The 139,390-nt window shown below is 50.6% G+C and overlaps 5 protein-coding genes and 2 long non-coding RNA genes across 17 annotated transcripts; 2 read left to right on the forward strand and 5 right to left on the reverse strand.

Moving 5' to 3' along the window:
• The first annotated feature begins 270 nt into the window (after positions 1-270).
• On the forward strand, positions 271-6,356 carry LOC109494721. Of its 2 annotated transcripts, none has more exons than XR_002149741.3 (3): positions 271-583; positions 2,002-2,151; positions 4,741-6,356. It is a non-coding gene; the product is annotated as an uncharacterized LOC109494721 (long non-coding RNA). The 2 variants fall into 2 exon arrangements; XR_002149742.3 differs by having other exon boundaries at positions 4,783-6,356.
• A 4,235-nt stretch (positions 6,357-10,591) lies between these two features.
• Positions 10,592-30,360, reverse strand: CACNG7 (calcium voltage-gated channel auxiliary subunit gamma 7). Its single transcript, XM_003997446.6, has 6 exons — positions 30,245-30,360; positions 27,358-27,582; positions 26,952-27,038; positions 26,425-26,565; positions 12,179-12,324; positions 10,592-11,875 (listed from the first exon to the last, which is right to left on the reverse strand). Exons 2-6 carry the CDS (start codon positions 27,551-27,553, stop codon positions 11,618-11,620), a joined length of 828 nt encoding a protein of 275 aa, XP_003997495.1. The 5' UTR covers positions 27,554-27,582; positions 30,245-30,360; the 3' UTR covers positions 10,592-11,617.
• A 1,843-nt stretch (positions 30,361-32,203) lies between these two features.
• On the reverse strand, positions 32,204-50,829 carry PRKCG (protein kinase C gamma). Of its 2 annotated transcripts, XM_006940894.5 has the most exons (18): positions 50,592-50,829; positions 49,945-49,976; positions 48,900-48,982; positions 44,599-44,710; positions 44,300-44,431; positions 43,158-43,314; positions 42,344-42,478; positions 41,957-42,044; positions 41,627-41,656; positions 40,059-40,211; positions 39,552-39,740; positions 38,330-38,421; positions 38,187-38,249; positions 37,595-37,733; positions 36,268-36,348; positions 34,587-34,694; positions 33,426-33,566; positions 32,204-33,195 (listed from the first exon to the last, which is right to left on the reverse strand). In XM_006940894.5, exons 1-18 carry the CDS (start codon positions 50,759-50,761, stop codon positions 33,007-33,009), a joined length of 2,094 nt encoding a protein of 697 aa, XP_006940956.1. In that variant the 5' UTR covers positions 50,762-50,829; the 3' UTR covers positions 32,204-33,006. The 2 variants fall into 2 exon arrangements, with proteins under 2 accessions (XP_006940956.1, XP_044901888.1); XM_045045953.1 differs by lacking the exon at positions 40,059-40,211.
• On the reverse strand, positions 50,592-53,979 carry LOC123382246 (translation initiation factor IF-2-like). Its single transcript, XM_045045954.1, has 3 exons — positions 53,393-53,979; positions 51,455-53,238; positions 50,592-50,699 (listed from the first exon to the last, which is right to left on the reverse strand). Exon 2 carries the CDS (start codon positions 53,092-53,094, stop codon positions 52,006-52,008), a length of 1,089 nt encoding a protein of 362 aa, XP_044901889.1. The 5' UTR covers positions 53,095-53,238; positions 53,393-53,979; the 3' UTR covers positions 50,592-50,699; positions 51,455-52,005.
• A 143-nt stretch (positions 53,980-54,122) lies between these two features.
• Positions 54,123-62,151, reverse strand: MYADM (myeloid associated differentiation marker). 5 transcript variants are annotated; one of them, XM_006940895.5, is made up of 4 exons: positions 62,045-62,151; positions 61,423-61,541; positions 57,636-57,701; positions 54,123-56,290 (listed from the first exon to the last, which is right to left on the reverse strand). In XM_006940895.5, the coding sequence occupies exon 4, from the start codon at positions 56,286-56,288 to the stop codon at positions 55,320-55,322; it is 969 nt and encodes a 322-aa protein (XP_006940957.1). In that variant the 5' UTR covers positions 56,289-56,290; positions 57,636-57,701; positions 61,423-61,541; positions 62,045-62,151; the 3' UTR covers positions 54,123-55,319. The 5 variants fall into 5 exon arrangements, with proteins under 5 accessions (XP_006940957.1, XP_044901890.1, XP_003997497.1 ...); XM_045045955.1 differs by lacking the exon at positions 62,045-62,151 and having other exon boundaries at positions 61,423-61,606; XM_003997448.6 differs by lacking the exons at positions 61,423-61,541; positions 62,045-62,151 and adding an exon at positions 60,110-60,204.
• A 7,060-nt stretch (positions 62,152-69,211) lies between these two features.
• LOC109494722 lies at positions 69,212-93,097 on the reverse strand. 2 transcript variants are annotated; one of them, XR_006590618.1, is made up of 4 exons: positions 92,766-93,097; positions 84,333-84,455; positions 83,805-83,939; positions 69,212-69,630 (listed from the first exon to the last, which is right to left on the reverse strand). It is a non-coding gene; the product is annotated as an uncharacterized LOC109494722 (long non-coding RNA). The 2 variants fall into 2 exon arrangements; XR_002149743.3 differs by lacking the exons at positions 83,805-83,939; positions 84,333-84,455 and adding an exon at positions 77,235-77,362.
• Positions 93,098-103,385: 10,288 nt separating this feature from the next.
• NLRP12 (NLR family pyrin domain containing 12) lies at positions 103,386-135,908 on the forward strand. 4 transcript variants are annotated; one of them, XM_045046445.1, is made up of 10 exons: positions 103,386-103,973; positions 108,813-108,893; positions 112,588-114,289; positions 119,786-119,956; positions 121,443-121,613; positions 123,993-124,163; positions 126,825-126,995; positions 131,564-131,734; positions 133,420-133,590; positions 134,035-135,908. In XM_045046445.1, the coding sequence occupies exons 1-10, from the start codon at positions 103,685-103,687 to the stop codon at positions 134,120-134,122; spliced, it is 3,186 nt and encodes a 1,061-aa protein (XP_044902380.1). In that variant the 5' UTR covers positions 103,386-103,684; the 3' UTR covers positions 134,123-135,908. The 4 variants fall into 4 exon arrangements, with proteins under 4 accessions (XP_044902380.1, XP_044902377.1, XP_044902378.1 ...); XM_045046442.1 differs by having other exon boundaries at positions 103,563-103,973; positions 131,564-131,731; XM_045046443.1 differs by lacking the exon at positions 131,564-131,734 and having other exon boundaries at positions 103,563-103,973.
• Positions 135,909-139,390: the final 3,482 nt, after the last annotated feature.

The following is a 139,390-nucleotide window of genomic DNA, read 5'->3' on the forward strand; positions in this document are numbered from 1 at the left end:
ATTTGGGGGAGGCAGCGGCTGGTAGCAGAAGGAAGTTGGAGAGAGAGACACACACAGAGAAATATCCAGAGAGAGAAGGGGACAGAGACAGAGACACAAAGAGAGAAACCAAGAGACTGGGGGACAGATGGGGGATGGGGTAAGGGAGAGGATGGGGGGGGTCAGGATGGGATAACAGAAGGAAAGAAGAGACAGGGACAGAGTCATCCAGAGAGGGGGAGGAGAGACAGATGGGGAGAGACAGACAGAGACTGAGGATGGGGGAGAGAACGAAACAGAGAAAGGGAGAGAGAAATTGGGGGGTGGGGGCAAGGTCTTAATAGAGAGGATGATTTAGAGAGAGAAAAATGGAGAGAGAGCGCGGACAAGAGACTGAATAATAAAAGAAATTTAGGGGAGAAGGTTCTGAGTGGCAGAAGATGCCTGGACACAGAAAAGCCGGTGCAGAAGGAAAGAGAGAGATAGGTGGAGAGAGCCTGCCTGGGAGAGACCCCGGGAACGAGAGACAGAGAGAGACTGAGGAGGCATCAGAAGGAAGCTGGAGGAGAACAGGAGAGGGGCCAGGCTCCGATGGATGAAGGAGGTCAGAGATCGAGGCCACCCGCGCCCCCTCCCCCACCACATCCCCAGCCCCCATCCCTGCCCCCATCCCCATTCCAAAGCCACCACCCCACCCCCACTAGCCTCCTTCTCTCCACAGCATCGCTTTTCGCCGCCACCGCCTCTTCCTGTCGCCATAGCAACAGGATCCAGGCGCCCAGCCAAGGCTAGCAGCGGCGCCGGAAATGAGGGGAGGGCCTTTCCAAAAGGACCCCAGGAGCTGTCCCCTTTCCCCAAATCCAAGGGAAAGCTCAACTTCCCGGGCCTCCTCCCCCCCCCCCACAACTGCCAAGGGCAAAGAGCCCCTGAAAATAAAATTCTATTCGATTCAATTTACCAGGATAGCAAGCCCTTTGAGTTTCACCAATATATATATATATTTTTTTTAATTTTCATTTCACCCTCTACCTGCCCCTAGCTCAAAGAGTTAGATTCCCGCCCTCCCCCCCCAGATGGGGACTGGCATGAGGGGGGAAACAGAGTACGAGAAGCTCGGGTGGAAATATGCCTCAAAGAAATCTGCCTGGGGTTGGGTGGGACAGCTTTGCAAGTTTTAAGAATAATGATGGTTGGAGTTACAGAACTAGCCAGTAGCCAGGGGTTGGGAAAATCTGAGATGAGAGTCAGAAAGTTTGGTTTTGGGCTCAAATCTCATAGATGGCCGTAGCCACCCTGTGACCTTGGGCAAAACATTTCCTCCTTTCTAGACTCGGTGATTATGGGAACAAAACCCCCCTCCAATTAATCGAGAACGTCGGTGAGACAAGGTCTTGCGCACTGCTCTACACTAGCAGTTTGTTCCGGGCTGTGACCTCAGGCAAATGCTATCCAACACCAAAAGCTGGCCATGACCACAGACTTGGGCTAGGCAGTTTGCAAGCTTCCTTGTCTCCCGGAATTCTTACGGAATCCTTGCAACGTGGACGCTGACATTCCCATATTACAGATGAGCAAACTGAGGCTCGGAGATGTATCGTGATTTGCCCAAACCACTCAGGGAATAAAAGGCAGAGTTGGAGATGAAGCAGTTTCTTTGTGGGGGTTGACAGGGGTGGTCAGCAGTGGGTGAACTTCAGAGCCACTTAACATGCCGTTTTGGGGGAACAGGTCCTCCCTTTTGGGGACTGGTAGAGACAGAGAAAACCTGTGTTCCCCACTCATCCAATCCGCTCCCCCAGAGGAGCCAGAGCCTTCTGTACACAGCATCTCACATTTCCAATGGAGTTTCCAGAGGTCAGATTACTTAATTCTCACCATGCCCCCCCCCCAGGGGAGGGGGGGGAGTTTAGAGAGGCATTCTGACACCCCTGGTTTAGAAGCAAGGAAGCACCAGCCTCAAGGGAAGGGGCCTGGAATTCATTCGTTCGAGAATTATTTGTCCCTCTTCTGCTCTTTTGCCAGGGAGAGGGACGCAGCTGTGCACAATAACGGTAACCGACATAAATTGAACGCTAAATATTACGGACTCAAAGTCATTTGCAGGCATCGACTTGGTCCTCCAGCTTCTGCGGCTACCCCCCATTTTCAAGATGTATAAACTGAGACAGAGAGGTAAGCACATCAGGAAGGTAGGAAGTGCGGTGGCAATGAGAGCCAGGGCTTCAGATCCCGGAGCCTGCGCTGTTTTCTCTGCTAAAAATAAACAACAAAAACCAGAAACCTTCCAAGGGTGAACACAACGATGAGGGTAATAAAACAAGCCAGGATTTCTAAACCTAGAACCAGTGATGCTAGCTGGGTATTTCTCTTGGGGGGGGGGAGGGGTGGTGGCATCCCAGGCCACTTCAGAATGTCCACCAGCATCCATCCACAGACTCTACCCACCAGATGCCAGGAGCAAGGGGTATAATAAAAAGAACTCAGGGGTGCCCGGAGGGTGGCTCAGTCGGTCTTAATTTCAGCTCAGGTCATGAACTCAGAGTTCCTGAGCTCGAGCCCTGCATGGGGCTAGGTGCTGACAGTGAGGACCCAGCCTGGGTTTCTCCTTCTCTCCCTCCCTCTCTGCCCCTCCCCTACACGCCCCTCCTTCTCTGCCCCTCCCCTACACGCCCCTCCTTCTCTGCCCCTCCCCTACTCGCCCCTTCTCCCTCCCTCTCTCTCTCTCTCTCAAAATAAATAAATAAACTTTAAAAAAAAAAAAAAGAATTTAGTCTGTCCCACCTCAAATCTTGTTCCTTATTGGAAAAGCCTTTGCATGTTTTTAGCTGTTTCTTCTCTTACTTCCTAAATAAGGAAGTAAATAATAATTATCTTCTGAATGTGTCAGCATTATACATTCTAGATTCCTTTTCTCTGATAGATAAGGATTTAACTCATGTAGACCTCACTTTTCCCTTCCTTCCTCCCCATATAAATATTTTTAGTTCTTCTACTGGTTAATTTTGAGGCAGTAAGTGATAGACTTTATTTACATCATGATTTCTTGCCTCAGAGACCATATATCTGGTTTCTTGTCAGCAGCTTTATTGAGATAGAATCCACATACCATACAATTCACCCAAGAAAAGTGTATATAACTCAATGGCTTTTCGTGTAATCATAGAATAGGGCAACCATCAAGGTTAGATCCATTGCAGAGCATCCTTCTGAGCCCAAGGAGTAACCTTGACTTGGTCATCGTCCCCATCGCCCAGCCCCCCACACCCTATCCTAGCCCTAGGCAATCACTAAGCTACTTTCTGGCTGTATAGGTTGGCCTGGTCTGAACATTTCATATCAATGGAATCACACAATATTTGTTTATTTGTGTCTGACTTTTTACTTAGCACAATGTTTCCAAGGTTCACCCATGTTGTAACATATATCAGTGCTTCATTTCCTTTTCTTGATGAATATTATTCCATTGTATGGATACATTATGTTTTACTTATCCATCGGGCATTTGGGTCGTCTCCCATTTTGGCCGTTGTACACATACTGCCGTGAACATTTGTGTGTGAGTTTTTCCATGGACATATGTGTTCACATCTCTTGGGCATGTACCTCGGGGTGGAATTCTGCCTCCTCTGTTTACTTGTCCTCTGGAGAAATGAGATATCACCTCTGGACTTTGTGTTGTAAGATACAAATGTTAGACCCAGTGGTCAACCCTTCTGTCCGTGGAAGGACCCCTCAGAAGGAGTGTCACTGAAGGTGCAGGTTTTTTTTTTATTTGTTTGTTTTTTAATTTCTTTTTATTTTCTATTAATTAATTAGTTTGTTTGTTTATTTATTTATTTATTTTGATAGACCCAGTGACCAACTTTTCTGTTTATGGAAGGACCCCTCAGAAGGAGTGTCACAGAAGGTGCAGGGGTTTTTTTTTTGTTTGTTTTTAAATTTCTTTTTATTTTCTATTAATTAGTTTGTTTATTTTGATAGACCCAGTGACCAACCCTTCTGTTCATGGAAGGACCCCTCAGAAGGAGTGTCACAGAAAGTGCAGGTTTTTTTTGTTTTTTAATTTCTTATTTTATTTTTTTAATGTTTATTTATTTTTAAGAGAGAGAGAGGGAGCGTGAGCTGGGGAGGAACAGAGAGAAAGGAAGGTATAGAATCCAATCAGAAGCAGGCTCCAGGCTCTGAGCTGTCAGCACAGAGCCTGACAAGGGGCTCGAACTCACGAGCTGTGAGATCATGACCTGAGCTGAAGTCCGATGCTTAACCGACTGAGCCACCCAGGCGCCCCCGGAAGGTGCAGGTTATGGCCTCTTTCAGATCTCATTCCTAAATTTGCTCATAAAGTTGTGTCACATTATCCAAGGTTTCCCATAGGTTTACCCTAGAGACCTGTAGGCTGTCGACTCAGAGATAAGTCTGCTAAGCCCCTAGCTTGAGAAGGTCCTCCACCCTTACTTCCCTTGATCCCATGTGGTTGGTAGAACTCCAAAATGACCCCTAAGAAGATCCTAAGATTCCTGCCCACCCCTCCACCCCCCGCGGTATACACCCTGTAGGATCCCCTCCCTTTGAGTCTGGGCAAGACTTGTGAGTAAGGTGGGGTGTCATTCCTGTGATTGGGTAACATTATATGGCAAGGTGAAGGGATTTTGCACATGTAATTAAGGTCCGCAAATCAACTGACTTGTAGTTAATCAAAAGGGAGGTTATCCTGGGTGGGCCTAACCTAATCAGGCGATCTCTTTTCAAATGGTCGAGAAGTCAGAGAGATTCAGAGCAAGGGATTCTCCTGCTGTCCTGCAGGAGCAAACCCAAACCATCCTGCTCCAGAGAGGGCCATCCTGCTACCCAGAGCACAGAAACGTCAGTCGTATGACCACAAGGAAATGATTCCTATCTCCCGAGGGAGCTTGGGAGTGGCTCTGTCCCTAACTGAACTCCCAGATGAGGACACAGCCAGTTGGCATCCTGACTGCAGCCTTGGGAGACCCTGAGCAGAAGACCTCCCTGCACTGTGCCGGGTTCCTGAGCCGTGGAAAGTGTCAGATAGATAAGAAATAGATGCTGCTTTAAGCCACGGCATTTGTGTTTTTTGTTACGTGGCAATGGGTGACTGAAAGACTGTAAAGCAGGCTGCACTGTGAAGGTCGCTATGGATGCTCAGCCAGTGTTGTGTTAATGCCCCCTCTCCATAACTCCCTGGCCATCACTCCCAACAACCAGCCAGTCCCCGTGTGCAGGGCCCTCTCCTCCCTGGATTCCAGCCTTGTCTTATGCCATCCTCACAACTGCCTCCCACAAACAGAGTGGATTCCCCTACTCTGCCCAGCTCCTTAGCACTTTTGAGGTTCCTGAGCGTGGCTCCCCGGCCTGGAATCTCCTTCCATCTCCTTCCACCTACTGGAATCTTCTTCCATCTCCAACACGAAGGTTCAACTGAAATGCTTCTTCCTCCAGGAAGCCTTCCCTGACTTCCCAAGGCTGCATCAGAGGAGACAGCTGTACCTCGCCCTGGAGTGCCCCCCATTAAAGCACAGTCACTCTGCATTGTGATTGGCTTGTCAGTCTGTCCCCCACCCTCCAGTAGAGCCAGGGACTGTTCAAGACAGGCACGGGGGCTGGTTCACTTCCATATCCCCAGTGCCCAGTTTGGTTTTGGTAGACCGGAAGTCTCAGTCTGCAGGTGCTGAACGGATGGACAGACAGATGGATGGAGGAAGGAGCAAAAGACTCCGGGAACAAGTGGATACATATTCTAGAGTCCTCCGGCAGCCAATTACAACCTCCCATCCCTGTCCGACCCCTCTCCCTGCCTCATATCCTGAGTGAGCGTTCTCCCAGGTGCTTGAGCATATCTGGTCAACAACAGCTGGGGCCTTTGTGTTTTCTCAAGAGGAACAGAGTGGTGGTGGCATGTTTTCCCGCTGTACCAGGAAGAGAAGATCAGCGTTTCTCAAACGTCCTCATTCAGGGTGAAGTGGAAATATTCCAGTGCTGAGGAATCAGGTGGCCTGGGTTCCAATCCTTGCTTTTGCTTGCCTCCCTGAGGGACCCCGAATCAAATACTGTGCTCTGGGCACTTTATCTGCTTGTCTGTAAAGGTGGGGAGGGGGTGAGGGAAGTGATCTCACCGCAGATGGGAGGTCCTGGGACCGTGATTCAAAATCACACATCCTGGGAATTCTGGCAGGGTTTTTAGGGTGTCTGTGAAGCTCTGGAAATTGCTGATGAAATTGTGTGAATGTGGGTGCTCTTTTCTGGGGGTCCACAGCTTTTCTCCGGTTCCCAAAGGGACCTTGAGTCCCCTACAAGAGTCACTGCCTATTGACAGATTTAGCAAAATCTCACTTGTGTCAATAAAAATTGTGAAAAAGCAAGGCAGAGTATATGAATGCATGGATATTGTCTCAAGCCGGTTTCCTCGACCTGAGCACTAGTCCCATCTTGGACCAGGTCATTCTTTGTGCTGGCCGTCATTCTGTGCACTAGAGGGTGTCCAGCAACATCCCTGGCCTCCACCCACCCCGTGGGAGGCCAACAGCTCCCCCTCCCAAGGATGACATCCAAAAATGCCCTCAGACATGGCCTGATGTCCCCCCTCCCCCCCTGGGGGCATCATCACCCAGGTGGAAGACTGCCTACTGGACAAAAGGAAACTGATAACAATCACTCCCTCTGGGAAGTGAAGCTGGGGTTGAGATCAGTAAAAAGATGAAAGGTACTTTTTTTCTTCCTATCCTTCTCTGCTGCTTAAATTTGAAATTCATGACTAGGTATTACATTTATAATAAAAATGAGTTTATTGCTAAAATGAGTTATCTCCATTCAAGGGACACACACAGCCACTGAAAAAAATGACGTGAATCTCTACATCTGACAGGCTGTTTGCCTCCATGGCATACAGCCACAATGCTTAACGTGTTTGGTCTCAGGACCCCTCTATATGCTTAAAAATTGGGGGGGGGCTCAGTCAGTTAAGCGTCTGACTCTGGATTTTTGGATTTCTGGATTCAGGATTTCTGACTCATGATTTCAGGATTCGTGAGTTTGAACCCAGCATCAGGTTCCGTGCTGCAGCTCGGAGCCTGGAGCCTGCTTCGTATTCTATGTCTTCCTCTCTGTCTGCCCCTCTCCCACTCTCAATCTCTCTCTCTCTCTCTCTCTTTCTCTCTCTCTCTCTCTCAAAAATAAATACATATTTTTAAAAAACACTTTTTTTTTTTTAATTGCAGGGGGCCTGGGGCGCCTGGGTGGCTCAGTCGGTTAAGCATCTGACTCTGGACTTTTTGACTCAAGTCATGATCTCATGGTTCGTGAGTTTCACAGCACAGAGCCTGCTTGGGATTCTCTCTGTCTCCCTCTCTCTCTCTGCCCCTCCCCTGGTCTCTCTCTCTCAAAATAAATACATATACTTTTTTAAAAAATTGCAGGCACCCCAGAAGTGTTTGGTTATGTGTGTTATGTCTATCGATACATTACGTATTCAAAATCCAAACAGAGGAGATGTAAAAATCTGTATTGATTTCAGCAAAATAATAGTAAACTCATTGCACGCTTACATACACAACTTGTTTTAGTGAAAATAACTGTATTTTCCCAAGCAAAAAATATATAATGGTGTTGGCTTATATAAATACATATTTATAAATGTATATAAATGTTTTACTTTATTTTTGAGACAGTGAGAGAATGGGGGAGGGGCAGAAGAGAAGGGGACAGAGGATCTGAAGCAGAATCTGTGCTGACAGCAGAGAGCCTGATGCGACGCGGGGCTCCAGCTCACAGACCGAGAGATCATGAGCTCAGCCAAAGTTGGAGCCTTCGCTGACTGAACCTCCCGGGCACCCGGCTTACGTTTTTGAAAATCTGGTGCACCTGGGTGACCAGGAGAAGGTTAATCTATCTCTCGGTGCCTCCAGGATCTCATTTATAAAATGGGGATGAAAATAAAAGGCAGCAACTTCCTTGGGTTATTGAATGCAAAGTGGTTGGCATGTAGAAAACACTCAATAAATTATGCAATTAATTTATGCAAACTATCCTTATTAAGCATCCTTGAAAAACAATAAGGTAGAGTTACATAACTGATACTGATTCTCCACAATACTTTGCCATGTGCAATTGGAAGGTGCAGAACTATGTGTATAAAATGATAAATGCTGTGTCAAATAAATATATATGGGCTCCATACCTGGGCGGATTGAAACACATGTGTAAATACCTCCATATGCATATAGTAATGTTGAAATTATACATGGTAAGAAGATAATTCAGGGCAAGGGGGACTTCTGGAGTTCAAGAAGTCAGAAGTAGGACTGACTTTTCACAGCATGTATTTATTTATTTATTTATTTATAATGTTTAGCTATTTTTGAAAGAGAGAGAGAGAGCATGAGCAGGGGGCGGGCAGAGAGAGAGAGACACAGACTCTGAAGCAGGCTCCAGGCTCTGAGCTGTCAGCACAGAGCCTGACAAGGGGCTTGAACTCACAAACCGCGAGATCACGACCTGAATCCAAGTCAGACCCTCAGCTGACTGAGCCACCCAAGCGCCTCTCACAACGTCTTCTTTTTTTAAAAAGATAAGCAAATCTTTAATCTTTAAGGTCCCATTCCATTTTTTAAATGTAAAAAACACAAAACAAAAGAAAATGAAAAGCTAGCTTGGTTCTTTAAAAAAAAAAATAAAAAAAGGAAGGTATACATTTAGGAAGCTAGGTTGTCAAATTCTGGACAAAATTTGCAAATACCCAGCACTTGCGCTGAAGCTACCCTTCCTGTGGGCAAGACAGCACCAATCAATGGGAGATCCTTTCCCACTGAGCAGATACGCAGAATCTTTCTCAACACGGAGCTCCAGCCTGCCACTAGGAATCAATTCGTCTTGACAAAGAAGCTGAAACATCTTTCCACCCCAGCTCTCAAGCATGACCTCCAGAAATTCCTGAAATCATTGGAAATGACTCAGAGTATTTCCCTCAGGGAGTCTGATCCTGCTGAATCTTCCTTTCCTGCTAACCTGCCCCTGCCACTCTCCCTGTTCCAGAGGGAGTTGGAGTCCTTCTAGCCCATCCCCCTTCCTTTTTACAGAAAAAAGTAACGGAAGCCCCAGAGTTTAAAAGACTTCTCAAGGTCACAGAATGAGTTTGCATCAAAGTCGTGGTAGTGAAACATAGTGGCTGAGAGAGAGAGAGAGAGAGAGAGAGAGAGAGAGTAGGTTCTGGGATCGGACAGGCCTGGGTGGAAAGTCGTTGCTCCTTACCGGCTGGGTGATCTCAGTTCCCCGAGGGGAGTGCCCAGTGCCGGTTCATCTGCAAAGTGGGGTCGTCTGCAAAGCCTCGTTCCCAGGAGGTTTGGGAGAACCCATGGAAAGCGTGCAGCAGAGTCTGGCACCTAATGGTAGCTTGGTAAGTGTGGTGGTGACGGCCGGAGCTGTCCTGTTTGTACCCAAGAGGCTAAGCCCAGACAAGGCAAAGAGCCAAAGGGCTAGCACTGTGTCTCCTCTGGAAGACACTTCAAGAAGCAGCTCGTTAAGCATCCAGGCTGTTTTCAGTCCCTCAGTGGAGCAGGCGAGATCACAGATCTCAGGACTTGCTTTGCAGCCTCTGATACAGGGCTGTTGGGAGCATCTCGTGAGATCCAGTACAGGAGGGGAGTGTGCACCTCACAGTAGATGCGCCCTGCGTGGTGGCATTGATTTCTCAGCACAGTGACAGAATCAAGCCTTAAGAAGACCCACTGTTTCCCAGTGCAGGGGGAAGGAAGCTCAAGCTTTGGAACCAGATGAATCTCCCTTCCGCTTTGCCTCTGCCGGGCTTCCACCTGTGACCCTGGGTGAGTCATTTCACCTCCGTGGCCCTACCTGCAAGGTGACTTCAGCAAACTCAACGTGAAGGCTTGGGGAGAAAACTAAATGAAGCAGTGAATGTAGAAGGAAGGCAAGTAATAGTAACAGTACTCTAAGTGGTCACGGTTAACACCAAGAGTTAATTTTTATTGGTCCTGGTGGGTGTCATTTGCTGTCCTACATGCTTTACACGCACCGAATTATAAAGAGTTGCTGTTAATAATGATGATGAAGCAACTTAAACAGAAACCAATCTAACCTTATTCTGCAGGAGTCGAGGCCCCGACCCCTGGGGGTTATAGAGACCTGGACCCAGACCCTGTATCCAATGCCCTCCCCCTGGGCAGGCGGAGACGTGTTTGAAATAAAGTTTATTGAAGTTTCTGTTGGTATTTACATATGATACACGGCAAATAACAGAGCCAGGCCCCCCACCCACCCCTTCCCCCACCCCAAAGCCCCCCTCCCCCCAGCCTCGTTAAAAATCGCTGCGTAAAGACAGGTTAACTGCTGCAGTCCCCCCTCCCCCCTCCCACTTAAGATGCAAACTAAAAGCCCCCGTCCCTCCCCCTGCCCCCCTCCCCCCACCCCGGGGGCCTTTCTGGTTCGTTGTACAACACTGTGCTACCTCGCCCTCTCTCCCCCAATAAGGGTGGAGGACGAGTTTCTGGTGACCTTCCCCCCAAATCTGTCCAAGGGGGCGGACGGACCCTTGAAAGAGGCCAGAGTTGGGGGGGGGGGTCTGAGATGGGAAGGGGGACTTCAATGAGGGGGGAGTGCCAGAAAATGGAAGACTTCGAGGTTTGGGGGGTTTCGACCCCCGCTACTGCCTCTCCCTCCCCCGACGGGTCCTCGAGGGGGAAGAGGCGGGCACAGGTGTGGAAGTGGCACAGAGGAATTCCCTCGAACCCTAGGGTCTCCATCCCTGTCCTGTGGTGTGCGGGGCTAGATGCACCTAGGGGCTTTGGATGCGCGGGCAGAAAGGAGGGAGACAGAGTGGAGGAAGAGGAAGAAGAGCAGGAAGAAAAAGAAGCCAAGGGCAGCTGAGAAAGCAAGGAGATCCGTTAGACGGCGCCCCCTAAAAGGCAGGCGACCTTCAAGAGGTCAAGAAGAGCCCAGCCGGTGAGGAAGAACGGGGCCTCCTAGGGGAGCGGAGAACTGTGGGGGGGCGGGGTGGGAGGGAACGCCAGGTTAACCACGCCCCGGCGTCCAGCGCCCCGCTCCACCCCGCAGCCGCCGGCGCAGCAGGAAGGCCGCCCACCGCACCCAAGGACCGGGAAGGTCGGGAGATGAGAGTGGGCGGGCGAAGAGAGAAGTCGGGGGCCCAGGGGAGAAGAGAATGGTTGGCATTCCAGGCGGCTGCCGAACCTACTCTCCAGCCCAGCGCCCCTGCGGCGAGGCGGCGGCAGGTTGCGGGGCTCAGGGTGGGTGGGCGCTGGGCACCGCGGGCCCTGCGCGCTGGGTGCGCACGGGAGGGAAACCGGTGGGGAGGAGACTGGAGGGGCGGGGCGGGGCCCGAGGAAAGGGGCGGGCCCCAGGGAGAGGAGGCGGGGCCGTCTGCCAGTGGACGGGACCGACAGGGGGAGGAGCCCTTGGCAAGTGGGAGGGGCTAGGGCGGCGGGGCGGGGCCACCGGGAAGCGGACGCGGCTGTAGCGTGCACGCAGTCCTCCGGGACGCATCCCGAAGCCCGGAGGGAGGGTGCGGAGCTGTGGGGCTGGAGACCCCTGAGAAGGAGGAGGAGGAAGAGGAGGAGGAGGGAGAGGAGGAGAGGGGGGCTCCGAGGGGCAGGCCTCAGCACGGCGAGGTGGAGATGTGCAGGTGGTCCGGGTACTTGATGGCTGGAGGGTAGTTCTGAGTCATCTGGATGGAGACGTCGCTGGAGATGTCGGAGGGGCTGCGGCCGCGGCGCCACGCCTCGGGCTGCAGAAACTGGCCGGAGTAGTCCGAGCAGTCGCTGAGTCGCGGGCGGTAGAAGGCCGGGTGCGGACGGTACATCTCCTCCTCCGCGTAGCGCTTGGTGAACAAGTACACGGACATCACGCCAGCCCCCTGTGGCAACGCATGATCAGAGTCCCAGAGGCTGGCCCCCCACCCCGAGCTCCCGATGACCCCAAGACTCCAGACCCCCCACCCCCATCTCGCTCAGACCCAGAAGTCCAGCCTCCCAGCCCCTCCTCCCCCAGGACCCCAGAAGTTGGGAGCTCCCAGATCCCTCCTCCAGGACCCAGAGGTTAGGCCCTCAGCTGCCTCTTCAATCCAAAGTCTACACCCCCAGCTTCCTCTCCCTCCTGGACCCAGGAATGAGGGCCCCCAGAGCCCTCTCCATTCAAGTCTGGGGCCCGCAGACATCACCTCTTTCAGTAGGAAGGAGGAAGCGGCGAAGGCAAAAGACCACCCGTAGCGATAGTGGAAATACTGCTCAGAGCTGCTGGGCCGGTTCATGACCTCGTCATTGATGCTGGAAATGTAAAGAACCAAGCCCACCACCAAGGAGAGGCCTGGGGGAGCAGAGGGGGGCCTTGGGCCGTTAGCAGTGAATCCCTTGCTCCAGCCCCAGCCCCTCCCCCATATCACTGCCGCCCCTTCCTGCCCCCTCCCCTCTCTTCCCTGCTGGGTCCTGAACTAAATTCTTTTTTTTTTTTTTTTTTCTGAAGCCCCTTGTGCTGGGCCTTGGCTGGGTGCAGGGATCGCAGAGATGAATGAACTTCCTCTCCTCACTCCTCCCCTAATCTGCTGTCCAGGAGCTCACAGAGCAATTGGGGAAGTCAGATGTTGGCATTGCTCAGTCGTGGCACAGGCGGTGATATGCACAGTAAGGGAAGTAGTAACACAGAGTTCTCTAGGTCCAGAAGAGGCACCAGCCCACATAGGTGAGGGGCAGGGACAGAGGCAGGGGCAGGGGAAGCCAAGGAACGCTTCCTGGAAGAATGGTCTTTGTCTGAGTCCTAAAGGATGAGGCCTGGGTTGAGACTGTATGAATAATAATAACAACAACAAACAACTATGCGCCATGGGCTAAACCCCACCCACATCCCGTTTTTGTATGGCCCTTCTAGCTAAGCATGGCTTTCATAGAATTAAATTGTTGGGAAAAAAAAATCAAAAGAAGAATGATATTTTGTGGCATGTAAAAAGTATGCGAATTTCAGTTGGCAGTTCCTAAAAGTGTTAAAGATAGAATTACCACATGACCCAGCGATTCCTCCACTGGGGATCTCCACCCAAGAGAATAGGAAACATATGTTCACACAAAAACTTTGCATGAATGTTTGTAGCAGCATTCTTAATAGCCGAAAAGCGGAAACAACCCAAATGTCTATCAACTAAGTGGATAAACAAAATGTGGTATAGCCGTATAAAGGAATATTATTCAGCCAAAAAAAGGAACGGCATACTGATATATACGGCCACGTGGATGAACTTAGAAAATAAGCTCAAGAGAAGGAAGACAGATGCGTGCTGTAGGGTTCCATTTATATGTGATGTTGAAAATAGGCAAATCCGTAGACACAGAGAGTAGATTAGCGGCTGCCAAGGAATGGGGTGGAGGGGAGATTCCGACTGTTGTTAAAGGGTAAGAGGTTTCTTTCTGGAGTAATGAAGATGTTGTGAGATCGGGTGATAGGGATGGTTATACCACCTTGCAAATATACAAAAACCACTGAATCATACTAATTTTATGTTTTGTGAGTTAGAATACCTCAGTTCAAAAAGTATATGCATTTCAGGGGCGGCCTGGGGGGCTCAGCCGGTTAAGCTTCTGACTCTCGGTGTCAGTTCAGGTCATGATGTCGCGGTTCTTGAGTTTAAGCCCCGCGTTGGGCTCTGTGCTGACAGCGTGGAGGCCACTTGGGATTCTCTCTCTCTCTCTCTCTCTCTCTCTCTGCCCCTCCCCAGCTTGTGCTCTCTCTCTCAAAATAAATAAGTGAACTTAAGAAAAAAGTATATGAATTTCTAGGGGCGCCTGGGTGGCGCAGTCGGTTAAGCGTCCGACTTCAGCCAGGTCACGATCTCGCGGTCCGTGAGTTCGAGCCCCGCGTCAGGCTCTGGGCTGATGGCTCAGAGCCTGGAGCCTGTTTCCAATTCTGTGTCTCACTCTCTCTCTGCCCCTCCCCCGTTCATGCTCTGTCTCTCTCTATCCCAAAAATAAATAAACGTTAAAAAAAAATTAAAAAAAAAAAAGAAAAAGAAAAAAGTATATGAATTTCTAATGTCAGGGTCTGTAAATAAAATTTTATTGGTGCACATCCACGCCCCTTTGCTCCTGTGTGGCCGCACTCACAGTGGCAAATACAGCCTGTATCGCTGAGGATATTCGTATCTGGCCTCTTACAGGAAAACTTTCCTGACCCCTGAATTGCAACGCGTACACGATCTGAGTGTCACCAGCCTCATCCCTGGTCAGTTTCTCTGAGCTCCCTCTACTTAGATCGCATGACTGTCTCACCCTGCCTTGAACTTGTCCAGCTTTTTTCTGTCTCAGGGCCTTTGCTCTTGCTGTTCCCTCCAACTGCAAGACTCTTCCTCCAGGCTTCTCCAAGTCTCTCTTTCACTTCATTTACATGTCTCTTCCTTTGTCCCTTCTTTGAGCTCCTTGTTTAAAAAAAAATGCTCTTGGGGTGCCTGGGTGGCTCATTCGGTTAAGCATCCAACTCTTGGTTTTGGCTCAGGTCATGATCTCATGGGTTCATGAGATGGACCCCTGCACGGGCTCTGTGCTGACTGTGCAGAGCCTACCTGGGATTCTCTTTCTCCCTCTCTCTCTGCTCCTCCCCTGCTCTCTCTCTCTCTGTCTCTCTCTCTCAAAATAAATAAACATTTTTAAAAATGCTCCTTTAGGGGCGCCTGGGTGGCTCAGTCAGCTATGCGTCCGACTTCGGCTCAGGTCATGATCTCCCAGTTCGGGAGTTCGAGCCCCGCGTCGGGCTCTGGGCCGATGGCTCGGAGCCTGGAGCCTGCTTCAAATTCTATGTCTCCCTCTCTCTCTGCTCCTCCCCTGCTCACGCTCGGTCTCTCTCTCCTTCAAAAATAAATAAAAACATTTAAAAAAATGCTCCTTTACTCAGAATAGAAGAAACGGGAACTGTGAAGAGATACTGTTTCTCAACCATCAGGTCACCAAAAATTAATAACCTTCACAACATGTCCTTTTGGTGAAGCTGGGGAAACGGCAGCTCTTATGTGTTGCTAGTGGGAGTGTAAAATGGCCCAGGCCCTGTGGAGGGGAATCTGGCCAAATCTAACAAAACCACACATGTATCTGTCCTTTAACTCAGCCATCTCACGCATAAGAATTTACCCTGAAGCTATCTGTCCAACCATACGAAAGCACATATGCACATGTTAATTCACCACATGACTCATAACTGCAAAACAATGGAAATGACCTAGATGAACTTACAGAGAGGATGAGTGGGATACGTTGTAAAACATCCCAGAGCAGACGACTGTGCTGCTGTGAAATGAGAATGAGGATGGTCTCTATGAACTGGTGTGCCATTCAGTGAGAGTTCCAGACACTGTCACTCAGCTTAACAACAACAACAACAAGAAAGAGTAATGTGCAGAAGAATATACGAGTATACAGAATGCTAGCTTTTAAGGAAAAAAAAAGTACATAAAATGCATATGTGCATCTGTTTATTTTTGCAAAAAGAGACATGGTAAGGAAAACAAAAAACGAGGCTGATCACCTACAGGAGGTAAGTGAGAAGAGGAAGGAAGGAAGGGATGAGAGAAAAGTGGCGTTGCTGATTTTTGCATGATCGGGACCCTTGGAACAATGCTAATGTTTTATATGTTCAAAAGATAAAACCAACAAGGATTGAGAAAAACCTAAAATTGAATACAAACAAAAATAAATGAAGCTAAGTTTATATCAAACGAGTAGCACAACCACAGGAAGGAGTAAAAGTATTATTCCAAGTGACTTTTGAATACGGTACTTTGATTATATATTTCACTCTAAAGACAAAAGATCTGCAGAGAAATCTTGAACTGTAGTGGATTTGGGGGGCGGTGGTCTAGAGGTAGCAGTTCTTAAGCAGTGTAGGGTTGAGCAAATGTTCAAATATACTGATATTTAGGGAGCTGGAATTTTTCATTTGGAAGAAAGGAAGACACAGATAAGAATGGGGTGAGGTAAGGAAGAACCCTGGGGTGTCAGTATAAAACTCCTGTTTTACAAGCACATGATTCCCCACTTTGTGCCCTGAAGCATCCTAGCAGCAGTGACACCCCAGCAGCAATGAGCACAGCAAACGCCCAGAGTTTGGTCTCTAATATCATCCCTCACTAAATAAGAAGCTAGGGCTTCCAGAAGAAGTAGCTAATTTGAAGCCTGGGGGAGAGGCAATAAAAGTGTAATTGTGCCATAAAGGAAGGAAATATGAAAAAAAAAAAAAAAGATGGGGACATATCAGAAAAGAATGCAGGGACTAGTCTGAAGAGGGTTCCTGGGGCACCTGGGTGGTTACATGTCTGACTTTGGCTCAGGTCATGATCTCATGGTTTGTAAGTTTGAGCCCCACATTGGGCTCTTTGCTGTCAGTGCCAAGCTCACTTTGGATCCTCTGTCCCCCCTCTCTCTGCTTCTCTCCCATTAGTGCTCTCTCTCTCTCTCTCTCTAGAATAAATAAATATTTTTAAAAATGAAGAGGGTTCTTGGGGCATCTGGGTGGCTCAGTCAGTTGAGCATTTGACTTCAGCTCAGGTCATGATCTCACAGTTTATGGGTTTGAGCCCTGTGTCAGGCTCTGTGTTGACAGCTGCTTTGGATTCTGTGTCTCCCTCTCTCTCTCTGCCCCTCCCCTTCTAGCACTCTGTCTCTCTCTCAAAAATAAATTAACATTTAAAAAGTTAATATTATTTTTTTGGGGGGTGGGGGAGGGTCAGAGAGAGAGGGAGACACAGAATCCAAAGCAAGTTCAAGGCTCTGAGCTGTCAGCATGGAGCCCCACGCAGGGCTTGAACTCATGGACCATGATCTCATGACTGAGGGAATGTGAGATTGGCTCAGGTCATGATCTCGAGGTTCGTGGTTTCGTGTCCCGCATCGGACAGCTAAGAGCCTGGAGCCTGCTTTGGATTCTGTGTCTCCTTCTCTTTCTGCCCCTCTCCCACTCACTCATATCTCTCTCTCTCTCTCTCTCTCTCTCTCTCTCTCTCAAAAATAAATAAATAAATAAATAAATAAAAATAAAAGCTTCCTTTATCATAAAGGAACTCAACATACCATCTCAAGCAAGTCACCAAAATGAACATCACCAATAGTGGAGTCGACTGACACCATTACCTCCTGATGTGAGCGTGCCACAACTCCATTTACGTGGCCTTCCCGCTGGAAATGTGTAACCTGAATCCACTCCTAAGGAAACTGTGGCCATTCCACTAGACAACTGGCTGAGCTCTTCAAAAAAAGTCAACATGAAAGATATTTCTTCTTTAAAAAGGCACAGGAACTATATAAAAGATGAAAGGCAACGAAAGAGACAGGATGGGGATATACAACGTATGCTCCTAGATTGCAAACTGAATTGGGATGAGAAGGGGCAGAAATGACTACAAAAGACAGCATTGGGACTGTTGGTGAAATTTGAATGTGGATTGTGTTTTAGCTATAATATTGTATAAATGTTAAACTTCCTGAATTTGATTATTGTACTGTGGTTAGAAAAGGGAATGGAGGGGCGCCTGGGTGGCTCAGTTGGTTAAGCGTCCAATTCAGCTCAGGTCATGATCTCATGGTTCATGGGTTCGAGCCCCGCGTCAGGGTCTGAGCTGACAGCTCAGAGCCTAGAACCTACTTTGGATTCTGTGTCTCCCTCTCCCTCTGCCCCTCCCCTGCTCATGATCTGTCTCTCTCTCTCTCTCTTTCAAAAATAAATAAAAACATTAAAAAAGAAAGAAAAGGGAATGGATACACTTGTTTTTAGGAGATACTTGCTGAAGTATTTAGGGGTGAGGTGTTTGCTACTTATGTTCAAGTGTATACATATATTTAGGTTTATATATATAGCTCAGATACAATATGGATAGAAAGAGAGAGAGAACATGGCAAAACATTAAAATTTGGTCCACCGGACGGGTATATGTGAGTTCACTGCATTATTTTTGGCTAATTTTTCGGTAGGTTGAAAATTTTTTCCAGAACAACAAAAAGAAATTCAACAAACTAGGTATTCCAAAACAGGATTTTTTTTCTCCCCAAGGTACCAAAGTATCACCCTAGAAATCACTCATTCATTAGAAAGAGGAAACTCCCTTTTCAATGAACAGCCCTGATGACCATTACCTTTACCAAAGTTTCAAACTTTGTTCCCGTCATGGGGAACGACCTGACATTATTCACCACCCGAAGTGATGGGATATACGAATGCAGCACTCCTCTGTATCTGCTCGCCAAACATTTTTAACCTGGATCTAATAAAGCCTCTAGTGTAGACATGACTACCAGGTTACAGAGAAAGGAAGCAACAAGGAACAAATCAAACGACGCCATGGAAAAACAATCAAACAGATCTAAGATGGGGACCTGCTATATTGACACCTTGGTCAGCAGTCTTCCAAAGGCCAGTGATATGGGTCAAGCCAGTAACACTGCATCCAGTGATCATTCTTAACACCCCCCAAAGACAGACAACCAGGCATTGTGTCTCTGGATGCAATGCAGTAGGATATAAACAGCACCACCTATCTTTGAAGTATTTTTTTTTGCCAAACACACACACACACACACACACACACACACACACACCAGAAACCCATAAACCTGGATTGCATCAACAGTTTTATAGGTAAACACAGGGATGAATGAGCATATTACACAACATGAGAGGGCAACGGGAAAAATCCTGGAGGTGGGAATTCTACAAGACAAATGACCAGATTTCACCAACAAATAAGTGGCAAGGAAAAAATAGGAGAGAGACTATTATAGATTAAAAGATGCTTCAGAGATCTATCAGCTAAATGCACAGGTGGAATTTGAATCCTGATTTGCGACAAACTAACTGTAAAAAGGCACTTATTTATGAGACACGTGGGGAAGGAGAACCCTGACTAGATATTAAATGATATTAAGCAGCTATTCTTAATTGTTTGGGTATGATGGCTATGTTAAATAACAAAGTACTTATTTCTCAGAGATATACTGAAATATTTGTGGGTAAAAACGATTTAATGGCAGAGGCTGGCCTTAAAATAACGTAGCGAAGTGCAGAAGGGAGATACGGCCGTGGGACTAAAAAAAGATTCGCCATATGTTGGTAACTTTTTGAAGCTGAGGGAAGGATACACGGGATTTCACTTATTTATACTATTCTTTCTGTATTTTTATAATGAAGTACATTTTAGAAGTCAGTGTTGTAAAAAAAAATAGTGGGGGAACTAGTCTAGAGTAAAAGAGACGTGAACTAAATGCTGTGTGTGAACCAAGCTTGAATCCTGGTTTGGGGAGGGGAGCTATAAAAGGCATTCTTGAAACAATGGGACAGTCTGCGAATGGAATAAATTATATTATGGCATTACTGGAAGATTTCTTGGTATGATAATGGTGGTGTAGTAGAATGCCCTTCCTCTTAAGAGATGCATCCTACAGTGTTTAGAGATGAACTATTGTGATGTCCATAACTTAATTTTAAATGGTAACGTCCCAGAAAAGCATGGGGAGAGGGGAGAAAAAGAGGAGGGTGGAAAAAAAGAGAAAGAATATGGCAAAACATCAGAAAAGTGCAGGATTTGGGTGGAGGAAGGTATACAATGCTCATTGCACTCTTCTATTGATTTCAAAGTTTTCATTAAAAAATTGGACTGATTGGGGCAACTGGGTGGCTCAGTAAGTTAAGCATTGGACTCTTAATTTTGGCTTAGGTCATGATCTGATGGTTGTGGGATTGAGCCCCACATCAGGCTCTGGGCTGACAGTGGGGAGCCTGCTTGGGATTCTCCCTCTCCTTCTCTCTCTGCCCCTGCCCTCTCAAAATAAATGCATAAACTTAAAAAAAATTGGAGTGAGGTGCCTAGGTGGCTCAGTTGGTTAAGCGTCCAACTTCAGCTCAGGTCATGATCTCATGGCTGGTGGGTTCAAGTCCCTCATTGGGCTCCATTCTGATAGCTCAGAGCCTAGAGCCTGCTTCAGATTCTATGTCTCCCTCTCTGTCTGCACCTCCCCCGCTCATGCTCTCTCTCTCTCTCTCTCTCTCTCTCTTTCTCTCAAAAAATAACATCTAAAAAAGATTGGAGTGATTGAGATAATGCCCCCCATTACTCTCCTTCCCCTGTCCTATTTTTTTGTCACTCTGATTACTACCTAACATGTAATTTGTATCTGTAATTGTTTCCACCATACATCTCCCCCACTGGGATGCTTGGAACTAGACTACCTTGTTCCTGTTTGCATCGCTATCATGTAGCACAATAATAAATACCAGTTGAATGGATGAGTATACTTGCCAAGCAACTTGAGCTTCTAGCAAAGCTCATTAGTTGCTTTCTTTTTTTGAATGCATGCTAAATCCCCCCCATTTCTCCATTTCCTCTAGGAATTAACTTTTCCTTGCTTTGAACATCCATAGCACTTTCAATTTCTAGAATTCCATAATTTTGGTATTCAAGAAGAGTGGGCCCACAAAGTGTGGTGGAAAAGCATCCGAGATAGATCCAGAAAGATGACCAGGCTTAAAGACAAGAAATAGCAAAGGAATCCTACAATCCACACTCACTCAAGTACCCATGTCCCTAGTACCCTAGTCAAGTACCAGGGGAGTCATCCTGATTTCTCTCTCTCTCTCTCTCTCTCTCTCTCTCTCTCTCTCTCTCTCTCATCCACCAAAGATTCTCAGTCATCAAGTAATGTCCATTTTACTTCCTGAATCTCTCATAAATCAAAACCCCTTCTTGTGGGGTAACTGGGTGTCTCAGTTGGTTGAGCATCCAATTCTTTTTTTTTTTACATTTATTTTTAAAAGAGAGAGAGAGCAGCAGAGGGGCAGAGAGAGAGGGAGACACAGAATCCAAAGCTGGCTCCAGGCTCTGAGCTGTCAGGACAGAGCCCAATGTGGGGTCCGAACTCACAAACGTGAGATCATGGCCTGAGCTGAAGTCGGATGCTTGACCGACTGAGCCACCCAGGGGCCCCGTATTCTTGATTTCAGCTCAGGTCATAGCCCCGGGGCCATGGGATAGAGCCCTGTGTTGGGCTGTGTGCTTAGTGTGGAACCTGCTTGAGATTCTCTCTCTCTCCCTCTGCCCCTTTCCCCTGCTCTCTCGCTCTCTCTCTCTCTCTCTCTCTCTCTCTCAAAACAAGAAACAAACAAACAAAAAAAACCTTCTTGTAACCACAAATCCTCTGGCCCAGGTAAGGTTTATTGTCAATGCTTCTACCATTGCCCTTAAATCCCTATCTCCCTGCTTTAGGTACTGGTTCTTTCTAAAACCCATACAAACTCTAGCCTTCTCTTGTCAAAATTCTTCCTTGGCTCCCTGTTGTGCACAGAAATTTTTCATTCCTCAGCCTGACATCCCAGATTCTGCGATCTGACTCCTGCTAACCACCTTGATTCCGTTTTAGATTACAGTTCTAAACAACAGACATTCTGCGTAAGGCAAGTCAGGAGCAAAGGTTGATAAGGATACAAATAAACAAATATTTCCAAAGAGAGAGAATTTTTTTGTGGCTTTTTTTGCTTTTTTTTGTTTTTAGTAATTAAAAATCATGTAAAAACAATAGCAAAAGTTACTCTCATCATTCTTTCTACTTCCTGGATATTTTGTAGTGGCTCTGGTTCTCCAAAAATAATCTTTCCCCCTTTTTTCTCCTTTCTTCTCTTTCCTCCTCCTCCCTCCCCACTTCCTTTCTCTGTGATCCAACTCCCACTACATCCCCCCCCCCCCACCTAGCCCTACATCTGTTTCAGAATATCACCCTAGGCAAGAATCACCTACATTCCAAGCTGAATAGAAACAACCCGGCCTTAGAACAATACGGTTTCAGGACCATGGAGAGCTGCACATGAGTCTACCTCTGCCTTAGATGCTTTCTAGGGCATTAACACCTGCTGTGAATTCCACCACCATACAAGGCACTATTCTTTCTTCATTTGAAAAATTCCCCCTCGCCCTTTCAGCTTCATCTACTCAGATGTCACCTCCTCTTGGAAGCCCTCCCAGGTCACTCCACCACCACCCTCCACCACCCTACAGTACCAAGTTAATACATCTTCCCATTTCCCAGAATGCCTTAAGCTGTCCTTATCATTCATCCTTCATACAAATATTTCAATGTGTATTTTGTACCAGCAACTCATCTAGGCTTTGCAGACACAAATGAGAGAATGTTTGTAAGTGTCCATGTATTTTGGAGGGTACATTCTGGTAGGAGGCAGGAAGCAAATAAGATGACAATAGCAATAAGTGTGATGAAACAAATATAAAGTTTGCAATGTGGTACGTAGTATAGTGGGGGTGAGGCAATATTACATACTGTTGTCAGGGAGACAAACTCTGAAGGGAGAAAGTTCAAGCCCTTTGAGTACCAGGAGGAAGAGACTTCCAAGCATGAAGGGATAATGAGTGCAAAGTCCTCATATGGGACTGAGATGAGCATTTTCAAGGAATAGAAGGAGGCCAGTGTGGCTGAGGTTGTGAGCAATGAAGAGAGTGTTAGTGGGTTAGGAAATGAGGTCAGAGATCTGAGCAGTAGCCAAATCATGGAAAACCTTGTAGGCTAGCATGGGGAGTTTGGATGTATTCTAAGTGCAATGGGAATCCACTGAGCATTGAAGGGATTTAAGCAAGTGTGTAGTTTTGATTTGCTGGGTAATTGGGGCTGTTTTGTAACTGACTGGATGTGAGCTCTCACTTAGGATTCAGCCACATCTTCAGTGCTCTGTTCAGGACCTGGCATGTAGGATGTCTGGGTAAATGTTTGATGAGCAAATGAATGAGTAGATGCATGTTGTGGGTCAGGGGTTAATATGGGCTTTGCATGGGAAGCATGCTTCTTATGACCTGGAAAAAGAAAATCAATGACATTCCATCCTCCTCCCTGCTTCTCTCGCCAACCATATCGAGTCAGTCATCTGGTTCCATTGATTCTTCTGTCGATCTACTTCTCTGTCAAAGTCATTCTGTTGCCTTTAGCTTTCCATCCCTAGCCCAGATCAGGCCCCAGCTGCTCTTGCCCAAACCACTGCATAAGCTTCCTCCTTGGTTTGCCAATTTCTTTTATTTTCCCCCCACTAGTCCATCCCCAGCATGCTCCCTGAAAGATGCTTAGCACCCAGGTGTGACCCAATCCCTCCCCTGCCCCAAATCTCCCACCACTTTATCCAGAATTGAATGCCAAAGCCACCATTTACCAGCCCTTGGGCAACTAACTCCTGTCTCTCTCTCCAAGTCTTGGTTTCCTCACTGGGAACATGAGGCAGATAGACTAGATTATTCTGTTCTAGGATCTAAGAAGCTGGTACTGTTTCCATCCTTTCCTCTACTTTTAAATCTCTTTAATTTTTATGATTTTTTAAAAAGCTTTTTATTTTTTATTTTCTTATTTTTTTGAGTAATCTCTACACCCAACATGGGGCTCAAACTCACCCCAAGATCAAGAGTCCCATGGTCTACTGACTGAGCCAACCAGCTGCCCCATTTTTTGTGTGTGATTTTTCATTGTGGTGGGGCAATACAGTGCCATAGTGAAAGCTTGGGTGGGGGATCCTGCTTCCACTATGGAGCAAGGTCACCTGTGAGTGCTTCTGTTTCCTCACCTGGAGAATGAAAATCACAGTGGCATCTGCCTTACAAGGTAAAGAAACGAAATAACCTGCATAAAGCACGTAAGACTTCCCCAAACCATGGCGCTCCATGAAGTGCTTATAATTTTGGCTGTTGCTGTGATTAGTACCATGTATGTATATATGTATGGTTGCCCTTCACATCTATGATCTGGACCAGGGCTCAGCAAACTACCATTTGCTCCAGCACTTGTCTTTGTATGGTTTGTGAGCTAAGCATGGTTTCTCCATTGTTAAATGGTGAGAAAAACAAAACGAAACAAAACAAGAAGAATATTTCATGGCTCGTGAAAATTACATGGAACTCAAATGTCAAGATCTATAAATAGTATCGCTGGGACACAGCCATGCCCACCGCTGCACCTCTGGTTGTTTTGACACTACAATCCTATGGCTCACAAAGCCTGAAATAGGTACCATTTGGCCCTACATGGGTTTGCTATCCCCTAAGATTTGTCTTCTCCAGACACCTGGGTGGCTCAGTCGGTTAAGCGTCTGACTCTTGGTTTTAGCTCAGGTCATGATCTCATGGTTTCATGAGTTCAAGCCCCATGGGCTGACAGTGTGGAGCCTGCTTGGGATTCTTTCTCTCTGCACTTGTGTTCTCTCTCTCTCTCTCTCTCTCTCTCTCTCAAATCAACTTAAAAACATTTTTTTAAGGGGTGCCTGGGTGGCTCAGTCAGTTAAGTGTCTGACTTCAGCTCAGGTCATGATCTCACAGCTTGTGGGTTCCAGCCCATGTCAGGCTCTGTGCTGGAGCCTGCTTTGGATTCTGTGTCTCCCACTCTCTCTGCCCCTCCCCTGCTCACACTCTGTCTCTTTCTCCTTTAAAAATAAAAATGAAAACATTAAAAAAAAAAGATTTGTCCTCTCAGCAATTCCATACTGTAGCCCATGAAGTTAAGGGGAAGAATTTGAATGCAGGGTTTTCTAGGTTCACAGCAGTATAAACTGTCGGTCGCTACACCCCAAAACCTTGAAAGCACATGACCATAGGCCATATTTTGTGAAACGAACTCAAGGAAGGGCTTTAGGAAGCAGGCTTCAATCTCCCCAAATTGCTCTGTTGTTACATCAGAGGCCTGACCTCCAGCCATGACAGCACCATCGATCCTCAGCCTGATCTTGGGAAGTCAGGTCCTGGGGCACCACAGGAGCATGAGCCTAGGTTTTGGGAGGAGAACACCCTCTATGCTAACCGACTACTCTGTCACTGGGCTACGCTACCCCTTCTGTGAACAGCAAACAATGGGATTTTCCTTCTAGTGTTTTGGGTAGATTGAATAAAAGCGACTACCCTCGCCCCACTTCCTCTCTCTCTCTAGGACACTATTTTTCCGTATGAAAAACGATGGGTCCTTTCGGCTCTGACGCTCTGGGATGGTGATATTCTATGTGCCTTATTTTAGCTCAGTGTCTGGCTCTACATGCTGCGATTTAAGTTTACAGGCAGGTTGCACCCTGGTTTCTCTGGAAAACGTCTCTTCAGGTTAGGTTGGAGGCAGGGGGGAGGTTTGGCCTGGAGAAAGCTGGCTGAGGAGCAGGGAGGAGATTGGGGGTACCCAAACATCCATCTTCCACTGTCTGTGGAGCCAACACTAAAGAGGGATCCAAGTGCAGGCCCCAGGGGACAGAATGGAAATGAGATGTATGCAGGCTTTGTTCATAAAATATCAACTGAATTAGAAGGACCCAAATGGAGTGTAACTAAATTATGTTGAATGAATTTGAGCCAAGTTGAAGAACTGAGTCAAAATGCACTGGGGTTAGTTGGACCAGATTGATGAGTTAAATGTGTTAGGGCTGAGTTGACCTGGGCTGAACTGAGCTGAGATGGACTGAAATGGACCATGCAGTGCTGACATTGGAGGAGGGTAACACCTAAGACAGAACTCTGCAGGGGAGCTCAGGACACTCGGTCCCCCAGCACCAGTTTATGCGTCTTGGGCAACTCCCTGCACAACTGTGGGCCTCAGTGCCCCCATTTTATCAAGTGAGTGCTAATAATAACACTCCCTGGCAAAGATATTATGGAAAAGGTGTGAGATCACTCGGGCAAAAGATCCTCATGTCTCAAAAGAAGAAACAAACAAATATTGAAATGTAGCTAATGATGTGCATGGTGAAATACTTTGGGTGAAATTTATGGACACTTTTCTTTGAACTGCATAAAGAAATAAAGGTGGATTGATGGATGGATAGAAATATAGATAGATGGACAGATATGGGGCAAAGCAAGTCTAGTAATAGGGTAACAGTTGACTCTAAGTGGTGGGTCCGTCCATGGGTGTTCATTCCAAAATCCTTTCCACTTTTCTATGTGAAAAATTTTCGAATACAATGTTGCACAGAAAATAAAGAGCCTTATGATATGTTAACTGCTAAAATATCAGGAGTGGTTAAAAAACACAGCCTCTGGAGGCGAAAGGTGTGAGGCTGAGTCCCAGCTCTGTGTCACTGGTTGTATGGGCCTGAGCAAATGACTTCATCTCTCTGAGCGTTTGTTTCTGCATCCGTAAAATGGGGCTGTTGATAGCATTTACCTCGCAGGGTTGTGGAGAGCATCAGAACAGAGCCCCATACCTAATTAGCACCCCATAAACATTCGCTCTGATTTGGTCCTCCCAACAAGCTGTGAAATGGGTGCTGTGATTTCCATTTCACAGAGAAGGAAAGTGGGGCTCAGAGAGGTTCTGCAACCCCTCCAGATCACACAGCAAGGAAGCGCCTTTCTTAGTGGAAGAGAGACCACAGGTTCCTGGAACCAGCAACAGTCCCCCAGCCCCTAAGTCCTTTCCTTGGGCTCACCCGAGAGGATGAAGAAGATACCAGAAACGAAGGCCAGAATGGTCCTCTGTGGGCGGATGTGGCCGATGTTACTGATGACGAAGGCCGTGAACACTAGGAAGAGACTGACCATGGGGAAGGGGGTGGCTGTGCGCACCGTCTCTGAGAGAGGGGTAAAGGGAGAGACAGGGGGTGAGGGGAGACTCTGAGGGGGGGGTGACACCTAACCATTCCCCTAACTCTCCACTCCCACAATCCCCACCCCCTTTGTGGCTCCTCCCCTTTCCCATACCTCCACTGCTGGCCCCATTCCTTAGCCCAGGCCCCACCCCTTCTGGTTTGGCCCCACCCCATTCCTGTTGACTCCACCCACTGCTCAGGCCCCGCCCCATCAACCTGGCTGGTTCTCTTCATCCAGCCTCTGCCCTCTTTCCAGCCTCCACTCCTTCCCTTCCACCCCACCCCTTCCCTGGTGCTGCCCTTTCTCCCAGGACTCTCCCTGTGATCCTGCCCCCCTTTGCCTGCCCCCCGCCCCCGCTTCCCCTCACTCAGAATATTCTCCGTGTTTTCCGTCACCAAGTTGATCTCCGGTTCAAGGAAATACTCCGAGGCCACACAGCGACCCTTCTCCCGGCCTGGGGGGGAAGACAAGAAGGTAAAGCTGGACGAGAGGCTCCTGAGTTCCAGAGAGGCAGGGTTTTTATTCTGCCCATTCAACACTGGAACTGTCCAGGAGACAAGGACTGATGGACTCTCCAGGGATTAGGGACCCTGGAATTGTGTGAGCATGGGGCTCTCAGATCCAGGACATCAAGGGCTAGAGGTCGGGTCTCCAGGAGAAAAACAGGATCAGTTTCTGGACTTCTGGAACCCAAGGGATAGAAGTACAGGTAAGGGCTCTCGGGTCCCAGGCAAGGCAGGGGCAGTTGAATGGACGGCAGGTGAGGTCCGTACCTGCAAAGAAGCAGACTCGCCAGAGGCCTGCGTGCAGGGCCATCTTGACCTCCGTGGTCTGGTTCTGTGGCAGCACCGTTCCCTCCTCCATGTACAGCCAGTAATCAGTGCTGACCGCGATGCCCACGAGCAGCAGGCCACACGCACCGAACACGCTGCTCAGCAGGGTCAGGGCGCGGCTGCTGCAATGACTCATCGTCAGCGGCGGGGGGCGCCCTGCGGGGCCTGAGTGAGAGACAGAAAGCTGTTGTCCTGGAGAGCCCTGGTGGGGCTAACTAGATTCCCCAATCCCAAGCAAACACCTGGACACTGGACCCAGGCTCTGACCTCTGTGCCCTAACCCATGACCCCATTTCTGGATGGGAACCAGTGACATCAACTGTTGACCTTCAACCCCAGGCCTGGCCTTCCCACACCTGACACTTGTGTTCTGGATCCTGATGAGAGGCCCCACACCAGATCGCCAGCCCCCGAATAAGATTTCCAACTGTAACCCTTCAGCCCAGATCCAGAGATTGGACCTTAGCTCCAACCATGTGTCTGGACCTGGGTCCCAAATATCATGACTCTGACTAGAAACTCAACTCCTATATTCTCAATGCCAGAACCAGACCCTCCAACCCTAACCTTAGGCCCTTTCCCAAGCCCCCTACCAGAATCCTTAACCTTGAGCCTGGTCCCATGACTCAAACTTACACTGACCAGGCATTTCAACACAAGAACCAGGCGTATCTCCCCAATCCTGACTCGTGGTACCTTAACCCTTTTCTCTTGGAGTCTGTTTCTAAATAGTTACCAGAAATCCCCCAAGGGGGTCACTAACAAGAAGAACCCTACGTAAGGGTCCCACTAACCAAGGACCCACTAACCAAGACCTTGAGCAGAGGCTCCTGCCCAAGTTAAAACACTTGGACTCTTCTCTTGACATTTAATACCCAATTCTGACACCAGGACCTTGACCCCATGACCTTCTGGCTCTGCTCCTGTGCCTTGACCTCAATTTGATAACTCAATCTGATACCTCAATCTGAGATCGTGGCCCATGACTCAGATGTAAGATTCCAGAACCCTAATCCCCCCCATCCCAGATCCAGGCAGGTTCACCTGGGATGCTGGGGCTCCATCTCAAGCTGCTGGATCCCAGAACACTGGGACTCAGAGACCTGGAGCCTGGATTTTGGCTAGAGATTCCAGAATGTCAAAACCATGAGCTGGGACCCGCCCATGCCCTCAATTCAGCACCCTAGCCAGAGTACCCTAGACCATCTTTCAAACTAGGGATCAGTGCTCTGAACCCTAAACCCCCAAATCAGGAAGTCCATGATTCCCCCTTCATGTGCCATCACAAGGTCCCCAAATTCCCTACCAGAGATTCCAGATTCTAACCTCCAATGTTAGGACTTCCAATTACACATCCAACCTGAAATTCTGATCCCTCTAACGCTGGAGCCTCAAAACACGAGAGATCTCCAGTTCATAGCCGTGGCCTTCCAAATTCCAGTCGGGGAGCTGGAGTTTCGAGCTAGGGAGCTCATAATCCCATACTTCCCACTCTTGTCCCCCATCCCCCAGCCAAGAACTTTCCCCTGCACCACACAATCCCATGATTTGGGGGGACTCAACTTGGGATTCCCTTCCTATTTCATCCAGGGATCTCTACGTCCCTGAATACCCGGGATCCCCACCATCTTTTTAAACTAGGAAGGTGAAGGGACGCCTGGGTGGCTCAGTCAGTTAAGCGTCCGACTTCAACTCAGGTCATGATCTCGTGGTCCATGAGTTCGAGCCCCGTGTCGGGCTCTGGGCTGATGGCTCAGAGCCTGGAGCCTGCTTCGGATTCTGTGTCTCCCTCTCTCTCTGCCCCCCCCCACCCCGTTCAATGCAGCCAAGACTTGAGACCCCGCTTTCTTTAATCAGAATTCTTGGAGCCTTGAAACTCTGCCCCATGCCAATAAGGATCTTGGAGTCAGACAACTTTCATCACCGCCCACCCCCCATCTCAGCACCCAGAGCCCTCACCCCCCACCAGACCCCACCCCCAGCCTCCTGGAGGAGTCAGGGAAGCAAGTCTGGCAGAGCTCTGTCCAGCTTTTCCTCCCATCCCCCCATCCCAACGCTCCGGGGCTTAACCGCCAGCTACTTGCTCCCCTTCCAGTCCACTCAGCTCAGAAACAAGCATCAAAACCCCAGTCACCCTGACTGCCTGAGTCCCAGGCAGCTGACCTCAGCTCCCCCCACCCGCCATGACTCCTTGGACTCTCAGCTGGGACCTTGCCCACTGACACCCTTCTCACTTCCCCTCAGAAACCCCCTCCTGCTGTGCTCTGATTCCTCCTGACTCCAAGTGGCCTGCCCAGATCTCATTCTCCTCCAGCCCTTTTTCCTTTGGGACCCTCCCCCAGGCCTTATCCTCCTGTATCGCAGCCTCTTCTGGATTCAGGATCCTTCGGATCCCAGGGGTCCCATTCTCCAAGCCCCGAGTCCAAACTCCGTCTCCCTCCAATCTCTTGAGGAACATATTCCCCGTTCCTGGGGACCCCTTCTCAGACTCACATCCTGCTCTCACCGGGCCCGGGCCCTCCCCGCTCATCCAGGACGGCCTCCCTCAAGGACCTGGCCTGCACCCTCCTCAGGGCCCACGGTCTCTAAGACTCGGACATTAAGAGTACAGTTGCCCCACTCCAGGACCCTCGGACCCTGTCCTCCCGGATTCCCTAGGCCCGATGTCCCCCCACCCCCCATTGCCTCCCGAACTCGGGCGTCCGGACCGCCAGAATCCCACACCCCAGGTCCCTTCAGGGCCCTTTTAGCCCCAACCCCTAGCTTCCAGCCACCTCAAGGGGACACCCCCCTCCCACTCCTTCCAGGACCCTCCCCTCGCGCTCACCTCGCTCAGGGCTGGGCGGACGCTCCGGGCCGCGGGCCCCGCAGCCGCATGACCGGCCCCGCGGCTTCCCCCGGCCGCCGCCGCCGCCACCGGGGTCGCCGGTGCCCGCGCCCCCCGCCCCCGCCCCGGAGCCCGGCGTCCCGGCCCCCTCCCGGCCTCCCACCCCCCACCCCCCGCGCCCGCGGCCTCACTCGGCGGACGGCGCCGGGAGCTGGGACCGGCGGCCGCTCATTGGCTACTGCGGAGGAGGGGAGGGGCGGGAAGGGAGGGGGAGGATGCAGGGAGGGAGGGAGCTGGGCCTTGAGAATGGGGGAGGCAGGGAGGGAGAGAGAATAGAAACAGAGGCAGAGAGCCCGAGAGGGGCAGGGGCGCACAGAGAGGCAGAGAGACGGGGCCGAGGGTCCGGGACACACGGAGACCTAGAGCTGAGAGATGCTGAGACTCGCAGGTCTGGGGACCAGGGGAGACACAGAGAAGGCCTAGAAGAGACAGAGAGAGAGAAAGGAAAGGAGAGACAGAGATCAGCTCTAAGACCCCCTCTGCCCTCAGGCTCAGAGATTCCGGGCCTCTAGAAGTGGAGAGGCCAGAGACACAGAGACAGAAAGAGACAGGAAGACGCTCAGAGGCCCTGGGCTGAGAGATGCTGAGACCCAGAGACCTTGAGCTAGGGAAAGAGGCAGAGAGAGAGAGGCAGAGAGAGAGAGAGACAGGGGAGAGAGAGAGAGAGACCCTGAGAAGGAGAGAGCGCGGGGGCAATCCTGGGGCTCCCCTGAGGAGGACTGGGGCTCTGGCCAGGCCTGGGGCGGAGCCTGGGGTCTGGGCGGCTGCAGGAGGCGGGAGGGGGCGTCCCGGGCCGGGGTCCCCAGAGCAGCAGGCGGGCGCAGAGCGGAGCCGGGTCCTGCAGCCGCCGCGGAGCCGGGAGCCGGGCCAGCCCACCCCCCCCCCCCGCCGTGATGTCAGCGGGGCCACTCTTAAAGGGGCAGGCCGCCCGCCGAGGGTCGGAGCGGGGGCTGGGGGCCGCGGGCAGAGCATGGGGGTACCCCCACGGTGCTGGGGGAGCCAAGGGGGTCCCCAGCATCCAACTGAACCGAGTTCCCGGAACCCAAGAGCCTGCAGAGACGAGGAGACGCCGGGGCTCCCCGAGGGAGCCTGCGAAGCTCTGGGGCTCAGTCCCCTCCGAACACACAGACACAGGCACACCATTCAACCGGCCTGCCCCGGGTCTGGGACTACATTTTCCATCAGCCCCGGCGGAGAGGGGCCGCACTTGGGGGAAGGGGCCGCCGCGGTGTCTGCTGGGAACTGTAGTCCGCTGGGACTTCTTTCCACGGCCCCCCACCCCCACCCCCCTTCTCCGCAAGTGGGTCAAGGCAAAGAGGCCCGGAGGGCGCGTCCGCCTGTCTTCGGCCTCCGTGGCTGAGTCTTAAGCTCACGGGTTCTGGGTGTCTGCCTGCTCTGTCGTGGGGTCTCCCAGTGATCAAGTCTCCAGACCCCTCAACGGGAGGCTGGCCTGTCATCTCCCCGCTCAGGACTGCTTCCCCCCACCCCCACCCCTGTCCCCCGCCCCGCGCCAGACTCTGGGTTTCAGTGTGTCTGTGAGCGTATGTGTTGCTCTGGGTGAGTATGTGAATGTTTGTGTCTGTGCTGGGGCGGGGGGCGGGCTCCACCGGGCATCCCCAGTGGTCTGCGTGTCCATTCCTACCTCCTTGTGCATGTGCCCACTTTGGGCCCTCGCGCCCCCCAACCCTCACCCCCGGTCGCTGCTCTTTCCCTCTCCCGCTGTGGGTCTGTTCTGCCCACTTTATGGGTCTCTCTGCTTTCCCTCTGTCTCTCTGCCGCCCCACCCCCAGCCTGTATGTGTGTGCGAGCGTGCGCGCGTTTCCGTGTACGTTGTCCCACCTCCACACCCCGCCCCCTTCCTTCTTCAAGCTTTAGAAGAAAACATCCCAACACCCAGCATCAGCATCCCAAATTTATTCTCCAGCAGCTGTGGCCGGGCGAGAGAGCCAAAGAAGAGGGCAGTGGGCAGGGGGAGGAGGACAGAGCCCCCCCCCCCCAGAGTGGCAGGCACGGGAAGGGGGGGGAGGGGAAGAGGGAGGGGAGGTGGAGGAGGTTCCGAGCAGGACTGGAGCCATGCACCTGGCAGGCGAGCAGTGACAGGTTCGGGGTAGGGGCGTCTAGAACAAAAGCTGATTGAGAACAGCTGGGGGTAGGGATCCTTCATCCATCCCAGGAATCCCTAGAGTGTGGACGAGGCGCACGGGAGCGTGGGGGCACAGCCTCCCACTCACTCCAGAATGGGGTGGACGTCGTTGGTGGGGGGAGTGGGGGGCAGGTCAGAGGTGAAGGGTTGTTCTAGAATCCAAGTCTAGAACAGCCCACCCCATGAGACTATTTCCCAGAAAGAAAGGAGAAGAAAAAAAAAAAAAGGAGAGACAGAGATTCTACCAACACGGAGTCTAGAACCCCACGGAGTTGGGACCGTGGTGAAGGTTCTGGTAGCGCAGAGTCCAGAACACCAAGGTGGGTGAGAATCCGGGCTCAGCACAGCAGAGTCTAGAACACAGTGAGGCTCCAGAGACTGTATGGAGCTTAGAATGCCAGGAACGCTTAGGAGGGGCATCTAGCACCCACGGGGCAGAGGCCAGAATGCTGGGGAGCAAGATCTAAATCGGAAAGGGGGTGGAGGTGGGAGTTGGGGGGGAGGTGTAAGACTGGTGCGGGGAGGGAGCAATGGGGACACCTAGTGGTGGCAGGTGAGATTACATGACTGGCACCGGCGGCGGGCTGACGGGGCTGCGGGCGTCGGGGTGCACGAAATCCGGGTTCACGTAGGTGAAGCCTTGAAAATCGGCCTGGTCGATGCTGGCTAGAACCAGGCGGTCTGGGGGGGTCAACGCTGGCGCCGCCCGCGTAAAGAACTTGTCGAAGTTCTCGCCGCTGCGTCCACACTGTGGGGAGCACGGGGAGGGAAAGATGAAATTCCGTCTGCTCCTTGGTGTCCCTCTGTGTCCCCTGTGACCATGTCCTGTATCCTCTGGAATCAGCGCATCCTCCGTGGGCTCTGCATCTCCCGTTGGGGCGTCTCCGCAGAGGGAGCCCCACCCCACCTCTACATATGGGAATGGGAGCTCCTGGGTCCCCCATCCCCAGGGACCAGGGTTCCCGCAAGGTGGCTAACCGGACGGGGTCTGAACGGAGGCGCGATCTCCAGTCGTTCCAGCCGCTCCCAGTCCATCCAGCGGAAAAAGCCATGAGCACGGATGGCGGGCTCCCCGTCCGGCCCTGAGCCCAGGCGTTTCGCTGGGTGCTTAGTTAGGAACTGTGGAAAACACAGAGACAGACAGACAGACAGGGTCCCGGACAGGGAGGCACAGGGAACGAGAAAGGCAGAAAAGCAAAAACAGCAGAACAGAGACACAGCATAGAGAGAGGGGGGAGAGATAGAGACCCAGGGGGAGTGCAGAGACCCAGAGAAGGTGGGAGATAAAGCAGATGGGGGGGGGGGGAGAGATAGAGACCCAGGGGGAGTGCAGAGACCCAGAGAAGGTGGGAGATAAAGCAGATGGGGGGGGGGGAGGGGGGCAGAGATGCGGAAAGAGAGAAGGGTGGAGATCCACGAGACAAAACCCCAGAGAGGATAAAGACACAATATGAAGGCAGAGACTCAGAGAGGAGGAGAGTTCCAGAGAGAGAAGGACCCAGTGTGTGTGTGTGTGTGTGTGTGTGTGTGTGTGTATGGCAGTCGGGGGTAAGTGGGTAACAGATGCCCAGAGAGAGGGGGACACAGATACAAGGGGTTGACAGAGAGCCCAAGGGACACAGAGAAATGGTAGTGACACAGGAGGCCCCACCAAACGTAGGTGGAGGCAGAGATAGGAGACAGAACCCAGAGAGTGAGAGTCAGAGAGAATGGAGACAGGAGCCAGAAACACAAGTGTGCTAATGTTCTTGGAAAAGCTGCCATAGGCTAGGCTCCTTATCCTGCATTAGCTCCATAACCCCAAGAGAGGAGACAGGCTCCCAGAGTGTCGGTGGCTTGCCCAAGATCCCCGGAGGGAAAGTGGCAGGAGTTAGGTTGACCTGATCCACCCCCTTGCAGAGGCAGGCCCTGGCCTTCCAGCACTCCCTGCAGTGAGCTGAGGGGTGGGTGCAGCAGAGAAGGAGACAGAGGCCATCATGGGACAGGAGGTGACAGCACGGCAGTCAGTAATTAATGTTCTAACAAAATCTCTGTATTATACTTTTCTAATGTGCACAGGGACACTGCCCGGGCAACCCTGGATGGTGGCGGTGGGGCGAATGGGTTGTGTGGAGAATCTGGGGGTCAGGGGGTTCTTACCCCCTTGCAGATGGCCACAGCTTCCCGGGAAAGCGACTTGGGGTAAGTGACGGTTTGTTCCATGATAGCCTGAAACAGCTCTTCCTCATCCTCCCCATCGAAAGGGGGCTGAGGAAAGAGAAAAGAGAATGTGTCAGGACTTGACAGACTGCCTTTCCCCACCTTGCAAACCCTCAGCACCCACCGTGAACATGAACACCCCCCTCCAACATCCTGGGGAAAATTTCGACCAAACCACCAAAGCATTCTCTCCCTTCCTCTCAGACTCTTGTTTCCTATCTCAAATGGACCTTGTTTCCGATCTCAGCTCTCTGCACCTCTTTGCTGTTCTGTCTTTCTCTGCTATGCAAAATCAGCAGGGTGTTAATTAGACAATATGTCATTTAAATAGAAGAGAGGAAAAAGTGCAGAAAAACTGTAAAAACATTCTCCTGGTTGGATGAGTGGCCTCCAGTCTTCTGGAATTAGGAGACACAAAAGCAAGGCAAGGATTCTTAGTGTGGGGTCTAGGAAGTCTGTCTGTGCGACTGAAGGGGCCCGTGAGCTTGAATAGGAAAAAAAGCTTATCTTTATTTTTAAAAATCACTAACTGCAATTTCTCATTCCCTTCAGTTATGAATGGTGGGCAAAAACCACAAACAGTTATGAAGTACTTATGACTTCATCACCAACAGGAATCACAGATAATTTCTTATCACATTAGAGTTGCAGTTATCTCAAAATATTAGTCATCTCAACTTCAAGATTACTGGTAGACTTGCCTATTTACTTCCCATCACCATGAGATATCACTATTTAATTCATGAATAGGAAATCACATATACATCCACATCCCTATGTGTAATATTTAGGCAACTGTATACATTTAAATTAAATGTATTTAGTTGGCTGAACTAAGTTAAATCAAAATTTTAAAATTTTGATAACCATATTTCAATATGATTGATTTCCTTTGTAATCCTATTATTTTATTTCATAGATTTAAACACATTATTCTGGGGTGCCTGGGTGGCTCAGTCAATTGAGCATCCAACTTTGGCTCAGGTCATAATCTCACGGTTCGTGAGTTCAAAGCCCCTGCTTCAGATTTTGTGTCTCCCTTGCTCTCTGCCCCTCCCCCACTTGTGCTCTGTTTCTCTCTCTCAAAAATAAATAAACATTAAAAAAAAAAATTAAACACGTTGTTCTGAGATGGGGTCCTTGTCACCAAAAAAAACACAAAAAAACAAAAAACATTTAAAGAACCCCAGGCCTGGGGTGCCTGGGTGGCTTAGTAGGTTAAGCATCAGACTTTGGCTTAGGTCATAATCTCACAGTTCGTGGGTTCCAGTCCCCTGTTGGGCTCTATGCTGACAGCTCAGAGCCTGGAGCCTGCTTTGGATTCTGTGTCTTTCTCTCTGTTCCTCCCCTGCTTGCACTCTGTCTCTCTCTCCCTCAAAAATAAAGATTTAAAAAAAACACAACAACAACGAATTTAAAGAACCCCAGGCCTATGGGAAAATAATGCTTCAGGACCAAGGACAGCGCTATCCAGGCGTGACATTCCCAACTGCTTAGCACCCCTCCTTAGATGACAGACATCACTTCCTACCCTGCTCCTTTAAGATAAAGGCCTTGTAACAGGTGGCATCCCCCGCTGTGTTGCCTTTAGGCAGGCCAGCCTGTCCCCAGCTTCCCTTACCTGTCCTGCCAACATCTCATACAACAGAACCCCAAAGGACCACCAATCAACAGACTTTCCATAGGGTTGGTAGGCAATGATCTGGTGAGAGAGGATGGAAGGCAAGGTATCATGGTTTGTGCTTTAAGAAGCCTAAGACCCCCTCTAGCCTCACCCCCAGAGAACCCTACCCACACTAAGTGTTGCCAACACAAACTCTTCCCACTCAGAACACTCCAGTTCCATCTTTTTGGAAAATTCAGAAACAAAATTTTCCTACTTAGAATGTTCCTTTGGTTCCAAATATGAAGATTATCTAAGGACCAAGTCAAAAATTCCACCCAGCCAAAATATTCTGGTAACTAGACCCTCTCCTTACAATAACAGGTGCATGAGGGCTAATTTTCAGACACCAGAGATTCTTAAATCTGGATGCATTTAAGATTCACCTAGGGGGCTGTTCCCTAGCCCTAAAGAATTCCAGCCTCAATAGACCAGAGTGAGAGTCAGTAATATGTGTGTATATTTCAAAATCTCCACGGGTGATTCTGATTCCCAGCCATGTTTTGAAACCATTGATATTATTTGGGCATTAGCACTGAATCACCCAGAAAGATTAAGGATGACACTTCCTTCTTCCACTGAGAAAACTCAGGACACTCTATCTACTTACATACAGTCAGATCATTAGCTCCACCCCTTTAACAAAAAGTTAGAGTATATTCCACCCACCTGAAATATTCAGGAAATGCTTAGGGCTGGGGGGGGGGGGTGGTGGAGAGACACAGGCCCCACCCACTCAAGAGTACACCTTCTTAGAATAGTCCTGTAACAGGTGCTATTGTCTGAGAATTGTTACTAGTAGAGAGGGTTCCACTCTTTTAGAACACTCACCCAACTCTCTGCCCACTTAGCCTGTTTAGACACCCAGCTCTGCCCACTTGGAATGCTGACACACAGGCCTTTCTGCTCTGTTTGCTGTTAGATCACCCATGACTCATGCAAAGACCCCAGGGTCAGGGGGCACCTGGGTGGCTCAGTTGGTTAAGCAGCTGATTCCGGCTCAGGTCATGATTTCATGGTTTGTAAGTTAGAGCCCTGAGTCAGGCTCTATGCTGACAGTTCAGAGCCTGGAGCCTACTTCTGATTCTGTGTCTCCCTCTTTCTCTGCCCCTCCTCCACTCGCCGTCTCTCTCCTCTTTCTCTCTCTCTCTCTCTCTGTCTCTCAAAAATAAACATTAAAAAAAAAGACCCCAGGGTCAGCCCCCCGACATTCTGAATGTTAGACAACTGGCCATACCCACTCGGCGAACTTGTGCAGCACCAAGGACAGCCAAGGGAGGGTTACCTCAGGGGCTATGTAGTCTGGGGTCCCACAGAAGGTGCGGGTGGTGGTCCCAGGGAAGACGTTCTCCTTACACATGCCAAAGTCAGTGATTTTGATGTGTCCTTCAGCATCCAGCATCACGTTGTCTAATTTCAGGTCCCTGGGGGTAGGGGGTTGGATGGATAGGCATTGAAGGAAGGGTAGCGTTCAATGGGCTGGAGTTACAAGGTTTTGATCTTTGTTTTGTTTTTGTTTATTTTAGAGAGAGAGCACGCACATGCGTGAGCACAGAAGAGAGGCAGAGAGAAAGAAAGAATCCCAAGCAGGCTCCACGATCAACGCAGAGCCCAATTCAGGGCTCAATCCCACAACCCTGGGATCATGACCTGAGTCGAAATCAAGAGTCAGATGTTCAACCGAGTGAGCCACCCAGGCCCCCCTTTTTGTTTTTCAAGTAAGCTCTAGGCCCAACGTGGGACTTGAACTCAGGATGCCGAGATCAAGAGTCGCATGCTCTATGCACTGAGCCAGCCAGGAGCCCCTAGAGCTGTAAGTTTGATCCCTTTCCCTCTAGGGGCCTGACTGCCTCCACTGAAAGGCCCAGACTGCTCACCGGTAGATGATGCCCTGATTGTGAAGGAAGAAGAGGCCGATGGCGATTTCTGCTGCATAGAACCTAGAGAAGGAGGTGGGAGTTAGAAGCTCAAAGGCTGGGGTCCCCCTCACCCCACCCCTCCTCTCTCAGCTGAGACTCACGCTGCATGGGGCTCCTTAAACTTGCCCAATTGCTGGATGTGGTACATCAGGTCGCCCCCGGTGACATACTCCATCACAAAATACAGACGGTCCTGCCGGAGAGGTGGGGTACTGGTGCTTAGAGGGGGTAGGACACGTCCATTCCTGCCCACTCGAGACAAACTTGGAAGGCTCCAGATCCACCCAATCAGAACTGGGAGGCTCCAATAATTCTAACCCAGCCAGCTCAGAATCTCAACCTGCCATATCCCCTATTACTCCGAATTGGTCCCGCCCTCTTAGAATTGAAGGCTGAGGCCCACCATTCCCTGGAAATCCTAAGGATACCAAAACCTCTTTCCATAGCTACTCACACACAAAAGCAATCCTGACCCCTGACCACCTGCTAGGAACCAAAGATTTTTTTTTCAGGCCTCACTTGCAATGGATACTAATTTCTTTCTTTTTCTTCCTTCCTTCCTTCCTTCCTTCCTTCCTTCCTTCCTTCCTTCCTTCCTTCCTCCCTCCCTCCCTCCCTCCCTTCCTTCCTTTCTTTCTTTCTTTCTTTTTTAATCCAGGAATCTAACTGTGCCCATCCAGAGCTTTTTTGAAGCAGTCATGCCTTCTCAAACCTCTGAAGGTTTCTGGGATGCCTGGGTGACTCAGTCGGTTGGGTGTCTGACTTTGGCTCAGGTCATGATTTCACAGTTTGTGAGTTCAAGCCCCGCATCCGGCTCTGTGCTGACAGCTCAGAGCCTGGAGCTTGCTTTGGATTCTGTGTCTCCCTCTCTCTCTCTGCCCCTCTCCCACTCATGCTCTGTCTCTGTCTCAGAAATAAATAAGCATAAAAAATTAAAAACAAACAAACAAACAAAAACCTCTGAAGGTTCTGATTTGTCCCATTCCTCAATCTTCGGGACGCGCACCATTTCTGATGAGACATTTACTCAGAATCCAAGAATGACGACCACATTACTTAGCGCGCAGCTATAGGCACACCACTCACGCACTCCTTTACTCAAAAATCCTTCACTCAAAAAAAAAAAAAAAAAAAAGAAAAAGAAAAAAAAAAAACCCACCCACTCAAGACCAAGCTGGCTCAGGTCCCGCCTAGTCAGGATCCCACCTATCTGGCCACGCCCAGTCAGAGTGGGCGGGGCGGGGAAGGTTCTTTTTGCCTGTAAACTCAGAATCCCAGAGCAGACGCTCGACCTGAGCCGGACTCTGCCCCTTCCTTCCTCACCGGGGTCTGGAAGGTGGAGTGCAGCTGGGTGAGAAAGTGGGGCCGGCCTCCCGGGCCTCGGCCCCCCAGGGCCAGCACGCGCTTCTCCACGAGGGTGCAGTCCACATCATCATCCTGGACAATCACGTCTTTCTTCAGGATCTTGATGGCGTAGAGCTCATCAGAGCCCCTGCGCTCAGCCAGCATCACCTAGCGACAGAGGCCCCAAAAGGCCCAGTCCATCATGGGGTCGCTGCCCTCCCCCTTCAGAGACACAAAGAAATGAAATCCCAGGTCCTCCCCCTCTCTCTCAAGGACTAGGCACCCTGGTTTTGCTGACCACTCCCTCAGGGAAAGCATCAGAATCTTTATGCCTGTCCTCTCAGAGGCACTCAGGTGTCCCACTGACCCCCCCTCTGGGGGGCTCAGTAGTCTAGTGTCCCTCCCCATGTACCTCCTTCCTAAGGACCAGAAATCTGATCTTTCCCCAGACATCTTCCCCTTCCCCCAGAGCCCCAGGAATCCAACCTTCCCAAAGCTGCCTTTTCCTAGAACCATGAGGAAGCTGAAGTCGGAGATGTGCAGACGTCCAGGGCTTGTCCCAAAGAAACAGCGTTTGGAGTCCGTGGGACTAGGGGATGGGGAGGGGATGGGAGAGGAAGAGGGACCCATCCGCACCCGCTGTGAGAAAGGAGAGAGATCCGAAGGTAGTCAGACCCCAGATGGGGACAAGGAGATGTCTCTAAGAGAGACAGCAGCCAAGAACGAAAGGGATGAGAAGAGAGGGAGAGAAAAGGGAAAACTGTCTCTGCCCCCCTCCTTGGCTTTAGAACTTGTGCTGATTTTCCATAACCTGGAGAGTTTATCATTTAACTAACACTCAGACAGATCACTCTATGCTGTTAGATAACCCTGTTATCACCACCATGTGCCATTTTAGAGAAGAGAAAGTTGGCACAGAGACACTAAATAACTTGCCCAAAGTCACACAGCAAATAAGCAGCAGAGCCAGAAATCAAAATCCATTAAAGCCAGAGACTGTGTCTCCCCCCTTTTTGCATCTTCAGCATCACCCAGCACCTGAACACCTTTACCGCTCCTCCCACCTGAGTCTCCACAGAGCCTCCTCCCTCTTCCCCCCTTTGCCTCCACCATCTATTCTCTACAAACAGCATTTGTCTTGTTCTGACCTAAACCATCCTAGGCCACCTTCGATGCTCCCACGGCCCACCGGTTTAAGATAAAATCCTTCCAGTGAAGGACAAGGCACCCTCCTTCCCTCTCTGCCTTAATGTCCTACTTCTTCCCACTCTCTCCCCCCTTCAGCCCCACTGTCCTCGTGGTGCTACAGACACGCCTCACCCGCTCCCACCACAGGCCTGCTCTTCCTGCTGCCTGGAAGGATTTCTAGCCTTCAGCCTGGAAATATGGTCTCCCTCTCCTTGCACTTCCTCTGGGGCTCCCCTCCCTAGGAAGCTTTCTCTGGTGCTCCCAGGCTGAGCCAGGTGCTTCCAATTCTCCCTAGTGCCTGAGGCTACTACCTCTATTACCAAACATCTTCCTTCCAGGAGAATGTCTCCATCTGTCACCTTCTCCTACTTTGAAATCGGAGCTCCCCAGGGAATGGACTGATTCTATGCCCAGAACAGGGTTTGGCTAACAGGGAATAGGTGTTGAGAGAGTGAGAAAATGAATGGAGGAGAGAAAGGCCACAGTGAGAAATAGAAAAACTCAAAGTTCAGTTCAGCAGTCACCTCCTCAGGGATTCACCCTCCCCCAGCACCTTCCCCCCAGGCTGGGTGAGTGTCTCCTCCAGGCTCCTGCGGGAGGGGGGGGTGCTCTACCTCTAATGCACTACATCATCCTGGAATTTAAGTATCTGTGACTGTGTCTCCACCTTGGGGACTTGGTTAAGGGTCAGATTCACCTCTGGAATGCTAGGTTCACTCAACAAGCACAAGACCACCTCCAAACCTGTGCTCATCCCGTGTGTGTGGGCGTGAAAACTGATACCAGGGGAGGGAGAAGACATGGCGAGACAGACATAGACCACAAGGGATGAAAATGTCTCCATTCCAGGCCTGAGCTCCACGCACCTCGTACAGTTCCAGGGGGTAGTTACAGGCCTGCGGGGAGAGGGGGTGGAGGAGAAAGCCAGAGTCAGAGCCCAGAGAGAGGTAGGAGGATGCCCTAGAGCAGGGGGTGGGGACTCCAACCCCCCAAGCCAAGGGGATGGATAGGAACTCTAATTCCCATCATACCCTGGGGCAGGAGTCCCCTAGAAAAGCAGGGGGAAGGGAGCGCCAGGGTCTTCTGGGAATTGTAGTCCCAGGACCAGTGGGCAACCAGTGGGTGCAGGGAGGGGGCAGCTCTGAACTGTGGGCGGCAGGGCTGGGCTCCCCCTGGGAGAAGTGGGGCCTGAGTACCTCAAACTTCTGGAGGAGGCTGCAGTTGTCAGCATCAGCCACTGGCACATTGTAATATTCGCCCTCCTCCTGGTTCAGTAACTTGTACCTGACATACAGAAGGAGACCAGAGTGGGGCAGGAGTCGGGCAGAAGGGGGGCACCCGCGGGAGAGGCAGAGGTATCAGACGGGGGGAAGAGACACAGGGAGAAAGACACGGAGATGGACAGAGTGGGATAGGGGAGAGAGACACGGAGTGGGGGACACAGGAAGGGAGGAGGAGGGGAGAGGGACGGGGACAAGGGAGGGAGAAGTGCAGGGAGGCAGAATGAGGGTGGCCCGAGGAGACAGACTGTACACAGAGATGGACAGGCCAAGGCACAGCCTCCGCCCCCGCCCTGCCCTCACCAGCCGTCCACCGGCGCCTTGAGCAGCTCCGAGACCCCGAAGGACATGGCGCCCATGAAATCGTTGCGGGAAGTCCGGTCCCAGTCCCACACCTCCACGCTAAGCCTGCGCTCCACGTCTCCTGGCTTCAGGTTGCTGCGGGAAGGGGGTGGCGGAGTGAGGGTCCAGCTCCCTGCTGCCTCTGCTCCCCATCCCTGGTGCTGGTGGAGCAGGCAAGCCCTTCTGGGGCGAGCTGGGGTCTGTTCCTGCTCTCTAAAGTGTCCTGTCGTCTCTGATCCTCCACGAAGGGGGTCTCCCCCAATATCAGGACCTTGAGTACATGTAGACAGCTCTCAGTCTCTCTCCGGTCCTCCCACATTCTTGGCTCCTTCCCATCCCTGTGTCCTGTCTTTTCTCTCCAGATCTCTCTCCTGAGTCTCCGTGCCCCCCTCCTTCCTCTAGGTCTCTGTCCTTCTGTCTTTCTGTTGATTGGCTTCCCTTTCTATTCCTGCCACCCTCCCCTGCTCACACCCACTCCCCATTCTGTCTCTTTGGGTTTGTGCCTTCTTCTGAGCATCCCCCCCACCCCTCCGATCTCTGTTTCACTCTAAAGTAGCGGGCTTTGATGGAGATTAAATGCACAGATATCTGTCTCTCTGCTTCTCTAACTCCAGCCCTCTCCCTCAGCCACTCTCTTCCCTCTCCCACCGCCTTTTTTTGGGATCCCCCTATCCTAACACCTCCCACACTTTGCTCTCTGGGGTCTTGTGGGCCACCAGGACCCTCCGATCATTCTCTGTCAGTCATCACAGCATCCCCTGCACCCGAAGCTCACAACACAAAGGTCTCGTTCCACACAGGGTTTAGCGTGGCTTTCACGGTCCGGGTCTTTTGCTTTGTCAAGTTCCGAGGGTCTGGGATGAGCTTCAGCTTCACGTAGGGGTCAGACAGACCATTAGGGTCCATTGGGATAAGGTTACGGGCCTCGCCAACTGAGAGAGGAAGTGAAGGGGTGTAGGCTGGGTTAGAGATCCAGGAAGAGGCCCCGGAGTTTTCCCCAGTGGCAATCCCAAATCCAAGCGCTCAGCCTTTCTCCTGACCCAGGTATCCAGAAGATGAGGCATAAAGCCCTTTCCCCAGCCAGGGACCCAGAAATCGGACCCAAAGCCCCCTCCTCCCTTAGGACCCCAGAGTGAGGACCCTGGCCACATCACCCATAGTAATCCCAAGCCTCCCTCGGAACCAGGTTTTCCCTCATCCCCACTCCCAAGGACTTTGATCTAAAATGGCCATTAAGAGGCCCTGAAAGGGGCACCTGGGTGGCTCAGTTGGTTAAGCATCCAACTTCCGCTCGGGTCATGATCATGGGGTTTGTGGGTTCGAGCCTCACATCGGGCTCTGTGCTGACAGCTCAGAGCCTGGAGCCTGCTTCGGATTCTGTGTCTCCCTCTCTCTGTCTCTCCCCCGCTTGCCCTTTCTCTCTCTCTCTCTGTCTCTCAAAAATAAACATTTAAAAAAATTTTTAAAAGGGGCACCTGGGTGGCTCAGTCCGTTGGACATCCGATTTTGGGTCAGGTCATGATCTCACAGTTGGTGAATTTGAGCCCCGTGTAGGGCCCTGTGCTGACAGCTCAGAGCCTGGAGCCTGCTTCAGGTTCTGTGTCTCCCTCTCTCTCTTCCCCTCCCCCTCCGCTCATGCTCTGTCTCTCTCTCTCAAAAATAAACATTAAAAAAATTTAAAAATAAAATAAAATTAATTAATTAATTTAAAAAAATGGCCCTGAAAGTCACAAGTCAAGGCTAGAGTCCAGGCTACAGGTTGGAAGGGGCGTGGCTGGGTGGCGCTCAGCCTTTACAGACGGGGGGTCAGGATTGTGGGCGGGACCTTCCGGTTCGGCTGGGTGGGCCGCTCAGGTGCACCCTGCCCTTCTGGCGGGGGTAGAAGGGGAGGGACCGGACAGAGGGGCGGGGCCTCACCTGTGACGTGGATCTCATCCGCCGTGGGTGCTCGGATCTCCAGCTGCAGGCGCCCTCGGCGCTCCGTGTGGTCCACCCCGCACAGAGAGGGCACGCTGCGCACACAGCGGCGGTGCACGTTCATTTCGCAGCCTGGGGGAGGGGAGGGGGGGACAAAACGGGAGGTGGCACTTCTGGCCGCCCCCCAACTCCAGACTCCGTCCCCCGGCCCTACCCGGAACCCAGACACTGTGCTTTGACCCCCCCCCCCCCCCCGGAGCGCTAGGTTCGGCCAGGAGCAGCAAGCGTGGACTACTCACAGGAGCATTTCATGCCCTGGTGCACCAGCCCATAAAGAAGGGAGCCACAGTGGTCGCAGAAGGTGGGGCTGCTGTAGCTGTGCAGACGGAACTTGTGCTTGTTCCGGGGGTCCTGGGGGCCGAGGGGAGACATCAGAGGGGGTAAGGACAGAGAGAGAGAGAGAGAAGCCCTTTGAACGCTTCCTCCTTCCGCCTTGCTCTCCCAGTCCTGCTCCTCCTCACTCATTCACGCTACAGTATTTATTGAGTGCCTGCTGTGTGCCAGGCACTGTTCTTGGTGCCAGGACCAGCCGTGAACAAAGAAACAAAAACTGCTGTCCACTCTAGGGAAGGGAGACAGAAAATAAACACTGTGAATAAATGAAAGAGTATGATGCATGGTAACAGGTGCTCTGGAGAAAAACGAAGCAGGCAAGGGTCAGCCAGGGGTGGGGGCGTTTAAATTTGCATAGAGTGATCAGGGTGGGCTTCGCTAACAAGGTGGGATTTGAACAGAACCTGAAGGTGGTGGCGGCTCCTATCTTCCCATAGTCCCTATGCTCCACCCCCCCCCAAAGCTATTTTCGAGCACTTGTGGGCCACAATGAACGCCAGATCCCTCACTGTCAGCCTCTGTCAATGTCTGCCCACTCTTGATCTGCCTTCTCTGAGCCCCTTGTGAAATGGGAAATAGAACCTCTGCATTAAAAGGACCCCTCAGTTAATGAAAGACCAAGTGTCGGGGTGCCTGCCTGGCTGGGTCGGTAGACATGTGACTCTTGATCTCGGGGGTTGCAAGTCTGGGTCCCACATTGGGTGTAGAGATTACTTTAAAAAATAATAAATTTGGGGGCTCCTGGGTGGCTCAGTCAGTGAAGCATCTGACTTGTCTCAGGTTGTGATCTCACAGTTCGTGCGTTCAAGCACCTTGTTAGGCTCTCTGCTGTTACCATGGGACCCTTTTGGGATCCTCTGTCTCCCTCTCTCCTCTGCTCCTCCCCCACTCATTCTCCCTCCCTCTTTGATAAATAAAACTTTAAAAATTAAAATAATAATAATGATTAAAAAAGAAGAAAGATTAAATGTAAACTGCATAGCAGGGCCTGGCATGTTAAATGTGCTAAGTACGGTTATTCTTACTGCTGTGGTTACTATTAGTGATTTTATTGTGGTCCTCACATAGCCCTGGGTTTAAATAAGGGCGAGGCCATTTACCAGCTGTGTGATTTGGGGCAAGTTAGTGCCCAATTTTGAGCCTCAGTGTCCTCCTCTACCCAGTGGAAATAATCTAAATCTTGAAGCAATGCTAAATGTCCAGAGTGCAATTAAGCATGAATTTAGGACACCAGTAAGACATTCCTTCCCCACCCCTGGCCATGTCTGAGTGTTAAATAAGTTGGTATTTGTCTTTTTCTAGGAATGCATTGCAAAAGTTATCATAGGTGATGGGGCACCTCGGCGGCTAGGTCGGTTAAGCATCTGATTTCGGCTCAGGACATGATCTCATGGCTCATGGGTTTGAGCCCCGCGTCGGGCTCTGTGCTGACAGCTCAGAGCCTGGAGCCTGCTTCAGATTCTGTGTCTCCCTCTCTCTCTGCCCCTCCCCTGCTCACCTCTCTCTCTCTCTCTCTCTCTCTCTCTCTCTCTCTCTCTTAAAAATAAATAAAAAAATAAGAGTTATCCGAGGTGAAAATTCAGGATATTCTCGGGCTTTTATTTTACAGGGTTTTTTTTAAGTTTATTTAAGAGAGAGTGTGCAAGCAGGGCAGGGGCAGAGGAGAGGGGAGAGAGAGAATCCCAAGCAGGCACCACACTGTCAGTACAGAGGCTAACGTGGGGCTCGAACTTGCAAACTGTGAGATCATGACCTGAGCCGAGATCAGGAGTCAGATGCGCAACTGACTGAGCCACTCAGGTGTCCCCTACTTTGCAGCTTAGTGGGGACTCTAATTTGAATGACACTCAGGTGCGGTGATCTCTTTCAATGCTCCCGGCCTCTAAAGATCTTCAGCTGACCCTAACTCAGCTGCACTAAGTGATGGTCAACATAACAGCCCTCAGCAGGACACCGGACAGGGACACACAGGCTCCACCACTCCACAGAGAGAAGCCCTTATTATTCTCAAGGTGAAATCACTACTAAAAAGGAGACAGGACCACAGCTCCAATTAGATTAGCGTCCACATTTTGACTCTGCCCACCATCCAGCTCTGTGGCTCCCCACCCCCCCGCCACCGCCGCTTTGCAGAGACCCAGCCATCCTCCCTATAAGATGGGTCCATGAGGCCTCCCTGAAAGGGGTCTAAAGGAAATCATGCTTGCCAAGCCTTCACCATTTCCTTAGCCCTTGATCCACGTTACTTACAACAAGATCAAAAGCATTAAGAAGAAGAAGGGAAAAAAAGCTGGAGTGATATAGAGGAAGACCCCTCCTCAGTTTTTGCCTCTATTTCTTCATGGGAAATAGTCGTAATTCTACAAGGATGATAACGGATATATTGTCTCTTGTCATATATCAGGTACCGTCCCAAATACTCGACTCATTTAGTCCTCAAAGCAATCCTGTAAGGCAGGCACGATCATCAACCCCTTCTATAGATGAGGAACTGAAGGGGTGCTCAATATATGTTCTGTAAAATCACATTCTCTATGCAAACTTCAATTTTCTTCACCTAACCAGCTGGCAAAATGTCCCATGGACTTCCGTAGATCTCTCTCTCCCTTTCTCTATCTCCATTTTTCATTCCGTCTCCTTCTCCTTCTGCTAATCATAAAACTATCTCCACCCCTCTGTCAAAAGCTGGGCTAGACTCTGAAGTCACTCGGCTTCGTTGAACTATCAAAACAAGCCTGGGGAGGTGGGGGACGGTGCCTGGGTGGCTCAGTCAGGTGAGTACCTGACTTCTGTTCAGGTCATGATCTTGGTCATGATCTCCAGGTTTGTGGGTTTGAGCCCCATGTTGGGCTCTGTGCTGACAGCTCAGAATCTGGAGCCTGCTTTGGATTCTCTCTCTCCCTCTCTCTGTCCCTCCCCCACTCGTTTTCTCTGTCTCTCTCAAAAATAAATGAGCATTAAAAACAAACAAAAACTGGGGCGCCTGGGTGGCGCAGTCGGTTAAGCGTCCGACTTCAGCCAGGTCACGATCTCGCGGTCCGTGAGTTCGAGCCCCGCGTCGGGCTCTGGGCTGATGGCTCAGAGCCTGGAGCCTGTTTCTGATTCTGTGTCTCCCTCTCTCTCTGCCCCTCCCCCGTTCATGCTCTGTCTCTCTCTGTCCCAAAAATAAATAAACGTTGAAAAAAAAAATTTAAAAACAAAAAAAAAAAAACTAAAAACCAAAAAACACAAGCTTGGGTATGTCTAGATTAATGCTGTCCCACCCAATAGCCACTAACCACAAGTGGCTATTTAAATTTAAATCAATCCGGGGCTCCGGGATGGCTCAGTTGGTTAGGTTAAGGTCTGACTCTTGATTTCGGCTCAGGTTATGGTCTCAGTTCATGGGTTCAGGGCCTCACGTCGGGCTCTGCACTAAGAGTGCAGGCCTGCTTGGGATTCTCTCTCCCCCTCTCTCTCTTCCCCTCCTTTCCTCACATGTGCATGTGTTCTCTCTCTCTTTCAAAATAAATAAACATGAAAAAAAATTAAAAAATAAATGCACATGTGTGCGTGTGTGCGCATGAGGGATCTGTACTTGCACATGTGTGTGAATGTGCATTGCAGGGTCTCCCTGGGCCTCCCTCTTGGCAACTTCTAAGCGATTCTCCATATCTACCATTTTCTATTCTAGCTTCTCTCTCTGGGTATCTGCAGCCCTGTCTCTCTGAGTTTCTTGTCTCTGTCTGTCTCTCTCAGTCCCTGTGGCTCGCCTTTTCCTTCCGCCTGCGTTGCTGTCTCTGTTCCAATCCTCTGTCTGTCTGTCTGTCTCAGTCTCTCTGTCTGGGTCTCTATCATTATCTTTTTCTGCATTTCTGTGATTCTGTCTTATCTGTATCTGCATCAATAGTTGTCTGTCCCTCAACTCTCTGTTTTTTTAAATCTCTTGACCCCTGGATGACAGCCCACCCTCTCCAATGTTGGTCTTTGGTCCCCTCACACCTGCCTCCTCTCTGTCCCCCACCTATGTCCCCAGCTTGTCTCAGCCCCTCTCATTTCCCCTTTCCAGGCCAAGGGCAGGGAATCTGGGCCAGACTAGCTCCCCCTATCTCTCCAGCCCCCCTCCCCTCCCAGCCTTAAAAATAGCAGGAGAAATTGGGACGGACGCCGAGGGGGTGAGGGCGGGGGTGCGGCCCAAGGAGGAAGAATCAGGTGTCCGGGCACTCACATCCGTCTGGGGGCCCTTCCCAGCGCCTGGACACTCGAAGGTCACAAATTCGTGGCATCGTCGATGAACCACAAAGCTGCAAACTGAAGGTGAGAATCATAGAGACACAGAGACAGAGAGTGAGCCTAATGGACAGAAAATCAGAGAGAAGGAGACTCCAACAGAAAGAAAACCAGAGAGGGGGGCCCCAAAATAGAGTTCAATAGAGAGCAAATCAAAGGAGAGACCCCAGCATGGAATGGGGGAGAAAAACCAGGAGACAGAAATTCAAGAGATGGACCCCGAAACAGGCAAGAGAGAATCACAGAGCAGAGAGAACCCAGTGCCTACACACAGCCAAAGGGAGACACAGAGATGCAGAGACGGAGTGAGGACGACAGAGAGACAGGGACACAGAGAAAATAGGATCCCGTCGACAGAGACAAGAAAGCAAGAAAAGAGGCAGGCCAAGGAGGAGGGAGAAACAGAGAGATGTCCTCTGATAGAACGGAGAGAGCAGCAACTTGGGCAGAAGTGAGTCTGGGGGCGCCATTGCAGGCCTCCCCCTCCCTGACTCACTCTGTTCTCAGCAGTGGCAGCTGGTGCTTTAGGACTCGCCCCCCTCTCCCGCCCCCCAGAACTGCCAGCCCCGCCCGGCCCCCACCCGCCCATTGGTGACCCCGCCCGGGCCTGCCCCTGCCTAGGACTGTTGGTGTTGTCATGGCGACAGCAGCTTGAAGGGGGGGGGGGGCTCTGACTTCGCATCTCCAGCCCCCCCTTTCAGCTCCCCTTTTCCAAATCTCTCTGTTCCCATGGCAACAGATTCTCCAAATATCTGTCCCCACCTGGAGCTGGCCGAGGGAGGGGCCCCCGGCACCACCTCCGCGGTGGCCCCGCCGTCAGAGCTCCCTCCCCACCGCAGGCTGTGTCTTTGCCACACCCCCCGCCCCGGGCTCCCCCGCGCCTCTCTGGGGACCAAAGAACACGTGTGTCAAGCCTCCCGGGCCGTGGGTCCCCAGCCTCCACCCTCCTGAGGGTCCCAGGAGTCCGAATCCCCAGCTCTTACCTTGACATTGCAGGCCCTGTTTCCCAATGCCCCTGCAAGATCAAGGATCAGAGGTCAGTGCAGATAAGGGTACCTGGGCCTCCCACCTCTGCCGGCCACACTGCGTCTGACTCCCTCCTGTAGCAAGACCCCGGAGTCGAGCCCCAGCTGCCTCGTTTACTAGAACCCAGAAATTCTGACCCCCAGCCTTTCTTCTCTCAGACCCAGGAACCCAGGCCCCCAGTCCTTCTTCTCTCAGACCCAGGAGCCCAGGCCTCCAGCTCCTCCTCCCTCAGAACCAGGAATCCGGGGCCCCAGCCCCTCCTCAGTCAGACCCTGGGGTCGGGGTCCCCAGCCCCTCCTCAGTCAGACCCTGGGGTCCGAGTACCCAGCCCCTCCTCCCTCAGACCCAGGGGTCGGGGTCCCCAGCCCCTCCTCCCTCAGACCCAGGGGTCGGGGTCCCCAGCCCCTCCTCCCTCAGACCCAGGGGTCGGGGTCCCCAGCCCCTCCTCCCTCAGACCCAGGGGCCCGGGGCCCCAGCTCCCTCCTCCCCTAGGACCAGGAGCCAGGGTTGCAGCCCTCTCCTTCCCGAGCACTCCGGGTCTGGGGTGACAGGAGTCTCTATCCCTCGTTGCCTCCTCCCTCAAGCCCCCAGCCCCTTCCCTCACCAGATGAAGTCGGTGCAGTGGCTGCAGAAGGTTGGCTGCTTGAAGAAGCGGGCGGTGAACTTGTGGCTCTTGACTTCGTGGACCACCTTCTGCCTCAGAGCCCCCTTTCTGCAAAACAGGGGTCGGGGTCCCCCCTCTGAATCGCCTCCGCCGGGGCCCAGGCCTGCCATGGCCCCAGGAACGTAGCAGGGACCAGGATCCCGCCTTGCAGGGGAAACAGGTAGAAGGGCGAGGAGCCGGAGACTCGGGAGAGCACTGAGCCACGGGGAGACTGCGAGGAGGGAAGGAGAGGGGCGAGGCACCTCCAGGCGCGGAGCGCAGGGCAGGGAGCGGCACCCCGGGGCGCGCCCGCTCCGCCAGGGGGAGCGGGCGGGCAGGGCGGAGAGCCGAGGGCAGGGGCGCCGAGGAGCCCGAGGCAAGGGCGGCGGCGGCGGCGGGAGCTCCAAGCTCAAGCACCTGCTGAAATGTGGGAGCCCCGGCTGGGGGGAGGCGTTGCCATGACGACCGAGGGGCGGGGTTTCAGCTTAAAGGCGTCCCTCCGCCCCCCACCCCCCCCCCACCCCACTGCCGGAGGCTCGGGACAAATGCCCTCCCGCTCCCAACACACGTGCGCACACCCGCTCCGGGGGCTGGCTGGAGGGAGGGGGGCATCCTCTGAGAGGCGCCCTCCCCGCCCCCCACCCCCTCCTCCTGTTGCCTGGCCGGGTCCTCCTCCCCACCCGGGGGGCCTCGGTGGGCCCGGTTAGCCCTATGAGACGCCACCCGGATCTCGGGGTTTCTGACTGTGTCACTGGGCTTCCTGACACGAACTTTGCCGTCAGTGCTGGGGACCCAGTGCTGAACGGGGAGGCCTGGTGTCTCACTTTCTCGTCTGCTGCTCAGGCCTTGATTTCTGTCTCCCGGCCTGGGTCTACGTCTCCCTCTGGACCGATCTCTTGTTCTTGGTCTCTCTGTCTCTGCTGCGCGTCTCCTTTATGCCTGTCGCTCATCCTGTGACCCTCGCTGGGTCTCGGGGTCTCTCTCTTTCTCAGAGGTGTCCGTCTCACTGTGAATCAGTGTCCCTCGGCCTCTCCCTGCAGGTCTCCTAAATTCCTGCTTCTCTCTCTCCCAGAAGCTCTCCCTCTTCCTGACTCTGTATGTCTTTCTGGCTCTCTCTCTCTCTCTCTCTCTCTCTCTCAATCGGGGACTCGATCTGTGATTCTGTGGGCCTCTGTGTCTCCCTCCCTCTGCGTCTTTCTCTTTTGGGAGTCAATCTCTGTCTCCCCCACCCCTTCAGTCCTTGCTGTCTCTCCCGCTCTCCCACTGTGTCCCTGTCTCTGTAAGTACTTTTGTCTCTGTCTCTGCAAACCTCTCTGACCCACTCTTGGGCTGTCAGTCCCACCCTCTGTCGCTGGGGGTCTCTCTCTGAATGAGTTCATTTGTCTCTCTCCTTCTCCCCCCCCCCCAAGCGCCCCCCACCTTTCTCACCCTCTCTGGCTATGAACCTCTCTCTTCGTCTCTGGGGGTCTCCCCCTCCCTCCACGTCTCTCCCCCTCTCTGGCTCTGGAAAACCCTGTGCCGCTCTGTCCGTCTCCTCCTGTCTCCCGTCCGTCGCTCTGCCCGCGTCTTTGCCTCGCTCAGGTCGCGCTCCGGCCCCGCCACCCCCACCCCTACCCCCAACTCCCGTGCGCGTCCGGGTCCCGGCTCCCGGAGACCCGCTCTGTTGCCAAGGGCAACCACGGCCCTCCTCGGGCTGCGGAGTGCAGTGCATCCTGGGACCTGTAGTCTGAGCCTGCGGACCGCCTGTTGCGGCGACGAGGCCGAGAACTTCGTTTCCCGGCGTGCCCCGCAATAGGGGGCGGGGCGCCACGGGCGGGGACCCGGGGAGCCCACCACACCTTCTCTGGGAATTTTGGGGGTTCGGGTCGGGCTTCCCGAAGCCGAAGAGGAGGTGAGGGAATCCGACTCTCCTCCTAAACCTCCCCCCCCCCAGATATGGGGCGTTCTGGCCTTGCCAGCCACCTCCAGGCGTGCGCCCTGCCCAAGGGCAAGTGTAGGGGTGGGAGTGGTCCTGGAAGCTGACCTGAGAATCCCACCTTGGTCTGCTTGGCAGCTTTCCTTCATCACCAGCACACCACCCCCGGGGTCTGGAGCTGCTCTCTCTGGTGCCTTCCAGAGTGGGTTCAAGCATGGGATGGGGTGGGGAGGGGGCGAGACGCCCTTGCAGGAGGCAGGCATCGGTGTAGGTCGGAATTCTGGGGTGCACACTGCACAGGTCAAAAGGAGGCTTCTCCTCGCTGGAAATCGGTGCGTCTGTTCCAATTAGCCCTTCCCGCCCTTCCGGGGCGGGGGGACCCCCTCCCTCCCTCCTTTGAGATAGCTCTCCCCAGTTGCTTTTGCTGGGGTCCAAGTGCATAAAATAGGTTGCATGATCCTGGGATTTTTGCAGACTTCTGTTTATATATTTGCGGTTCTCCTCCGGCTGGAGAATCCGACAACAGGAATTTCTGTGGGACAGAATCATTGTAGGAGTAATTCGTTTGCTCTTTATCGAGGTCTTCTGTGGACCGGTTGTCAGGGAGCTTAGAACTAAGGGAAAGAAGGAGCTGATGATGGGAACGCAGGCAGAGTCAGATCCCGAAGGCCCAGACTGGCGCTTTGGTATTACCTGTAGGCAGTGGATAGTAGGATGTGGAAGGATTTGAGCAGGGGAGGGCAGTATCAGGCCTGGATGCTAGAAGCATCCCTCTGGGGCCAAGGTGGGCTAGGGGTGGGCTAGTCAAGGGGGAGGCTGAGATGCCAGTTCAGGAGAAACAAAATACCTGAGCTAGGTCGGGAGCCTGGAGAAGGGGACAGTTGAAGGAAGGACAGACAGTGTCTGGTGAGCCACTGACGGAAGTCGGGGAAGAACCAGTGCCTGGATTCTCAGCCGTGAGAGCCTGTTCCTGAGATTGGAAACCTGAAGAGTTGATTTTGGAAGAAACATTGCACTCAGATGGAGACACTATTTCTGAGGTGCTCCTGGACTCTGAGGAAGGATAAGTCTTGTCCGTTTCGATCCTAACTAGTTCTGGTTGGAGAGAGTAAATTGGGAGATTCAAAAGATAAAGTTGTCCCCTTCTGGGGTGCCTGGGTGGCTCAGTCGGTTAAGCTCAGGTCATGATCTCACGGTTTGTGGGTTTGAGGCCCACGTCGGGCTCTGTGCTGACGGCTCGGAGCCTGGAGCCCACTTTGGACTCCGTGCCTTCCTCTCTTTCTGCCTTTCTCCTGCTCCCCCCCCCCACTCTCTCTCAAAACAAAACAAAACAAAAAGAACAAACATTAAAGTTGTCCCCTTTTCCCACCAGTCCTAAGGATCTAGTCCTTGCCCTCTCTCCTGGAGCCCTCCCCAGTAATAAAGCAAGCACAATTTTTTTCTTTTATCTTTATATTGATGTAAAAAAAAAAATTATGGATGTGGGAATAGGGCAACGGACAAGTCTTCCCTCTGTGGTTGACAGAAGGGACCCATGGGGACCAGAAGCTCCAGGGAATTAAAAAAAAAATAAAATATATATTTATACATTTATATATATGACGTTATGCATGTGAGTCCCAGAGAAGCAAGGAAGCAGCTACAGGAAGCGACTAACACACAGAAACACACCTGTGTGTGTGTGTATGTGTGTGTGCACCACACTCCAAGTAATGCAATCCCTCTAAGGCAACAGCAACCCCGCCCCCCCCTCAAGAAAAAGAAATTGAAAAGCAACTTCCCCTTTTAGAATAGGGCCACTCAGTGTAAGTTTTGCCCCCATAACCAGGAAGCGGAAAAGAAAAAAAACAAACCCAGGCTAGCATTGCCGTTAAGGCAGGCAGTGGCCATTTTTTTTCTCCCAGCAAAGGCAGGACGGGCTATTTTTAACACTAAGGCTGGAGGGCCACATCGCTGCCCCTCACAAATACTTCGGACGGGTTTTCGATAACGCAGAGAGCAGTCGGGCTGGAAAACGTTCACCCTTGACTTCCTTTAAGATGGCCTCTAGGCAGTGGATTCTTAGTAAGCCTGGCAAAAATTCTGGAGGCAGTCTCAGGCGAGGCTGGGTGCCGAGCAGGACCCAGGGACCCGGGGTCTGTCTGTGGGTTAAGCGTCATACCCATTGGAAAATCTTTGGCCTCCAGAGATTTTTTTTTCTTTAACTTAAAGGGGACCTGTATGGTACACCCCCCTCCCCTGGGAGAAAGGGAGCCCAATCCCTAGCTACCCTCCCCCCCCCCCAAACACACACGTACACACCAACAAGGCACAGCCAGGGCGGGCAGGCATGCTTTGGCAATGAGGCCCCTCGGGGAGGCCAGGGGTATTAACAGCTGCAGAGAGAGGTGTGGGAACAGGTGGAGCTCAGCACCTTTGGAGGTGGGGGTAGAGAAGAAAGAAGTCTTGGAGCTCCCAAGGAAATTGGAAGAAAGAAAACGGGAAGGGGTGGCTAAGACACAGGCAGATGAGAAAATGAGAGGACCAGAAAAGAGTCGGGAGAGGCAGAACAGGTCGGAAAAGAAGACCCTGAAAACAGAAGGGCAAATGGGCCAAACAGGATACGGGCAACCAAACAAAACAGGAAGGGAAGGAGAGAGGAGCCCAGAAGCGAAAGAAACGGAAAAGAGCAAGGGGAATTGGGAAGGACAGGAGAAAGGTGGAAGAGAGGGAGCCCGGAAGAGGAAATGAGAACCCGGGCACAAGGGGGGAGTCAAGAGCCCCCGGCCGGAGCCTCACACCCGAACAAAAACCAGGCGGGCCGAGTACACGAGGTCAGCCACGTAAGCCAGCAGGTTGATGGCCGTCAGGATGGCCACGGCCAGCCGGCGGTCCCAGGTGCACACGTAGAAGGTGTGCTTGTTGCCGCAGTTCACATCCCTTGAGCGCCGCGGTTGGCCGCCGTACTTCTCGTCGAACTGGTAGAGCGGCCAGAGAACCAGGGCAGTGGCATACAGGAGGACCGACAGCAGGGCCAGCCCGGACAGGAAGCTGGGGAAGGAGATGGGCAGCACGTTGGTGCAGTCACCCAGGTTCAGCAGGATGGCCACGGCCGCCAGGATGAAGCAGATCGAGTACACGGCCACGCACCACTCCAGCGCCGGCTGGTGCTGGTACAGGTACGGGCTGCTGATGAAGGCAAAGATGACACAGGCCACGAAGGTCTCCAGCACCTTGAGCAGGCCTGGCACGGTGGCCATGTATCCGGTGATCTCCCCGGGCCGGGCCCGGGTCCAGGCCACTTCGGTGGCATAAGCCACGCAGGCGATGCAGGAGAAGGCGGTGGCGGCGATGGCGTGGTCCCGGGAGCGGCCGTGAGACAAGAACTGGACGTAGGTGGTGGGGTAGATGATGGAGGCCGACAGGCAGAAGAGGGCGGCGTAGCAGGCGTAGGTGATGGGGAAGTTTCGCCAGGACAGGGGGAAGCGGGCCTGGAGCCCGCCCAACTCGACTATGAGGATGATGAGGGTCACGGAGAAGCAGAAGCACCACGTGAACATGGACCAGTTACCCATGGACCCCGTCCAAGCACCCACACTGGCCACCAGTGAGAAGGCCACGCAGGTGGACACCAGCTGCAGCAGGCGGAGGAGGCCCAGGGGCTGGGTCAGCGCCCTAGGGGACCCCACGATGGTTGGGGAGCCCAGGCCTGAGGAGGACGACATGGTGGTGGTGACGGTCGTGCGGGTCACGGTCACCGGCATGGCTGGGAAGAGGGCAAAGGAAGAGTCCTAAGAAGGTTCCAGATGTGGGAACCCAGGCCCTCAGCCCTTCCACCCCTGGGGACAAAGGACTCAAGCTGGTGGAGGGGGGAGACGCGGCAGGCCTAAGGGGCTGAGTTGGTCACCCAAGTGCCAGCCCCCTCCTCCGTCCTGACTGGGGTTTCCCACGTCCTGTGGCAGAACCCAGGAGTCTGGGCCGCTGTCTCTGCTTCCCTCTCTCTGCAACCCAACTTCCGTGAAACCACCCCAGACTCTCAAAACTGCCCTCCTTCCCCCAGGGACTCAGCCTCCCAGGCACTCAAAAACCTCCCCGACCGCACGTCAGAACAAGAGGTTCTGACCTCTTCATTGGGCTCCACCTTCTCCCTCTGGGTACCCAGGGCTCCACTGCCCACCTTCCTTCTATCACCCTGCAGGCATTTCCAGCCTCCCTGGGTGAGAACGTTCTCTGGGACTCACAGGTGATCACAGGTGATCACAGGTGATCAGAGCCTCTGCTCCCCCGACCTGTCTCTGGAACTGGACCTGAGCTCTCCACAGCACGCACGCCCTCTCACCTCGGAGATCAAGAGTCTGGGCCCTCAGTCTGAATCCCACCTGGGATTTGGGTGTGGAGTACTTCACCCAGGGACGCCGAGCTTCCGCCTGCCTCGGCCCCTCCCGCACGTGGAGTCCAACCTCCAAATTCCCCAGGGCGCGCAAGAAGCTTGGCTCTCCGAGACCCAGCCCCTTCCACGGAAACCTCCAGGCCTCTCACGTCCTGTTACACAGCTTCAGACCCCAGGACTCTGGGCCCTCAGCCTTGGGCACACCAGACACCTGTGGTTTGGGAAATCCACTTCCTTCTTCTGTCCCTCCAGAACCTTCTGTCTCCTTGTCCTACAGACCCTCAGGAATAGAGAGGGTCCAGCCTACTGGGGACCAGGTGTCCAAATCCTCCCTCAGGTCCTAAAACCTCTAATCTCTCAGCTTCCACCCTACAAAGTTCCGAAGGCCTCTCTCAGCCACAGGGAAATAAAACTTCCTCCTTCCAGGGTCAGGCAGTAGAACAGGCTTTAACCTTAACTAACTGTCCCTAGGAGAGGCCCCGAGGGCACAGAAGCCCAGCTCCTGGGCACACTTCTCCCTCGGGTACACAGGTGTCTGGGTCTCGTTCCTTGGAAACCAAGCTCCCAGGTCCTTCTCTCGGACCCAGGAGTCCAGGCCCCCAGATGCTCCTCCCTCCGACACAAAAGTCTGGGCGGGAAGCCCCCTCTGCCCTCAGACCCAAGGAGGCCGGGCCCCCAGCCCCTCCTCCCTCAGACACGGGGCGTCCCGGCTCCCACTCACCAGCAGTCTTTGCGGAGGACCCAGACGCAGAAAGATCCGGCTCTGGAGGTGGATTAGGTCAGACACCTGGAAAAGGCCAGTCAGAGCACTGGAGGGAGGGAGGGAGAGTCCGCGCCCAACCCAGCCCCCGCTCCGCCCCTCCCGGGACCCAGGCGACCAGCTCGCCCAGAACGCGCCGCCAGCCTCCGCAGCCTCGGCGCCCTCCCAGCCAGGGCGGGGATTTGGCCTCGGGCCGGGAGAGGTCCCGGCGGTGACCCCAGGGAAGCCCCGCCCCTGCCCCGTCCCCAAGTCCCCAAACTGCAGAAGCGAAGTGGAAGGAACCCGGTGAAAGTGCACGCCCCGCGCGCGGGCCGGCGTGGGTGTGAGTGATCTTAACCTCGCCCCAGCCCAAGAAAGTCGCGGGCTCGGCCGGCGGGAGGGCCCTGGGCGGTGGCTGCGGGGGCGGGCGGCCTGGCCAGGCGCAGCGTCTCCGTGCCTTATAAGGGCTTCAAGTCAGCCCAGCCATCTGGAATGTGCCGGGGACCAGGGGGCGGTGCTGGGACCTCCGCCCCGCGCCGGCCTCCGGGATCGCCGCCCCACTTGTGGATTCCGGGGAGGGGGGTGGGGCGCGAGTCCAAACTCCAGGTCCCAGGAAGGGAGGCCCGAAGCCTGAATTTCTGGGGCCTCCAAAATGTGAGTCCTGGGTCCCTAGAGCATGGACTGGGAGCCTGGACCCCAAGAAGAGACCCCCGGGTTTGCCTAGGGGAACCCCACCCCCCCACCCCACCCCAACCTCGAAGCTGGAAACCACACTGTTGGAATCCAGTCCAGAGATTAGTAGCCACACCTCCCACCGACCCTCGGAAGTCAGGTCTCCCTGCGGGGGCTGGGCCTCCGGGGCCACCTGGGAGGTGCTAGGCGGGAGGCCGCCGCCTCCAGCTCCCCGCCACGCCCTCCGAGAACCCGTTAGGAGGAAGTCAGGGCTGGCCTGCGCTTGGGCGCCCTGGAAAGCGGGTACTACCGGGTCCCGAGCGGGGAAGGAGAAACAGGGCGGGCCACAAATCCAGAAGTGCCCCAAGGAAGGAGGGGGGTGGTGCAGGGACCACCCGGAGGGGAGGGGGGGTCCTTCTCCACCCTCCGCGCCTCCAGCCGCCGCCTGAGGTCAGAACTCAGGAATGCATCTCCGAAGACAGGCGGAGGGAGAGGAAACACCCCTTCGCCTTCTCGGCGCAGTTTAGGACTCCCCCGGCCACGCCCCACGCTTTCTCCACCTCCACGCCAAACACCACACCCCATCACCCGCACAGAATCGCGTCCCTGACCCCCAGCCTCCACTCTCAGCAACCCAAGGCCTCTGGCCTCAGCCTTGGCTTCTCCCAGACTAGGACATCAGCTTCCCAGCTTCGTCTTCGCCTTTGCGAGCACGGCGCTGGACCTCAGCCCACCGCCTGTCTGGCCCGAAGTTCGAATTCTGTCTTCGGAATGGAGGGGTGGGGAGCAGGGAAGACCCCTCTCTTTCTCAAACCCAAGCTCCCAGCTCCAAGCGCCTCCTCTCGTGAGGACCTCCTCTTGCTAGATTTTAGCCACCTTCAACCAGGGCACTTAGGAGTCCCCATCCCTCTTCCTCAGACCCAGGATTTCAGACCCCCAGCCCCTCCTCCCTCAGACCCAGGAGTCCAGGCCCTCAGCCCCTCCTCCCTCAGACCCAGGAGTCCTGCCCCCAGCCCCTCTTCCCTCAGACCCAGGAGTCCAGACCCCCAGCCCCCTCCTCCCTCAGACCAGGAGTCCAGACCCCTCAGCTCCTCCTCCCTCAGACCAGGAGTCCAGACCCCCAGCCCCTCCTCCCTCAGACCCTGGAGTCCAGACCCCTCAGCTCCTCCTCCCTCAGACCAGGGGTCCAGACCCCCAGCCCCTCTTCCCTCAGACCCAGGAGTCCAGACCCCCAGCCCCCTCCTCCCTCAGACCCACCCAGCTCCTCTTCCCTCAGACCCAGGAGTCCTGCCCCCAGCCCCTCCTCCCTCAGACCCAGGAGTCCAGACCCCCCAGCCCCTCCTCCCTTGGACCCAGGTGTCCAGGCCCCAGGCCCCTCCTCCCTCAGACCCAGGAGTCCAGACCCCCAGCCCCCTCCTCTCTCAGACCCAGAAGTCCTGAACCCCAGCCCCCTCCTCTCTCAGACCCAGGAGTCCAGACCCTCAGCCCCCTCCTCCCTCAGACCCTGGAGTCCTGACCCCCAGCCGCTCCTTCCTCAGACCCAGAAGTCCAGGCCCCCAGCCCCCTCCTCCCTCAGACCAGGAGTCCTGCCCCCAGCCCCTCCTCCCTCAGATAGATGACATGTGAGTGCAGGTCTGAAGCCCTGTCCTCTCCAGAATCCGAGTCCTGATCCATGACCCAGTCTTTCTGGACACTCAGACACTCGGAACCCCAGCCCTTCCCTCCCTCTGCACCCAGGAATCCTGACCGCAGCGTCCGCGCCGGGGGGGTCCCCGCAGCCTCACCTCTCGGGCTGTGGCGGCTGCTGCTGAGACAGAGGCGACAGCTGCAGACTGGAAGCGTTTGCTAACTGGGTGGGGTTGGTGGGCGGGGGCGGGGCCGGGGCGGGGGCGGGGCCGGGGACCCGGCGCGAGCGCGGGGCCAGCGCTGAGAAAGGGACTCCCTGAGCCAGGGGTATCCCAGGCCCGCCCCTGAGGCGGAGCCGAGAAAAGACCACGCCCCTCCCCGGGAAAAAAGGACCTGGGCTCTCCGGCCCCGCCAGTGCGGGGGGGGGGGGGGGGCGGGGTGGAGGGCTGAGGTCACTGTTGCCGTGGTGACAAAACAGGAAGATACAACAGCTGGCGGTGTGGGGGCTCCTGGGGGCTGCCCTCCCCGACTCGGCCCTAGCGCAGTCTCCAGGGGAGGCCCGGGAAGGCCGTTGCCATGGCAACCCGTCTGTTTGGCGTCTGTTTTGGAAGGAGCCCCCAGCCCAGGTCCCCACCCCGGTATCACCTCCCTCAATTCTCCCTTTCCCTTCCGGCCCCCTCCCCTCGTCGCCTGCTGCAGTCTGGCTCTTCCAGGCCGGATGCAATCTTGGACATCTGGGTCGCGGTGGGTGGGGGCACCGGGCCTGTCAGTTTGATGGGGTCTGTGGGCCAGGGTCCCTGAAAGAGCCGATCCTTAGGCTTTAAGAGCTGGGCTGAGGTCGGCGACTCCTGGGTCCCCAAATCCTCATTTACGCTGGGACTCGCCCATTGGTGGACGGGACTCCTGGGTCCCAGCTCACAGTCGATGGGGGCGGGGGGAAGGGATGTTGACAGCAAAATGTCTGGATCTCGGGCGGTGGGAGTCGGAGCACGGGACTCCCAGGTTCCAAACGACGCCTAGGCTGGAGGCCCAGATTCCTGACGCAAAAAACAATCAAAGCTCACACTCCTGGGTTTTCATCCGCTCAGATGTGCTCGCAAGCCGAGCCTCCCAGGTCTGGAGCTGAGAGATATTTTTGGCCTGCATTCCTGGCTCCCGGAGAGAGGGAGGGGCAGGGAAGCTCGAGGAGGACCGGGCCGGGGGCTGGGGGAGCGGGGAGGGAGAGGGATGCTGCTGGGGGCGTCCGATTCATGATTCCCGCAAGAAGGGAGGGGTCCGAGGAGCTGGTGTGCCCGAGGCCCGGCGCAAGGAAGGGGCCCGGGGTCCTTTCTCAGGGAGGCTCTGGGGCCCTGAAACTGAGCCACAGAGTCCAGAAGCAAGGAGGAGCTGAAGGTCGGGGTGCCCGCCCGGGGTAGGGGCGGGGCGGGGCCCGGGACGCCTGGGACCCTCCCTACTGGCCCGGCTCACTCACCGCGCTCCGCAGTCGTCCCTGGCGCGGCCTTGCTCGCGGCTGCCTCTGGGCGGGGCCTGGGTGGCGGCTGCGGTTGGTGCGCGACTCCGAGCTAACCGGGCGCTGCTGCCGCTGGGTGCCTTCCAGGCGGACAACCAAGGAGGCTTTGAGACCCAGCCCGCGCGAGTCGCGACCGGATGGGGTGGTCGGGAGGGGTCCGGGAGCCCTGTCTAGCAGGCTGCGTGCCCTACGGAGGTGGGAGGGACGGGGGGGGGGTGCGCTGGACGCCGTGAGCGCGGCAGAAGTGGGGGGGGGGGCGCATGGGATGGTGGGGGAGGGATGTGGAGCTTGCATGCCCGCCTTTGTGTCCCTGCGGAGGGGGTAGGCACAGACCCTCTCTGTCCTTCTGTGGTCTGCATAGGGGAAGGGGTCTCTGTGAGCCTGGCATCAGGCCCTGCCTAAGGAGGCAGGACACGGTGCCAGTTGGAGGTCCTCCAGGGTGGCCCCCAGGCTCCACTCACACACCTCCTTGGCCCCCGGTGCAGAGGCAGCTCTTTCCTGCTCCCTGCCCCAATCTTTGCCTGACCCCACAGTGGCGCTCCTGAGGTCCCCCCCAAATAGTTCAGGAGAGGCCTCTACTCACACAATTCACTACGTTGTCCTCTCTGGTGGAAACAGAAAGTTCCCCCAAACAGCAGAGTTCAGCCGGACAGGAAGAGGAAGCCAACGTTTAAAGAATGAGTCACTGGGTGTGATCTTGAGAAGTGATACCTTAGGGCTCCTGGGTGTGTGTCATCTGGCATCATGGAGGCGCCCCTGGTTCAGAGTGTTTACCCATTCTGTAGGACAGCCCCCCTCCACCTGGAGGATGTTGTCTCCAACCTGGCGCTGTATTCCAGCCCCAAACAGGCCGTACCTCTGTTCTGTGAAGCTAGCTGGGTAGGGGTGACGGGGTGCACGGACCCACCCACCGACTTCCTAATAAACGGAGCTCCTTGATCAGAAGCAATATTGTGTGACAGTGAACATGATGGTGAATAGGGCCATTCAGCGGGTACATAGATGCGGCTGTTGGCAGGAGTGGATAAGGCAAGGCAACCAAATAGCAACCCGGATTTAAATATTCCAGGCAGGAAGAAGTCATCGTTCCATTCGTGATGGAAGGAGTCCAAGGTGATTCTCAGGCCACCAGGTATTTGGGTGGTCTTCCTAGGAAGCGTGCAACGTTGGTGGGGGAGGGTTACCAGTGCCACAGCTGGCTGAGCTTTGCTGGGGCACATCCATGCCTAGCCCTCCATGGCCACTTTGTTCATGACTCCATTGTGCCAGGACCAGGGAGGCTGATGCTGAGCTCTGTGAGGTCATCTGATCTGCCAGATGGCTTAATAGCCTTCTCTGCAATAGAGGTTTTTTGGGAAGAGTTCACCTGGATACAGATTATGTGCTGCTTTTCACTCGTGATGCATCTGACACCAAATATATGGGTTTTTTTTTTTTCATACCGATGACCAATCTCTAACCCTTCTGAAACCAAGTGTCCAATGATTGGTTTTAAAGATTTTATCTTTTTTTAATTAGAAAAATATTGATTTATTTTTGAGAGAGAGACAGAATGCGAGCGGAGGGGGTTGGTGCAGAGAGAGGGAGACACAAGCAAAGCAGGCTTTAGGCTCTGAGATGTCAGCACAGATCCCCATGCAGGGCTCGAACCTATGAACCAGGAGATCATGACCTGAGCAAAAGTCAGACGCTTAACCGACTGAGCCACTCAGGCACCCCTAAAGATTTTATCTTTAAGTAATCTCTACACCCAGCACGTGACTCGAACTCATGAGTTGTACACTTTATCGACTGAGCCAGCCAGGTGCCCCTGTGGGGTCAAGGAATTAATTCCATTTGATTCCAGGTACCTCATGACCTGGAAGTAATACAGAACCCACAGGTACTGGCTCAGTCCCACAAGACCCCCCCCATACCCGCCTCCCTTCCGATTCCAGTCCAAGTCCCAGGCATGCCATACTTGTGACCAACTGACTATAAATCAAGGGTTCCTACGACCCCTTTTTGGGGGCCCATAATTTGCTACAATGGCTCACAGAACTCAAGAAAGCTCTTTACTTAGTATTACTGATTTATTACAAAGGACGGATCTCGGGGAGCCTGGGTGGCTCAGTTGGTAAGCGTCTGGGTCTTGATCTTGGCTCAGGTCATAATCTCAAGGTTCCTGGGGTGGGATCGAGCCCCTGCATCGGGCTCTGTGCTGACATTAAGGAGCCTGCTTAGGATTCTCTCTCCACCCCCCACTCTGCCCCTCCCCCACTTGTGCATGGGCTCTTGCGTGCACACACGGGCCCTCTCTCTCTCAAAATAAATAAATAAGCTTTAGGGGCACCTGGGTGGCTTGGTCGGTTAAGTGTCAGACTTCGGCTCAGGTCATGATCTCATGGTCCGTGAGTTCGAGCCCCGCGTCAGGCTCTGTGCTGACAGCTCAGAGCCTGGAGCCTGTTTCAGATTCTGTGTCTCCCTCTCTCTCTGCCCCTCCCCTGTTCATGCTCTGTCTCTCTCTGTCTCAAAAATAAATAAACATTAAAAAAATTTAATTTGTTAAAATAAATAAATAAGCTTTAAAACAAAACAAAACAAAAAACAAAGGATACAACTCGAGGACAGCCAAATAGGAGAGACACATAGGGCAAAATATGGCGGGCATGCCACTTCCCATACTCTGTTGTGTTTACCAACCAGGAAGCTAAGAAACCGGTTGTTGAGGAATTTTAGGGGGGAGCGGGCACCTGGGTGGCCTAGTCAATTAAGTGTCTGACTCTTGATTTCAGCTCAGGTCATGATCTCACCATTCATCAGTCAGAGCCCCACATTGGGCTCTGCTCTGACAGCACGGAGCCTGCTTGGGATTCTCTCTCTCTCTCTCTCTCTCTCTCTCTCTGCCCCTCCCCTGCTCACATTCACTCTCTCTCTCTCTTTCAAAATAAATAAATAAACTTAAAAAATAACAAATAAAAACTAAAATCCCATCTCTTAAAAAAAAAAAAGAGGGGTGCCCGGGTGTCTCAGTCAGTTAAGCGTCTGACATCAGCTCACGTCATGATCTCACAGTTCATGGGTTCAAGCCCCAAGTGCTGACAACTCAGAGCCTGGAGCCTGCTTTGGATTCTGTGTCTCCGGCTCTCTCTGCCCCTCCCCCACTCACACTCTGTCTGTCTCTCTCAAAAAAAAAAAAAAAAACATTAAAAAATTAAAAAAAAAAAAAGAATTTTATGGAAGTTCCATAATATAGGATGGTCGCTGAAAATTCCAACTGTCCAGTCCCAGGATTGGTTTCTCAGGCATCCAGCCCCCATCCTGAGCCACCCACCTGGGGGCTCACCAAGACTCATCTCATTAGCATAAACTCAGGTGTGGTTGAAAGGGGTTTATATTGAATAAAAAAGATCCTCCTCTCATCTCCTACCACTCAGGAATTACAAAGATTTTTAAGGGGCTTTGTTATATCAACATCACACAGATATTTCTATACGTCCATTGGAAACTCACTCATTCATCAACAAAGATTTATGAGTGCCTCCTATGTGAGCACAAATGCCCTCCTCCAATGGGGATTTTTCTCTAGATGCAGTGACTTCATCTAAATGGGATATTCCCACTGTCCTCAGACTACTGGATTCTCAGCAACTTCCTTGAGGTGACAGGCTGCCCAGTTTTCATGGGGTTTATCTCCCATGCTTTGGCATGTGTGTGTCTTAATGAGACATACAGTGTATGTACCTTCTCCTTCCCACTTTTTACACATTATCACCATTATGTCATACATGCAGTTGGCCACGGTGGAATCCATGGGGTATTGAATGATGATCTTGGTCTGAAACTGAGTCATCAGCGGGCCTCACTCACTCTGAAAGCTCTAAGGGAAAATGAGTGCCTCGCCTCTTCCAGCTTCTTAGAACTGTGGTTTCCTTGTCCTGTGGCCTCATCACTCCAATATCTACCCTCTGTTTTTTTTTAATGTTTATATCTTTATTTTGAGAGAGATGTAGAGAGCAAGGAGCAGAGAGGTAGGAGCAGAGAGAGAGGGAGGGAGAAAAAATCCCAAGCAGGCTCTGTGCCATCAGCACAGAGCCCGATGAGGGGCTCGAACTCATGAACCATCATAGCCTGAGCAGAAACCAAGAGTTGGCGGCTTAACTGACTGAGCCACCCAGGTACCCCTACCTCCTGTTTTTATGTCACCTTGTCTTCTGTGTGTGTGTGTCTTCTCCTCTTTGGTCTGTCTCAAATATCTGCCCCCTGTCTTCTCAGGATATTAGGACATTTACCATTGGTTTTAGGGCCCACCTGGATACATGGATGGGTCATTCTAGATGCCAAGGGCTGGGTTGATTTCATCCATCAAGGAGACCAGCTGAAATTGGAGTTGCCCTGCTGGTGTCCTGTCTTTCTAGCAGTGAGCCTTGTGGACATGGGGACAAACGTGACGCAGATCTCAGTTTTCCCCAGGGTGGTGGGGTTTCTTGAGATGATGGAAACCCATGACCAGGACCCTACAGGAGGGAATCTTAGATCCTGGCTCTCTCAGTCACCACCACCCTACTCCAGCTCCTCCCTGCTCAAGTCCTCAGAAACCCTTGATTTAGGGGCAGCTGGGTGGCTCAGTTGGTTAAGCGTCCAACTCTTGGTTTCAGCTCAGGTCATGAGCTCACGGTTCGTGAGTTCAAGCCCCACGTCTGACTCTGTGCTAACAGCGTTGAACCTGCTTGGGATTCTGTTTCCTTCTCCTTCTCTTTCCTTGTCTCTTCCTCTTAAGTAGGCACAATGCCCAACATGGGGCTTGAACCCACAACCCTGAGATTAAGAGTTGCATGCTCTTGGGGGCGCCTGGGTGGCTCAATCAGTTAAGCGTCTAACTTCGGCTCAGGTCAAGATCTCACGGCTTGTGAGTTCGAGTCCCGCGTTGGGCTCTGAGCTGAGAGCTCAGAGCCTGGAGCCTGCTTTGGATTCTGTGTCTTCCTCTCTGTCTCTGACTCTCCCCTGTTCACACTCTGTCTCTCTCTCTCTCTCAAAAGTAAATAAACATTAAAAAAAAAAGTTAAAAAAGGGCGCCTGGGTGGCTCAGTCAGTTAAGCGCCTGACTTCAGCTCAGGTCATGATCTCACAGTCTGTGAGTTCAAGCCCTACATTGGGCTCTGTGCTGACAGCTTAGAGCCTGGAGCCTGCTTTGGACATGTGTCTCCCTTTCTTCTCTGTGTCTCCCCTGCTCATGCTCTGTCTCTCTCTCGCTCTCGAAAATAAATAAACATTAAAAAAAAAAAAAAGAGTTGTATGCTCTTCCAACTGAGCCAGCCAGGCTCCCCAAAGCCACTTCTTTAAGTATTCTTTCTTCTCTCACCTTCCCTGAAGTAAATTACCCACCCTCCCCCCGCCATGCCCCCCAGGCTGTTCTCTGGCCTTATCACCTTTTTGTCATCTACTGACCTCCTAGTCACAGATGTACCACGAACAGGTCATAGATGGACTAGAGGTATTGATTCCCTCGACTCTCAGAGTGGCCTGGATGGCTCTGTTTGTGGCAGGCTTATCTAATTAGCTCCGTGAGCTGCAAAAATATCATGTTTCTATTTGCTCCATGACGAGAAACCATCTGGGAGACACTAAGAGCTGCAACGTTGATGGTGCCCTCCACCCCAACCACATTCTCACTTTCCCACATCCCTCTGACATCAACCACCTTCCACCTTACTTTCTCAGCAACCCCACCATCACCTTTTCTTAACTTGATAGGAACCCCCAACTGCACACCCTCTCTTTCCTTTGGATACGACTCCACAGTCCATCATTTCAATAATACTCTTGCCATGTTGCCTGCCTCACACTCTTCTGTCTTTGTAAGGCCCCAGTCTTGGAGAAGAAAAAGCCCACCTGTCAGGTTCTGTTTTGTTTTCCTGAGCTTGTCTCTAAAGCAAGTGAGCATTACTGGAGAAAGTCTAGTTACAGGGCAGAGTGGTTCCACCCTGAATACGTGATGATGGCTCAACTCCATGTGCTCTGGGCATTGCCCACAGTCCCACCGCTATCACCTGGTCAACTCATTGTCATTTCCGTGGTGACAAGTGCAATATTTTTACCCTCTTCAATCTCTGACACCCTTTATGCCTCCAGCCATGCATTCTCAGCCTATGATCTGCCCCCTTTGAGAGATAATAAAAGCCATCCTCTGGAAAGCCCCTCAATGTCCTACACTAAAACCACAGACTTGGCTCTCTTTCCGGGACTACCTTTCTGTAACAATTGCAAAGGTGTTCTTCTCAACTCATGCCAAGCCTTCATGGCTTTTTGATTTTTTTTTTTTAATTTTTTTTAATGTTTATTTATTTTTGAGACAGAGAGAGACAGAGCATGAACAGGGGAGGGGCAGAGAGAGAGGGAGGCACAGAATCGGAAGCAGGCTCCAGGCTCTGAGCCATCAGCCCAGAGCCTGACGCGGAGCTCGAACTCGTGGACCACGAGATCGTGACCTGAGCTGAAGTCGGACACTTAACCGACTGAGCCACCCAGGCGCCCCCTTTTTGATTTTTAAATACGTCCTTCTCATACCTTGGCTGTTGTGATTACTATTCTTCCTCTTTTTAGGTGGTCAGCATCTCCCACTCAAAGAATCTTTCACTGACTTAAATTTTTTTTTTTAATTTTTAATAATTTATTTATTTTTTAACTTACATCCAAGTTAGCATTATAGTGCAACAATGGTTTCGGGAGTAGATTCTTTCACTGACTTTTTCAGAAATAATAGTTATTTTTAATTGTGGTAAAAATACATATAACATAACATTTACCTCTTCAGCCATTGTAAGTGTACAGTTAGTGGAATTAAGTGCATTCACACCGTGACCATGTGAAGACACAGGGAAAAGATGGCAGTCTACAAGCCAAGGAGAGGGACCTCAGAAAAAAGCCAACCCTGATGATACTTTGATCTGGGGTTTCTAACTTGCACAACTATGAGAAAATTAATTTCTGCTTATTTCTGTAACTTCCATAAATTCCTGGATCACCCAGTCCACAGTACTTTCTTGTGGTGGCCTAGCAAACGAATATAGTTTCCTACCACTCTGAACAACTTTTTCTTCTTTTCAGCTTTTAACTTTTTTTTTTAATGTTTATTTATTTTTGAGAGAGAGAGAGAGAGAGAGAGAGAGAGAGAGAGAGAGAGAGAGAGACACTGTGACTGGGGGAGGGGCAGAGAGAGACAGAGACATAGAATCCAAAGCAGGCTCCAGGCTCTGAGCTGTCAGCACAGAGCCCAAGGTGGGGCTCGAACTCACGAACTGTGAGATCATGACCTGAGCTGATGTTGGACACTCAACTGACTGAGCCACCCAGGTCCCCCAGTTTTTATCTTTCTGACCTCTCAAGTAACCGATGCACTTGGTACCTCCTTCCAACCTGAAACGCTGCTCTCTAAGATTGTAAGGCACATCATTCTCCTGGTTTTCCTATTGCTTCTCTGGGCTCGTTCTCTGACTCTTGCAAGCTCATACTCCTTTGAATACTAGAGTCCCTCAAAACTCTTCCAGAGCCCCTGCTCGTCTCATGCCTACTCTTGCTAGGGGGCCCCCTACACGTGACTTCAAGTGGCACCAATGACTACATGACCCGTTACTAGTGACATTCAGCTGCTATAACAAAGGCAAAATATCAATGGCCTAAACCAGCGTTGACCAATAAAAAATTAATGTGAGCTACATGTGCAATTTTAAATTTTCTAGTAGCCACATTACAATGAAGTCAAAGGGAAGGGTTCCTTTTAACAGCATATTTTATTCAATCCAATATATCAAAACTTTCAGTGTGTGACACCAGCCACACTTTCACTGTCCAATAGCCCCATGTGGCTGATGGCTACCATATTAGACGATGCAGGCCTAGACAAGATGACGGTTTATTTTTCTACAAGGTTGACATGATGTTCACAATCCAAGGTTGATATGATGCCTCCACGGTCTCAAGGAGTCATTCTCTATTGTTGGTCAGTCATCTTCAACAAGCGCTTCTATCTGGGATCCAACACGTGATCCAGACCATACCATTACATCGGCATTACAGCTAGCAGGAAGAGGGGAGGGGGGACAGGTTCGCATGCTTCCTTCTTTTTGAAGGTATAATTCTGAAACTGCACACATCCCACTGTATGGAGTTTAGGTGCCTGGCCATGCAGAGCTGTAAGGGAGACCGGGAGGACCTAGTCTTCAGTTGGGGAAACATATATGCAGATAAATCTTTTTAAAATAATTTAAAAAAATTTTTTTAACGTTTATTTATTTTTGAGACAGAGAGAGAGCATGAATGGGAGAGGGTCACAGAGAGAAGGAGACACAGAATCCGAAACAGGCTCCAGGCTCTGAGCAGTCAGCACAGAGCCCGACGCGGGGCTCGAACTCACGGACCGCGAGATCATGACCTGAGCTGAAGTCGGACGCTTAACCGACTGAGCCACCCAGGCGCCCCTTAAAATAATTTTTTAAGTGTATTTATTTATTTTGACAGAGAGGGAGAGAGCATGGGGGAGGGGCAGAGAGAGATGGGGCAGGGGGAGAGAGAGAGAGAGAATCCCAAGCAGGCTCTGAGATGCCAGCACAGAACCCAACACAGGGCTCAAACTCATGAACCATGAGATCATGACCTGAGCCGAAGTCAGACGCTTAACCAACTGAGCCACCCAGGCGCCTCCTTTTTTTTCTTTCCCCAAACTGAACACATCTAAAATGAACAGACGACCTTTCCTCCAAAATTTTGTCCTTCCCAGCAACACCAGTAGTGAATGTCACCAGCCTTCATCCAGTTGCACAATATTCCTCAGGCTCTCCTGACTGCCCAAGGACAAAGGAAAGGAAAGGAAACCAAATGGTAACTGATAGAGATCACAGTCCTTCAGGACAGGAATCTCCACCAGTTTATAAATACCTTAGTGAATTACAAGAAAAAGGCAACCTTATCAATAGCCTCATGTCCAGGAACTGCCTACTGTCTTAAAGTTAATGCTTTGCTAGAGGGAAAAACAACCTTACCTTGATAATCGCTAGACTCACCATCTGTGAATTTTCTTTACCATATGGAAATCCCTCCAAGAAACTTCCTCATGGGGTGCCTGGGTGCATTAGTCAGTTAAGCATCCAATTCTTGGTTTCAGATCAGGTGATGATCTCGCGGTTTCCTGAGTTCAAGCCCCGCATCGGGTTCTGCCCTGGCAGTGTAGAGCCTGGGGATTCTCTCTCTCCTTCTCTCCCTGCCCCCTCCCCCACTCATGCTGTCTGTCTCAAAATAAAGAAATAAACTTAAGAAACTAAAAAAAAAAAAAAAAACAAAAACAAAACCCAGAAACATCCTCTTGACTCTACCTCCCCCAACTCCATAGTATATAACCAGTCATTCCGCACAACCCCGGTGTGGCTCTTTCTGCCCACAGGTCCTGTCTCCGTGCTTTAATAACATCACCATTTTTGCACGGAAGACATCTTCAAGAATTCTTTCTGGGCTCTGGGCTCCGAACCCACAACACTCCCAAACCCCATCACTGTCACTTTGCCTTCTGTATTCCCTCTCAAATTCATCTATTTTTTTTAAATTTTTTAACGTTTATTTATTTTTGAGACAGAGAGAGACAGAGCATGAACGGGGGAGGGTCAGAGAGAGAGGGAGACACAGAATCTGAAACAGGCTCCAGGCTCTGAGCTGTCAGCACAGAGCCCGACGCAGGGCTTGAACTCACGGACCGCGAGATCATGACCTGAGCCGAATTCAGCTGCTTAACCGTCTGAGCCACCCAGGCGCCCCAAATTCATCTATTTCTATACATCTCTGTATTAGTCACATACCGCTGGGTAATAAATTGCCCCAAAACTTAGTGTTTAAAGGTTTTTCTTATTTAGAAAAAAATTTTATTAAAAATTTTGTGATAAGTTTTTTTTTAATGTTTTATTTATTTTGAGAGCAAGCGGGGGAGGGTCAGAGAGAGAGAGACGGAGACAGAGGATCCAAAGGGGGTTCTGTGCTGACAACAGTGAGCCTGATGAGGGGCTCAAACTCACAAACTGTGAGATTGTGACCTGAGCCAAAGTCAGACGCTGAACTGACTAAGCCACTCAGGTGCCCCTAAATATTTTTTTTAATGCTTATTCATATTTTGAGAGAGAGAGAGAGAGAGACACACAGAGAGACAGACAGAGCATGAGCAGGGGAGGGGCAGAGAGAGAAAGACACACATACATTGTCAGAATCAGAAGCAGGCTCCAGGCTCTGAGTTGTCAGCACAGAGCCTGACATGGGGCTTGAACCCATGAATTGTGAGATCATGACCTGAGCCGAAGTTGGATGCTTACCTGACCGAGCCACCCAGGTGACCCAAAACTTAGTGTTTTAAAGGACAGAACACCAGGGGCTAGAGGCAGGGAGAAATGGGAGTTAGTGTTTAAGGGATACAGAGTTTTAGTTTGGGCTGTTGAAAGGTTCTGGAGATGTGTCTGGAAATCTGGTGATGTTGTAGGACGATGGGAATACAGGGCTACCTGTCGGGCTCAGTGGCTAGAACATGGGACATCTTTTTTTAAGAAGTTCTTTCTTTTTTTGAGAGACAGCACGAGTGGGGTTGGAGCAGAGAGAGAGAGAGGGAGACAGAGGATCTGGAGTGGGCTCTGTGTTGACAGCAGTAAGCCCGATGTGGGGCTTGAACCTGCAAACCGTGAGATCATGACCTGAGCTGAAGTCGGATGCTCAACTGACTGAGCCACCCAGGCGCCTTGAGAATGTGACTCTTGATCTCAGGGTCCTAAGTTCGAGCCCATGTTGGGTGTAGATACTACTTAAGAAAATAAACTTAAAAAAAAAAAAAAAAAAAAGACTTACTTACGAAGTCAAGTAATTGAGTGAGTGTGGTTTTGGCACAAAGCCAGACAAATAGAATAATGAAACACCCTGGAACATTCAGAATGGAACAGAAAAAAAAAAAAAAAATAGAAGAGTAAGTACCCTGACTTTTTGTTTTATTTTATTTTATTTTTTTACCATTTATTTATTTTTGAGAGACAGAGCATGAGCAGGAGAGGTGCAGAGAGAGAGGGAGACACAGAATCTGAAGCAGGCTCCAGGCTCCGAGCTGTCAGCACAGAGCCCGACGCAGGGCTTTAACTCACGGAGTGTGAGATCATGACTTGAGCTGAAGTTGGGCGCTTAACCGACTGAGCCCCCCAGGTGCCCTTCCTGACATTTTTTTTAAGGAATGTTTGAGTATTGCGGTGGGATCTATAAATCTGTACTTGGTCCCGCAGATGACCAACTATGTATTTCTCATGACTCATGGGTTCTGGTTCACAGCTCTTGAAACCCGCACCCGCGGGATTTCCTGTGAGAAGGATGATAAATGTGTCTTTTGTTAAGGAGTCACGTTAAGGAGGTGACTTTTTGGACTCCACCCAAGGGTGGGGGCTGGCTTCTGGGAGGATCAACTAAGTGCTCAGGGAGTTGGAACTTTCACTCTCCCTGGCTTCTGGGGAGGGGAGACACAGAGGTGGAATCAGCCAATGGCCAGGACTTAGCCAACCAGGACTGTGTCATGAAACCTCCATAAAACCCGAGGGACAACTGGCTAGATTCAGAGAGCTTCTGGGTTGGTGAACACGAGGTCCTGGGAGAGAGTAGCCTGGAAGCCTTTCCCCACACCTGGTCCTAGCCATCTCTCCTATCTAGCTGTGGATTCATATCCCTTATCATATCATTAAATTTTTTTTTAACTTTTGAGAGAGCACGCAAGTGGGGGAAGGGCAGAGAGAGAGGGACCTAGGATCTGAAGCAGGTTCTGTGCTGACAGCACAGACCCGATGTGGGGCTCAAACTCATGAACCATGAGATCATGACCTAAGCCAAAGTCAGACACTCAACCAACTGAGCCAGGCACCCCTCATAGCATTTAAACCTAAGTGTTCCCCTGAGTTCTGTGAGATCCTCTAGCAATTTATTTATTTTTAAAAAAATGTAAGCTCTGTCCTGACAGTGCAAAGCCTACTTGGGATTTTTTTCTTTCTCCCTGTCTCTCTGCCCCTCCCCTGCTGTCTCTCTGTCTCTCTCTCTCTCTCAAAATAAATACACTTTTAAACAAATTCTGAATTCAAAAAAATAAAAAATAAAAAAATACATTTATTTTTGTAATGTTTATTTATTTTCTGAGAGAGAGAGAGACAGAGCACAAGCGGGGGAGGGGCAGAGAGAGAGGAGACACTGAATCTGTAGTAGGCTCCAGGCTCCGAGCTGTCAGCACAGAGCCCAGTGTGGGGCTGGAACTCATAAAACTTTTTCATGAAGCTTTTTTTTTTTTCTTGGAATGTGCCAGCCTGAACCAGCAAACGGATTACAGCAGTATATAAGAAAAAGATACGTTATGGGGCGCTTGGGTGGCTCAGTTGGTTAAGTGTCCGACTTCAGCTCAGGTCATGATCTCGTGGCTTGTGGGTTCGAGCCCCACATCAGGCTCTGTACTGACAGCTCAGAGCCTGGAGGCTGCTTCAGATTCCATGTCTCCCTCTCTTTCTGCCCCTCCCCTGCTCATGCTCTGTCTGTCTAAAAAATAAATAAACATTAAAAAAAAATTTAGGGGAGCCTGGGTGGCTCAGTTGGTTAAGTGTCTGACTCTTGATTTTGGCCCAGGTCATGATCTCACAGTTTGTGAGTTGGAGCCCTGCGTTGGGTTGGTGACAACTCAGAGTCTGGAGTCTGCTTCCCATTCTATGTCTCCCTTTCTCTCTCTGCTCTTTCCCTGCTCACGCTCTGTCTCCCTGTCTCTCAAAAATAAATAAAGATTTAAAAAAAAAAAAAAAAGATACATTGTGACCAAATAGAGTTTACCGGAGAAAAAGAAGAATGGCTAATATTCACAAAACTGTTAATGAGATTTATCATATTAGCAGAGCCAAGTAGGAAAAAAAAAATCATCTGACAATCCCATATATGCGAAAAAGAGTGTTTGGCAAAATGGAATATCTATTGCTGTTTTGTTTCGTTTTATTTTTATTTATTTATTTATTTTTAATGTTTATTTCTTTTTGAGAGAGAGAGACAGAGCGTGAGCAGGGGAGGGGCAGACACAGAATTTGAAGCAGGCTCCAGGCTCCGAGCTCCGAGCTGTCAGCACAGAGCCGGACGCGGGGTTCGAACTCACAGACCACGAGATCATGACCTGAGCCGAAGTCGGATGCTCAACCGACTGAGCCACCCAGGCGCCCCCTGTTTTGTTTTAAAAACAACCCTGAATAAGAAGGAAGTTAGACATCTGTGGCTCTCCAAGCCTCCTGCTCTGTGAAGGGATATCCCTGGTCTCCCATCTCAGGGCACGTGTCTACTGCCCCTGCATCCCAGAATGCTCTTTGCAGAACTTCAGCATCTATAAACACTGTAGACAATGCCTGATATTTGGGGATCTCCCAGTATCTGAACCCCCACCTTATTTCGGCGGCAGTGCCCCACAGTGGGTGCAGCGGTGGGAGCTGGTATCTGACTTTTTAGAAGACTAGGGGGGCCAGACCTTCACAGAGCAGGAGCCTTGGAGAGCCACAGATGTCTAATGGAAGTCTCTGGAAGGTATGGGATAGGTAATTGAATGCTTCCTCCTGGGACTTTGATCAGGCAGGAAAGAGGCGAGGACAGAGGGAAGTGTAGAGTTCAGCGGGAAGGGTGAGGTCATCAGTCACTGGTCCGGCATGAGAGAAGGGAGTGTCCAGCCGGGATCGTGGTAGACCCAGCTTCCCGGCCGGGCTGCGGTCACACATGTGACTTTAAGAACGCTGTCTGCTGTCTGTTCTTGGCTTCCCACCAAATTCCCAAGCCTGATTGTCTAGCCTTCCCATGCATAATGTGATTTAGGCAGGGTCCTTCCTATAAATTCCGCCTCTGCTTCTTAGGTCCAGAAGAAACGTCATGTGCAAACCAGAACCTCGATTCCCTATTGAGGTCACGGGGCCGCCCCGCAGGAGACCCTCAGGAATTAGCCTCAGTGGGGTCCAGAGAGGAAGAGTCAAGCCCATGAGACGATTTTCCTTTCCTCCGTAATGCAGATTGGATTAACAGATGGTGACTTTCAGCCTCCTTCAGCAAAATAGACTGAAGGCTTCTGTTTTGAAGACGTAGGCTGCATTTTGGGGGGGAGTGAGGAAGGAAATCTATTCGATTTGTAAAACTCCCCTGCTAAATGTTCTTATCAGATGGGAAATAAATCAAGTCCCCATCTCTAGGGGACCAGGTAAACAAACAATGGCACCTCCAGATAGTGCCACAGTGCATATCTTAAAAAAAAAAAGAAAAGAGGGGCTCCTGGGTGGCTCAGTCGGTTAAGTGTCCAACTTTGTCTCAGGTCATGATCTCCGGGTCTGTGGGTTTGAGTTCCAAGTAGTGCTCTGTGTTGACAGCTGAGAGCTTGGAGACTGCTTCAAATTCTGTCTCCCTCTCTCTCTGCTCCTCTCCTGCTCACACTCTCTCTCTCTCTCAAAAACTAAACATTAAAAAAAAAAATAGAATAGGGGCACCTGGGTGGCTCAGTGGATTAAGCGTCCAACTTCGCTCAGGTCACGATCTCACGGTTCGTGGGCTCAAGCTCCGCATCAGGCTCTCTGCTGTCACTTCAGATCTCTGTGCCCTCTCCCTCTCTGCCCTCCCCTTCTCACGCTCTCTCTTTCAAAAATAAATAAACATTAAAAAAAATAAAAATAAGGGCGCCTGGGTGGCTTGGTCGGTTAAGCGTCTGACTTTGGCTCAGGTCACGATCTCACGGTCCGTGAGTTCGAGCCCCGCGTCGGGCTCTGTGCTGACAGCTCAGAGCCTGGAGCCTGTTTCAGATTCTGTGTCTCCCTCTCTCTCTGCTCCTCCCCTGTTCATGCTCTGTCTCTCTCTGTCTCAAAAATAAATAAATGTTAAAAAATTTTTTTTAAAAATAAAATAAAATAAAAATAAAAATAAGAATAGGTATGTCCATGTGGTTATGTTTGTTTCAACCCTGCAAGGATACAGAAGAGATTCCTAAATGTGGAGACCTGTAAGGGTGGGCAGAGAATGAAATGTGGGGTCCAGGTGTGGAAATGAAGCTTCTCCGTGTGTATTTTAAACATATCAACTGATCGTTTTAATTACATCTGTATGTAGATTATACGAATCGATGCATGTAAAAACGCTTAGCATGATGTCTCCGCACCAGCGCATGTTAATTATGATACAATACGGAATATGTGCTAATTTGTATAAAATAAGCTACAGAAAGTTCTAGAAAGATACAAAAGAAACTGGGTTTGACCAGAGGGAAAGCAGAATGGGACACCTGGCACACAGGCACGTGTGAGAGACTTAATTCACTATCTACACCCCCCCCCTTTTTTTTTTTTTGTATTTTCTGAATCCTCTGCCGTGGCAAATACATTACCAAGTCAGAACACGTAAGTACGCATGCATTTCAACGGGCTATTTTTAATCTGCCAGGCAAGGAGCCTTGTGATGATAAATGAATACAGATGCCTTTTTCCTATTGAGCTCCTTTTCTCAGATTAAAATAGTGGGGATCAAACACAGTTTGAGGCTGATTTATCCCTCTGTCCGTGATCTGCACGGGATGCTGTGGGGTACCAGATGGCTACCCAGCCCAAATCGCCTCTGCATGCCCTCGCTAACCTAGAGCGGGGCCTGGAGTCAATAAAAATACCTCATTTGGGGTCATCTAGGGCTGAACCTAGGCTCCCACCATTTGCAGTCTCTCTAAATTTGTAGTTAAAAGGCGTAGTTCAGTCAAAACTCACAAAAACAACTCCAGATGGCCTGCGGGACTGGGCCGCCCTCTAGGGGACCGTGAGGTGCGCAAGGCACTCGTCCCGCGTCCAGAAGAGGCACCTTTTTCTTCTCATCCATTCCAAGTGAATGCATGACCCTGTTGAGCACAGGGGACACGCGAGTGAATGAGAAAGTGAATATGCAAATACAGACACAAGTTGTTCTGTGTGATGGAATAAAATATGTGGAGGACAGTGGGGGTCTGTTCTAGACGGAGTGGTCAGGGGGCTCCTGGGTGGCTCAGTCGGTTAAGCATCTGACTTCGGCTCAGGTCATGATCTCACAGTTCATTAGTTCGAGCCCTGTGTCGGGCTCTGTGCTGACAGCTGAGAGCCTGGAGCCTACTTCAGATTCTGTGTCTGTCTGTCTGTCTGTCTGTCTGTCTGTCTCTCTCTCTCTCTCATGAATACATAAATAAACATTAAAAAAAATAGATGGAGTGGCCAGAGAAGGGCCCCTTTGGGGGAGGGGTAACATTTGCGCTCAGAGCTGAAGGATGAGGAGATATTATCTCGGAAAGAGTGTGAGGAAAGCACATTCCAGCAGGTGCAAATGCCCCGAGGGAGAGGGCAGAGCCGGAAGCAAGTACCAGAGGTCTCACAAAGACAGATACAGATTCAGAAACAGAGAGACACACAAAAAGTCCCTTGACTTAAGGACTAACATATGCCACGCTGTGGTGGAGAAAGAGATGGGCTTTTTTTTCCGGACTCCCCCTGATCCCATGTCCCTGAACGGGTTCAAATCAAGACTCCTCAAACAAGGTGCCACTTTGGCATACGGACTCTTTTGAGCTGAAGGCAATCGAGACCCTGCAGGCTCGAGAAAAAGTTTATGCCTCTCCCTTAACTGTCTAGAAGAATCTAAACTGGGGGTGTTTTCCAGAATTAGAGCCATTACCAGTGATAAGTTTTATCTGAGTGACCCATCTGTATGGCAGGGCAAACAGCTACTTCCCAAACATCCCACTCCTTAGCTCAGGATGATGTGGACCCCTCACCTCACCTTTCTAAATTTTTATTTTATTATGTTTATTTATTTATTTTGAGAGTATGAGAGCGTGTGCAAGCAGGGGAGAGAGAGAGAGGGAGAGAGAGGGAGAGAGAGGGAGAGTGAGAGAGAGTCCCAAGCAGGCTCCGTGCTGTCCAGCTCTGCACTGAGCCGTTACATGGGGCTTGTAAACCACAGCCCTGGGATCATGACCTGAGCTGAAATCAAGAGTCAGATGCTTAACCAATTGAGCCACCCAGGCGCCCCCTTATCTTACCTTTCTGTCTTGGAACCTCTCAGGTATGTGCAATTCCTGTGTGTACAAGTGAAGTTTGATTTTCTCCTGTTAATCTGTCTCATGTGGGTTTAATTCTTAGACCAGCCGGGAAAACCTTTGAAGAAGGTAGAGGAGGGAGAATTTACCCTTCCAAAGAACCCCCACCCCGTACCATCCCCTCAAATACATTTCCAGATGATTCTGAGGTCTGTGAAATATAAAACAACACATATTCAGGGTGCCTGGGTGGCTCAGTCTATTAAGCGTCTCTCTTTTTTTTAATTTCTTTTTTTTTTTTAACGTTTATTTATTTTTGAGACAGAGAGAGACAGAGCATGAACGGGGGAGGGTCAGAGAGAGAGGGAGACACAGAACCTGAAACAGGCTCCAGGCTCTGAGCTGTCAGCACAGAGCCCGACGCAGGGCTTGAACCCATGGACCGCAAGATCATGACCTGAGCTGAAGTCTGACGCTTAACCGACTGAGCCACCCAGGTGCCCCTAAGTGTCTGACTCTTGATCTCAGCTCAGGTCTTGATTTCAGGGTCATGAATGAGACCCTGTGTGGCTCTGTGCTGGGTGTGAAGTCTACTTAAAACAAAACAGAACAAAATGAAGCAAAACAAAACACCCAAACAATAAATGTTCAAGAATAAGACGTTGGAGGTAGGCCTGCCTGGGTCAGTCAGAGGAACATGGGACTCTTGATCTCCAGGTCATGAGTTCATGAGTTTGAGCCCCTAGTTGGCTGTGGAGAGTACATAAACAAAGAAATACACAAACTTAAAAGAAAACATCTTTGGCATTTGGGATTGACAGAGATTTCTTAAACGGGACACAGAGGGTAAGTTGGGCTATGTTAAAATAGAGAAACTTGTGTTGCTATAGACTGAATGTCCACCCCACCCCCCCACCCCCATATATTGAAATCCCCAGTGTGATGGTTTGGAGAGGTGATTATATCATGAGGGTAGAGCCCTTGAGAATCTGATTGATGCCCTTTTATAAGACAGACCCCAGAGGTCGCCTTGCCCCTTCCTCTGTGTGAGGACACAGGGAAAACACAGCCCTCCATGAGCCAGGAAGCGAATCCTCGCCACACAGAATTGGGCCGGCACCTTGATCTTGAACTTCCAGCCTCCAAAACTGTGAGAAGTGAATTCAGGTTGGGGAGCCTGGGTGGCTCAGTCGGTTAGGCGTCCGAATTAGGCTCGGGTCATGATCTCACAGTTTGTGAGTTCGAGCCCTGCATCAGGCTCTGTGCTGACAGCTCGGAGCCTGCTTCAGAGTCTGTGTCTCCCTCTCTCTCTGCCTCTCTGCTGCTTGTGTTCTGTCTCTCTCTCTCTCTCTCTCTCAAAAATAAACATTAAAAAAAATTTTTTTTTTAATTTTTTTTTCAACGTTTATTTATTTTTGGGACAGAGAGAGACAGAGCATGAACGGGGGAGGGGCAGAGAGAGAGGGAGACACAGAATCGGAAACAGGCTCCAGGCTCCGAGCCATCAGCCCAGAGCCCGACGCGGGGCTCGAAGTCCCGGACCGGACCGGGAGATCGTGACCTGGCTGAAGTCGGACGCTTAACCGACTGCGCCACCCAGGCGCCCCTAAAAAAAGTTTTTTAATTAAAAAAAGAAAAGAAAAGAAACCGAGTCTCTCCCAACAAGAAAAAAAGCCAAGAGTCAACAGAGTCTGTTGCAGTGACTCCAGGCACCTGGGCAGATTCAGAGGATCACAGAGAGCATTGGATACGGTTGACAAGAATGTGTGACAGTAACTGGATTATAGATGACTGCTCACGTCCAAATCCTCTGTATAGATGTTCCCAGGCCTCCCCATTCCCCAAGTGAACGTCTGTTTTGCCTGCATGGGTCTGGCCTCCAGAGTAGCCATACCCCACATCGGCCTTCTACCCACCGTGTGGTTTTCAGATATGTCAATGTGCGTGCGGGGCACCTTTGGAGCCAGGAACCACGAAACTCAAGGGGGTCACTGGAGGAGAATTTAACCATTTGCAAAGGTATAGGGTGGTACAAAGGCAAACAGCAGGCCCAAAATGGAGTCACTCGTGCCAAAACCCCACATCAGGAAACCAAGACTTAAGATCTAACCTAAATGCAATGCCAGCCCCCAAGAATGTGACCTTCAATCGGTCAGCTTGGAATTATCTGGTAAACACCAGTGTGGATGGGCCCCTCAGTCTCCCTAGGAGGAGACCTGGCCTGAAATGATGCGTTTTTTTGCTGATGATTTCCATTTTCTACCGCTTTTCTCCCTTTATTTATTAAAAAAAAATTTTTTTTTAATCTTTGATTTTGAGAGACAGAGTGTGAACGAGGGAGGGGCAGAAAGAGAAGGAGACCCAGAATCTGAAGCAGGCTCTGGGCTCCAAGCTGTCAGCACAGAGCCTGACGTGGGGCTTGAACTCACAAACTGCAAGATCATGTCTTGAGCTTAACCAACTGAGCCACCCAGGCACCCCCTTTTTTTTCCCTTTAAAAAACTATCTTTCCTGTAACTTTTTTCTGTTTGCTGCATGGGATGCTGCCTGATTCATGAGTTGTTGAATAAAGCCAGTTTGATCTTTAAATGTACTCAGCGGAACGTTTGTTTCTATTTTCTTTTTTTAAGATCCTTTTTAAAGTAATCTTTACACCCACCATGGGGTTTGAACTCACAACCCTGAGATCAAGAGTCCTATGTTCTACCAATGGAGCCAGCCAGGCGGCCCTACTCAGTTGAACTTTTGTTATTTAACTGAACAGAACCTAGGAAAATCCCCAGGAGCTATTTTCTAGTAAGATAAGCAAGCACAGATTAGGATTACGTCATCATTTGTGTGAGGAAAGGTTTAAAAATGGGAATATGTTTTCCTGTCTTCTGGGTTGTGCATAAACCCTGGAGGGAAATATAAGAAACCCATCAAAATGATGGCCTATAAAGGAAGGATATTAAGTATGACAGGAGGGATAAGACGTTTTAAAGTGTACCTTTTTATGGTAGTGGGATTTTTTTTTTAGTTTATTTACTTATTTTGGGAGAGAGAGTGAGTTGGAGAGGGACAGAGAGAGAGGGAGGGAAAGAGAGAGAATCCCAAGCAGGCTCCACACTATCAGTCCAGAGCCCGATGCAGGGCTCAATCTCACAAACCTTGAGATCAGGACCGGAGCTGAAGTTGGACACTTAATGGACTGGGCCATCCAGGTGCCCCGGGATTTCTTAAACCCATAAATGTGTTACCCATTTAACAGTTATGTATTAATTATGAAGCTCAAATCAAATAGAGCATTTAGAAAAAGAGCCTCAATATTGCAACATCCTGTTGCTTGCTAATGATTAAATATGATCTTATATATACAGCGAATTTCTGGAGAAGATAATGAAGAGGTAAGAGGGGAGAGGGATTGAGACTGGAAAACTGGGATGGGTGGGAGACTTATTTGACTTTAAAAAATTTATTTTCACTGGGGCACGTAGGTTAAGCATCTGACTTCGGCTCAGGTCATGATCTCATGGTTCGTGGGTTCAAGCCCCATGTCGGGCTCATCTGAGCTGACAGCTCAGAGCCTGGAGCCTGCTTCAGATTCTGTCTCCCTCTCTCTGCCCCTCACCCCCTAGTTCTCTCTGTCTCTCCCTCTTTTTCTGTCTCTAATAAACTTAAACATTTTTATTTTTGTTGAGATATAACTGACATATAATATTGTGTGAGTTTAAGTTGTACACCATGTTGATTTGATATTTTTTAAATTAATTTTTTTAATGTTTATTTTTGAGACAGAGAGACAGAGCATGAGTGAGGAGAGGCAGAGAGAGAGGGAGACACAGAATCCAAAGCAGGCTTCAGGCTCTGAGCTGTCAGCACAGAGCCCAACGTGGGGCTCGAACCCACAAACGGTGAGATCATGACGAGCCGAAGTCGGGTGCCCAACCGACTGAGCCACCCCGGCGCCCCTTGATATATTTATATATTGCAAAACTGTCACCTGATTTGATACATTTATATATTGCAAAACTGTCACCAAAGCATTAGCTAACATCTCCACCATGTCATACACTTACCATTTCACCTGTGAGAATAAAATCTAGACTCTTAGCAGCTCTGAAACTGATGATACAGTGTTGCAAACTATACTCCGGATTCTGTGCGGCCCATCTCCACGACCTGTTTATCTCCTAGTCCCAAATTTGCACCCTTTGACCAACATCTCCCCAATCCCCCCGCCTCCTGGTAACCACCATTCTACTGAGTTTCCAGGAAGTTCAGCTTTGTTAGGTTCCACACCATAGCCTACCTACGCTATGTGTCTTTCTGTGGTTTAGCTCACCTTGCATAATGCCCTCCAGGTCCACAGGCATTGATTGTTGCAATCTTGCATTCTTAAGTGTTCACCATCCTCTCCTTTGTACAAAAGTACTTTATACTTTGCAGTTTACCATGTAAGTGATGCCGGAGTCGAGGCTGGGTACGGAATTTAATCCGGCCAACAGGGAGCCATATAATGGAGACTAAATGCTTCTGGAAGGAGACTCGAGTGAGCTTGCCCCTGGGGAGCAGACACCTGGCTCCCGGCGAAGGTGAAGAGACTGATAAACAGTAGCAGTTGATCTGTCCCCAAACAGGCAGCTGGAAGGAAGGCCAGAATTTGACCCCAAGGGTTCATGATCTGCAGACTTGGGCTCCACCCTGGCATCTGTCGCCGGGACCCAGTGTTCTGTGCGTCAGGCTGTGGCCACCCTGGCAGACTGGGAGCTGCTCCAGGGCTGGCACCACATCTCTCCCTCTCCTGGCACGAGGGTCCTAGGAGGTTTCCAAAACCATGTGTCATTTCCCAGATAAACTCAGGCCTGGAGAGCGAGAGACGGGGTTGGCCCTGGGGGGTTCTCACCCCTCGTGATGTCTCTCCGTGTGTTCTTAGACCCGAGTCTGCGGTGGGGCATTTCAGGAAAGAGGCTGGGTGAAGGTTTATGTGAGACCCTGGGCCCTGGGGGGGGCTCTTGCCCGTGCTGAGATCATGCTCTAGGAGCTATGATGAGAAAATGCATTTATCCTAGATATTGATGAAGATGCCAAAGATTCTTTTACTCTCTCCTTCGGCAACAATTTGCTGGCTGCACAGGATGGTTGCAGGCGGGAGCATGTGGCCGAGGAGAAGACAGATGCGACCCATCAGGGGCACACACATTCTGGCAACAGACAGACAATACAGGGGCAGAGATACAATGCATGGGAGGGTGTACAGGGGTCCCTGGAGAGAGGGGTCCCCCGTTAGACTGACCTGGTGGGAAGGGCCACATCTGAGCTGGTTAACCTTCGAGCTGGAACTGAGGGATTAGGAGAAGCCAGCCAGGTAGAGAGTGGAAGAGACTGAGTCTGGACATCTCAGGCACAGGGAGGAATCATCTCAAGGGCCCTGCAAAGGAGGGGTGCGATTGCAGTGTACCGAAACGAGGTCCCAGGCCAGTGCAGCGTGGGACAGAGATGGCCGACCAGGGGGCAGGAAGTAAAGCCACTGACGTGACTGGGAGCTGGATTGTGGAAGGTGTTTTGGGGCACGATAAAGCCTGGCTTTTGTTCAAAATGGAAAAGGAAGCAATGAGAGGCTCTTAAAACTGCACATGACATAACCTGATGTCTGTGCTTAAAATAATCCTGCTGGGTGGAGAAAAGCCAGGTAGGGAAGTGAGGAGGCCAGGGGAGGCAGGGGCCGGGGGCGGGGGAGACGCAGGTGTCCCCACTGGGTGGCTGCAGGGGCGTGGAGGTCAGTGTGCTGGGCGGGGTAGGGGGGGCGAGGGGAGACACCCACCCAGCAGCATGAACAGATGAACAGAGTGCACTGTGCCCATGAGGTCCTCACTCGCTTGCTGTTCCACAGGGGAGACTGACCTTCCCTGCAGGAGCATGCAGACATGCGGCTGGACGTCGGGAACTGTTTGGAGGAAATCAAAACAGCGGACGGTAGGGATTCCAGGTTAGGTGATCAGAAAATGCCTCTCTGCCTGGGGCCTGAATGCCTCAAAGCAGAGAGCATTCTTGGGAGCAGGAATCACAAGCTAAAGCGTGTGGGGGTGGGAGCGTGTTTGCTTGTTCTAAAATAAGTAAAACAGGGGGGCCTGGGTGGGGCAGGCAGTTAAGCATCTGACTCTTGGTTTCAGCTCAGGTCCTGATCGCCGGGGGTTGTGGGATCGAGCCCCACGTTGGGCTGTGTGCTGATGGGCACGGAGCCCGCTAGGAATTCTGTCTCTCCTTCTCTCTCTAAATAAACAAATACACTTAAAATAAAAATAAGTTAAATAGGGGCGCCTGGCTGGTTCAGTCCAAGGAGGTTGTGACTCTTGATCTTGGGGTTGTGAGTTCCAGCTCCACATTATGAGTGGAGCTTCCTGAAGAAACTAAAATCTTTATTTATTTCTTTTAATGTTTATTTATCTACTTTTGACACAGAGAGAGCACAAGCAGGGGAGGGGCAGAGGGAGAGGGAGACACAGAATCCGAAGCAGGTTCTAGGCTAGGCTCTGAGCTGTCAGCACAGAGCCCGACACGGGGCTCAAACTCACGGACCATGAGATCATGACCTGAGCCAAAGTCGGGCACTTAACCGACTGAGCCACCCAGGCCCCCCTAGGCTCACTCTGCTAAGGATACATGCATCCAGTGATTGTGGGTAAGATAACCTGAGTAGTTTCAGGTAAGGAGAGGCATCTAACTGTTCACGGCAAGGTAGCATAGACATCCAGCAGGTAAATAAGGCACTGTTGTTGGAGGAGGCTGTCCTTTGTGGACCGTGGGCCCCCTGCCTGCTGCTGGGTAGGCCATGAGGCACGGCCCTCCATGGAGTATCTGGCCATCTCTCAGGGCTGAGTTTGAGGGGTGAGGGGCTGTCTCCTTCTGGGTCAAAGAGCAAGGTTGCTCTACAAGATGTGGACCCCTGAGCTAGTGTTCATCAGCTTCAGTGCAAACCACTGCCTGTGCAGAGCCCATCCGAGCCCCTCCGGGTTGCCCGGGTAGGACATGGGGGGCCAGGGGAGCTGGCACAGACATGGTCCTCCTGCTGTGAGGAACAGATCCTTTGTGACTCTGGAGTACGAGTCTTCCGCCCGCATCCACGAAACAGGGACAAGATTACTCATGCGTTGGCAAGAATTCTGAAATCCCAGACTTTGGCAAACAGGCCCGTGAGGCATGAACTGCCGATCCCTCTAATCTCTGGGGCTCACCGGTGGATGTGGGCTCAGACTGGGCTGTGGTCATATTTCCCGTGCAAGTTAGGAGCTTGGTCTCCCAAAAGCATGTGGAAGAATTCCCGGAACGTAGTAAAAAGGTTAAAAGAAAGGAGCCTCTCTTGGAATTATTAAATGGTTGCTGCGGAGGTAGATGCACACTTGAGGAGGAAGAAGGGTTCCTGTGGGGATATTCTAGGAAGGAAATGAATGCATCCAGGGGATCTGGGCTACAGTTTTCTGGGAAACAGATGAATCCCCTTGGGAGTCTGGCCTCCCACACTTGGAAGACTTGCTCATCCAGTGGTCATAGCTGATAGGATGATGATAAGGATGGTTTTACACACACACACACACACACACACACACCCTAAGATCTACATTCAGCAAACTGGAGACCCACGAGACCTGATGGTGTACATCTGGTCTGAAGCCTGACAGGTTCACGGTCCAGAAAAGGACAAAGGCAGGAAAAAGAAATGCATTTCCCAGCTCAAAGGCAGTCAGCCAAAAAAGAACTTTTTGTTCTAGTCTGGTCTTCAACTGATTAGACGCGGCCCACCCACATCATACAAGGTGATGGGCTTGACCCAGATGTTAATCTCATCCAGAAACACCCTCACAGACACTCCTGCAATAACGTTTGACCACATATCTGGATGCCTCCCTCTCTCTGACCCTTCCTTCCATTGCACTCTATCCCATGCACACTCTCTCTCTCTCTCAAAAATACAAAATAAACATTAAAAAAAAAGTGGTTGACACCAGTGAGTGAGTTGATTTAACTGGATTAGTCATTAACCTTTGTGTAAATGGCTTACAAAAAAAGTTAGCAAACAGCTACATTCCAAGGTCTTTAACATTAAAGTCAAAAGCATTTACTTGCCATCAGAAAAGACAATACTTTCAGAGCACCTATAGATTTTTAAAAATCGTTCCTGGGGTGCCTGGGTGGCGCAGTCGGTTAAGCGTCCGACTTCAGCCAGGTCACGATCTCGCGGTCCGTGAGTTTGAGCCCCGCGTCAGGCTCTGGGCTGATGGCTCAGAGCCTGGAGCCTGTTTCCGATTCTGTGTCTCCCTCTCTCTCTGCCCCTCCCCCGTTCATGCTCTGTCTCTCTCTGTCCCAAAAATAAATAAACGTTGAAAAAAAAAATTTTTTTAAATAAAAATAAAAAATAAAAAATAAAAATCGTTCCTAAGACTATCGACTTGAAACCTTGAAACCGTGGCTGTTAGGAATAGACAGTTATGTTTGTTGTGAAACATTCTGAGGATCCAAGTTTACAAAAGGAAGTGAGTTTGCTGAACAGACCTGTGATAATTACGGACAGCAAGGGCACGTGTGTGATCAGCACAGCATCGCGTATAAACGTGCAGAATCACTGTCTTGTGTGCCTGAAACCGGTGTGATATATTGTGTGCAAATATACTGCCATTTTACTTTTTTTTAATGTTTATTTTTGAGAGAAAGAGAGACAGAGCAGGAGCAGGGGAGGGGCAGAGAGAGAGGGAGACACAGAATCCCAAGCAGGCTCCAGGCTCTGAGCTGTCAGCAGAGAACCTGATGTGGGGCTTGAACCCATGAACTGTGAGATCATGACCTGAGCCGAAGTCAGGACTCAGACACTCAACCGACTGAGCCCCCAGACACCTCCGACTAGTTTTATTTTTTTTTTAATTTTTTTTTAACGTTTATTTATTTTTGAGAGAGAGAGAGAGAGACAGAACATGAACGAGGGAGGGTCAGAGAGAGAGAGGGAGACACAGAATCTGAAACAGTCTCCAGGCTCTGAGCTGTCAGCACAGAGCCCAACGTGGGGCTCGAACTCACGGACCGTGAGATCATGACCTGAGCTGAAGTCGGACGCTTAACCGACTGAGCCACCCAGGGGCCCCCTGACCTGCAACTTTTATAATAAACTAGTTCTCAAGCAAAGCACCTCCCAGAGTTCTATGAACCATTCCAGCAAATTCTCAACCCCGAGGAAGGGGTGGTGGGAACCCCTCTGGTTTACAGCCATTCGGTCAGAAACAAGGTGGCAAATTGGGACTTGCACCTGGCATCTGAAGTGGGGGGGCAGTTTCGTGAGACTGAGCCTTAACTCTCAGCGTCCAACACTGTCTCCAGGTAGATGGTGTCAGGACCAACCTGAATCACGGGACGCTCGGTGTCCAGGAAGGTGGAGAACTGGTTGGGGGTTTGGGGATGCCCCATGCATTTGGGGTCCCAAGTGTCAGCAGTAGAAACAGCACAGCTACATTCCCACATCCCAAAAGGAGGGGGCAGGCCATGCTGTGGGGGCGGGGGTGGCGCACCAGGGTGAGGCAAGAGGCAGAGGGAGGGAAAAACGGGGGCGGAGCCTGATTGTGGGTGTCTGTGGGAAGGAACAGGTGAGGCCAAATGAAGAGTTTGTGTTGGGCTCTTGGCCATTAGGGGATGTCCCTGGTTGTCTGGTACCTGGCCCTGGAGATTAGGGCAGAGAATAGTGGCCCGGAGTGTGATAAAGGGGTGGTCGGAGGGGGGCCCTGGCTGGCTCACTCAGAGGAGCGGGAGGCTCTTGATCTCAGGGTTGTGAGTTCAAGCCCCACGCCGGGTGGAGAGACTAGTTAAAAATAAAAACAGCCTAGGGGCACCTGGGTGGCTCAGTCGGTTGAGCGTCCGACTTCGGCTCAGGTCACGATCTCACAGTTCGTGAGTTCCAGCCCCTCATCGGGCGCTGGGCTGACAGCTCAGAGCCTGGAGCCTGCTTCGGATTCTGTGTCTCCCTCTCTCTCTGCCCCTTCCCAGCTTACACTCTGTCTCTCCCTCTCTCAAAAATAAATAAACGTTAATAAATAAATAAATAAATAAATAAATAAATAAATAAATAAGTCTTTAAAAAAATAAAATAAGGGCCTCCCAGGTGGCTCGGTCAGTTAAGCCTTCAACTCTTGCTTTTGGTTCAGGTCACGATCTTGTGGTTTGTGAGATTGAGCCCCACGTCGGCCCTGTGCCAACAGCTCAGATCCTGCTTGGGATTCTCTGTCTGTCTCTCCACTGCTCCCCTGCTGATGCCGTCTCTCCTCTCTCTCCCCAAATTAACCAACTTAAAAAAATAAAAAATAGGGGTGCCTGGGTGGCTCAGTCAGTTTAGTGTCTGACTTTGGCTCAGGTCATGATCTCACAGTTCATGACTTCAAACCCCGCATTGGGATTTATGCTGACAGCTCAGAGCTTGGAGCATGCCTTAGATTCTGTATCTCCCTCTCTCTCTGCCCCTTGCTTGCTCACAGTCTTGTCTCTCTCTTTCAAAAATAAGTAAACATTAAAAAAAAAAAGAAAAAAAAAAAAAAAAAAAAGAGGGGCACCTGGGTGGCTCAGTCAGTTAAGCGTCTGACTTCAGCTCAGGTCATGATATCACAGTTTGTGAGTTCAAGCCCGGTGTCAGGCCCTGTGCTAACAGCTCAGAGCCTGGAGCCTGCTTCGGATTCTGTGTCTCCTTCTCTCTCTGACCCTCCCCTCCCCATACTGTGTCTCCCTCTGTCTCAAAAATAAATAAAACATTAAAAAAATAATAAAATAAAATAATAAAAATAAAGGGGCGATCTGCATAGGAAGAGGCACACTCAAAGGCCAGCTGTTTGATGTTTCTAGCAATCAGCGAGCCCCGACCAGGGCTGTCCCTCCAGAGTCAGCCAGACCCCAACACGTCAGAGCATCAGAAAGAGTAAGAGATGACTAAGACACGCCTCCCCACCCGCGCCCAGCGGCTTCGATGTCTTGAGACAGTTTTGGGCCCAGTTGCTGCACGTGCACAGAGCAGCTTCCCCCCCCCGCAACCCGCTGAAGAATGACTCAGCTCCAAACTCCAGTTCTGCTGAGGCAGAGAAACCGTGCTTCAGGACGCAAGGAAAACCGTGACTGACTCCGCAGACCTCCCCCGAGGTCCCCTGTGCCCTGGACCTCGTGCTGGCGCATGGGGACAGGTCCGCCGGGTCCTGCCTTGGCGACAGCCCTAACCCGCTATCACCCACAGCCTCAAAGACCCGGAGGTGCAGAAGGCCCTCGACGGAAGCCCGAGGAAGAGCGGAACGGAGAGTTCTCTGTTCCAACTGTTCCTACTCCTCTTCCTGAGTGTTCGGTTTGAGGAAGAGACATGAGTAATTGTGTTGTTCCGCAATGCGGAGTGACATCTGGTGCGTATGGAGAGCTCCCTCCTGCGTCTAGGCTTCCGATTCGTGGCTGTCGGTGGAATCGTTAGGTGCGCACCTGCGGACAGCTGGGAAGGGTGGGTGTAGGAGTACTCTGGCTGGATGGCGGGACGAGTGAATGAATGCATGGGAGCCACGGAACGATGAATGCACGTAGAGAGAGGCAAGGAGGACCTGGTTTTCCATCTCGCGGATTCCTTCGCGAACAACAAACAGAATGCAACACCAGGAGAACAGGCACAGCAGAGAAAAATACCCACGGACAGCATCCTCAGTAAAAACTAGGCGGGCGAGGCTCCCGATGAAGTCTACCACGCAAGCACATGGGCTCAACCTAATACAGACTTCTTGTTCTGAATCACAACATCCCGGCACAGAGACAATAGCAATTATGTCGAGAGGCTCTGTAAACTCAGGAAATCTCAGAAAGGAGTTGGGGGGCGGGACGCTCGGAAAGAGGCAGTGACAAGGTCCAGGAAGGGACCAGGCATGAACAGGCCCACAGAAAACGTGGTGGGCCAAAGTGAGGAACAGAACAAAACAACCCAGATATAAATGAAGAGGTTAGAAACCGTTCACGAGAAAGTGGGAGGAAAAAGGAGAGACAAGGAAACAGCTAACGAGGAAAACAAGGAAGGGAAACCAGAAATAAAAGCCAGGATCTAAAAAAAAAAAAAAAAAAAAAAAAAAACAACCTGTCCCCAAATACGAGATTTGGGCCTTCAAATTGAAGGGCCCAGGATGAAACTAGGCAAATCGACCACAGGCCTCAGCATGAGGCATTCTAGAAAAAGTACCAATTGGTTTTATAATTTTAATTTTTTTCAAATTTATTTATTTATTGTGAGAGAGAGAGTGACTTTGGGGAAGAGGCAGAGAGAGAGAGAGAGAGAGAGAGAGAGGGAGGGAGGGAGGGGGAGAGGGAGGAAATCCCAAGCTGACTCTAAGCTGTCACAGATCCCGGGGTGGGACTCAAACTTACAAACTAAGAGGTTACAACCTGAGCCGAAATCAAGAGTCAGATACACAACAGACTGAGGCACCCAGGAGCCTCCGTGTTTTTTTAAGAGGAAAACAATTATTTCGACAATTGAGCAATACATCAAATTAACTTAGAAGGGAAAGAAAATTGAATTAGCATCAAATTTTTTGACCACAGGGCTGTGTTCCAGGACAGACTGGTACTCAGCAGCATGTTAAAAAAAAAAAAAAAAAAAGCAAAAAACCATTTTGACTGAGTGGGGTTTCTTCTGGGGATGCAAGGATGGCCCAAATTAGGAAATCATTAATTTATCATCTTAACAGAGATACGTAGAAAAAAACCCTATGATCATCTCCAGATATGCGAAAGGGGCATTTGACAACATTTAATATCTATTCATGTTGACACACAGTTAAATAGAATGTGATGGTTCTTTAAAATATTAGCTAGAGGGGCGCCTGGGTGGCTCGGTCGGTTAAGCGTCTGACTTCGACTCGGGTCGTGATCTCGAAGTTCATGGGTTCGAGCCCCGCGTCCGGCTCTGTGCTGACAGCTCGGAGCCTGGAGCCTGCTCTGGATTCTGTGTCTCCCTCTCTCTCAGCCCCTTCCCCACTCACGCTCTCTCTCTCAAAAATAAATAAACCTTAAAAAAATAAACAAATATAGTAGATACCTTAGCCTAAAGTTCGGGATCTCAGTGAGTAAATATTACAGGCTGTAATAAAAAATACCACCCGACGCTAACCCTAAGTCAGGGACAAGACGACAGTGCCCACCCCACTGTCTCCGTGACTACTGAATAGTGAAGAACATATCTTCCTTGGAGTCCTGGCAAGGACTTCCTTATCTGCCTGTCAGCATGTGGGAAAATCCATGGAGATCCCAGTGATGTGCTTCAGGTTTGCCTATGCTTCATGGAACCGACAGGTGAGAGGAATCCAGTTACAAACGACCCAGCAGGACCAGCTGCCAAACATTCTATGCCCTCCTGCACTTGTCAGGCACTCGGCTAGGGTGAGCCCGGACAGATCGGGACCCTGGGGGTCCTGGTGACAGTCGGCCACACGTTTTATCTTGGTTCCTTGAGGGGTTTTATCAGCACGCACAGTTGCTACTTTCTTCCCAAGGGACTCCAGATGGGATTGTGTGTATCTGGGGAAGCCGTCCAGGGGACTGCCCCCACTAACTCCTGGTGATTCGTCTCAGGGTGGCATTGTGTGTTGTTTGGGACTGCCCCCAACTAGTGGACAGAAGGGACACTTGCTTAGCTGGTGTTTTCTTCCTCTCTCTTTCTCCTTCCCTCCTTTGGTCTGTCTCCCTCCCTCCTCCCTTCCTCCCTCCCTTGCTTTTTTTTTTTTTTCTTGATGTTTATTTTTATGTTTAAGAGAGAGGGAGACTGGATTTGAAGCAGGCTCTGTGTTACAGAGCCCAACACAGGCCCAAACTCATGAACATGAGATCGCAACCTGAGCTGAAGTCAGAGGCTTTAGGGATTGGAGCCACCCAGGCGGTCCTCTCTTGCTTGCTTTTAAGGAAGTTAATTGCTTGTCCTGCCTTTAAATAAAAATGTTGTCAGGACATCTGGGTGGCTCAGTCGGTTAAGCGTCCGAGGCTCAGGTGAGGATCTCACAGATCGTGGGTTCGAACCCCAGGTCAGGCTCTTCGCTGACAGCTCAGAGCCTGGAGCCTGCTTCAGATTCTGTGTCTCCCTCTCTCTCTGCAACCCCCCCCCCCCCCGCACCTCTCCCAGCCTCCCCCCCCCCCCGCCTCTCTCTTTCTCTCTCAAAAATAAACAAACATTTAAAAACTTAAATTAAAAAAACAAAACAAAAAACAGTTACCTTACCCAGAGTTGAATCACTGATAGGAATCACTTCTACAAATGGTTTCCTGAAGAAAGGTATCTCCTCACCGCCCAAGATCCTTAGACATGTGACCACCCAGGTTTTTTCCAACGAGAACAATGGCATCATTCAACGCATTCCTTACGGTCTTATCCTGTTACAGGAACTTTGCCGCCTTGAGCACCGAGATCACTTCCAGGAGCGCTGCCTTAGGTTAGAGGCGGGGACTCACTAGCAAGTGCACGGGCCGGGCTCACCTGGCTGGCGCTCCTTCCGCGAGGCCGGCCGGGCTGGCACCTGCTGGGTCGGAGCGCCCTCTGCTGGCGGCGCGGGCCCTCTGCAGCCGCGGGCGGCCCCCAGGCCGAGGTCAGAGGTCAGCCTGCAAAACTGAGCAGGGGCGTGCTTCCTCGTCCCCTTAGGGAAATAATCCCCAATTTGATGGCCACTATCCTCCGGAGCTCCGTTTTTTTGTTTGTTTGTTTGTTTGTTTGTTTTGTTTTTTAACATTTATTTATTTTTGAGACAGAGAGAGACAGAGCATGAAAGGGGGAGGGTCAGAGAGAGAGAGGGAGACACAGAATCTGAAACAGGCTCCAGGCTCCGAGCTGTCAGCACAGATCCCGACGTGGGGCTTGAACTCACGAACCCCGAGATCATGACCTGAGCCGAAGTCGGACGCTTAACCTACTGAGCCACCCAGGCGCCCTCCGGTTTTGTTTTTTTATAAGTGTAGTTTTTTTTCATGTATATTTATTTTTGAGAGAGAGACAGACACAGAGAGACAGAGAGAGACAGAGCAAGAGCAGGGGAGGGACAGAGAGGGAGGGAAATAGAATCCGAAGCGGGCTCCCGGCTGCAAGCTGTCAGCACAGAGCCTGACATGGGGCTCGAACTCACAAACCACGAGATCATGACCTGAGCATTAGTCAATTGACTGAGCCACCAAGGTGCCCAGCTGGTTTTGGTTTTTTTTTTTTTTAACTTTTTGGGGGGGCGGGGATCCAGATTGATTGCTGGGCAATTTGTCTTAAGATAACATTATGTCTGGGGCTCCTGGGTGGCTTGGTCCAAAGGGCATGTGATTCTCCAACTCAGGGTCATGAGTTCCAGTCCCACCTGGGCCTAGCGATCACATGAATGAATGAATGGATGGATGGATGGATGGATAAATAAATAAATAAATAAAATATGTGACGTTGTTTATGATTTTCAGTAACCATTAACTATGTAACTTGTGCCTCCTGTGCTCATCTGTAAGGAATGACTCCCACCTGCCCTGGGTTGTGTCTGCTGATTTCCTTGAGTGCCTTCAGATTCGCGTGGCCCTGGACGGCTATCAGTACAAGTCAGCACGGGTCCTAGTAGATTTCCACACTAACTTTGACCAGGACAATTGCTCCCACAACTCGCTGGATCTATCCAGCGTTCATTCTGGGTAGAGTTAATTCTGTGGAAACGGGATCTCCAATCGGCCCGTCAAATGAGTGTGCTTTGTATCCGGGGCCTGAGTCAAGAGCACACTACATTTTGGATAAGATCGTTTGATGCTTTTTAAAAGGCCTGGCATAGGGGCACCTGCGAGGCTCAGGTGGTTCAGCATCCAACTCTTGATTTTTGCTCAGGCCATGATCTCATGGTTCATGAGATCAAGCCCCTAGTAGGGTTCTGCACTGAAAGTGTGGAGCCTGCTTGGGATTCTCTCTTTACCTCTGTCTCTCTGCCCCTCCTCTGCGTGCTCTCTCTCCCTCTCTCTCCTAAAATAAACAGACTTAAAAAAACAAATAAAAGGTCTGAAATATACATTTGTAGAATCAACTAATTTTTTCCCTATGTGTTGGGCTCCACTGATAGGGACCTTCATGTTTTTGTTGTTAAGCCACTTTGAGGGAGTTAGTGTGTGCCTTTTTTTCTTTTTTTTTCTTCTTTTTTAATTAATTAATTTATTTTAGGGCACCTGGGTGGCTCAGTCGGTCAAGTGTCCGACTTCGGCTCAGGTCATGATCTCACGGTTCGCAAGTTAGAGTGACTGGGCTCTGTGCTGACAGCTCAGAGCCTGGAGCTTGCTTCACATTCTGTGTCTCCTCTCTCTCTGCCCCTCCCCTGCTCGTGCTCTGTCTCTCTCTCTCAAAAATAAAATAAACATGAAAAAAATAAAAATAAATAAATTTGTTTATTTATTTTGAGAGAGAGACAGCACCAGTGGGTGAGGGGCAGACAGAGGGAGAGACGGAGAATCCCAAGCAGGCTCCACACTGTCAGCACAGGGCCCAACATGGAGCTCAAACCCACGAACCGTGAGATCATGACCTGAGCCGAAATCAAGAGTTGGACACCCAACCGACTGAGCCACCCAGGTGCCCCTGAGTGTCAGCTCTTTCTTATAAATCACAATATCACAGACCTCTCAATTCACGGCTTCCCCAGATGCTGGGCCATCAATATTTGTTTACCTGCACATCCTCACCCTGCTAAGAAGGGCTGTATCACAGCAGTTATGTCCTCTGAACAACCCTGAGAACAAAGGTACCTTTCTTTCAAGGCTTCTCATCAGGCTGGAGCCCTTCCTGGTGGTTTGTACAACCTTGTCAGGTGCACCAGGTGGCCGTGGCCAGCCTGTCCTCCAGCGGCGTCCTGAGCGCTGCGTCCTGCAGCGACTGTCCTGCACCTGCCTTCATCAGGGGGCCACTGAAAGTCCTCCTAGGCCCACCTCTCCCACACCCAGCTGTCTCCCTCAGCTACCCGAGCTGCCTCATTGCCTACCTGAACCCCACACAGACCAGGAGGCTGGACCTCAACAGCGGGGCCACCTTCTCCAACACCACAGTGTCACCCCGGTGAGCCCCTTTGGTCTGCTGCGTTAGCACCGAGCTGGTGCAGAGATTTGCTGATCAAGAAACTTTTCTTCTAAGAAGCTCGGGGCATCAGCTTTGCAGATGACTGCTTGTTACTTGCTTTGCGTTTGTTTGGGTTTTTTTTTTTTTTTGTTATTGTTTCCAGCGAAGGCAATTTTTTTCCCCACATGAGTAGGGAGGAAAAAAAAAATGCTAGTTCAAGAGCTGACTGTGGTTATAGTCGTGCATTCCAGGGGAATGGAAGATGGAAAAAAATTGCTTGCTTGCCTTATTTATTTATTTATTTAGAAAAACACAACCTTCTAGCGGTAATGCTGGAGGCTGTTCATCATTCGGCTTCCCCTATCTCTACTTGGGTAATGGAACCCTTTGAAGTTTATCTGGGCACAGGATGGCCCAGTTTGGGGAGGCTTAGGGTAGACGGCGGATGAACTGTGTAATTTATGGATCGTGGTTTCCTCAGAAAAGTGCTTGCTCTCCTTTTTTTTTTTTCCCCCTCCCGTCTTCCTGCTGCCTGGGTATGGTGACAACAGTCGCGGAGGTGTGGAAGCAATCTGTTGAGTAGAGTGGAGGCATCCATCCACCAGCCTGGTCCGCGATGAGTCTGGAACAGAGCCACCTGCTGGCCGTGCACCAACCTCATACTCCTCCCTCACGAGAACTAAGGGCCCGTCTTACGGAGCCATATGCATTCTGGGATTCTCTGTTACATCAGCTTGGCGTGGCTTTCTTCTACTCCTTCGGCCATAAAAGAATGGGGAAGTCCAGGGGCAGGACTGCTGTACGTTGTGAAGTCAAAATGTGTCCACTGCAGAGTGGAGGGGGTGTTCCGGAGATTGTCACTGTTTGGGGATCCGGGACCGTGGGGAGAGGAGACAGGAGGTATCCATTCTCCATTTCCAGAGTTCGAGCCTCACCCCAGTTCTTCTGGAGCAAACCTGCTTTGGTCAGCCCACCGGTTGGCTCCTGGTGGTCATAGGCTAACTACGCGAGGACGGCGTCTAACCCCAAACCATGCTGAGTTCCGTGGCGGACATGTCTGGCGTTCTAAGGGAGCTCGTAACGGCACGACATGACCTGGTTTGAGATGTTAGGAGCATAGCAGATTTCTTTAGGCGCCTCGTGCTATGAAGTTTCCGTGTCATGAGCAAGTGGCCCTCTCTTCCTGGTCGGTCAGGGCAGGCACGGTGGGGTCCTGGAGGGCGAGGCTCGGGGTGGCTGTCCCCAGCCCTGTGGGGGAGGGGCCAGCTGGGCTGGGCACTTCCTGCCAGGGTCTGCGGTCAGAGACCGTGAGGACACAGCTCTGCAGGAAGTTTCACAACCCCTGTGCTTGGCCCCCCACGAAGCTGTGACTGGGCAGTGGGGGCGGTGACCAGCTGAAGCTGACAGCTTCGGGGATGCTAAGTGATGGTCTGCAAGGGACTTCACTTCTCTGGGCGTCAGTATTCCCCAAATTGGAGGAGTCGCCTGGTGGGTAAGTGTCAGTAAGGGTGTAAAAGCTGGAACTTGGAGCCAGACAGATCTGAGTTTGAAACGCATGTCCCTCACTGTCTAGCTCTGCAATGGAGGTGCACGCTCCTCCGGGCCCTGGTTTCCCCATCTGGAGGCTGGAAGGGTGATTTCTGTCTTATGGCCAGTTGTCTGTGAGCTGGTGATGCTGGGGGTGCCGACAGCAGCCGTGGCACTCGACGTCCTCTCTCTCTCTGACAACAAGGGTAAATGTAAACCTCTGCTGTGACACCCCCCACCCCGGGGCAGCTCCTGGTCTCGTCCAGTGCTACCTAAGGACTCAGCACTTTGTCACATCTCTTGTAAAAGCAAATCCATTTCTGTCTCTCTCTCAAAAATTAATAAACATTAAAAAAAAAAAAAGGTAAATAGACCTACCCTATGGCCCAGCAATGACACTACTAGGTATTTATCCAAGGGATACAGGGGTGCTGTTTCGAAGGGACACATGCACCCCAATGTTTACAGCAGCACTATCAACAATAGCCAAAGTATGGAAAGAGCCCAAATGTCCATCGATGGATGAATGGATAAAGAAGATGTGGTGTCTATATACAATGGATTATTACTCGGCGATCAAAAAGAATGAAGTCTTGCCATTTGCAACTACATGGATGGAACTGGAGGGTATTATGCTAAGTGAAATTAGTCAGCAGAGAAAGAGAAACATCATATGACTTCACTCATAAGTGAGATTTAAGAAACAAAACAGATGAACATAAGGGAAGGGAAGCAAAAGTATAAAAACAGAGAGGGAGACAAACCATAGGAGTCTCTCTCTTTTTTTAACGTTTATTTATTTTTGAAAGAGAGGTGGGGAGAGGCAGAGAGAGAGGGAGACACAGAATCCCAAGCAGGCTCCAGACTCTGAGGGGTCAGTACAGAGCCAGATGTGGGGCTCAAACTCAGGAACCGTGAGATCATGACCTGAACTGAAGTTGGATGCTTAACTGACTGAGCCACCCAGGTGCCCCCTGGAGACTCTTAAATACAGAAAACAAACTGAGGGTTGATGGAGGGAGGTGGGTGGGGGGGATGGGCTAGATGTGTGATGGGTATTAAGGAGGGACTTGTTGGGATGAGCACTGGGTATTATATGTAAATGACGAATTACTCAATTTTATTCCTGAAATCATTATTAACTATATGTTAACTAACTTGGATTTAAATTAAAATTAACAAATAAATAAATAAATTAAAAATAAAATACAGAATAATAAAAATGTTTTTTTAATGTTTTATTTATTTTTGAGAGAGAGGGAGAGGGACACACAGAATCCAAAGCAGGCTCCAGGCTCTGAGCTATCAGCACAGAACCTGAAGTGGGGCTCAAACTCACGAACCATGAGATCACGACCTGAGCCAAAGTCAGACGCTTAACTGACTGAGCCACACAGATGCCCCAAAAGGGGACAATTTAATATACATATTATGTTCACATATTTATAAGTTATGATTTGTATGTAATTACAATTTCGTATATAGATATGAAATATTCACATTATGTATATTTGAAAACTTTATGTTTGTGTGTGTGCATATATATGTATATATATATACACACGCACACATACACATATATCTTACATATAATTTTTAAAAGTTCTCCGGGAGATCACAATGTTCACCTCCAGCTGAGAACCAAGGTGGGACTATCACCCCAGCTTTGATTGGGTTTAGACTTGATTCTGCCTTTAACTCTATTGGTCATGTGACATTGATCAAGTTACCTCTATGGATTTATTGTCTGCTACGTACTATGGGTAGAACAGTCCCTGCTTAAGGGTGGTGCAGATTCAGTGAGATAATATTAATGTGCTCCATGGTTGGAACAAACTCATTCATTCATTCACTTCCTCATCTATTTACATAATTCATTTATTCAAACATTAAGAGCATCTTTTTTTTTTTAGTATTTATTTATTTATTTATTTATTATTTTCAGAGAGAGAGAGCATGCAAATGGGGGAGGGACAGAGGAAGAGAGAGAGAAACTTTTTTTTTAAATTTTTTTTAATGTTTATTTATTTTTGAGACAGAGAAAGACAGAGCACGAGCAGGGGAGGGTCAGAGAGAGAGGGAGACACAGAATCCAAAGCAGGCTCCAGGCTCCGAGCTGTCAGCACAGAGCCCGACGCAGGGCTCGAACCCACGGACCGTGAGAACATTACCTGAGCCGCGGTTGGATGCTTAGCCGACTGAGCCACCCAGGTGCCCCTGTTTCTTTCCCCTTATTAACACACTAGAATCTTGTATATTAAAGACATGACATTTTTGTAATCAGAGCAATCACATTTTCTTGGTGGGGGAAAAAAAAAGTCTGAGGAAACGTTTTCAGTGTTTCCTAAATTGACCGTCATAAAAAATCGTCTTTCCTTGTCTTTAGACGCTGAGGCCCTTGGACTCAGAGGCTGGGATGGATTCATTCCTGTGTTTGTAAAAATAGTGCTGAGCTACCCAAGTCCCCAGATATTGCCAATTGTCTTCCTTCCCATGAGAAGAAAGGACTTATTTGAAAGGAGATGTACGAAGTAGTTATAGATTCAGCTTTCCTCCGCCCTCCTCTCTGCATTCTTAGAAATCTTTTTCCTCCTGCGACAGCGGTGGGGAAGGAGGTCAGAGAGTGAGTCATTCAGGGAAGCTTATATCTAACTTGTAAAGAACCCAGGTTAGGGGTGCCTGGGTGGCTCAGTTGGTTAAGCATCTGACTTTGGCTCAGGTCATGATCTCATAGTTTATGAGTTCAAGCCCCCTGTGATGGGTGAACCTTCAAACATTTTACTAAGTGAAATAAGCCTGACATAGAAGGTCACATATTATATGGTTTCATTTTTTTTAGTTTATTTTTTTATTAAATTTTTTTTAATGTTTTTATTTATTTTTGAGAGAGAGACAGTCAGACATAGTGCAAGCAGGGGAGGGGGACAGAGAGAGGGAGACACAGAATCTGAAGCAGGCTCCAGGCTCTGAGCTGTCAGCACAGAGCCTGATGCAGGGCTTGAACACATGAACTGTGAGATCATGACCTGAGTGAAAGTCAGATGCTTAACTGACTGAGGCACCTAGGTGCCCCTAAAAGAATTTTTTTTCTAGGTTTTTATGTATTTTTGAGAGAGAGAGAGAGAGACAGAGCATGAGCAGGGGAGGGGCAGAGAGAGAGGGAGACACAGAATCGGAAGTAGGCTCCAGGCTCCGAGCTGTCAGCACAGAGCCCGACATGAGGCTCGAACTCATGATTCAAGAGATCACCTGAGCCAAAGTCGGACGCTGAACCAACTGAGCCACCCAGGTGCCCCTGAACTGTACGTTTTAAAATAGGTAAAGTGGTAAATGTTATGCAGTGTGTATTTTTACCTCAATAAAAAAAAAAAATGCTCCATGGCTCCCCATTGCCCTCGGGATTGAGTCCAAGCATCACTCAAGGTGTTTCTGACCTGTCTTGGTACTCTCACCTACTTCATCTCCTGATGTTGTCCTGCTCTCCTTCTACCTGCCAGACCCCCCTGGCCCCTCAGCGTCCCCCCCACAACCTGCCCAGCTGTGGTTCCCTCCCCTGCTGAACCCTGCTCACCCTTCAAGACTCACTTCACACACCATGTCCTGCAGAAGGCTTCCTGAACTCTCCAGTCTGCATTTCGTCCCCTTCGTAGCATCTTCCACCCTCTGAAATCCACACGCTTGTGTATTTGTTTATTTGTGTTCCTTTATTTTGTCTCCATTAGACAGGAAGTCCCGCAGAGGCAGGCAGAGAATTTGCTCGTCTATCGGGGAGACTTCTGGCAGCCGCAGTACTTAGTGAAAGTAGGAAGATCAGAGTAGGTCACGTTTGAGGGTCAGAGCCCAATACCTCACCTCTGAGATTCCCATTTTACCAAAGTTATGTAAGGACTTGTCCTGCGACCTATTTCTCCATCCTTTGCTGGGCCTTTAGAGGTTTGGAGTCAAGGCAAGGTGACTCTCCCAGGGTCACTCTGCTGGTGCGGTGGAGAGGTGCGGGGCCCGGGAGAGGGGCCCCTGTGGGATCTCCATGTGGCACCACCGACCCTGGAAAGTCCGCAAGAACTCTCCCCAGCGTGCAAGTCAGGTGGTCGCTGGCTTGCGCAGAAACACTCACGGACTCTCTGCTCCCTGTGGGGGCGGCTCATCTCTCTGAGTCCTGGCGGAATAACGTTCCTGATTCCCTGTCTCCTGCCTCATGTCAACTGTCTTATCCTCCTGATAAATCCAGACCAGTAATAATAGTTGAAAAATTCCTGCACAACATTCCATGAAATTCCCCACCCTTCGTCAAGCACTTCACCATTTCCATATGAAAGTGAGGCAAGGGGGGCACCCGGGTGACTTCGGTCATGATCTCACGGTCCGTGAACTCGAGCCCCGCGTCGGGCCCCGCGCTGACGGCTCAGAGCCTGGAGCTGCTTCGGATTCTGTGTCTCCCTCTCTCTCCGCCCCTGCCCCACTCGCATTCTGTGTCTTTCTCTCTCAAAAATAAATTAACATTAAAAAGATTAAAGTCTTACTTTCCATTCCAAGTAGTTTAACAAAATATATTTATTTATCTATTTTCTCCAAACTGTGCCCTCCCTTAGGTAATGTCTCCATCTTGGGTCACATAAAATGCTATATACATGTGTGATTCATTCATTATACGGCTCATCAAATATAAGAGGGGCATTTACTGTATTCCAGGTGCTGTTCTAGTTGCTGGGAAGAAAACGGTGATCAAAATAGTTTGGGCTATGGGGCGGCTAGTCAGTTAAGTCATGATTGCACGGTTTATGGGTTCAAGCCCTACATCAGAGTCTCGGCTGTCAGCAGAGCCATGTAGGATCCTCTGTCTCCTCTTTCTCTGCCCCTTCCCCAATCGTGCTCTCTCTCTCTCAAAAATAAATACAATATTCAAAAAACAACAACAACAAAACCCTATTTGGGGTTCAGTTGAACCCCATTCCCAGGGTAACCGATACCTTTTTTTTTTTTAAAGGTTTATTCAATTTTCAGAAACAGAGAGAGACAGAGCACGAGCAGGGGAGGGGCAGAGAGAGAGGGAGACACAGAATCTGAAGCAGCTCCAGGCTCCGAGCTATCAGCAGAGAGCCTGACGCGGGGCTCGAACTCGCAAACCACGAAGTCATGATCTGAGCCAAAGTTGGATGCTTAACCAATTGAGCCACCCACGCACCCCTAGAACACACTTTTTAATATCTGGCTTCCCTTGCTTAACATTATGCCCACAGGCTTTATCCATATTATTTCTTGCAGCTGTGGTTTGTTTCTCCTCCTTGTTTAAGGCATTGGAATTGGGAATCCTAGTTCCAGCCCACCACATCCTAAGTGAAACAATGCTGCTTTGACTGTCTCCTAAAGTAATTATGTCCCTCTGCCAGTCAGTCTGGGCTAAGGTACTGGCAGTAACCAATGAGCCCTCCACCTTCCTGACTTATGGAAACGTTGTTCACATGCAGGGTCCCTCTAGCAACATTGTTCACATACACAGGACCCATAGCAACATTGTTCACATACATGGTCCCCGGGAGCCTGTTAGCTGTGGCTTCATCTGTATCCTTTTCATTCCTCGCCCAAGGCAGAAAAAAGAGTCTGTATCAGTCCCTTGTGCTGCTATAACAAATCACATGTCCACTCTACATGTGGACTATTTTACAGTTTGGGAGGTCAGAAGTTTGAAACAGGGCTAAAATCGGGGCGTCAGCAGGCTGTTCCGTCGGAGGCTCTGGGTGAGAATCCGTTTCGTCGCCTTTTCCGGCCATCATCACATCACTCCTCCTTCTGCTCCCATCGCCCTTACCCTCTGACCCTGGCCCTCCTTGTGACTTTACTAAGCCCATCTGAACCATCTGGGGTAATGTCCCCATCTCATGAGACTGGCATTTAATAGCATCTGCAAAGTCTTTTTTGCTCTGTAAGGTAGCACATCACAGGCTCCGGGGATTGGGACACAGACACCTTTGGGAGACCATTGCTCTGCCTACCCTCCACACAGTCCCCCTCTGGGATATGGCAGTCTTGTGGCTGAGAAAAGAGAAAATAGCAGACCCCTGCGGTCAGGTTTGTAACGTTTCCACCTAGAAGAGAAGTTTGCCCACACGGGTTGACGTTTCACACTCACGCTTGCTCACGGACCATCTGCTCATGCAGGTGGCCTGTCCAAGCCTGATACCAGCAGAATGGGGGGGTCTAACCACCAGGAGGGCAGTGACTAGCTTGAGGATACTGCAAAGGCCCACGGGCAGGGAGAGGTAGGAAGGAGTGTGGGGAGCCGGGAAGAGGGAGCAGAAGTGAAATTCTTTCTCGCGGTGGACAACTCCTGGGATTTCCTAATCTGCCCAGCTTCCTCTTCTTGGAAGGGAACACCCACCGGTGCGTGGGGCCCAGACGTCACCTGCAGGGTGAGGAAGCTCTATTTCATCACAAGGACTGTCCTCTCTCGCTCCTCCAGTCTCGCCTGCGGCGGATCAGACGGTGGGCATGTTGGAATCGCACACCTCGTGTGGACACACTCCAGGCTCCGGCTGCTGTCCCTTGGGGTTCACGACGCCCCCATGCCCCGAGCCCCGCTTAGCGACAGCCTCTGTCGCCTCTCGGCCTACCTGGAAGAGCTGGAGGCCGTGGAGCTGAAGAAGTTCAAGCTGTACCTGGGCGCGTTGCCGGAGGCTGAGGGGGGCAGGATCCCCTGGGGGAAGCTGGAGCCAGCGGGGCCCCTGGACACCGCACAGCTGCTGGTGGCTCACTGCGGGCCGGCCGCGGCCTGGCCACTGGCGCTGGGCCTCTTCCAGCGCATCCACCGGCGGGACCTGTGGGAGAGAGGACAGAGAGAGGACCCGGTGAGGGGTAAGGAGGCGCTGGGCGGTCAGGCCGCACCCCGACAGCTCCCTTCCTTGGCTTCTCGCCTCTGCCCTTGGCCTTGCTGGGGCCGCGTTGGGTGCGCAATGCCCAGGCTCCAAGGTCTTTGCCGGGAAAGTTCCTACTTATCCGTAGAGCCCTGGAGGCAATACCCTCTTTGTGAGTTCTTTCCTCTGCCCTGTCCCACCCCTCGCCCTCGAGGGGCGTGTCTTCTGTCCTAAGAGATAGCTGGGCTGCTGATCAGACGCTTCTGATTTCCTCCTGTAACAAGGCATGCACGTTGCGTAATGATGCGCGCTGTGTTGTGAATGTTGTGCGATAGATATGATTATTATTACACCTATCATAGAGGTGAGAAAACTGAGGCTCAGAAAACCACCAGTTGCCTCCAGACAAGAGCTGCCAAGATAAAACATGGAATGCTTTTTTTTTTTTTAATTAATGTTTATTCATTTTTAAGACAAAAAGAGAGGGGCACCTGGGTGGCTCAGTCAGTTAAGCGTCCGACTTCAGCTCAGGTCATGATCTCGTGGTCCATGAGTTCGAGCCCTGCGTCAGGCTCTGTGCTGACAGCTCAGAGCCTGGAGCCTGTTTCTGTGTCTCCTTCTCTCTCTGACCCTCCCCCATGCATGCTCTGTCTCTCTCTGTCTCAAAAATAAATAAACGCTAAAAAAAATTTAAAAAAAAAGACAGAAAGAGACAGGGAGAGAGCATGAGTGGAGGAAGGGCAGAGAGAGAGGGAGACACAGAATCTGAAGCAGGCTCCAGGCTCTGAGATGTCAGCACAGAGCCCAACATGGGGCTTGAATTCATGAACAGTGAGATCATGACCTGAACCGGAGTCGGATGCTCAGCTGAATGAGTCATCCAGGTGCCCCATTTTTTAAATTTTTTAAAATGTTTATTTATTTTTTGAGAGAGTGCAAGTGGGGGAGGGGCAGAGAAAGAGGGAGACAGAATCTGAAGCAGGCTCCAGGCTCTGAGCTGTCAGCACAGAGCCCAACATGGGGCTCAAATCCATGGACCACGAGATCATGACCTGAGCTGCAGTCAGTCACTTAACCAACTGAGCCATCCAGGCGCCCCTCTTTTTTTCTTTAAAGTAATCCCTAGAGGGGCCCCTCGGTGGCTCAGTTGGTTGAGCATCCAACTTCAGCTCAGGTCATGATCTCACAGTCTGTGAGTTCAAGCCCTGTGTCGGGCTCTGTGCTGACAGCTCAGAGCTTGGAACCTGCTTCAGATTCTGTGTCTCCCTCTCTCTCTGCCCCTCCCCTGCTCATGCTCTGTTTCTGTCTCTGTCATAATAAATAAACATTAAAAAAAAATTAAAGTAATCCCTAGAGATGCCCAATGTTGGGCTCAAGTTCATCACCCTGAGATCAGGAGTCGCATACTCTACGGACTGAGCCAGCCCGGTGCCTGCTTTGTTTCTAGCTTTTTTGTTTTGTTTTTTTTTGATGTTCATTTGTTTATTTTGAGAGAGAGAGAGAGAAAGTGAGCACATGCAAATTGGGGAGGGGCACACAGAGAGAGAAACCCAAGCAGGCTCCACACTGTCAGCCCAGAACCCGATGTGGGGCTCAAACCCATGAACCATGAGATCATGACCTGGGCCGAAACCAAGAGTCAGATGCTTAGCCGACTGAGCCACCCAGGCGCCCCTGTTTTGCTTCTTTAAAGTTGCCATTTGAATAAGTGCGAAGTCTGATTCCTATCACTTTTGATTGGTTTTACTGGGGCATCATATCGGAGTCCTTGTTTCCCCAAACCTCACACATCCAGGCTTTGTCAAATCCCAGCAGTTACAACTCTAAGCATTCCCCCCCCCCCACTTCTGCGCCCAGCGCCCAGCAGGTGACCCACCTTGCACGTGGCTGACTGCCACCTGCTATGCTTGCCCCTCACCCCTCACCTCTCCTTACAGGCTTTCCCCACTCAGCAGGCACAATAATCTTTACAACCATGGATTAAATCACCCCCTCCCTTGCTTTCAAGCCTCCAGTAGCCTCCTGCTGTGAGTAGATTGTAATCCAAATTGCTCAAGGTGTTCCTACAAGGCCCGCTGAGCCAGTCTCTCCAAACCCACCCAGCACTTACCCGGAAGCTCATTGCTGTTGTGTCATTGTGTTCTTCCCCAGGCCCTTTACACTTGCTGCCTTAGGTTGTTTTTGTTTTGTTTTGTTTTGTTTTGTTTTGTTTTCTGCTTAGAATGGCCCTGCTCACATATCTGGCCCTTTGCCATTCAGATCTCAGATTAAGTACCTTATCCTCTGTTCTGATCACCCCCTATTCACCCCACTGGTGAAGGAGACATATCCCACCCTAAGTGGTTTCAGATGGCTGAACACAGACACCAAACACAGGACGGATGAGACTAACATTTGTCGCATACACTCACAGCTCAGAAGAGGAGACCCCATGCACCATGGGAGTCTCACTGGGTTGATTTCAGGAAGGTAGTGAACCTCAAGGGGCTGCAGGAGGCAGCCTTTGTAGACAGAGGAGTGTGGGGGCTTTGGGATTGTTGGAAGAGGACAATGTTGGCTTGTCTGGATAATTTCACGGGCCAGCAGGGAACTGGGAGAATGAGGACCAGTGAGGTGCAGTCGGTCTAGGAGGTGGGGATGAGGCAGCTGGTCCAATTCTAGTAGGAACACTAGCCAAGGGGGCAGGCTGTGTCACTAGGTGGGGACACACCTGGCCAGAGCACGGGAACTCACACTGAGGCTTACACTCTGGGGTCCTGTGAGATCAAAGATGTCCAGGAAGCACTTGGAATATTTGATATTACAATACACCCACAGAAAAGCCATTCTTGCACCCAAACTAAAATACTACTCTTAATTACTCTGTCATGTACTCTTATTTCATTGTAAAGACAATTTCCATCATTATGTGAAGTTTTGTGAAGTGTTTACTTTTTTTTTTTTTTTTGAAAGAGAGAAAGAAAGAGAGAGGGAGAGAAGAATCTTAAGCAGGCTCCACACTCAGCACAGAGCTCGATGCACGGCTCAATCCCAGGATCCTGGGATCACAACCTGAGCCAAAATTAACAGATGCTCAACTGACTGAGCGACCCAGGCTCTCCTGAAAAGTTTGTTTTTTATGTGCTCAACTCTCCACACCATAGAGAGTAAGGTCCACAGGGTAGAGACCTTGTGTCTTGTTTATTGCTATGTGTCCAATGCTAGGAAAATGCATGGATAACACTGGTGCCCAAAATAGGTACATTTTTTGGATGGCTGGATGAATGGATGGATGGGGTAGGTGGGTGGGTGGATGGATGGAATGGGAGGATGGGTAGGTGGATGGATGGGTGGATGGGTGGAGGGATGGGTGGAGGGATGGATGGATGGATGGGTGGGTGGATGGATAGATGGAGGGGGGAGGGAGGGATGGAGGGAGGGATGGGTGGATGCATGGGTGGATGGATGGATGGATGGGTCCCTGGATGGATGGAGATGGATGGATGGATGGGTGATGGGTAGATGGATAGGTGGATGTGTGGATGGATGGATGGATGGATGGAGATGAAAACATGGGTGGGTGGATGGATGGGTGGATGGGTGGAGGGATGGGTAGAGGGATGGATGGATGGATGGAGGGATGGGTAGAGGGATGCATGGATGGGTGGGTGGGTGGATGGATGGAGGGATGGGTGGATGGATGGGTGGATGGATGGAGGGATGGGTAGAGGGATGGGTGGATGGATGGAGGGATGGGTAGAGGGATGGATGGATGGGTGGGTGGGTGGATGGATGGAGGGATGGGTGGATGGATGGGTGGATGGATGGAGGGATGGGTAGAGGGATGGGTGGATGGATGGAGGGATGGGTAGAGGGATGGATGGATGGGTTGGTGGGTGGATGGATGGGTGGATGGGTCGCCGGATGGATGGAGATGGATGGATGGATGGGTGATGGGTAGATGGATAGGTGGATGTGTGGATGGATGGATGGATGGAGATGAAAATATGGGTGGGTGGATGGGTGGATGGATGGATGGGTGGGTGGATGGATGTGTAGATGGATGGATAGAGATGGATGGATGAGTGGATGAATGGATAGATGGATGGGTGGGTGTATGGGTGTATGTATGGGTAGATGGATAGATGGAGATGGATGGATGGATGGATGGATGGAGATGGGTGGATGGATGGATGGATGGATGGAGGGATGGATGGATGGGTGGATGGGTGGTTGGATGGAAGGATGGATGGATGGGTGGCTGGATGGATGGGTGGATAGGCAGATCGATGGATGGATGGATGGGTGGGTGGATGGGTAGATGGATGGATGGATGGAGATGGAGGGATGGTTGGATGGATGGGTGGGTAGGTGGATGGGTGGGTGGTGGATGGAGGGATGGAGGGATGGATGGGTGGATGGGTGGATGTATGGGTAGATGGAGGATGGAGATGGATGGATGAATGGATGGATGGATGGGTGGGTGGATGAATGGATGGATAGATGGATGAGGTGTGGGCAAGGACTGAAGGAGAGGGAGGAAATCCAAGCTGACTCACAACTTCCTGCCTGAAAGGATTTGTTGGATCGATGGAGGTGCTGATCCCCACAATGTGTACCCAGGAAGGAGAGTGGGTTATGGAGAGCAAGTGTTTTCAACAGTAATGCATGTGAGGTGAATGCCAAACATTATGAGGTGTGGGTGGACAGAGAATTATCATGTAAACAGTCTGATGTAATAGTAACTAGTATTTTTTTAAATGACAAATAAGTTATATTAGCTTCAGGCGTTCAAAGTAGCTAATATTATTGAGAGCTAGCCAGATATATGCTAGCTGATCTTCCAAAATTTCTCTTCCAGATACTCCACCTGATGGCTCATCCTCACTGGAGAGCCAGTCAGTATGTTGTCTGGAAGTCTTTCCTGGAACTCCAAGGAAAGGTGAGTCATGAGCCGTATCTGGTAGAATACACAAGGCTACACGTATCAGACTGTCCAATGGACTAGATCAAGCAAAAAAAAAAAAAATTAATGTTTGCATTAAAGAAAAGCATAACAAGAAATCTTGACATGGGTGGTTTCTGCACATAAACTCTGCCTTATGTAGCTGGTTAGCAACACCATCAAATCCCCAACTTCCTCTGTTACACTTGTCCTAAGATTTGTCACCTCATGGTTGCAAGATGGCAACCAAACCATTTCATGCAAGTGAATTCCAAGCAGGGAAAAAAAAGAGAGACAAAAGATTTTCCTCTTCATGAGAGTATCATTTTTTTTAATTTATTTTATTTTGAGAGAGAGAGAGACAGACAGACAGACAGACAGCAGGGGAGGGGCAGAGAGAGAAGGAAGGAGTGAGAATCCCAAGCAGGCTCCACACTGTCAGCAGAGAGCCCAATGCAGGGCTCGAACTCATGAACTGTGAGATCGTGACCTGAGCCAAGATCAAAAGTCAGTTGCTCAATTGACTGAGCCACCCATTCACCCATCCATCCACCCATAAAATCTTTTCAACAAGCTTCCCCCTTCCTGGTGGTCATCCCTTTGCACCTCATTGGTTGGAACTGGGGCACATTCCCAGACCAGCCACTGGCAACAGGGAATGAGATTGTTCATGACTGGTTTAGCCAAACTGTGATTCATCCTCTGGGGCTTGTGAAGGGACAGCATACGGCTGGTATCAGGCATCAGCTCCCGGGGCATCTGGCTGGCTCACTAGTGGGGCATGTGACTCTTGATCTCTGGGTTGTGAGTTAGAGCCCCACTTTCAGTGTAGAGATTGCTTTAAAATAAAATCTAAAAAGGGGCTCCTGGGTGGCTCAGTTGGTTAAGCGGCCGACTTCAGCTCAGGTCATGATCTCACAGTTCATGAGTTCAAGCCCCACATTGGGCTCTGTGCTGACAGCTCAGAGCCTGGAGCCTCCTTCAGATTCTGTGTCTCTGTCTCTCTCTGTTCCTCCCCCACTCACACTATGTCTCTCTCTCTCAAAAATAAATAGAGATTAAAAAAATTTTTTTTAAATCTAAAAAAAAAAAAAAAAAAAGGAACAGCATCCATCACCTTAATAAAATTGGGACTGTTGGTGAAGAAGAAATGAGTATGGGCTGCTGGACAGAGAGTATCATTGTCAACAAGAACACAAATGATTCTGGACATCTTTCAAGGGTGTCTTTATGCACTGGGCATAGCACATGGCCAATATGTGGTAACTCCATTTTCGTTCTCATCGTTATTTTAAACTTTTCTATTTTCCTAATATTCCCCATGTCTGAAAATAAGAGCCCTTTCTCTACAGGAAAAGACTAGGACTTCTACAAAATCCAAACATTACTGTCACAATTATCTTTGTTCAATTAAAAAAAAAAATGTAGGGGTGCCTGGGTGGCTTAGTCGGTTAAGGGTCCGACTTCAGCTCAGGTCATGATCTCACGGTTCGTGGGTTCGAGCCCCGCTCTATGCTGATGGCTCAGAGCCTGGAGCTTGCTTCGGATTCTGTGTTTCCTTCTCTCTCTGTCTCTTCCCACTAGTGCTCTCTCTCTCTCTCTCTCTCAAAAATAAAATATTAAAAAAAATAAATACAATAAATTAAAAAAAAACCTTTCTACATGAAATAGAATCACCATTGATAAAAGAGAAGTGCAAATGGTATATTTATAAACTCAGAAGTATTGATATTTATCAATACACATTAAGGGAGGAATAAGATAACTTTATCAGCAGATGAATGGATCAACAAAATATGGTATATATACATACAATGGAATATTATTCAGACTTAAAATGGAATGAAATTTTGTCTTTTTTTAAAATTTTTTTTAACGTTTATTTATTTTTGAGACACAGAGAGACAGCATGAATGGGGGAGGGACAGAGAGAGAGGGAGACACAGAATCGGAAGCAGGATCCAGGCTCCGGGCCATCAACCCAGAGCCTGACGCGGGGCTCGAACCCACAGACCGAGAGATCGTGACCTGAGCCGAAGTCGGACGCTTAACCGACTGAGCCACCCAGGCGCCCCAAAATGGAATGAAATTTTGATACTTGCTACAGCATAGATGTACTTCAAAAACATTATGCTAAGTCAGGGGCGCCTGGGTGGCTCAGCTGGTTAAGCATCCATCCATCCACCCATAAAATCTTTTCAATAAGCTTCCCCCTTCCCGGTGGTCTCTTGGTCTCAGCTTGAGACTCTCCCCCTTGAGACTCTTGGTCTCAGCTCAGGTCTTGATCTCAGGGTTCAAGCCCTGCATTGGATTGTAAGAAAAAAAGAAAACATTATGTTAAGTCAAATGAGCCAATACAATTCCACTTATATGAGGTACTTAAATAAGTCACACTGGAGACAGAGAGTGGACCAGGGGCTGGGGGTGGGGGAGGAATGGGGAGTTAGTGTTTAATAGGCACAGAGTTTCAGTTGAGGATGAACGAAAATTTCTGGAAATGGACCGTGCTGATGATTGCACAACGTTGTGAATGCGCTTAATATCATTGAGTCAGTCTTACCCTTAAAAACGGTAAAAATGCTACATTTTATGTTATGTGTATTTTCCTAGAATTCAAAATAAAAGAGTGCATGCATTCCTTTTGAGAGAGTCCCAGGATCAAATTTAGATCTCTTTTTTAGCCTTTCTTTAGGCAGGAACCATTCCTTTAGGTCCAATATTATGGACCTCTGGGGACATTCAGATACAAAAGGATGCTTGCTTTTTTTTTTTTTTTTTTTTTTTTTTGAGAGGGAGAGATAGCAGGGGAGGGGCAGAGAGAGAGAATCCCAAACAGGTTCTGCACTGTCAGTGCAGAGCCCAATGTGGGGCTCAAACTCACAAACTGTGAGTGAGACACGACCTGAGCCGAAATCAAGAGTCAGATGCTTAACTGACTCAGCCCCCCAGCCACCCTGGCCTCCACCCACAGGATGGTCGTAGCTGGTGCCCCACCCCTCAGTTGCTAGGGCCCAAAATATCTCCAGACCTTGCTAGAAACCCCCTAGGGGAGGACACAATCATCCTGGTGAGCACCACTGTTCTAGATTGTGCATTCACATCTATACCAAGTACATTTCCCCAAAGAGACATTTAGCAAGGGGCTTAGAGAGCAGACAAGTTCTCCAGTGCCCACGCACACCAGCCTTTTTTCAAAGGCAGAAACCTTGGGAGCGCTGCCTTCTCAAACTTCAGCGTGCAGGCAAATCAGCGGTCCTGGTAGGGATACAGTTCGGGGTTCTGTAGCTGGGGAGTGGGGCTCACTTTCCCATTTGCGACCAGCTCCTTGTGGGCCCATGTGGGATTTCAGTGTCTTCCCCGGGAGGACCCGAGTGAACCCGTGGCTGAGGCTGACAGCCTCCTCTAGGTGCCCTTGCTGTGTTCCATCAGCAGGTGCTGGAGGTGCTCCAGGACGTGGACACCCCGTTTGAGTCGCCAGGATAGACTCCTGTGCCCAAGGACAGTTTCCCTGTTAGTGCCTTTGCTTCCCATGAGAAAGTACCAAGCCCCCCAGGCTCCATCCAGAAAAGCATCCCGAGGATATTGCAGAACAAATAGGCACCAAGAGACCGTGGTTTGCTTTCGCCCGCCGATCCACGAACAGTGGCTGATGAGTCTCCCATGGACCCCCCTCCTCACTCCCCTCCCTTAGATCCCCGGGAAACCTACAAGGACTACGTCCGCAGGAAGTTTCGGCTGATGCAAGACCGAAATGCGCGCCTCGGGGAATGCGTCAACCTCAGCCGCAGGTACACCCGCCTCCTCCTGGTGAAGGAGCACTCAACTCCCATGTGGGCCCAGCAGAAGCTTTTGGACACAGGCTGGGGACAGGCAAGAGCCGTGGGGCACCAGGCCAGCCTCATCCAGATGGAGACCCTCTTTGAGCCGGACGAGGAGCGCCCCGAGCCCCCGCGCACTGTGGTCCTGCAGGGAGCGGCCGGGATGGGCAAGTCCATGCTGGCCCACAAGGTGATGCTCGACTGGGCCGACGGGAAGCTCTTCCAAGGCAGGTTTGATTATCTCTTCTACATCAACTGCAGGGAGATGAACCAGAGCACCTCGGAGCAGAGCGCCCGGGACCTCATCTCCAGCTGCTGGCCAGAGCCCAGCGTGCCCCTCCAGGAGCTTGTCCGAGTCCCCGAGCGCCTCCTGTTCATCATCGATGGCTTCGACGAGCTAAAACCCTCTTTCCACCACCCTCAGGGCCCCTGGTGCCTCTGCTGGGAGGAGAAACGGCCCACGGAGCTTCTCCTTGGCAGCCTGCTTGGGAAGAAGCTGCTGCCTGAGCTGTCCATGATCATCACCACCAGGCCCACGGCTCTGGACAAGCTCCAGCGCTTGCTGGAGCATCCCAGGCACGTGGAGATCCTGGGCTTCTCGGAGGCCGAGAGGCGGGAGTACTGCTACAAGTATTTCCACAATGCAGAGCAGGCCGCTCAAGTCTTCAGCTTCATGAGGGACAACGAGCCCCTGTTCACTCTCTGCTTTGTCCCCATGGTGTGCTGGGTCGTGTGCACCTGTCTCAAGCAGCAGCTGGAGGACGGGGGGCTCCTACGACAGACGTCCAGGACCACCACGGCCGTGTACCTGCTCTACCTCCTGAGTCTGATGCAGCCCAAGCCGGGGAGCCCCACCCTGCACCCCCCGGCCAACCAGAGGGCGCTGTGCTCTCTGGCGGCGGACGGCGTCTGGAATCAGAAGATCCTCTTTGAGGAGCAGGACCTCCGGAAGCATGGCCTCGATGGGGCAGATGTCTCCTCCTTCCTCAACATGAACATCTTCCAGAAGGACATCAACTGTGAAAAGTTCTACAGCTTCATCCACCTCAGCTTCCAGGAATTCTTTGCCGCCATGTACTACATCCTGGGCGCCGGGGAGACCGGGTCCAGCCCAGAGCAGAGCGTGACGAGGCTGTTGGCGGAGTACGGGTTTTCGGGAAGGAGCTTCTTGGGGCTCACCGTGCGCTTCCTGTTTGGCCTCCTGAACGAGGAGACAAGGAGCTACCTGGAGAAGAGTCTCTGCTGGGAGGTCTCGCCTCACGTCAAGCTGGAGCTGCTGGCCTGGATCCAAAGCAAAGCTCGGAGCGAGGGCTCCACCCTCCAGCAGGGCTCCCTGGAGCTCTTCAGCTGCCTGTACGAGATCCAGGAGGAGGAGTTTATCCAACAAGCCCTGAGCCACTTTCGAGTGCTTGTCGTCGGCAACATCACCACCAAGATGGAGCACGTGATTGCCTCCCTGTGCGTGAAAAACTGCAGGAACGCCCTGACCGTGCGCCTGCACGGGGCTGCCTACAGCCCGGAAGAGCACGATGGCGGGAAATGGACTTCCGGGCCCCAGGCGCTACCTGCACAGTCGTAAGTACCCGGTGGGGCTCGCTCTCCAAGTTCATGATCTCAGCTGGGGATGATTTTTGCCCCCACCCCAGGAGACACTTGGCAATATCCGGGGAAGGGTTGGGTGGTCACCACTAGAGGAGGTGGGGGGAGGGGAGGTTGCTGTGGTATCTGGAGGGAAGAGGCCAGGGATGCTACAAAGATATCCCACCGGGGGCGCCTGGGTGGCTCAGTTGGTTAAACGTCTGACTTTGGCTCAGGTCACGATCTCACGGTTTGTGGGTTGGAGCCCCATGTAGGGCTCTGTGCTGACAGCTCGGAGCCTGGAGCCTGCTTCACATTCTGTGTCTCCCTCTCTCTCTGCCCCTCCCCCGCTCATGCTGTCTCTCTGTCTCTGTCTCTCAAAAATACATAAACATTAAAAAAAAAAAAAAGACATCCCACCGTGCCCAGGACGGCCCCCCACAACACAGGATGGTCTGGTCCTCACGTTGTCAACAGTGTCCAGGTTAGTGTCCTGCTCCTAAACAGGACTCCTTAGGACTAAATTGGGGCCCCTGTCAAGGACAGTGTTTCCAGCCAACAAATGTTATCACGGGGCACTTTCCTACAGAGTCCAGACAGCGGTGAACACGCCAGTGGTGCCCCCTGCCAGGACTAACATCCTCATGGGAAGGGAGAGAGCCAAGGGCAGTAAATAAGTCAACAGGCAAACGTGCAAACAAGACTCGATCATTAGGGTAGTTTCAGATAGAACTGCTATGAGGAAAATAAAACAGGGCGGGGTGATAGGCGGCGACAGGGACAGGGAGGGCTGGGCGGTGTGAAGGGGGTGGATGAAGGAAGGAAGATCTCAGGAAGTGACTCTTCGAGCTTTTTGGCTAAGATTTTTTTTTTTAATTAAAAATTTTTTTAATGTTTATTTTTGAGAGAGACAGAGTGTGAGTGGGGGAGGGGCAGGGAGGGAGGGAGACAGAATCTGAAGCAGGCTCCAGGCTCTGACTTGTCAGCACAGAGCCTGATGCAGGGCTTGAACCCACGGACCGTGAGATTGTGACCTGAGCCGAAGTCGGATGCTTAACGAAGTGAGCGAAGTGAGCCACCCGGGTGCCCCACTAAGACTTTGTTTTGGTTTGGGTTCCCCAAGGAGTAACCCTTAGACAAAAGGATTTGAATGTAAGTAGAATAAGAGAGGAAAGTCATCCTTTTTTCTTCCTTCCACCCTCTTAGGTGCATAACAGAGACCTGTAAATTAAACTCACAAAAGACAGATTCACAGAGAAAAACAAAGAGAAGTTCATTAGGTGTTTACTAATTCCGGGGCACCTGGCTAGCTCAGTTGGTAGAACATGTGACTTCAGATCTTGGGGTCATGAGTTCAAGCCCCAGGTTGGGCACACACACACAAAAAAGGTTTATTAGTTCATCTGCACTTACCCGGGGGAGTACCCAGAGATGAGTAACTCAAAGGGCTGGCTAGAACCTGGGCTTTTATAGCGTCCTAGCACAAGAACAATACATTTTTAGAGATATGGCAAGACAAAGGAAAAGGACAGTGAGCTTCTCTGGAGGTTAACTGTGGGAAGGCAAAAATACGGGGGAAACAGATGGGGTAAGGTGTGTTTGTACAGGTCCGTCCTGGAGCTGTAGGGGAGGAAAATTCTCCTTCTCTCTCTTTGGGTCTCTGGCTGGGCCTGAGAATTAAACTGACATATGACAGATTCACAGGAGGAAAGCAGACACGTTTTAATGAATTTTTACATGTGCTTGAAAGCCTGCATCAGAGCCGGAAGCTCTCATACATTCAGATAAAAAAAACAATCAACTTGCAAAGAATTGACAAGCCATCTGAGGACATGTCAAGCTGAATTTTGAATCAGCTTTATAAATGTCATTACATAGAGAGAGCTACCTTAAAAGATCTCTGGGAGAGCCTGGGTGGCTCAGTCGGTTAAGCATCTAACTTTGGCTCAGGTCTTGATCTCGCGGTTCGTGAGTTCAAGCCCCACTTCAGGCTCTGTGCTGACAGCACTCCGGATCCTCTGTCTCCTCATCTCTCTGCCCCTCCCCTACTCACGCTCTCTGTGTATCTCAAAATAAGTCAATAAAAACTTCAACAACAACAACAAAAATCTGTGAAATGAGGGGCGCCCAGCTGGCTCAGTCAGTGGAGTGTGTGACTGTTGATCTTGGGGTTGTGAGTTTGAGCCCCACATTGGGCATAGAGTTTACTTAAAAAAAAAAAAAAAGAATTGATAAGACAAAGCACTCTGGGCTGGGGGCAGTCAATAGTGAGGAAGTAATAAGGTTTGTTTATTTAGGCTTCTTGGTCCTGAATTCACTCTCTGGTGATCAGGATCCCTCCCTTCATTCTGGTGGAGGGAGGAGATTCTTCACACGGAGACTGATCTGCTCTCAGAGAAGAGCCAGATGGTGGTGGGGTAGGGCATCAGGGACCCTTCTCAGACTCCTTCAGCTCGAGGTTTTTCCATCTTCGTGGCCATAAAACTTCCCCAGGAGAGGGGCCCTATGGGAGTCGTCACTTTCACAAGTGGTCGGAATGGGAAGATTTCTTTCTGCATCTCGTTTGCCTCAAACTCAAAATAATCCTTACGCCAAAGTGGCATATTTGGGGTGGCATATTCTGGTCCCCTAGAGGACTTTCTTTGGGAGGTGGTCCCAGTAAGTCGAGAAGACAAGGAAGGGAGGCAGCCAACAAAGGGAACCCCATCCAGCTCGTCACCAATGGGACTCAGACGTACCTCCCACCCCTCCTCGAGGCAGGGGGCAGGAGTCTTGAGCTGTGCATGAATCACGTGTAAGTGGGTGGGGGTCAGCTCACAGGGTCTCCCAGTCGGCTTGACAGACGTTTGCTTCTGACTTAAGCCGTGTGACAATCCAGGAAGGAGAGGTTTCTAGGACCAGGGGATACAGATAATAGGGTCGATTTGCTGACGTCTCACTCCGACTGGAGGCTTACTTCCAGTGACCGTGCTGCCTGGCTCTTCACGAATCTTCATCCCATGTGGAATCACAGTTCTGCTAACCAGCTTCCGCACTGACCTAGATGCCATAAATGCACACTAAATGCTTTTCTGTGGGGCCATGTGCCCAGGACTTTACGTTATTGTGCTCCGGGACGCAAGAAGGTCATGGTGGCCAATAGCCCGGGGTCTGGAGTCACGCGCACGTGGCTTAGAATCCCAGCTCCACTGCTCCCTAGCTGTGCGGCTTTGCTGAAGTCCCTTCTGCTTGTCAAGCCTCAGTCTTTCTATGCGGAAAATGGGATTTCAATGCCTGCCTTTTTGGGTTCGTGTAAAGGCTCAACAGTGGGTTGGTTGCGTACAGGGTCAGAAATCAACAGGTGCTGATGTCACTTTTACACCGTGATGTTTTCGTAACAGTGTGGACACTCTGTGTGCAATGATTTGTTAAACCCACCGGTACATATAACTCTGTCATAGTTAAGGCCTCTAGGGTTTGGGGGGTCACACAATTTTATATATTTATTTATATTATATATTTACTTTATATATATTTACATAAAATACATAAATACATATATAATTGCATATATGAGTATAATCTTATATGTAATAATTATAAATATGTTATAAACATATGTTTTTTTTTTTATTTTTTTTTAACATTTATTTATTTTTGAGAGACAGAGAGAGACAGAGCATGAGCAGGGGAGGGGCAGAGAGAGAGGCAGACCCAGAATCCAAAGCTGGCTCCAGGCTCTGAGCCGTCAGCTCAGAGCCCGACGCGGAGCTCGAACTCACGAGCTGTGAGATTGTGACCTGAGCCGAAGTCGGACACTTAACCAACCGAGCCACCCAGGAGCCCCCTTTTTTTTTTTTAAATTTTTTTTATGTTTATTTATTTTTGATACAGAGAGAGAGCATGAATAGGGGAGGGTCAGAGAGAGAGAGAGAGAGGGAGACACAGAATCTGAAGCAGGCTCCAGGCTCTGAGCCGTCAGCGCAGAGCCTGACACGGGGCTCGAACTCACGAGCTGTGAGATTGTGACCTGAGCCGAAGTCGGACGCTTAACCGACTGGGCCACCCAGGCGCCCCTAAGCATAGGTTTTAAGACAGACTATACAGCCAGAAGTAAATCAGGAGACCTTACTGGCTGCATGTTTTACCCTGTATCATGTGAGTCAGGCCATTCTTTTTTTTTTTTTTTTTATGTTTTTGTTTATTTTTGAGAGAGAGAGAGTGTGAGTGGGGAAGGGACAGAGGATCCAAAGCAGGCTCTGGGCGGACAGCAGAGAGCCCAATGCGGGGCTTGAACTCATGAACCATGAGATCATGACCTGAGCCAAAGTTGGCCGCTCAACCGACTGAACCACCCAGGGGCCCCTATAGTGGAATATTAAAAAACATTTTTTTTAATGTTTATTTATTTTTGAGAGAGAGAAGGACAAAGCATGATGGGGGAGGGGCAGAGAGAGAGGGAGACCCAGAACCTGAAGCAGGCTCCAGGCTCTGAGCTGTCGGCACAGACCCCAACGTGGGGCTCGAACTTGCAGACTGTGAGATCATGACCTGAGCTGAAGACACGTAGCCTGCTGAGCCACCCAGGGGCCCCTAGAGCGGAATATTTTAAATGCAAATGTAGGGGGCGCCTGGCTGACTCAGTCAAAGGGGGCGAGACTAATTATCTCAGGGTTGGAAGTTCAAAAGCCACATTGGGCACAGAGCGTACCTTTAAAAAGTAAAACATAGGGGCGCCTGGGTGGCGCAGTCGGTTAAGCGTCCCACTTCAGCCAGGTCATGATCTTGTGGTCCGTGAGTTCCAGCCCCGCGTCAGGCTCTGGGCTGATGGCTCAGAGCCTGGAGCCTGTTTCCGATTCTGTGTCTCCCTCTCTCTCTGCCCCTCCCCCGTTCATGCTCTGTCTCTCTCTGTCCCAAAATAAATAAACGTTGAAAAAAAAAAAGTAAAACATAAAGAGGGGTGCCTGGGTGGGTCAGTCAGTTGAGCGTCCAACTTCGGCTCAGGTCATGATCTCACGGTTCATGAGTTTGAGCCCCATGTGGGGCTCTGTGCTGACAGCTCAGAGCCTGGAGCCTGCTTCAGATTCTGTGTCTCCGTCTCTCTCTGCCCCTTTCTCTCTTGCTCTCTTTCTCTCTCTCTCAAAAATAAACTCTAAAGGGGCACCTGGGTGGCTCAGTCAGTTGAGCGTCCAACTTCGGCTCAGGTCAGATCTCATGGCTCATTGAGTTCAAGCCCCGCGTCGGGCTCTGTGCTGACAGTTCAGAGCCTGGAGCCTGCTTCAGATTCTGTCTCCCTCTCTCTGTCTCTGTCCTTCCCCACTTGCCCTCTGTCTCTTTCTCTCAAATAGAAATAAACATTAAAAAAAATAAATAAATAAACACTAAAAAAAATTTTTTTTAACGTAAAACAGAAAGATGACACTTTGTAAATTGTGAAAGGGACACACGAGTGTGGCATAATCGTTGCACGGAGTCCGGCCCAGCTCCGCTCTGTCCTGTCTTTCCTTCACGCAGACCCGAGACGAACGTGTTGCCAGATGCCTACAGCAAGCAGCTCGCTGCGGCTCTGAGCACGAATCCACATCTGCGGGAGCTGCTCTTGGACCACAACGCCCTGGGCAGCCGGGGCGTGAGGCTGCTCTGTGAAGGGCTCAGACACCCCAGCTGCAAACTTCAGAACCTGAGGTGAGTCCAGGCGGGTCTGCAGGCTTCTGATGGACCCCCACACACACCCCATCTTCACGGGGCTCAGTCAGAAAGAGTATGTGGTGGTGTTTGCTTCTGCTGCCCTAGCAAAGCTCCACAGCCTAGGGGATCTGGAGGACAGGAGTCCCAGGCCCAGGTGTGGGCACGGTCGGTCTCCTCCGAGGCCTCGCTCCTTGGCTTGCACATGGCTGTCTTCTCCCCGTGTCCTCACATGTGCGAGTCTGTGTCCAGTTTCCTCTTTTTTTTTTCCCCTTAAGTTTATTTATTTATTTTGAAAGAGGAGAGATCATGAATGGGGAGAGAGGGAGGGAGAGAGAGAGAGAGAGAGAGAGAGAGAGAGAGAATCCCAAGCAGGCTCCATGCCGTCAGCACAGAGCCTAATGCGGGGCTTGAACTCATGAACTGTGAGATCATGACCTGAGCCAAAATCAAGAGTTGCTTGCTTCACTGACTGAGCCACGCAGGTGCCCCCAGATTCCTCTTTTTATAGGGACACCAGTCACAGTGGGCTAGGACCCACTCTAGTGACCTCATTTTTTTTTTTAGTTTATTTATTGGGGCTCCTGGGTGGCTCAGTCAGTGAAGCATCCAACTTCAGCTCAGGTTATTCGTGGGTTCAAGCCCCGCGTCGGGCTCTGTGCTGACAGCTCAGAGCCTGGAGCCTGCTTCCTATTCTGTGTCTCCCTCTCTCTCTGACCATCCCCCACTCACATTCTATCTCTCTCCTTCAAGAGCAAATAAACACTAAAAACATATATATATATTCTTGTTGCCTGTATTTATTTTTTAGTGACATATAATTCACGTCTTTCTTCTTTTAGCGTTTGCACACATCACCACTAATTCCAGAACATTTTCATCACGGCCGAAAGGAATCCTCCCTGACCTCCTTTTCTTTTAAGTTTATTTATTTATTTGGAGAGGGAGAGAGAGGCGCGGGAGGAGCAGAGAGAGAGAGAATCCCAAGCAGGCTCCTCACCGTTGGCTCAGAGTCCGATGCGGGGCTTGAACTTTCAAACTGGGAGGTCATGACCTGAGCCAAAACCAACAGTCAGCCACTTAACGGGCTGAGTCACACCCAGGCACCCCTTTTTCTTTTACTTTAAAAGAAGGGCGGGGGGCGCCTGGGTGGCTCAGTCGGTTGAGCGTCCGACTTCGGCTCAGGTCTCGATCTCGCGGTCCGTGAGTTCGAACCCCGCGTCGGGCTCTGTGCTGACAGCTCAGGGCCTGGAGCCTGCTTCCGATTCTGTGTCTCCCTCTCTCTCTGCCCCTCCCCCGTTCATGCTCTGTCTCTCTCTGTCTCAAAAATAAATAAATGTTAAAAAATAAAAATAAAAAAATAAAAAATAAAGGAAGAGGGAAATAGGTCTAGACCAAAAGAAGGAGGGAGAGAAAGGACGAGGGGCAGAACCCACCCTCTGACCACAGGAAGTGACCTGGTTCTTGTCCCCTCCCTCGTGCCCAGGCTCAAGAGATGCTGTGTGGCTCCCTCTGCCTGCCGGGACCTCGCGGCCGCCCTGATGGCCAATCAGAATCTAAGAAGGATGGACCTGAGCGGCAATGGGCTCGGGCTGCCGGGTGTGAAGATGCTGTGTCAGGGGCTCCGGCATCCCAGATGCAGGCTGCAGGCGATTCAGTGAGTCTGCACCCCGGACCGGTCCTTGGTCTGTGCCGTAGGGCTGCCCAGAGACCGTAGACTCCTGCCCCGGACCCTTTGAGCTTTAGGGAACCCCTCCCTGGCCTCCTTGTACCCCACCCACCTCACGTCCACGGTGGGGAGTGCCCAGGCCACTCACCCTCGCAGACCCCACACCTTACTGGTCAGCGACACCCCGAGGGGTCTGCACGCCGAGCTCCTGTGAGTTCGTGACGTTTAGCTGTGCCGTCCCTTCTCGCTGCAAGGCCACAGTTGTGGACAAGCCACCTAGTGTCCCCTGGGGGTCTGCCCCACTCCCACAGAGGACGCTGCTTCTGATATTTCTGGTCACCAATGTGTGGGATTTCCCACAGCAAGCAACTCTGCAACACCAGTGGGGTGTCCTATAAATCACTCTGCCTCCGTCTGCCTGGAGGTGCTGTCAGGCCCCACAGGTGAGGGCTCCCCCCCACGAGACTGCCCCCCCACCCCCACCCCCGCCACGTCCCCACCCCAGCCTCAGATGCCAGTTACAAATCCAAGTTGTCACCTGGCTTCTATCCCACCCCCTGCCCCAGGTTTGATTAATTTCCCAGAGTGGCTCATAGAACTCCCGAGAAACACTTAGGTTTCTCAGTTTATTAGGTTGATGATAACTAATGATCCTGTATGATACAGGATACAGTTGAAAACCAGGGGGAGAGGTGCATGGGAGGAGGTCTGGGAGAGTCCCGAGAGCAGGAGTTTCTGTCCTCACAGGGCTGGGTGCACCGCCCTCCCGGTGAGGATGGGGTGGATGTGTTCACCAGCCTGGAATCTCCCAACCATGTGCTATCATTTGTTTTTGCTTCTTTGTTTTTTGAGAGACAGACAGAGAGAGAGAGAGAGAGCACAAATGAGTGAGGGGCAGGGAGAGAGAGAGAAGTGGGGCTCATCCGAAGCGGGACTCGAACCCACGAACTGTGAGATCATGAGCTGAGCTGAAGTCTGTTTGCTTCACCAACTAAGCCACCCAGGTGCCCCACTATTGGGGTTTTAGGGAGCCTTCCTCCTGTGGTGAATGGATCATTACTCCATTTCCAGCCCCTCCCTTCTGGAGGAAGCGGGGGGGTGGGGGCGCAGGGATGAACGTTCCAAGCTTCTCATCAGGGCTTGGCCTCTCTGGTGCCCAGGCCAATCCGGGAGCCCACCCATCCCAAGACACAATCCTGGTGTTCTTACCACTTAGGAATTACAGGGATTCAGGAGCTCTGTGCTGGGAACAGGGGCAGAGATCAGTATATATATTTTCTATGATCTCTTACCACGTCCCATCTTATTCCTCCGAGGGAACTCCTACTTAGCCTTTGAGAACCATCCCAACCCCCCAGAGAGTCTTCCCTAACTGTGCACAGGTTGCCAAACGTGAGTTAGGTTTTATTGTATTGTATTGTATTGTATTGTATTGTATTGTATTGTATTTTTAATGTTTATTTATTTATTTTGAGAGAGAGAGAGGAGAAAGAGAGACAGGCAGAGAGAATCCCAAGCAGGCTCCACACTGTCAGCACAGAGCCTGACTTGAGGCTCGAACTCACGAACCCTTGAGATCATGACCTGAGCTGAAACCAAGAGTGGGATGCTTAACCCACTGAGCCACCCAGGTGCCCCACCACGATGGTTTTTTTTTTTTAATTTTTTTTTAACATTTATTTATTTTTGAGACAGAGAGAGACAGAGCATGAACGGGGGAGGGGCCGAGAGAGAGGGAGACACAGAATCGGAAGCAGGCTCCAGGCTCTGAGCCATCAGCCCAGAGCCTGACGCGGGGCTCGAACTCACGGACCGCGAGATCGTGACCTGAGCCGAAGTCAGACGCTCAACCGACTGAGCCACTCAGGCGCCCCTCACCACAATGGTTTTAATAGACAGTAGCTCACCGTCCCAGCACCTATTGTGTGCCAGGCATGGTTCTGCATCCTGTCCCCTTAGCAAATTTTGTGCTCCTCGCAAGAAACTTAGGAAGCAGGTGCGACCATCATCCTTGTATTACAGGCAGTGAACCTAAGGCAGCACGTGAAACATGAAACAGACTTGCAGACACTTTGCCTGAGGGTGCAGAGCTAGCGAGTGCCAGAGATAGACCCACCCTGACCTTGAGCTCTGGAGATCCTGCCGTGAGCTGTGGCTCACTCCTGCCTCAATGGCACTGCCTTCCCTGGAGTATCATTGCTTAGCCCTTTGCCTCGTTAGACAGGATGCTCCTGCTGGAGACGATGGCCTCTTGTTCATCTCTGAGCCGTGGTGACATGTGTAGGTTCGTGTTGGGTGACTGGACGGGCCAGGGGAGGAGCCAGGAAAGCAAGATGGCAGCCTCTTCAACATCTCTTCCCTCCCGAGGTTGAGGAAGTGTGAGCTGGAGGCCGGCGCTTGCCAGGAGATCGCCTCTGTGCTCAGCACCAATCAGCATCTAGTGGAGTTGGACCTGGCGGGGAATTCGCTGGAGGATTTGGGTCTGAGGCTGTTATGCCAAGGCTTGAGGCATCCAGTGTGTGGACTGCGGATCCTGTGGTGAGTTCTTCACGGGGCCAAAAAAAGAAAAGGTTAGGATGGTAAATTTGATGTCATTTATACATATATATATATATATATTTTTTATTTTTTATTTTATTTTATTTTTTTTTTGACAAAGAGAGACAGAGACAGAGCATGAATGAGCAGGGGAGGGGCAGAGAGAGAGGGAGACACAGAATCCGAAGCAGGCTCCAGGCTCCAAGCTGTCAGCACAGAGCCTGATGGCAGGGCTCGAACTCATGAACCATGGGATCATGACCTGAGCCGAAGTCGGACGCTTAACTGACTGAGCCACCCAGGCGCCCCGTGTCACATATATTTTACCACAATAAATCATAAATAAATAAGTATCAGGGCAATACTAACATCAGTGTCAAATGCCACAGAGCTCCCTACAATAAAGGCATCCACAAAAATCCCTGTGGTTGTCCGGACAGACACCTCATCTCAGTGTGGCTGGAGACAAGAGTGAGTTTGTTGGTTTCTGTCACCGAGAAGTCCAGAGGGAAAGACTGGTTTCAGGCACAGCTGGGTCCGGGGTCTCACGTGGTAAATCCAGGACTCTGTCTCTGTCTTCTCTTTCTATATATAGGAAGACGCTGTGCTAAATGTCAACAGAGGACACCTTTGAGGAGTGGGTTTTGGGGCAATAGTGTTTTCCTGCTCTGTACTTCTATCAGTTCAGGTGCATCCCAAACACATTACTGCTAATTTATGGCGGAGCATCAAAGACAGGTTGAGGAATCACACACGATGAGCACAGAAATGCTGTTCTGTGTTTTCTGGATTACTTTAGCCAAGAAAATGCATCACACTGAAAAAAGAAAATAAAATACACGTATCATAAAATTTACCATCTTATCATTTTTTAGGTAATTTCAGGGCGCCCGGATGGCTCAGTCGCTTGAACGTCCGACTCTTGATTTTCAGCTCAGGTCACGATCTCACGGTTCGTGGGTTCGAGCCCCACGTCGGGCTCTGTGCTGACACCGCAGAGCCTGCTTGATTCTCTCTCCCCCTCTCACTGCCCCTCCCCCTCTCAAAATACATAAATAAAAAGTAATCTCTACACTCAACGTGAGGCTCAAACTCACGACCCAGAGATCAAGAGCCGTGTGTTCTACTGGCTGAGCCAGCCAGGCATACGTTCTATTTTGCCATTCTGAAGCATACAGCTTCATGGTCTTAAGCTATGAAGACTATTCACTATTCACTATTCACTATTCACTTAAAGACTATTAAGCTATTCGCACTGTTGTGCAAAGCATCACCACCATCCATCGCCTGAACTTTTTCATCTTGCAAAACTGAGACTGTCCATTAAACACCGCCTCCCTATCTGCCTGCCCCGGCCCCTGATAACCTCCATTCTACTTTCTGTCTTTATGGTATTTGACCACTGTAGGTACCTGATGTAACTAGAATCACAAAATATTTGTCTGCCCTGTGTGTGTGTGTGTGTGTGTGTGTGTGTGTGTGTCTGTCTGGCTTCTTTTACTTAGTATCTTTTCAACTTTCATTCACATCGCTGCGTTAAAAGTTCCTTCCTTCTTAAGGCGGAATAACATCACATTACGTGGATATACCACAGTTGAATTCATTCGGTTCATCCCTTGGTGGACACTTGGAGTGCTTCTGCCTTTTGGCTATTTTGAAAAATGCTGTAAACGTTGAGCCACAGATATTATTTTGAGCGCTTACTTTCAATTCTTTGGGCTATGTAACCAGAAGCGGAATGGATGGAGCATAGGGTTGTGTTTAATTTTTTGTGGAGCTGCCGTATTGTTTCCCACACTCACTTCACCATTATTCCTTCCTACCAACAGTGCATAAAGTTAATTCCTTCACACCCTTGCCAACATTCGTGGTGTTCAGGGGCCTTTTGAAATTCGTAAAAAACGTTATTATTATTTTTTACGATAGCTGTCCTAATGGATGTGATGTGGTACATCCTGGTGGTTTTGATTTGCGTTTTCCTAATGATTAGAGATGCTGAGCATCTTTTCGTGTGATTTTGGACCGTTTGTTTATTTTCTGCAAAGAAATGTCTACTCACACTTTTGCCCGTTTTTATTTTTTTCTTCTTTTTTTTTTTTTTTTTTTTTTTTTTTTAAAAATTTTAACGTTTTTTTATTTATTTTTGGGACAGAGAGAGATGGAGCATGAACGGGGGAGGGGCAGAGAGAGAGGGAGACACAGAATCGGAAACAGCCTCCAGGCTCCGAGCCATCAGCCCAGAGCCTGACGCGGGGCTCGAACTCATGGACCATGAGATCGTGACCTGGCTGAAGTCGGACGCTCAACCGACTACGCCACCCAGGCGCCCCCTTTTGCCCGTTTTTAAACAATGAGTTTTTCCTTTGAAAATGCATTACTTTTGGGGCGCCTGGGTGGCTCAGTTGGCTAAGCGTCCGACTTCGGCTCAGGTCATGATCTCACGGTTCGTGGGTTCGAGCCCCACATCTGGCTCTGTGCTGACACGCTCAGTGTCTGGAGCCTGCTTCACTCTGTCTCTCTCGAAAATAAAATGAAATGAAACATTAAAAAAATATGTTAAAAAAAAGAAAATGCATTACTTTTAAGATTGGGGGTAGGGGAGATAAAATTAGCATTGTATAGAAAACACTTATAATACGTGTTGAATTGGATTTCCTACAGGTTGAAGATTTGTGACCTTACTGCTGCTGCCTGTGAGGACCTTACGTCCATCCTCAGTGTGAACTGCAGCCTGAGGGAGCTGGACCTAAGCCTGAATGACCTGGGGGACCCCGGGGTGCTGCTGCTGTGTGAGGGCCTCAGGCATCCCCAGTGTAGACTCCAGACCCTCCGGTGAGTCCTGTGTTCCTCACCATCATCTGAGTCTGCTCTTCTATCTGGGCTCACTGGGCTCACTGGGGTCACTCCCTCTTCTCCTAACCTCTAGCTACATCTGCCTCAAAGATTTTTCTGCCACAGGGCCTTTGCACAAACAGTTCTTTCTTCCTGGGATGCCCTCCTACTTTGCTATTCCTCCTGTTTCCTGGATAACATCTGTTTGATCTGTTAGGACTCCAAACAAATGCTTCATCCCCATGGATTCCTTCCTTAACCCCTAAATAAGGTCTGGGTTCTCAGTTTGGGGATTTAATTTGAGCTTACGCTCAATTAAATTTATTTTATTTATTTAAAAAAATTTTTTTAGGTTCATTTATTTTGAGACTGACAGAGAGAGGCAGAGAGAGAATCTCAAGCAGGCTGTGTTGTCAGTACAGAGCCCGACGCAGGGCTTGATCTCATGAACCATGAGATCATGACCTGAGCCAAAATCAAGAGTCAGTGTTTAAATTTTAATTCTAGTAAAGTTAATATATTTTTATTTTTTTAAAGCTTTTATTTATTTTTGAGACAGAGACCAGGCGCTAGTTGGGGAGGGGCCGAGAGAGAGAGATACACAGAATCCAAAGCAGGTTCCAGCCTCCAAGCTGTCAGCACAGAACCTGACTCGGGGCTCAAACAGGTGAACCATGAGATCGTGACCTGAGCCAAAGTCAGATGCCCATCCGACTGATCCATCCAGGTGCCCCTAGTTAATATATTTTTACAAGAAGGAATGGATGAATAAACCGAGGAACAAAAAGAAAATGCAGAAGGCTGTCAATTTCCAAAAAAAAGTCATTTTTCTCTATAGTCCCAAAGGAGACTCTGTCCTACAAAAGTCTCATCTATTATCTGGTGTCATTCACGCTAGAAGTTTTGTTTCGCTTTTTTCTTTCAAGACATTGTGCACAGCCTGGCTTCTATTGCTTTTGTTACATTTGGACAAATGCCCCATTTCTTCATTCTTTTCTCTACTGCATCCAGTCCACACTATCACTATGGAACCATACACACCTCTGTGTGTGTTTTAAATATAATTTTTTTTAATTTTTAAATGTTTATTTTTGAGAGAGAATGCATGGGGTGGGGGAGGAGAGAGAAGGGGGACAGAGGATCCTAAGTGGGCTCTGTGCTGACAGGCCCATGTGGGGCTTGAACTCACAAACTTTGAGATCGTGACCTGAGCCAAAGTCAGATGTTTAACCAACTGAGCCACCCAGGCGCCCCCCACAGGCCCCTGTTTTAATTTAGTCTCCTTCCTTCGCTCCCCAAAGCTCGTCTGTAGGCACTCCTGTCTTTATGTAAATGATACAGCTCACCAACCTCTCCCCCTCCCCCACTCATCTTTATAACTGAGCATGTGCACTTGGTGCAGACATATCTAAGGCGTCCCTTTGAGCTCACCTGCGTTTAGTTATTTGCACGCACCAGATAGTATGGAGCCGTGCTCCCGTCCCCAGCTCTGCTGTGATGTTCATTCTTGTGTGTCCTTTCCTGAATGCCCCCCCCCCAGCCCCCACCCCCAACCAGGAGTCAAGTCACACACTCAGACTGAATTTGACATCTCCACCTGATCTGAATAGCTCTCTAGAAAGATGAGGTTTACACTTCCGACCGCTATTTAGGAAAAGCTACTTTGCTGGTATCTTGATGGTTATTCAACTTTCTATCTTTAACACCCTGGTGGGTGTAAAATGTTCTTAAACGGCATTTCAGTGTTGAGTATCTCTTCGTGTGCTTATCGGCTTTTTTGGTTTCCCCGTTCTGTGAATTTCCTAATTGCATAATTTATTTGTGTCTTTGGTATGTGTTCTATATTTGCCGTGCTCTGCGAATGTTCCCCGCTTTAGATATTAATCTTCCGTTGAGTGCGTATCTTGGAAACGTCTGCTCGGTAGGTCCTCAGCCTGTCAAATTGTCTGTGGATGCTTTCCTCAGGCACAAATCTGTATGTTTTGAGGTCAGATCCGTATGCATTTCTATGATTTATATCCTTGTGAGGTGTCCAAGAATTCCTTTGCCATGTGCCTGGCTGGCTCAGAAGAACGTACTTACAGTTCTGGATCTCGGGATGAGTTCAAGCCCCACGGTGGGTGTAGAGACTACTAAAAAAATAAACTTAAAAGAAAAAAGAAGAAAGAAAAGAAAATCTTTTGCCAGTACAATGTCAAGGGTGTTCTCAGTTTCTTCTTTGTGTTTACCTGTGTGGTTAGGTGGGGTTCAGTTTTTTTTTTCTCTAATTTTTGCAAAGCCATTTAATAAAGTAAGGAAATCCTGTCCTTAGCATTTTCTTTTTCTTTTTATGTTTACTTATTTATTTTTGAGAGAGAGAGACTGAGCAGGGGAGGGGCCAGGGTGGGGGTGGGGTGGGAGACAGAATCCCAAGCAGGCTCTGCACTGTCAGCACAGAGCCTCATGTGGGGCTTGAACCCACAAACCATGAGATCATGACCGGAGCCTAAACCAAGAGTCGGACGCTTAAACGACTGAGCCACCCAGGCGCCCCTTTTGCGTTTTCTTCTTGCAAATTTTCAGCTATTCATACACATTTATTCTGCCATTACATTTTAGAATGCATAAAAAGGTTGTTTTTTTTTTTTTTTTAGTTTATTTATTTTTTACTCCTGTCTTTTCCCAGTGTGGGGCTCGAACTCCCCACCCCGAGATCAAGAGTCGCATGCTCTTCTGACTGAGCCGGCCAGGTGTCCCTACAAAAAAATGTTTTAGAAGGCATTTCTCCACTTACCCCAGTGTGGCTCTTACTGGCTGAGGCTGGGTTCTTTCCCTTGTCCACACACAGCAGGTCAACCAGATGTTTATATGTCTATAGATCTACATGTCTCCTGAGGGAAACACGGACACCCTCAAAGGAAAGGAGAGTTCAGGTTTTCGCCCTATGGGAGCCATATCTAAGGACAGGCAGGAATGTCTGAAAATCTGGAAAAAAAAAAAACACTATACAGTGAAATAGCACTTTTTAAAAATATTGATTTACTTTTGAGAGAGAGAATGCATGCATGCTTGAGAGGGGAGGGGCACAGAGAGAGGGAGGGAGGGAGGGAGAGAGAGAGAGAGCGCAAGTGAGGGAGGGGCAGAGAGAGGAGACACAGAATCTGAAGCAGGTTCCGGGTTCTGAGCTGTCAGCACAGAGCCCAACGCGGAGCTCCAACTCACAAACCTTGAGATCATGACCTGAGCTGAAGTTGGACCCTTAACTGACTGAGCCACGCAGGTGCCTCTGAAATAGCATTTTTGACTCTCTTAAGTCCCCCCAAAGAGTCTTTCGATTGCAACAGTATGCAAGGACAGTGGCTAAGTGAACCCCAGCTCCATGACCTTGAGCAGTGCATGGCACCCCACGTGTCCTAACAACAGATGGTAATAGCATTCTCCTCCCAGTGGCTATCATGAGAAACAGACGAAGTTATGCTTAAATTACTTGCTGTTGGGGCACCTGGCTGGCTCAGTCAGAAGAGCATGTGACTTTTGATCTCAGGGTCGTGAGTTTGAGCATCACGTTGGGTGTAAGAGAATGTATATTTTAATTTACTTAAACTAAATAAAATTAAAAAAAAAAAAGAAAGACCCTTATAAACCACTTACTGCTATGCGCTCATCTGTATAAAAAAATTCCCATGTTGGGGCACCTGGGGGGCTCAGTCGGTTGAGCGTCCGACTTTGACTCAGGTCACGATGTCGTGTTTTGTGGGTTCGAGCCCTGCATGGGGCTCAGAGCCTGCTTCAGATTCTGTGTCTCCCTCTCTCTCTGCCCCTCCCTTGCTTGTGCTCTGTTTCTCTCTCTCTCTCAAAAAACAAATTAAAACATTAAAAAAAATTAAAAATCAATTAAAAAAGAAAAAGAAAGAAACTGGGTAAGGATATAGCTCCGCCCCCCCCCCCCCCCATTCCAGGGTCTTTGCAGATAAAATTAGTTCAGATGAGTGCTGGAGCAGGGAGGGGCCCCTAATTAGGTGTCCTCATGAAGAAGAGAAATTTGGACACAGACACATGTGGAGGAAGACGCGGTGTGAACATGCAGGCAGAGACGGGGTGATGTTTGTGCAGGACAGATGTGCCCCAAAGATGGCTGGTGAACACCAGAAGCCTGGGGAGAGGCTGGACCAGGTTCTCGGCTGCCAGGGGCAGGGGGGAGGGGCGGGCAGGCTTCCCTCTAGAGCTGTGAGACCGTCAGTGTCTACCTTGTGAGCCTCCGGTGTGGAAACTTGTTACAGCAGCTGGAGGAACCTGATACACGAGCACTCATTGGATGGATACCCAACCCATACTGAATATCATCCTTCCTCTGGACCATCTCCCTGTGTTCCTTCCTTCCTCTTTCCCTCTTTCTTTGTTATTTCTCTCTGCCTCCCATCTTCCCACCCACCTGCCCCTTGCTTCTCCCTTTTTCTGCCTCGGGTGGTGGTTGGGGGGGGGGGATGGTGTCTGGTCACCTCTCTGCACGGGCACCTGGACAGAAGGAAACCCTCCCCGGGGACGCCTTTGGGGTGACTCAGCTCGCCTCTGTGCGTCCTGTCTTCCAGGTTGGGCATTTGCAGGCTGGGCTCGGCCGCCTGTGAGGGTCTCGGTGCTGTGCTCCAGGTCAACCCCCACCTACGGGAGCTGGATCTGAGTTTCAATGACCTGGGCGACAGGGGCATGTGGCCGCTGTGCGAGGGGCTGGGACACCCCACCTGCAGACTCCAGAAACTGTGGTGAGCTGAGCCCTGGGCGTCGGGACTGGTGGCCTGGCGGGGGCGGTCTCCGGCTGGGGGCGCATCTCTGCCCTGTGCTTCTATCGGAGGGACATCCCTCCCCCGCTCTGGAAGAGGGCCAGCGGGAGCCCCGAGGTGGAGAGAAAACCCGCAGAGAGCTCAGGCGGTAATTTATTCTCTGCAGGAGGCAAACATAAAAATGCCTTACTTTACCTTCCATCGTTGCCTGTAAACATTTTCTGTAAACTTTCCTCTTCTCCGCTGACATTTACTTGGGCAGATTCTTGGCTTCTCAGTGACCTTTATATAATAAAAAGTCAATCTGTTCCAGTGTGAATTTCAGTCAAATGTGAATTATCACTCCTCCTCCTTCTTTGTCCCCAAAACCCGCCTGGCTCCCACCCCGAGGGACTGTTTCTATTGTCATTTCTGAGGCTCTGGCTTATGTGCTGGTCTGGGTAGGTGGGCATCAGGAAGGGGGCGGGGGGGGGGTGGGGCTCAGGGACAGCACTTTCCCCACCCCCCATCTGGCAGGCACCTCTCCCGGGGATCATATGCGCATTCTTACAGGGACCCTCCACCCCCACCCCGGGAGGGAGGCGCCTGCCCCTAGCGACCTCCTTGCACACCCCGTCTACATGTTGCACCCTCATCTTCCTCTCCTGACCCCCCTGCACCTGTGACGTGGGTGGTTCTTCGTCAGCAAGCTGGTTTTTTCTCTTCCTCTGCGAGTCCCGAGCTGTTGTCTTGTACCTCGTTTTGGGAGCTGGCATCTCTCGCCTCACAGCCTCAGCCAAACTAAGATTAAAATATTTCCACTTAACATCCCTGCTGTGATACTACTTCTTTCAAAAGTTGCTGTGAGGAGCAAATGAAGTAAACGCAAAGCCCTTAGCAAGGTGCTCGGCACACCGTTGTTCCTCAGTAGGTGCTACCCATTCTTATTGTTACCGTAAAGGCAGAGAATGCAGGAAAGAAACACAGTGGGAGGCAGATTGGAAATTAGAGAGAATCAGATGGCATATCGTTTGGGCAGGTGGCAGCCCAATTCATACTGGCTCCTAAAAGAGAGAGATTGACTTATGTAACTGAAAATTGGCTTCAGGTATGGCTTGATCTAGGCATTTGGATTCTTGATCTCCATTATCTTCCCCCCTCGTTGCTGTATTGGCTCCTTTATCAAATAAGCTTTGCCTTGATCCTGCTTGTTGACAAAACACAACTTCTTACCAGGTCTAAGTTCTGAAAGAAAAAGCTCGGGAAATCAAGTATGGGTCTGATGCGCTGGTTTTGGGTGGGTCCTGTGTCCAACTGAAACCATTCATGGTGACTTGGAGACAGGGGAACCAATCGACTTAGGCCTGGATCCTGAGCTCAAGGACAGTGTGAACCCCGGACTGAGACCCTGAGACCGGGGTTTCATTGACAGACGGGGATCGAATTACCATAAAGGGGAATGGGTAGGACTGCGAAATCAGTGGGTAACCTATGGAGATGAAGTTGTGAATTGAGAAGCATCCTTAAATGCTTCCCTTAAATGTTTTCCAGCACATTGGCCTTAACCTGGACTGGCTGGGCACCACTCTTTCTCTGAAATCGGTCTCCTAAAAGCATCACCCTGAATCCCCTTGAAGACACTGCCCCAAAGTAGCTCCTTATATTGCTTCAACCACTGTCTTCCACAGGCTGGATAGCTGTGGCCTCACAGCCAAAGCTTGTGAGCATCTTGCTTCTGCCCTGGGCGTCAGCCAGACCCTGACGGAGCTTTATCTGACCAACAACGCCCTGGGGGATACGGGGGTCAGGCTGCTGTGCAAAGGGCTGAGTCATCCTGGCTGCAAACTTCGAGTGCTCTGGTGAGAGACGGGTTTCTGGTTCTGAAGGAGGCGGGACCTGGGGCTTGGAGTTGGGAGTGAGGGTCAACAATCGAGACGCCCATCGGAGATGGGCAAGTAGGCCAGAAGATTCGGAAACGTCTCCTTCATGCACTAATGTATGCAAGCAGTGTGGGATGGGGAGGCCTTCCGGCCTCTTCGCTCCTCAATATCCCCGTCTATAAACGGGGGGAAACCTGGCTGCTTCTTCTTAAAGATGGCCACAAAGTAAACCAGTCAAGAGTTTAGAGACTTGGGATAGTGTGGTAGCTCAGAGTCCAGCCTACCTCTCCATGGGACTCGGTTTCCAACCAAGTACCGGATGATGGGATTATGTTAACAAGGCAGGAAGTGTGAGAGATTTGAGGTTACCTTGGAATGCTGCAGCCTGGGCCTGGGGTAACCTTTCCCGCTGTGTGTCCTCAGGTTATTTGGGATGGACCTGAACAAAATGACGCACAGAAGGCTGGATGTGCTTCGGGGAACAAGACCTCACCTGGACATTGGCTGCTGAATGGCTCTAGCTCTCCTCTTGAAGGCAGAGCAGAGGAAGAGCATCCCAGGACCCCGCTGGTCAACGGTGTTGAGCAGGCTCTCCTGTGCACTCCCATGCAGGATGGATCCTTTCTGCTTGGGGACTGGGTCAAGGCATCGTGGAGCCTGGAGCTTTAGTTTGGGGGATGCTACGGTCACGGACAGGACCTGAGGATTCTTGAGCAGGGGCTCTAAGCCGAGGGCAATTTTTGCACCCCTCCCGGGACACTTGGCAATGCCAGGATTCTCCAATGCTAGCGATCCATCCTGTAATACACAGAACAGCCCCCTACAGCCAGGCCTGCAGCCGAAATGGCACTTGTGGCAAAGTTGAGGATTAGCGGTGCCGTGAGGGTGCTAGACAGTCTCAAAGGTCGGGCCAGGTGCCAGAGAATACTGGTCAGGCCAGCAGCCCCGCCACCCACTGCCTTGCAGTCCTGCTTTGCACACGGTCCTGCCCGCTGGCTGGATCCCTCACCGGGATTAGCCCACTGTAGAATGGCCTCTGACCTGTCCCATGCTGGAGGACTCGGGCGAAACCAGACTTTCCCTGTTGGGGACTGGAGATAGGGAGACTCAGTCCAAGCCAGTTGATTGATCCCAGGAATGCCCAAGGACACCATGAGTGTGCTGAAATGAAGCTATTAGTTTAAGACTGGAATTTAGTAGGAAGCACCTGGAGCTTATGGAGGAAACAGTGACCCTGGAGCCCATGAAAGCCTGGAAAAGGAAGCTAACTCAGACCCGCAGACATTCCTGTGGACATCAGGGTCTCATTGACACTTGACTCTTGAAACCAAGGCCTTTCCTTCCTGAGCGCCCTTGACTTGTCTGTCCTCCAGCCCCTTACAACCCCACAAACCATGCCCCAGACCCTTTGCTGAAGCTGAACAAGGAGAAACCTGGCCCACTCACCACCCAGGCCCTTAGGTGGCCTCCAGGAAGATCTATGCACATGTCTGGGGGTGTAGGAATGTTAACATGCCTTGGAAGAGGAACGGTGGGAGGGGGGGTCCTGATCTGACAAGGTCTAGAATGCTGGGGCAAGACTGCTCCTTTGGTGTGAGCCAATTTCAGGCACAGCCCTCTAGGAGGCAAGTGTTGAAATGGAAGCCGCCCTAACATCCTCCAGATCTTAGGAGCAACCAAGCTAGTGTTCGTTTGGTACCATTAACCCACTCACTGAGGAACCCGCAATTAGGCGTTTAGCTCTAAGATACACCCCCCTTTCCTTGTGATTCTTTCCCAATGTGCAATCAACTTTGGCTTTGCCTGTAGCCAATCTGAATGGAAGACACATCACCCGTGTCCCTATACTATGGTGGGGAAGTCCAGGACTTTTCAGGGCTCAATTGGTTTCTCATGTTCTACAAAACCTGTTTTAAGGTCAAAGATTTCCTTTACTGAAGGTGTAAGGGCGGGGGGAGCAGAGATGATCCAGCCCTTCCCTCCCACATTGCTGAAAAGCCAAGGGCCCATTTTTAAACAAAGCCACAAACCCACACAAAATCATGGTTATTTTATTGAAGTGTTTCACCATTTGGAGATGGTAAGGCTAAAATAGGACCGGAGTGCCTGGGTGGCTGAGTCGGTGAAGCATGTGGACTCGGTTCCAGCTCAGGTCCTAATCCTCACGTTGCCTCGCATCGGGCTGAGCTGCCGGAGCAGACCACGCTTGGGATTCTCTGCCCCTCCTCTGCTCGTTCAAAGAACCTGAACTAGGACTCAGTGTAGAATAAAGGGGGTTAAGGCATTCAGAGGGAAAACCGGTCCTTGGCTTCTTACTACCCGTGGGCTAAAGGTTGTACACAACACTCCATTAGGACAAATGGCTGTGGGGGGAGCCAGCCTGCTGGAGGGATGGGTGGGCTGGAAGCCGCAGCTCGGGTCCAGGACAGCAGGCTGGGAAGTTAAGCTTTCCAAGCTCTAGGACGTTGAGGATTTCCTCAGACAAGGACACACAAAAATGGGAGCACTTTCCAGACAGAGAACGGGAAGTGCCCCCATTTTGTGTATCCCAGTCTGAGCACCGCTAAGGATTTGCCTCCTAGCTGGAGGCACCACCGGGACATCTAGGTACAGAAAAGCCTCAGGTTATGAACGCATTAGGGGCGCACTGAATGGCCAGGTCATAGGTGTTGACCTCGCAAAACCAAAGGTAGATCTCCAGCCCATTCCCTGTGCCCCCAAACCCCACTTGCCTTGGAGAGCTAAGCAGTTGATACATAAGCTATGACAGTCTGACGAGAGCAAGATGGACTCCGCTGATGGTGCCCACCAGTGACACCCAAATATAGTAGCACTTTTCACTGATTTGTCTGAAGAGTGCTTCCACATTTGAGTACCACGGGAGAGCAGAGCATTGCCCAGAGGGAGCCCGGACTGGGCTCGGAAGAGCCCGATGGGTTTTTAAGGACCCATCCCACGTTCTGAGTGGATCTTCCCAATCGGTGACACTCAAAAAATGGCGGCACTTTCCTACTTAGAACAGAAAGTGCCCCCACAGTTTGAGTACCACAGACTGTGCTTAAGGAACGCCAGCCATCCCACCTGACAGGCAAAAATCGCTCACAGGATTGGATTAAACCCACCTTGACCCTAGAGGTCTGGGAAGCGGTACACTAAAGTGAAGATTAGAAGTCAAAGTTCGCGCAAACCGCCCGATTAGCACAGAAATAGCTCAGCTAAGGAGAACACTGTGCCCATGTATGTATCCGTCACCCCAGGCCCAAAGAATTTAACCACGGTGCTGGGTAAGTTAGGAACTAACTTGGGGGTGGTTAGGGTTAGGCCTTCACGTGGATGATTGGAACAACCTTACTACCCTGAAGGCCACTCCTAACCTAAACACCCTTGAAAAATGAACCCGTCACACCCACGGGGCACCTGTAGGTAAGAACCCCAGAAAGATGGTGAACACACCACATGGGGAGAGTCCTTGAGAAAGCTTGGGAGCTGGGGAGCTGGGGAAACAGGGGCCAAGGGGTGGGGGAAAAGCCGTCAGTGCATGATCAGAATGCAGGAAGTAAGGGAAACATCTCCAAGATGGGAGATGGGGGAAGGAAGGAAAGAGGAGACAGCTGATACTCACAAAGAAGAAAGCAGGAAGGCCGCGACCAGTCTCAGGCAGGAAGGTCTGGGCTGCTGGGCTCTTATATAAACCGAAAGCTCACTCCCTTCTCTCCTTCTCCGCCCAGACCCACCCTAGCCCCTCTGATTGGAGCTGGTCTGGGTCAGACACACCCTCACCTGTTTTCTGAAACTACTTTTTTGTTTGGTCCGTCACCAGGACTAGGGAAATGCCAAATCCTCAAAGGAAAGTAATTTCACCTCCTGTGAATTCCTGGGAATCAGTCATTCCTTCAGCAAATATTTAAGCATAATATGTATTATGTTTATTGAACTTCTGGGACGTACCAGGAAGGGTAAAAGGGATACATAAAGAAGACCCTGGGTTTTTAATCGCCTAGAACAGTGGTTTCCAATCAGGGGTGTTTTTTTTTTTTTTTTCTCCCCAGGGGATAATTGGTGAGGTCTGGAGACATTTCTGGGGTCGGGAGGGGTTGGGCAGGGTGTTCTCAGCATTTAGTGCTTGGGGGCCAGGTGAGTCTCCTCTCCAGGAAGAATGGTCCCTGGCCCAAAAACCTAACACCTATAGCAATAGAGTAATCAATCAGCAGGAAAAAAAAAAAAAAGCCTTCCTCCCCAAAATGAGCAAACAGAATTGCTGTTCCTATTACGTCATCTCAATATTGCTGCACATTCCTATAAACGTGGATGTTGGGAGCTTCCATGTTTTTTAAATTCAATACAAAGTTTTTAAAAAGTATTTTAAGGACGCCTGGCGGGCTCAGTCGGTGGAGCCTTGACCTTGGGGTTGTGAGTTCGAGCCCCACGTTCGGTATGAAGATTGCTTACAAATAAAAAAATTTTTTAATTAAAAAAAAAGCTCTGTTTTAACCACAAATGTTAGAGCACGACTTCTCAACATGTTCTGATGCCTTTTAAAAGTGTGCACCGTTTTGACTTAATTCATGCATCTGCCTGAGCTCTGAGGCCTTCTTGGAATTCTCCCCTTGGCAAATCTTGGAGGTATGCCTGAGGCCCCTGGGGTTTGCAAAGAGAGATTGGGGGCATTAAAACACATAAATCAAACAGTGGAAAAATCGATAAAATGTGCTTTAATGGCTGAAGGGCAATACAGAGTATGCGTTTATCATAATTTCATTCGTGAACCCCCTACTGTTAGACATTTTCAATTTTTCAAATTTTGGGATTTTTTTTTTTAAGTAGCCTCCATGCCCAATGCGGGGCTTGAACTCACAACCCCCAGATCAAAAGTCGCACACTCTACCGACTGAGCCAGCCAGGCGCCCCCAAAACTTAGCATAATTTCTTAAATGACCCTAGACATTCGTGACAGCAGCTCTAACAAGAGCCCAGCCATTTCTAAAATCTTCTGTGAATGGCTGTTAACCCCTCAAGAGCTGTGGGCACTTAACAGGCAAGGCCAATAAAGGTGCAGCGACGGGCGCAGGAACACAAGGTCAGAAAGAAGGAAAAGTGCAACGGGGCCCGAATTTAGAAGTCCGGGCTCCAAAGTCTTGCTTTGGTCCTTGTCAGCTTGCTGGAGGGCAGTGCATGGGACCAGGCACGTGCTCCAGATCAGATCTAAACCGGGATCCCCTCCTCTGCCGCCACACCTGGGTGCCTGGACCTTCAGGTGTCTCCCCAAATTCACCCAGCTCCTCCCCATCGCCTCACCTTGTCTTGGCAATTTTCTGGGCTTTCTCCTCCCGCCCTGGACCCCCCCCCCGCCCCATGCAGCCCATTCATCCTTGACCCCATACTAAAACCCTCTTCTCTAGGGGGCTCCCCCAGTGAAGTCATCCCTTTACTAACTTCACGCCCCAAGTGCCTACATTTCTGATGATGTCTCTAATAACAGGCTTACCCCTTCTCAGGTATTTGTCACAGTTTTTTATTTGCCTCTGGTGCTTAGGTCCTGGGGAACAGCGGCTATTCTGTCTTATTCTCCTGTGCCCCCCCCCCCCAGCCCCACCTCCACAATCCCAAAATCAGTCCTGGATTTGTCACAAAGATGCCGTGAGCACTCCCCCTCCCCCCACCCAGGGTGATAAACGTTGTTAATGCAACTGAATTTAAGGAACATTAAACAAAGACTACATTGCAAAGATGATTTTCAGTCAACTGATAGTAAAAGGCCCATTTTTGATAGTTTTCCCAG

The sequence above is a fragment of the Felis catus genome, chromosome E2 (assembly GCF_018350175.1).
Source record: "Felis catus isolate Fca126 chromosome E2, F.catus_Fca126_mat1.0, whole genome shotgun sequence".
NCBI lineage: Eukaryota > Metazoa > Chordata > Mammalia > Carnivora > Felidae > Felis > Felis catus.

Excerpts from the sequence above, each read along its gene's own strand:
- CACNG7 (XM_003997446.6), bottom strand. The coding sequence starts at position 27,553 with ATGAGTCATTGCAGCAGCCGCGCCCTGACCCTGCTGAGCAGCGTGTTC. Across the intron at positions 27,039-27,357 it reads GCGAGTCTGCTTCTTTGCAG|GCCGGGAGAAGGGTCGCTGT; the intron begins GTACGGACCTCA and ends CTTCCCCCCCAG. Across the intron at positions 11,876-12,178 it reads CCTCCTTCCTACTGAAAGAG|GGGGCTGGCGTGATGTCCGT; the intron begins GTGATGTCTGCG and ends GCGTTGCCACAG.
- PRKCG (XM_006940894.5), bottom strand. The coding sequence starts at position 50,761 with ATGGCAGGCCTGGGCCCCGGCGGAGGCGATTCAGAGGGGGGACCCCGA. Across the intron at positions 40,212-41,626 it reads ACCCCCTGGAACTGTACGAG|CGGGTGCGGATGGGTCCCTC; the intron begins GTGCGTGGAGCT and ends CCTTTCTCACAG. Across the intron at positions 33,196-33,425 it reads CTCCGTTCAGACCCCGTCCG|TGTGGACGCAGCGGCGAGAA; the intron begins GTTAGCCACCTT and ends TGCTCCCCACAG.
- LOC123382246 (XM_045045954.1), bottom strand. The coding sequence starts at position 53,094 with ATGATTCTGTCCCACAGAAATTCCTGTTGTCGGATTCTCCAGCCGGAG.
- MYADM (XM_006940895.5), bottom strand. The coding sequence starts at position 56,288 with ATGCCGGTGACCGTGACCCGCACGACCGTCACCACCACCATGTCGTCC.
- NLRP12 (XM_045046445.1), top strand. The coding sequence starts at position 103,685 with ATGCCCCGAGCCCCGCTTAGCGACAGCCTCTGTCGCCTCTCGGCCTAC. Across the intron at positions 103,974-108,812 it reads GAGAGAGGACCCGGTGAGGG|ATACTCCACCTGATGGCTCA; the intron begins GTAAGGAGGCGC and ends TTTCTCTTCCAG. Across the intron at positions 121,614-123,992 it reads TGCAGGCTGCAGGCGATTCA|GTTGAGGAAGTGTGAGCTGG; the intron begins GTGAGTCTGCAC and ends TTCCCTCCCGAG.